Source organism: Enoplosus armatus, chromosome 19 (genome assembly GCF_043641665.1).
Source record: "Enoplosus armatus isolate fEnoArm2 chromosome 19, fEnoArm2.hap1, whole genome shotgun sequence".
Classification (NCBI taxonomy): domain Eukaryota; kingdom Metazoa; phylum Chordata; class Actinopteri; order Centrarchiformes; family Enoplosidae; genus Enoplosus; species Enoplosus armatus.
Window position 1 is genome coordinate 4,194,913 of NC_092198.1, and position 103,450 is coordinate 4,298,362.

At 42.8% G+C, this 103,450-nt stretch overlaps 5 protein-coding genes across 6 annotated transcripts; 2 read left to right on the forward strand and 3 right to left on the reverse strand.

The window, feature by feature from the left end:
• Positions 1-5,597: 5,597 nt before the first annotated feature.
• Positions 5,598-8,514, reverse strand: gja10b (gap junction protein alpha 10 b). Its single transcript, XM_070926328.1, has 2 exons — positions 7,114-8,514; positions 5,598-5,636 (listed from the first exon to the last, which is right to left on the reverse strand). Exons 1-2 carry the CDS (start codon positions 8,512-8,514, stop codon positions 5,598-5,600), a joined length of 1,440 nt encoding a protein of 479 aa, XP_070782429.1.
• Positions 8,515-11,014: 2,500 nt separating this feature from the next.
• Positions 11,015-19,436, reverse strand: casp8ap2 (caspase 8 associated protein 2). Its single transcript, XM_070926299.1, has 9 exons — positions 19,397-19,436; positions 18,958-19,032; positions 18,690-18,790; positions 17,814-17,888; positions 17,405-17,520; positions 14,644-17,156; positions 11,473-14,227; positions 11,178-11,277; positions 11,015-11,077 (listed from the first exon to the last, which is right to left on the reverse strand). Exons 1-9 carry the CDS (start codon positions 19,434-19,436, stop codon positions 11,015-11,017), a joined length of 5,838 nt encoding a protein of 1,945 aa, XP_070782400.1.
• Positions 19,437-21,716: 2,280 nt separating this feature from the next.
• mdn1 (midasin AAA ATPase 1) lies at positions 21,717-71,831 on the forward strand. Its single transcript, XM_070925381.1, has 102 exons — positions 21,717-21,812; positions 22,110-22,336; positions 22,957-23,181; positions 23,752-23,859; positions 24,099-24,291; positions 24,372-24,581; positions 24,800-24,931; positions 25,156-25,259; positions 25,941-26,055; positions 26,911-27,095; positions 28,655-28,736; positions 28,875-28,970; positions 29,210-29,322; positions 30,371-30,519; positions 30,714-30,774; positions 31,096-31,307; positions 31,395-31,498; positions 31,692-31,836; positions 32,539-32,635; positions 32,854-32,967; positions 33,290-33,437; positions 33,639-33,746; positions 34,483-34,634; positions 35,810-35,988; positions 36,425-36,633; positions 36,944-37,090; positions 37,202-37,343; positions 37,439-37,573; positions 37,975-38,113; positions 38,399-38,531; positions 38,774-38,904; positions 39,734-39,872; positions 40,088-40,202; positions 40,909-41,169; positions 41,257-41,454; positions 41,845-42,053; positions 42,156-42,278; positions 42,370-42,567; positions 43,027-43,134; positions 43,300-43,488; positions 43,762-43,851; positions 43,954-44,217; positions 44,311-44,575; positions 44,667-44,826; positions 45,409-45,525; positions 45,610-45,818; positions 45,904-46,052; positions 46,408-46,607; positions 47,233-47,456; positions 47,598-47,711; positions 48,024-48,153; positions 48,572-48,678; positions 48,879-49,012; positions 49,368-49,534; positions 49,778-49,898; positions 50,110-50,323; positions 50,762-51,002; positions 51,103-51,226; positions 51,555-51,719; positions 51,810-52,024; positions 52,103-52,490; positions 52,914-53,026; positions 53,201-53,873; positions 54,005-54,166; positions 54,894-55,179; positions 55,289-55,527; positions 55,885-55,980; positions 56,166-56,260; positions 56,441-56,565; positions 56,899-57,051; positions 57,804-57,913; positions 58,034-58,107; positions 58,226-58,409; positions 58,554-58,698; positions 59,377-59,523; positions 59,620-59,746; positions 60,807-60,912; positions 61,071-61,186; positions 61,726-62,133; positions 62,226-62,452; positions 62,620-62,757; positions 62,899-63,098; positions 63,393-63,554; positions 63,656-63,793; positions 63,977-64,112; positions 64,875-65,050; positions 65,228-65,359; positions 65,512-65,653; positions 66,033-66,346; positions 66,453-66,611; positions 66,984-67,085; positions 67,187-67,388; positions 67,520-67,693; positions 67,804-67,961; positions 68,299-68,388; positions 68,599-68,714; positions 68,965-69,139; positions 69,327-69,400; positions 69,616-69,730; positions 69,954-70,020; positions 70,444-70,586; positions 70,668-71,831. The coding sequence occupies exons 1-102, from the start codon at positions 21,717-21,719 to the stop codon at positions 70,851-70,853; spliced, it is 16,614 nt and encodes a 5,537-aa protein (XP_070781482.1). The 3' UTR covers positions 70,854-71,831.
• Positions 71,832-72,533: 702 nt separating this feature from the next.
• Positions 72,534-74,612, forward strand: lyrm2 (LYR motif containing 2). The gene is made up of 3 exons (XM_070925927.1): positions 72,534-72,606; positions 73,499-73,639; positions 73,773-74,612. The coding sequence occupies exons 1-3, from the start codon at positions 72,562-72,564 to the stop codon at positions 73,851-73,853; spliced, it is 267 nt and encodes an 88-aa protein (XP_070782028.1). The 5' UTR covers positions 72,534-72,561; the 3' UTR covers positions 73,854-74,612.
• Positions 74,197-99,578, reverse strand: ankrd6b (ankyrin repeat domain 6b). 2 transcript variants are annotated; one of them, XM_070925926.1, is made up of 16 exons: positions 99,505-99,578; positions 87,730-88,056; positions 86,345-86,443; positions 85,985-86,083; positions 84,903-85,001; positions 83,830-83,928; positions 82,077-82,175; positions 81,776-81,874; positions 81,118-81,195; positions 80,295-80,399; positions 79,657-79,770; positions 79,313-79,483; positions 78,989-79,141; positions 77,930-78,043; positions 77,053-77,350; positions 74,197-75,844 (listed from the first exon to the last, which is right to left on the reverse strand). In XM_070925926.1, the coding sequence occupies exons 2-16, from the start codon at positions 87,853-87,855 to the stop codon at positions 75,249-75,251; spliced, it is 2,349 nt and encodes a 782-aa protein (XP_070782027.1). In that variant the 5' UTR covers positions 87,856-88,056; positions 99,505-99,578; the 3' UTR covers positions 74,197-75,248. The 2 variants fall into 2 exon arrangements, with proteins under 2 accessions (XP_070782027.1, XP_070782024.1); XM_070925923.1 differs by having other exon boundaries at positions 77,053-77,353.
• Between the last annotated feature and the right edge of the window lie 3,872 nt (positions 99,579-103,450).

A 103,450-nucleotide genomic window follows, 5' to 3' on the forward strand; every position in this document is an offset into this window, starting at 1 on the left:
AGGGCCACATGGAGCAAAGGTTGAATTCAATTGGAATGTGAAGCTTTATTCATCGCTCTTTAGAGCCCCAGTCCAAAATGGCCCCCACTGAAGCCAATGTCACTTCTAGGCTAGCCGCTGTTCCACCAGCTTCTATCTTCTGTCTCTCATTGAGTAATTCTTCTACAGTCTTTCTGAAGTTTACTATCCTTACTCTAAGTATCTATTGCAGCGCTTGCTATTAAACATGCAAACCCTTCAGGATTTTAGCTCAACAACAATGGTTTTATTAGAATGCAAAAAACTACTGCTTTCGCTAAGTTTAAAGGACCCATATCATGCTCATTTCAGCTCAATATTTTTATTCTGGGATTCCACTAGAGTAGCTTTGCATGATTCACAGTTCGAACTGTCCTTATGTATCTTCTACTGGCCCTTTATGCAGCCCCTCAGTTCACCGTCTGTCTGAAACAAGCTGTTTTAGACAAAACTGAACAACTTCCAAAAACCTGACGAGTAGTCCTGAGCAGAGCGCTCCAATAACTTAGACAGACTGAGCGGGTGGATGAGCGTCCCTGTACTTGGTGGGCGTGCTGTGCCTGGAGCAAATCACCTGCTGGGGGCGTGGCTGAGTGCGGTGACTGTATAGTTGTGACATCACAACCTTACGGAAGTCCTGGCGGCTCGTTTAAAGGCACAGTGCCTTGATACTTTCACAGTATTTATATAGCACCTAGACCTATTTTATAATCAAAAAAATACACGGAAATCTCAATTTTTACAATATGGGACCTTTAACCAACCAAAGTACGTCATTGTAACTGTTGATTTCTCCCCTCTCCATGATACCTACCAACGCTCTCCTCTAATATTGGTAACTTTTAGCAGTAATCTCTGCCGTCAAAAAAACATTGTTCAGCCTTCCCTGTCTTGCTATTGCTACAGTCATGTCTAAGCTAAAACGCTTCAAACCTCTCCACTGGTCACTTCTGTGGAGTTGGTGACGTTCACCTGCAAAGGTTTTGGTGCTGCTGAGCATTTGACACATTCATACAGACTGTATGGAGAATTATACCAAAAGAAAAAATGTAGTCAGCAATTTAAATTAAACCTCTAAATACTTTCTATTTCCTTCCATTTTGGGAGTTAAAACTCGAGTTGGACACCCTCTCCTGGTTTGGAACTCCATCCCTTTTGATGACCCAAGATTTGAAGTGGGCACAAAATGTTTGCACCCCAGCTATTTAAATGCCGGTCCAGCTCTCTGTATCAGTCTACATAGTGGGATCGGAACTTTTGGGTTTTGCTCAAGTTTGTAATAATATATTACTAAAAATGCATGACCTTACTAAACAGTATATTGTGCAGTTCATGCACAGCCTTTAATGAACACCATCTACTTTGTTAAAAGCACAAAGGTTTGAAATCCTAGATATTCTAAATAGCAAGTGCTGTAGTAGATACTTATTTACCTTAGAGGTGAGAGTAAACCCCGTGTAGCCATTTATAGCAGATCAAATGTGGGTGCTACTAAGCTAGCCTAGCAATTAGTCACACCCCGTGACACCACCTATTCCTCCACCCAGCTTTGGGTGATTTTTAAAAAATGCGTGTTTTACATGGGACAGGCACAGTGTTTTACCCTTTAAGATTATTTTGAAGCTACAAAATTAAATTAAAAGATGTTTTTGGCCAAATAAATCTGGGATTTGTAGTCCTCTCCCTGACTTCAACTGATGTACATTTTAGATGTGGTTTCATTTTTGATCTCACACGTGAGACTGCTTCTGCTCTACAGCCAAACAGAGTTGAGTGTATTTTGTAAACCTGAATCTTTTAACAATTCAAAGACTAGTCCGTACATAGAGTACATAGACCCACACACGCATACACACAAACACATGCACGCATATACACATATTCATACAATATACACACACAGTACAAACGTTGTGGGACAGCCTGAGTGGTTCAGCCCTTTTTCCTATTTGTGCTCTTTTCATTCGTACACATATTTACTGAAGCAAAAGAGTATTTACCAATTGACCATGTGGAGATTCTACCAGGATCAAGCCAGAAAACGAAAGTGTAACCACCACCTACATTACAGAAGTTTCTTTTCTGCAAACATTATGCAACACATTTTTTATTTGTGTACTATTTCATTTGTTAATTTGACAAAGCCAGGTGTTGCATTGGAGAACACTGACTTTATGTTTTTCTGTTTGGAGAAAACTAATCCATGAAGTTTGTGTTGTATCAAAGCTATTGTAACAAAGCCCCATGGATGTCTCTTCAGATTGGTTTTGCATAGCAGATTTCTGTTTTACCTATTGAAGGATGATAAATTAATTTAAGAAACCCTCTGATTGATGAGGAGATGATGCAACAAACAGAGGCCCCTGAAGCACACTCTCCAGTCAGAAAAGCTTTTTGTGCTTTTGGTTGTATTTGTTATATTTGGTTTTGGGATATCTGTCTTTTGAGATTTCTGCATACACTCTTAACACAGTGGAAGAATTTTGTTTGTCATTACAGAAAAATTACATAAATTACATTAAAAAAAAGAAGTAAGATTTCTTTGCAGAAGTAGTGTCATTTTAATCTGGATAATCACATTACGAATTTTTTTTGTAGTTCCAATGAAAAATTAATTCATTTTAATTGAATTAAATCAAACTTCCATTCTCCTCCATTCTATTGGGGTGGTGGCAGAAATCTTAAAGAAGCTCAAAACTTTGGTGAATAAAACCAAAACTATATGCATGGCTAGATACCAGTAGTGGTAAGGGAGAAAATATGTTGTAATTTGGGTAGACCAACCCTTCAGTGTCTCAGGGTGCCAAACATTTGAACCTGCTCCCTACATCACTCTGAAGCAGACTTTTTTCTTTTTTTTTTGACTTACTTTGTTTGAGAGTCAACTAAAACGTCCCTTAAAAATGATTTGTTAACATTACTTAAAGCTGCATTAATTGATTTTTTTGGTCACTTGTGGGCAATAGAAAAACATATTGGCATATTATCACCATGTATAAAGTTTTTAATGGCTAACAATTTCGCAAACAGTTGCCTACTCACCAGCTCGTAGCTGACTTTGGTGCTGGGCTGAGAGCGCACAATGAGTTTTTCAAAGCTATTTTTTTGGTGCTGGAAACAAGATTGATGAGAGCAGAATTTGCTGGTTGTAAAACCAAATCAAGTAGCTAAAAGAAGCAAGGGAAATGCAGAGTTGGTGATAATTATCCGCTGGTTCGTCACTACGAGCTTTCACATCACACAAAGTCATCTTATCCATTGTTCACATAAAAATATTGATTAGTGCAGCTTTAAAATGATTGTGACATTAATAATTCTATGCATAGAAAACGCCTAAAATGAATTTGATACTTGAGGAATCCTCCAGGTTACTTTGTGCAGGCCAAACCCTTTTTTGGTTATGGCCATTACAGCAGGCATGTTGCTGTAACTCTGTAATTGAATGCTTATACCTTTTTTTTTTGCTGTGCATTTGTCTTGTTTAGTTCAATTTTTTTTGTTGCTGCTTCTCTGAAACAAACACTGGCTTTTCAACTCCAAAGGTTGTTCTAAAGAATATGAACAAAAACATGCCTTTCTCACAGATTGCTAAACTTTATTGAAAAGAAAAAAAAATCTGATATTCTGGTTGAATGCGCAGGCTCAAAAATCATTGAGTAAAATATAAAAAATGGAAAATGTTTACAAATAGGTGTCATGTCATGTTTGATCAATTTTTGCAATGTAAAAATCGCTCGGTTCAATTGGACTGGTTCTTGGTGTTGTGGAAAGAGACAAGGGATGAGTTTCCTCACCTTGCCTTTAATCCAACTTTTGGGATGGGTCAGCATTACATGGATACAAGTGCACCTCCGATATTTGCCTTAGAACTTGCAGAGGCCATAGTTCACATTCAAGTGAAGTGAGTGTATGCAGGGGCCTGGGCCCCCATCCCCGAGTCACCAGTGCGGACTTTCTCACACTTATCTACCTGTGAAATCCTTCATACCTCTCATAACTGGTCAATGACTGTATCAGCAAACTGCATCAGGTGTTTTTTCTACATGCTTTTTACACAGATTATACGGACTATTGTATTAGTAGATTTTGGTGCATCATTTTTAATGTAATAGCTCTTAAGCTTGTAGTTCAAGTTGTTGTTTTTTTCTTTAATTTTTCTAGATGACTGTTTTGTGTTAATATTGTCAATTTGAAATAGTTGTTATTTGCTTATTCTCTACTAAGAGTTCTTACCTTTATAATTTTTAAATGCTACATGACCCTAATTAATTAAAATGACTTAATAACCATTGTAAATACGGTATTGTGCAAACCCCGTTTTCATTCATTTCAATTGCTAGTGTTCTATAAATGACTTTTTTGTCTAGACACCATTTCTCTTTATGAAATAAAGAAACATGCATATCACGTTTTGTGTTTTTTGGATGTTTTTGCAAAAACATGACAAAATGTTGGTCACTTTTAAAGCTACAGTAATTGATCTTTTTGGCCACTTGGGGGCAGCAGAACAAGCTACAAACACAACACTGACATACAACCTTATAAAGTTTTAAGTCTTATAAATTCGATGTGGTGAACATGTTAACAAACAGTTGCTTAATCCATCCAACAGACACGTAGCAACATTATAGCATTCATTTCTAAGGCAAAGTAATGAACAAAACATAGTACATAGTAATCTGCCTATTAGTTTTTCCAGTAATGTTCATGTATAAGTAGACTTTTTGACCCAGAGGAAAGGCCACGGGGTTATCACTATCAGCCAGGTTCATGCTCCACACAAAATGTTATAATAATCTGGACAGAATAGCTGTTGAGATATCTTGCTGTGGAGTTTTGGCTAGCCAACTGGCTGACATCACCATGGTCACACTGTAAGCTTCATTAAAGCCATTCAAGACTAAACACAAAACAGTTTGGTCCTGCTGAAGAGGGAAAAGTGTTTAATAGAAAAAACAACAGGACAACAGAAACATTGACAATAAAAGCTTAAACTTGTCAGATATATTCAGAAACAATATCAGGCTACTCTCAGTCCAAACAAAATGTTGAATTTGAAGAGCCCTTTTTCCTCCAGCTCGTTCTGTATGATCAACCATAAACACTGGTTTAGAGAGTTCTCTCATCTTTTTTTGTGGTTGCCAATTCCACAATCTTTAATTACAATAGTCAGCCAAAATATCTTTGCAACAGGCGATTGGTCTCATTTTATGAGCAGTCACATATGCTTTGAGCCAAATATCATTTTGATTCATGAATGGTTTCCAAAAACGACACACAACCCTAAATAGCAAATAGCAAGTAGTTTGCAAACTATCAATATAAAAATCGGGTGCTGGCGATATAATTTGAGCAGTACATGAAGCAAATTATGAGGTGTTTTTTGTCTGTGGAATGTCATGTTAACATATTTGAACTGAAGTTGTTGTTCATGCACAATACATTCTGTATAAACACACTGTGAAAACATAAAGTTACAGTCGAGAGACAGGATGAGAGTCGCTTGGCGATCAGGATCCCTCGGACCCTTTAGAACTCCCATATGCCTCTAGCTTGGTCCCGAAACAGTCATTTTCAATTTACTTCTTCATGATTGAAGACAGCTCCAGAATCATGCTCTGAAAGAAAGAAGAGAAAAGATGTGTGGACAATGCATGGTTATTATTCAAATCACAGACACAACACACATTTCTGTTAACAGCAGCTGAAAAGCTTGTTTTTTTTCTGATCTCCAGTGTCTCACTTTGCTGCTGTGATGTTGAAGGGTGTGTCAGTGCCATGTGACATCACTGGTGGGTGTGGTTACAGGTGCAACAGGGCACACCTCTGACTGAACCCAACCACACCAGAGGTGCACCAGACTGGAAACTTTCAACCAGGCAAGGAAACAAATCATGTCACTTCCATGCACCAATCACCATTCAACAATATTAGAATCAAAATATGATGACAGTGGCTGCTCATGTTGCCAGACCATTGTCAATCAAATCTGATCAAATCACATCCATCAATCTTTATTAGAGACTAGATCAATGGAAAGGAGTGTGTCGTAAAAGACGTTGTGTAGTTAAACACTGTATGGTAGAAGTTTTTACAAGCAATTTCAATTGTTTAAAGGGTTAGTTCACCAAAATAAAACCTTACCAAATAAATCCCTTACCTGTTTGGATCCATCCTTGCAGATAGTTGGGTTTTGTTTGTCTAGGTTTTGAGATATCTACCCTAATACAATGGAGGTAAATGGATTTTTGTTGATGGTACTGGATTCAACTAAAGTTAAGTGAGAAAACATGTTTGGTTTCTTTTTTGTTGTTTATTTGGATGCATCTACACTTTAAAGAGCAACTTAACCTAAGCAGACCTTCAGTGGTTAAACTTTTCACCTTGCTGCAGCGAATTACAAGTGTACTCCAATGTGTGTCTGTACACTGTGGCATCACTGGTGGGCGTGGTTACAGGGGCAATAGGGCACACTTCTGACCATGTCCAACCCCACCCAGCTGAGTTTTTCAAAGGTGCAACAGATTAAAAGCTTTCAACCAGACAAGGCAGTGAATATGGAACTTAATGGAAAATAATTATTTAAAAGTACATCAAACAAAGAGACAGTGTAAGACAATACACATTGTTATGTTATATGTATTTCCTTTTCAAGTGTGAATTTACTGTGTCCTAATCAAATGAAACATGCTAAAAGGGTAATTATTTAGCTTCTGTCTTTAATAACTGAATGCTGTTTTTCAGTCATCATCCATTAAAAACAAATCACAACACAGAAAAGAGGTATGTTGTATTTCAGTGTCGTCCAGCAGATGGCAGCTTAGACCTGCCAATACTATGAGTACATATTGTCCATGCCGAAATGAAAAACAATCAATTGTCCAATCACAGCCTGGGGGCAGAGCTTAGTGTCACTGACATGAGCTGATGGCAGCCATGCATAAAAAGGAAATACATATGGAAACGTGGAATTGTATTCACTTTACTTCTTTGTTTGATTTGCTTTCATTTAAGCATTTTAAATCTTAATAAGTGAAACACTGCTTTTTAGCTGTACTGCTTTATTGATATCTTAGTTTCATTTTACTTTCTCACCATGGACATCCTCCTCCCACTGGCTGGAGGCGGCGGGGTCACCACTGGACTCTCTCCCTGGTTGAGGTGCTGGGCCTCGACGTCGGTTCCACTCTGAGAATCGGCACTGTCAGACCTGGCTAGCTTGTCCTCCGACAGTCCTCGGGACATAAAACTGCACTTTCTGGCTGTTGGGTAGTGGTCACTCTCCGGAGAATCGCTCATGTCACTGAGCTCCTTACAAACACTCACTCTGCTCTGCTTCCTCTGCGGGTTCCTCAAGGCTGCTGGAATCTCCATGTGGCTGGCCATCAGTGTGGGTCGAGGTCCTGCGTACTGCGGCTGGCCGGAGCCATGAGGTCCATTTGACTCATCACTGCTGCACGAGGGCTTCCTGTTGTCCAGAGTGTAGCCCCGCTCCACAGACCCCAGCTGCTGTGGACCCTGGATGCCAACTTGGCTCGGCAGGTAAGTCTGTGCGGGCTGCTGGTTGGAGTTGTTAGACCCCTTCTGATTCTGAGGAGCCAAATTCAATGGCAGAGTCTCCCCACGAGCATCAGACACAACAGAGCACGTCATCTGTGTGAGCTGCATCAACCTCTGTGGCGAGGAGTTAGTGAGCACACAAACCTGCTGCACCATGGAGTTTTTCTTTGACCTGTACACACTGTCATCGTCTCCATATTTGTATCCATACAAGCTTTGTTTGATCTTCTTCACCCCCAGATGGAAAATCTCCAGGAGGTTGAGGAATAAAGAAACTCCAGCAATAACCAGCATGAAAACCATGAAAATATTCTTCTCTGTTGGCCGTGACACAAAACAATCAACACTGTTGGGGCAAGGCAACCTCTCACATTTGTACAGAGGAGACAGTCCGATGCCATACAGAGCACACTGACCTATTATGAAACCCACCTCTACCACAGATCTGGTTAAGATATGGAAAACATATGTGCGCAGCAAGGAGCCTCTCAGGGGAGCTTTCCTTACTTTCTTCTGTTCATCTAGTTTCCTGAGCTCTCGCTCAATTCTCTTATGGTCCTCCTGGACAGGGTCTGTCCCCTCCAGCTCAGCTTTCAGACAGGCTTTCTTCCTGTGCCTCTCCTTCTCAAGGGTCCTCAGGCGGTACAATGCATGCCCCATGTAGACCAGAGACGGAGAGGACACAAAGATGATCTGCAGGACCCAGTAGCGGATGAGGGAGATGGGGAAAGCCTGGTCGTAGCAGACGTTCTTGCAACCGGGTTGCTCTGTGTTGCAAACAAACTCACTCTGCTCGTCGTCCCAGACATCCTCAGCTGCAACGCCGAGCACAAGCATCCGGAAAATGAAGAGGATGGTGAGCCAGATCTTCCCCACAATGGTGGAATGAATGTGGACCTCTTCAAGAATACTCCCTAATAAATTCCAATCCCCCATCTTCCATCACATTATTATTTTCTGTCAATGAATAAAGAAACACATGAGTAGTTTGTAGGTTTTTCATTAAATGGAAAGTCAAAAATGCAATAGTAGTTGTTTTACTTACATGTTTCCTAGGGTCCTTGTCTCGTATGCTTCAGCATAAAGCCATTATAAAAGAGCAGATTCATTTGTGGACACATCATCAGACATCATTTGTCGTCCCTTGAAGACAGATGAGACCCCACTGTGCAATGCAGCTGACACTATTTCAATGCTGTTGCAAACTAGGACTCCAGTTTGAAGCCATTGATCCACCACATGGCCCTATAATGCCCCGAGGTCAGTTTCGCCACTTTTAACAGGACAGTACACTGGAAATAGCACCAACTGAGATGTCAATACACAGCCACCCACAATGTGTTTCTTTTTTCTTTTGCTTATAAAGTACAATAGTGTGCAATAGTGTCCTTTCAACCTTGTGGCAATAGTTTATGTTTGTCCCTTTCCTGTCTCAACATGACAATGGCCAATACAATGAATAAAGCCAGCTCCATAAAGAAATGGCTTTCCCAGTTTGGTGTGGGAGGTGACTGGCCGACACACTACTTTCACTAATAACAAAAGGTATTTTGTTTCAATCAAGACATTATCTACTAGTAGCACCTCTGGTTTGTCTAGTATTGAAAACTGCAGCCCTAACAAGACCCTCTTCCTCATGACTTCCTCATCTCCAGCTACCTCTGCAGAATCGGTCGTCACATGCAGAATCCCAGCTAGTCTCTAAAATAAGCTAATTCTTACAAATTTTAAAACTATCTCTCGAGACAATGTCTAAACTGGTTTTAGCTTCAAATCAACTACCACTTTCCTTGACCTCTCCTCTTCCAGCTAAACTTTTTTTTAAAGATCTCTGGGACCTACAATTCTGAATATTGTTAATGTATCACTTACAACTGGCACTGTCCCTACTAGCTTCAAGACTGTTGTGGTTAAAACACTACTTATGAAACTGCACCTTGATCCAGGATCTCTCAATAGCTAAAGACCAGTCTCCAACCTTCCATTCTTTTCAAAAGTATTAGAAAGAGTTGCGTCTCAGCAACTTTCGGCTCACATAAATAACAGCAACCTTTTTGAACCTTTTGAAAAAGGCAGTGGAAAGCTGTCATTCCACTGAAACTGCACTGACTAAAGCCATTTCATATCACTGGCTGGTCTGCTACTGCGTTACAAATGGCAACCCTAAGCACCAGCCTCGATTTCCATACTTTGTGGACACTTTATGAATATTTGTGTCATGGCGATGCAGTATATGGTTCTACCTCACAGATTATCTTCCACTGGTACCAACTGGCATAGATATTTTATTCCCCCAATTTGCCCCAATTACTTTACACAAATTCCATTATTTTAAAATGCTTATAAAACAGACACCAGCATGAATAAATAAAACTTTATTTTCAGTAAAGAATTACGCACAATATTCACAATATTGCATTCCATGCTGTTTATAAGCAATAGGATGGGTCACACAAAAAGGCCATTTCGGCTCACAGATAAAAGGTTTCATTTGTATTAACAGAGATAAATGTACTGTCCTGTACATGAATTGGGACATGTAAACATTTTAACAACCTTCAAACATATCAAACACCCCCCCCCCCCCATACACAAATACATCCATTAAAATGAGATCCAAAATATCAAACAAAATTCTAATAAAATGGCCCAACCTATTAGTAGCTCATAGCCCATAGCTAAAGGTCTACTGATGAGTGATGCTTCAAGTTGTTTCCAGTGTCCACTTAATTTTAGGAACTAAAAAGGTCACTTAATTGAAGAAAATTTGAGCATACTTGCACTGGAATCTTGGAATTATCCTAGTCCAAAGGCAGTTTTCCCCAACTGCTTTGAGAAAAACACAAGTTTAGGACTAACTTGTTGCAGACTTGTTGAGACTAACATTTTTCCAATGTATCATATCTGCAAATGCAGAGAAAGGAAAACACGAGTACCAGACATCAGCATCCAGCACCGATACTGTAGTACTGATAAGTAGTGGCTGCAGTGTGAATTCTTAAAAACAAAAAATGCATCAAAAACAATAACACCGTTAACTGTATTTTTACTAAGTGGATGTCAGTATTGTTGAATTCTTATTTTTCAAATTTTGAATTATTTTCGAACAGTACGAAGAGGTAAACTAAATCGAGAACAAAATACCTTCATTGATAGTGACGGCATTTTTGACCATCCTTTGGAAAACAAAGCTTGGCTAAAAATGCAGTCCATATTTCTACTCAGCTGATGATTGACGTATGCAGGGCTCCACATCTTGATGGGTAAAGTAGCCTATGTGGGGATCGATCCTTTCAGCCACCCTGCCTTTACATCTTTTTGCACTATGTCACATGAACAGCAGCCGACAGACCTGTGTTGGTGCCACAGTATGTGTGTGGAAATGTTCTATTACAAGAACTACTTGCATAAAACAAAGCACACACAGTCAGAGGTATCAAGGGTCCATCTTCTCCTGCTTCTTAAAAATCTTCATGAGCTGGTAAAATCTATGAGCAATCTGAGAAAAGGAAAACAGTTAACAGTTATTGTATGCTCCTTCTTCATAGCCTGTTCAGTCATATCACAGAACTACAACAAAAGGAGAAAGATTAACTTACCTGCCCTGATGGCTTATTAAGTTTCTCTGACAAGGCAGAAAAAGTCTCACGCGAAGCCCCCTTTGTCTTCAGGTCAATCAGAATAGCTCGGTCTTCATCTCTAGAAGAAGCAGAATACAGGTAAAGAGCAGAAATCCTTTTCAGGTAGGATTTGTATGGTTTACAAACATTTCAATTTGACCATTTTTGCTGAAATATTGCAAGGATTAAACAAAATGGCAAGCATGTATTAAATCTCGTATTCACAAATTCTTGGGGGAGGGGGAGTGATACAATACAAAAACCAACTACTGACCTGGTCCATGACATCACCACCTCACCCCTCTTCCTGATGACATTCTTGGCATAGAGACTGTTGGGGGACAGAGATGCTGGGGAGGATTTGGATTCACTATCGTCTTTCCTGTAGTTAGACAACATCTCCTCCGTGCTCTCCTCTTCCTCCATTCTGGGCTGCTTGGCTTTTGATTTCTCTTGGTGCTTCTTCCGTTTTCTACTTTTTCCACAATCCCTCTGGTCTTTCTCTGATATGCTGCTTACATCCTCTGCAAAGGTGAGACTCTCTGACACTTCCATTTCATCTCTCTCCAAGTGGCTCTTCTGATTTATTTCAGAGCTTCCAGCAGGGTGATGTGGACTGTTATCTAACTCAGACAAAAGAGCTTTTGAGGGACTTTGTTGAGTTGTCATGTCGTCTTCTCTGATGCATGTTTGACTTGCACTCTCATCAGCAGTGACTGTGATACCTTCTCTGCCGGTTGCCTTGCTGATCTGCCCAAAGAAATGATCAGAACTTTGACCACCATTGTGCAAACTGTTATCTGAAGGAGTAGTTTTAGGCCGATGTTTTAGAGACTCCTCAGAAAAATAAACCTTTGAAGTACTTTGAGTGGATGAATCTTCTTTTTTGTGGGATGGATATTTTGTTAGTGCACAGCTCTCATCTTGAGAGTCTGCACCGGTGGCAGCCTGACAGCTCGCAGAGCTTTCAGAAAAGTTAGACAGGTTAATCTCTGATGGTACAGCATTTGAAGGAGTACCCTTCTGCGATTTGTCTGACAAAACACCTTCTGCTCGACTTTCTTGTGTCGCAACTCCATCTTCTTCTGTCAGTGTCTGACTTAAGCTGTCATCAGCAGTGAGCGTGGTATCTGCGCCAGTGGCTGCCTGACGAATCTTCAAGATGAAATGATCGTTAGACTTCTCCATCACTAGCGCCTGCATGGGCAGGTCAGTCTTGAACACGAAAGGTGTGGCGAGTACTTCCGAGGCCACGCTGCTGCTGGAGCCACAGCTGGAGTTGTCGGTGTCGAGGGCTAGGTGAATGTCCTGTTCTGTAGCGTCTTCCCCATCCAGCAGAGCGTCCTCACTTATGTGAGCACTGATGACACTGTCTGGAGTGGACATGATGTGCATGCTCGATGGCTGAAGGAAGCTGAGATGGCTGTCGGACTTGAGAGGCGATGGAATGGTGAGGGAGACTGCCAGATCCTCAGCTAGAATGGAATATGACCTCTGTGAAGCCAAGCTGGATTGCAGCATTGCTCTATTCTCTGATGGCACTTCTAATAAGCAACTTTCATCAAATAAAGCTGGATTCAGTGCGATTTGATCTTTGGATTGTGGAGACGACATCTTGCGAGGTGAAATGCTAGACCATGTCGCAATAAGTTTGGAGGGAGTATCAAATTTTGTCTGGGACAGCAGTTTCGATGGAGAGTCAAATTTAGTCGGAGTGGTGATGCTGAGGAGTCTCTCACCATCCTTCCTTGGTGTACTGAGGGACCAGGCTGTGTTGTCTCCAGTGATTCCACTGGTTTCTAGTAAGTCGGATCCTTGCAGGAGACACTTGAAGATTTCTCCCATTTGAGAGTCTCTCACCAGGTTGAATGTTAAACTGGAGGCTTGCTGTTCTGTGAGAAGCTCAAAGTCAGTTTTGTCAAGCAATGAGCCATTTTGAGAGACAACCAAAGAAGGTATATTATTTTTCTCTGGAGTTGAAGCAATATTTTTAGGAGCAATGAAGTTAACCACAGTTTGTGTATTTGGGCAATTTGTTGGATGCAGGTCAACATGTCTGTCTTTTTCCACATGTGTGATCCTGATATCTTTGCCTCTGCTTCCAAGGCCTGTTTTGTAAGGTGCCACAGCACAAGGCTTGATTCGATTCAGGCTGGTCGGCGCCAACTGTGCTTCCTTTTGTTGACACTGTGATGTCTTTGCAGCAGGCTGTCTAGATACTTTCTCATTTCCACTGGGCTTCTTGTCCTCAGCCTGAGCTCTTTCTGGTTTGCAAAGGCTCTTCAGTATTGTGTAAATATCCTTGAACAAGTAGTTGACTTGGACATCTACAAAGTCCCACAACTTTTGCTTCAGATCGACGGCTTGCTGTTCAAAGATGCGTTTCACAATACCATTATTTGATACTTTGCTAAACACAGATGCAATCAATTTCTTCAGCTTGGATTTCATTTCCCCTTCCTGACTGCATATTTGACCAAAATGAGCACCATCCACAAATTCTAAAAAAGACTCCAAGAAATTGTCCATCACACCATAAAAGCTCTTCTTGGGAAAGGTTTTATGAAGCTTCATGTACTTTTTTCTGATCTCAGTACGAACCAGCTTGAATGTCTCCATTACTTCCTCTATGGTGGAAAAAGAAGCTTTGGTTGCAGCAGGACAAACTGTTTTAAAACGACTCTTTGGACTTCGTGTTGATACACCTGCTGTTTCATTCATTTCTTTCGATGCAACAAAACTTTCTTCAGTTGCCCTCGTTAACACAGACTTTGGACTTGGTATATTTCTTACTGGTCGTGCCAACTTCGCCCTCTTGGTTGCAGGAACAGGAGAACCTGCAGCCGCCTCATCACTTTCGCTTATAATTTCCCCTTCCTCCAGTTCAGTGTCAGAGAGACTTGACGGCAGGGCAGATACCTTGTCCACCAAGTTTTGCTTGTCATGGTTTGCAGGAGAACCTGGATATTTGTTTTCTTTGTTTACATCCAACTTCTTTGAGCTGGCATCAACAGCTGTGCTGGAGAAATCTGCACAGGAGAGAAAGAAATAATTAGGATTAAAATACCTCATTATGGAATTGCTCATCCCATTCCATTTAACACTGAATGATCTGCAATTCCGCAGCTAAAATTCAAGGTGCCCTTTCTAAGCTGATGACGAAAAAAAATCTCAAGTCAGCTGCAAACCAACTTGGAGCCTCTAGCCTGCAGTAGAGATAAAGAGCAGGCTATCCTGACTAAATAAGATTATTTAGTTCTGAGGTTGAATCTACCAAGATAATTATTATTATCAAAGGATAATCATCTTGAAAATAAATATGAGCACCACAAAAACACAATTTGTCTCCCTAAGAAATAATGAGAAACTTAAGTTGTGATCACAAGATAACAAACCTAAAAAATAACTAGCAACCTCAGCCCCTTTATTATCAAGCCAACTTTACCTTTTTGAAGGCTCTTGACATGACCTGGCTTGCCATGAACATGGAGATGACTCCTCTTGGTTATTCGTATTGGGCTCCTCAGAGGGCTTATGGCATCAGGGATTCTTTTCAGACTGCTCAGTGTGCGCATCATGGAGTCCTCATCATGGAGTAATGGCATAGAACTGGAAGGCTCAATGTTATTCTCATGACTCTTTCCCGGACTCTTCTTTGGTGTGAAAGTGAGGTCACTGTACTTCATAGGCAGTGCCATCTCCTCTGTCGTACTGCTGACTTTGGACACTGCGATACAGCTCGACTCAGTTGGGATGCTACTGCTGTCGTTGGCATCTTCATTTGTCTGTGTTAAAACATAAATAGCCTCAGGAAGACTCAGCCCTTCTTGTGGAAGTGATTCCAGGCTTATTGTACTGGATACAGCATCCGCATCTTTAGGACCATCTTGCGTACAAAAAGCATCTTTCTCGTAAATGGAACTGGAAGCAGGGGGACACAGTCTTTGCTGAGAGTTCTGAGGTAGAGTAATTTGCTGACTTTCGGGATTGGTCTTGTCAGGAACATCTTCAGATACAGGATTTTTCCTTGAGGGTGAAGAAGCTGCACCTTCTTCAACTGAATCCACAGGGAGGCTTTTCTGTACTGCAGTTTTAGGAGTTCTACATTTCAGTTCTACACTTGAATCAAGCACAGTGGGTTCGATAACAGCAACAGGTTGATCAGTATTATTTCCAGGGTTTACTTCTTGTAAAGAATTGTTTGTGTGTTCTTCATAAATGCTTCCAGGCATGTCACTGACGTCACCTGCATCCTTCAGAGGTCCACATTCATCAACCTGGTTGTTGGCCAGCTTGGTTTTATCCTCATGATTTTTTGAAATGTCCCCATCTGTTGCTTTTACAGAACTATTCTCTGGTGATTTTGCTGTGAGATGCACAGTCATCTGATTCTCTGCAGTATCTAAGGGTTGGCCATGAGCCGAGGTAGTTTGGACTAAATTGTCTTCAAGTTGCTTGTCAGCTGCAGGAGGTTCACTCCAGTTTTTGTCCTTTTCCTGGACATCTTTTGCATCATCGCACTTTTTATGTGTCTTTTCAGAACCTGGAGTTTTGGGGATATCTGGAGATTGCTCTGCAACATCTTTAAACCCTGTCTCTAATTCACTCCTGTCTACTTCATCAATCACATACATGTCTTCAATGTTAGGCTGTGAACTCTCATCATCAGTTTTGTTTTCAACTACCTTGTCCACTGTTGTGAGGTCATCCTGGCTGGCACTGAAGGGCAACACTGGCTTCTTAATTGGTGAAAGGGTTAGATTCAATGTTTCCATGAAACACAGTTTCCTGTTTGGACTATTTTCCTCCACCAAGCATTTCTCAGTGATATTCGGTTCTGCGGATGATCTTTTTAAGGCATCTGGTGTCTTTTCTTGTCTTTCCTTACTACAGACATCCGCTTTACCTTGGTCTGATTCTTTTGATCTATGTTTCTCACGATCTCTGTTTGTATCTGACAGAGTGTTCCTCTTGTGCTTTCTACTGATTTCATCTTCACATTGTCTATCCTCCTTTCTATGACAATCCTTTGAAAGTCTATCCCCTTCCCTCTCTTTGGAGGAATCACTGTGGCGCTCAGCATGTTTATTTGAAGAGGACTTTTTCCGGTCCTTTGAGTCCGAACTTCTGATATGTCCGTCACTAGCCTTGCCTTTTCTATGATCTCGGTTGTGGCCCTCTTTAGAGCTGTGAGCTGTGCTATGTTCAGTGTTTGATGCGGACATTTTGGTTTTATCTCGTCTCTGTTCTTGACTTCCTTTCTTGTCATTAGAGAAAGTGGCACTATGTGAAATATCTGGTGGAGGGCTTTTAGCTCTCTCTGATCTGTGGTGCCCTTCAACATTTAGGTAGTTCCTGCTTTTACATGACCTGGATCCATGTCTTCGTCCTGTGTCTTTGTCTGCCTTGTGAGACCTGTTTTTCTCAGGGGCATAACAGTCCTTGCTTGGATCTGAACCAGTTCTATGTCTCCTATCTGTTGATTCAGATAGTTTTTGACTTTGACATTTTTCCTCTCTGTGCATGGACTTGTGTTTGTCTGACTCACTATGTCGGGTTGATGAACTGCTGCTGGATTTGCTAACAGAGTGGTCAGTCTGTTTGTCAGGTACATCACATTCTCCTCTTGAGGAACTTTTTAACTGACTGTGAGATGATGCTTTTGAAGCTCTTTGCTCGACGCAAGATCCACTGGGCTGATAGGTGGAACTATCTCTTTCTTTCCTGGAAGGTTGAGGAGGATCTCTTGGAGGATGACGCTCTCTGGGAGGTGAGGGTGGTATAGGTGGAAGAGGGGGAGGAGGACTGGATGGTGGAGGAGGAGGAGGCACAGGACGGGAGGGAGGTGGAGGAGGAGGTGGCCTACTCTTGCAGCTATCTATAGAGGTCCGACTGGAGGAATTTTGATCCCGTAAATTATTAATGTGAAATTGATGATGATGGCAACCTTTCTCTGACCTGGGGAAAACAAAGTTTTACAACTGATTAATCATTTAACATAGATCCAATGTATCCTGGTTAGGTAATCTCAAAAATTAACAAGCTACTTATTTACAATCTTTTACAATTCCTACTTGAAAGATCAGATAGATTAACTCATAGTGGAGCATTCCATACATTGCATTAACCTACAGCCCCATAGGTTACTGTACAACAGATTATAAAGTTACAATGAGTCATCAGTTAATGTAAAAAAGAACAATTACCGTTGGTTCAATCTCTGAATCTCAGCATCTTTCCGTGTCACTTCTTGTTTAGCTGTTCGTAAAAGTGCAGAGATGTTCTTTTTGAGACGGTAGTTCTCAGAGTTCAACCTTGTATTCTGTTTAAAAGAGAGAGAGAGAGAGAGAGAGAGAGAGAGAGAGGATGTTAGTTTTAGCAGCGTTGTTACGCTGCTGCTGAAACATGACTGTCGCTGCTGAATTTGCTGACTCTCTCAGTTGCTTTCAACTAGCTAAGAGCGATGCAAGGCAGAGGCGACCAACTAGCTAACTGTAATCTAACTATCAACTAGCCAACTGTCTGTAACTTCACTCCACATAGAACCTTTAATGACATTTAAACAATAATGCACACCTTTTTCAACAGCTGAAAAACAAGGAAAACAAAACAAACCTGCATCTCCATTTGCTCCAGTCTCCTGTGCAACTCTTTAATTTGGTTTTGAGCGGCTTGGAATCTGGACTTCAACTGCAAACAAACAAACAAAAAGAAAATGGTTGTGAGATAGTTGGCCAGCTGACAGCAGCCCTCTGCATTTTGTATGGTGTATAGTGATTTCTGCAAAGCCACCATCAGAGCATTGTGAAATAACGAACAAAGGTTCACTCAGTACTCAACAATTCGGACCAGACTGTTGGTCAGAGAGAAATCTATTGTAGCTGCTTTTCACTCTAGACCTGGGTCTGCAGGTCACTACTAAACCAAACAATTCTGACAGACCTTGAAAAACAAAAACAAAAAACAAACAAACACTGAGTGTTAAGCTGAATGGCTTAATTTGCCACTAACATCAATAATTCCTGCAGTGTTTTATGGCAGAGATGGGCCACATTACCTGAAAATGTTATTATCCTAAACATGTAAAAAAGTGTATTAAATTAAAACACAAAAACAGAGAAAAGAGCAGAGGCACCATTTCTCACAGGATATACTACATTGCTACATATTTGATTAATATGGATATTGTAGACCATTGTCTACTAACTGAATTGATTAATGAGATGACATGTGTCAGTCTTGGTGACTCCCCACCTCTGCTAAACTAGTTCCTGAGGGAAACCTGTAATCCTGAAGCAACCCCATACTTATAATAACCCACATTTACCTATTTATGCCACAAGGCTGCAGAGCCAAGCAACTAAACAGGCATGTTGGTTTCTGCACACCAACAGTAAACACAGGTTTATCTTAACCCTCCCCTTATGTATGAAAGGCCTATTATAACAGGTCAACAGAGAGAAAGGAAGCATGGAGCACATGGAAACTCACCTCAGAGTATGTTGACTCTCTGCTCTGCTGTTCCTCTGTGACAATTTCTTCATAAAGATCCATCGACTCTTTGAGCTGAGAATGATTTGGAGAAGACTTCTCTGTAAAAAAGCAAAATAGGACAAGAAATTACATAAACCGCTATTATAGAGCCTCAATGTTGGGAAATGAATCTGTGCTGGACACACTCAAATACAATAATATTATTAGTAGTAATAATATTGTGCTGTAGCAGAACAAAGTGAAACTATTTCAAAAAGGCTTTTACCTGCATTGCAGCTGGAACTGATATCCAGGCCATCGTAGATATCCACAGAATCTTCATTGACATCAGGTACCAAGACTGTGGATATTATACATGAATTATAAATGTATGTCAACTTAGTCTTAACCAAAATTATGGCTGTGTGTATAAGAAATCACTCCCACATGCTATGGAAACTACATCTTTCGTTCTGTTTAAGAAACTATATAACACATTCATTATACCCTTAGAATTAAGACCCTAAAATAAAATTTTAAATAAAGGATTTAATATAGTGCACTGGGTAGCAGACAACAACATTGAATTATTTTATCTATAGAAATGAAGTATATTTTGGGAAAGCTAAAATAGCCTTATTGCAAACCAGAATTCCTCATAATACACAAATACCACTTAACAAATCTAAGTAAGTAACAGTGTAATGTAATAGCCTTATACTTACGACCAGGAGCACTGTTGGTGTCAATGTCCCAAAGCTCCATTATCTCTGTGGCTCAGCTTCTTAAGGAATTCCTGACACTTTACACAGGCTGAAGATTAACCTGTAGGCTGATGGATACACCGCAAGCAGGGGTAAGACCACAACTAATCAGGAACACACATTTAATGAATCCACAATTGCACAATTGATTGATAAACCAATGACTGATTGATTGATTGATAAACCAATCTTAAAGGGGCACTCTACCAATGTTACATATAGAAGCCAGTGTACTAGCCCTGGGTAGTACTACTCAGTCTGTTAAAACAGCTGTATAATGTCTTTTGTGGCTCTGGAAATATTTCGAAAATAACCCTGATGATGTCATCGAACTGGAGTTCTGGAGTTTGAAAGATATCGGCAGGCCAGGTAGAAAAAGACGCTATTAGTGGCATAACGTGAGGATAGGATTTCTTTTTTAAATCTGTCTCTTGTGTGTCACACGACTTAATGGAAGACATCACATCAACCACGTGATACAGAGAACAATGATGAGTACAACATTTGTCATTTGTGATAAATCATGCAACTACATCAACTTCATCAAATATGATTAACTGCTACATTTAGAAACACTAAGAGAAAAGATCCTGCACATTTTTTATTTATGGGCCATGGTGCAGCCTGGACAGTTTTCAGTCTGCGATGGAAGTTGTGTAAACTGAGATTTTTTTCCCCCCATACTGTTTATACACCGTTAGCCATCTCTTTATTATCTCTGGTTGTATGGGAGCAATGTTGCAAGTCGACGAGCAGGAATGCTTAATTTGTCAGGTATTTAATTTGCTGGATTTGTCAAAGAAATAGACATTTCTGTCTTGTTGTGTTATCGCAAAACAATTTCTCTATTTGATTTTATATTGTTATAACAGAAGACTTGTCAGATAATAAAGCATTATCAATCAAGATGAACATACTGTAGGTGTTACCATCTGTGGTGGACAAATCAGGCTTATCAGAGTGTTGTTAGCATGATTAACATGGTGGGTCTAGCTAGACATCTGTTGTTCACTGCTGCCCAGACAAAGAAGACAGAAAAGAACAAAGCCCTCCACCAACAGAGAAAGACAGAAAGAAATGAAGACATCCTAACTAAGAGGCAGCACAGCACACTGCTGAGTTTCATCTTAATGTTCACCGTTTTGGCTGAATATTGGTTCATTTTGAACTTTCTGCCCCTTGGCCTTAGTCTGCTTTTTGACAATCTGAGCTCAGGCTCAAGCTAACATTAACATAGCTCTGTCCTAAACTCTTCAAACCCACACGGCTTTAAATTCTCGTGAAATGTGGGACAGAATGGAAGACAAACCCAACGTACCTCGTTTTTTTACCAACTTTTCTATTATCTTCAAGGACAGCTGTTAGCAACACAACTCTATGTCCCGTCATGAAGGTATTCATACTTATTTCTTTTATTGAGCATTAATGGCTAGTTCTGTCTGAGCATGTCTTATTCTGTTGCCTACTGGTTATTTTATTGTTGTTAATAAACAAGCCTAGGTCAGCTAAACCACCGTTGGCTGTATATTCAACTTAACTGCCAGCAATTTGTATCTATGACTAAAGGTAGCCCCTAACGGAGAAAAGGGCTCAGTCGATAAGTTAGGGATGCTAATGTGAACCCTATGCACCGGCCAGACATTCATAAAAACAATATTACAGTAAGCTAACTTTGAAGTGGTTGACCTACTTGTTGGCGTATTGTACTGTGTCCTCCTGTTGTTTACAACCGTAATGTCGCGCCAAGACTTCATTGCACAGGAAGTAACGACATTTTCCCGCGGTCTGTCACTGCTGTAGGTGTGTTCTTGCAGCTCCTCAGTTTCAAATTATATTCTAGAAAACAGGAGTCGAGCCTTAAAGGAGACCGATGGTAAAGCGACTCATGGTCTTCTCCAGCGGTTCATATTCTCCTACAGCCGACTGACATAAACGAAAGTATTAAATAGCAGCAGATATGGCAGGCAGTTCGCTCGAGCGAAAGTTGTTCCCTCGCAGATTGCACTGTGCCGGCGTCGCTGTCCGCCTACGTCATCACAACGCGACGTCAGGAGGGGGGAATCCAACCCGACCCGGAAGGAGTTGTGCCTCACTCACATGTGGACAGGATTTTAACACCAGTGACGGGAACGTGCTTGTATGTTGTGATACAACCTCAGACAGTCGAGCTCGTGATGAACCTCGCGGTTTGGTTTGATAACAGTAAACCAGGATACCTGCTCACAGACAGCGCGAGCTTGTTTTCGCCGTAGGTCGCTCGTCCGGAGGCGACAGATGTACGATGGAGAATTTAGAATTGAGCCTGTCATCACTGGGTACCATATCCAGACATGTTGACAAAAGTCACAACGAACTAAGCAAATATCTGTCAAAACAGGTAATATATGTTCATTTCTGGCTTGTGTGGAATAAAATAATGTGTTAAGAGTTGTTTATTTTCACACTGACTCAAAACGTGCCCTGTGTGCAGCATGCAGTAACCTTCCCTTCACATGTCAGTAGTTACTGTACAAATGACAGAATTTCAGTGTATGTTGTGTCATTAAAACTATTGTGCTGCCTTGTTGATGCCTAGAATCTAAATATTTTGAAGAAATATTGATCTACATGGGGCGTTTATGTAAACCAATCAATATTTCAATTGGGACCATCCTGTCATATGATCCCTCCTCAGATATGGACCCAGCGGGACAGGCAGTGTATCCTGGAGTGTTTGGCTCAGCTGCTGTTGGAGAAGGATTACACTTTGCTGGTTGCTCGACACCTGCGTCCGCTGGTTTTGGACCTGTTGGAGCGGAATGCAGAGAGGGTCAAAGCTGGTGGCAGGATCAACCATGACCTCCATGAGCGCCTGTGTGTGGCCCTCAGCAAACTCCTCTGCATCAGTCCTGACGCACAGGCGTAAGTGGCCTTTATTCTTTTCACAGTGAGCATGGCAAATGTCCCCTCTCTTCACCCTAGCCTGTAAAGATGCTGGTGCTGACTTGGGGTGCTTCCATCAGGACACATGGCTGGATTTACTCAGTTGGGGGCCTGTGGCCCCTGTTGACACCTTCCACCAGTGCCACCACTTCTCCCATGTATCTTGTCATCTTAAATTTTAAAAATCGAACAGATCTATTTGCACTGTTTGCGCAAAATCATTTTAAATAATGAAGGTATTACAGCTAGTTTATTAATAAGAATGTATTTCTCAGAGTTTTGAACTATTCCTTTAACTGATAATGCAGGACTGTTTGTTCAGTTGATATCATAATTTTGTGGTAACAAACCAAACCAAACATCTGGGCCCTTGAAGTTCTGGGTCTTGCTGAAGTTGCCTGTTTAGCAGTTTTTTTCAGGACTTTGTTGTGCACCTTAAAGTACCTAAGTGATTTTAATATTACCCTTTCACTAAGTTAGGGGACTTGCGAGGGACAGTTTAAAAAGAATGATCTAGATCGGTGGAAAAAAGGCTGAACAATCCTGGCATTTCTGCTGGCTACCCTCACCCCGACTCATTCTGTACTTCTCTCCATAAGGTTTGCTGCGAGGTACTTCAACGATACCCCCCCAGTGTTTCAGAGGCTCTTCTTTACCAGTGAAGAGTCATCAGCTGTTCAGTATGGCCCCAGGAGGATGAAGCTGCGTGATCTCATGGGTGCCACCCTACGTTTCCTCCAGAGTGATTGTGCCAAGTTTCGAATGCTCTGGGACTGGAGTCCCTGCGTATCACAGCTGCTCACCAGTGATGTCTTGGTCCGAGGGTACGTACCTGCTTTCTGTTTAGACTCATAGAGGCTTCATGGGCCATATATGGCAACAAATCCTTAACACACATGTTGTTGTGGGTGTAGGTCAGTTCAGGAAAAAAAACAACTGGGTTTATTTCTAAAGTGGCAATGGACAACGTTTCCCCCTCTCGATGTCCTCAGAGCCTAGCAACCGCTAACAACAATTGAATTATGTTTTTATATTTATTTTTTATTTGCTCACAAGTCCGTTGAAACACTGGGGTTGTCATACACACCAAAGGAATACATCTAAGCAACAAACTAATTTAATGGAATACACAAATGTAATTACAGTCAGATCTCCTCGTGCCCTAATGATTGGGCAGTAATATTGTCAGCCTATTAATTGTGCATTCACACAGTGGTGATTTTTTTCTTTTTACTACAGTTTATAGTTAAGACCTTATATTCCTTTCCTTTCATGTCATGGTGTTTACATTTAGCTGTTACAACAATGGTAATACTATAGCTTTTTATACAACTTTTTTGCATGCTTTTTCCCCACAAATTTAACATACTGTATTTTCCCATTGTCCCTAACAGGTACACTGCCCATTGTTTAGCGCTGGTCTCTCATATGACTGATAATCAGAAAGCCATCTTTCTGAGAAAGGTGCTCACAAGTGATGAGATCCTGCACATGAAAATTAAGTATGTACCTTTTTGTTTTTCCCTTCTTTATCTATTGTCATATCTTTCGCATCTGCATGCTCTGCCATTGCGTTCCAACAAATGAAACAGTCATAAACTAGATGAAGCTCCCAGTGTATGATTTGTTACCTTGAAGTTACCAAAAGGCATGTTTGCACACACCCAACTGTAGTTCATAAAATGCTGAAATGATGCTTTCTAAGCTGCGTGTCATGTGTTTTTCCTTGTTCCTTGTTTAGAGCTTTGGAAGAAACTCAACAGCTTGAGGTAGAACAAGCCTTGGTGTTAGCCAATCAGGGCTCTGTGATGTGGCGCCAGGAGAAAGCTAATAAGTTTACCAGGGGACAGGTGGTATCAGAGGACCTGTCCCACAATGTTGTGGCAGTCTGTGGTGTTATCCTACCCAGGATAGTTCCTAGACATGCTGAACAGGTTTGTAACTTTCAGTTTGTCACATAAAAAAGTCTCTGCTGTTGATCTTTTTAAGTCCTAATATTGATCTCTATCTGCAGATGAACCAAAAAGATCTGGTACTGGTGGACTCAACCTGCCATAATCTGAGAAGACTAGCTTTAGCTGTGGCTTCCCAGAAGCCTGTGCTGATTGAGGGTCCTATTGGATGCGGTAAAACTGCCCTGGTAGAGTTTATGGCTGCTGTTACAGGTCATACAAAAGCTACAGAGATCCTCAAGGTCCAGCTTGGGGATCAAACTGACAGCAAGGTGAGAGGGAATCAAACAATCTAAACTTAACTTTACATTAATTCAGTTACTCATGAAGAGGAGTATTACTCATCCTGTGAACAGTCTCAATGTCAGTGTGTCAGGGTGTCTCGCCCTCTGCTGCTTTGATTTTGACCTTTTTTATTGATTTTATTGGAAGTTTAATACTAAATCACTCGAGGCTGAAGATTTGTGAATGTATTTTATGTGTTTCACAGATGCTGCTAGGGATGTACCGTTGTACTGATATACCAGGGAAGTTTGTGTGGCAGCCAGGAACACTGACACAAGCCGTATCTAAAGGCCAGTGGATCCTCTTGGAAGACATTGACCACGCACCTCTGGATGTGGTGAGTTAAAACTTGTTGAGAACTGTATAGAATATGACCGTAATGTTTTCAGTTCCAACTCTGACTCAATGTACCTCATCCTGTGCTTGCACCAATACATGTTCTGAATAGTTTCTTAATAAACAGATGGTTTTTAGCACTAAACCTTCTTAATATTAGACCTGTTTGTTGTGAGTATATCATGCCCACAAACCCAAACTGGACTGAGCTGTTCTGTTTTTTAGATATCTGTGCTCCTGCCTTTGATGGAGAATAAAAAGCTGATGATTCCAGGACGGGAGGATTGCATCGATGTTGCTCCTGGATTTCAGTTCTTTGCCACAAGAAGGTAAGAATGTCATTACATGCTAAACATACTTCTGCAACCGCAGCTTGGCTGTCTTAGTTTTACATTCTGTAGTGATATGATTATTACCAGTTTTGGTGGTAACCTGATTAACTTTCACTATTTGGATGTGTCTCCTCACACTCGGAACATGCCAAGATCTTGTATACAAAGAGGTCAAAACTCCAGTTAGTATATAGAACAACTTTATTGTTAGACCGACGCGTTTTGGATCAGGGTCTTCATAAAACCAAATTACAAGGAACATTTAAATAGTGTAGGTATGAAGCAGGAAAAACCTTTTAAAAAGATAAAAAATATATATGATATACAATTAATCATATGAATTCACACAGATATCAGCCACTGGGGAAACTACACAGATGGGCTGGACATATGGTCATGTGGCTTCAGGCCAATCACATTCCCAGACTGGCAGAGAGGCAAAGGGAGCGTCCAATAAAAGACAATAAAAGGCCCAATGAGTCATACATTTGGAGACAACAGCACACAAACAGTGATGGAAATAGTAGTGAGATCAATGACAAAAGAGAACTTGAGAAAGAAGTTCAAACCCAGCCCACTTTGACACTTCCACATACCTGGCCAATCAGTGCATAAAGTGGGCATGATTGTCAGATCATCTGTTATGGAAAGGTACAAAAGTCTGCTTGTGCATTGCAGGATGTACTACAGTGGTGGCAGTTGGCACAAACCACAGAACTCTCATGCAGCGCTGCTGGACAAGTACTGGACCAAGCTGCAAATGGGCAACATGACACGCGAGGAGCTGAAGAAGGTGAGTGTTGTTTGCTTTACAGCCCTTTACACCTATAGTCTACCCACACAGGTGTTTTCACGTATGCTGGCTAATTAGACCACTTCTCTCTCTTACCCTGTCATAGGGTACATCTCAAGTCTCTTAACTGCATCAACGTTTCCCTCACTCGCTTCTTTTCCTTGTGTCTAAGTCCCTCCCACCTGACTCCACACTTTGGAGACAGGTCTGGCTCAACCCATCGTCGTTCTGGGATAGGGGGAAAAAACACTCAGGCTTGTTTGTTTTTCTGTTCGTGAGATTCATGACTAACAGCAGAACAAAATAGGTTGTGGGTTAAATAAACTTAATTGAAACATGACAATGTTTAGGATCATTGCTCTTTGCAGTCCTCAGTGTAGGCACGTCTGAATTACAGTGATTCATTGCAAAGAAGAAACTAACAGGCACTTACACTTGAACTGTTTTTCCGCTCATTCAAATGTGCCAGATGTAGAAGTATTTATACGTTATGGCGTTTGCTTAAAGTGCTCTCGTGAATCCTCCCTCATGGCCCCTCAAAGATCCCTCTTGGCTCCTCAGAGCAGAATTAACAGCTTTGGGACGACCTGCAAGATGGCAGACCAGAACGACTTTTGGTTCAAGCGAGGAAATATCAAATAAGAGGCTTGAGATGTACCAAGTTTGGTGACAGTATGTAATTTGCTGCCTAGCTCCACCCAACTTCAGACTAGAGATCTAATCAGTAATTGAAAATAATTGGTCATTATGTTTTTACCGTGATCATATTCTAATTTTCTCAGGGTTTAATTTTATCGGTGAGAATATTACTACAAAAATCCCTCATGTATTATTACCCTCTGTCTCTGTGAGCAGGTGCTCATCAGCAGGTATCCTAGGCTGACTGTGGTGTCAGACCGTCTCCTGGATATCTACTGCCAGCTGACTGGAGAGAGACACTCTGACCTGGACACAAGCGGCCTCCAAAGCCCTAAAGACAGCCAGCTGCACAAATCTGAGGACAAAAGCACACCGCTGGAGGGGAGAGCCCTGTCACTGAGGTGAGGCCCAGCTCACTACTCTCTCTACTCTCCCTTTACTTTCCTTTGTCTAGTATTTTAATTACATTTGACACACAGTAAAGTGATATCTTATCCTGAAATAGCAATTTTAGGGTGAGACATTAGACCGAACACATCATGTTCTGCTATTCTTTGCAGAATTATATCTGATATGGCTGTTGAACTACGCTTTCTTTTAACACTGACTGTACGAATCCCAAACATCTTTGAATTTCAACATTTTCTGTGTGAATAGTATTATGACAGCCACTGAAACCACAGTCACCAGTTTATAACGCAGATTTTCTTATTGAGATCTCAAATCCAGAGCCACAGACGACATTCTACAACTGTTTTCGCAGGCGAAGAGTAGCACTAACCTTCACAAGCGATGTGGGGGGTGGTTCAGAGGTCTGGTCTCCATGTTGTTACAGTCATGAACAAAACACTCTGCAGTTGTGTAATTATTGAAAAAGTGAATTCAGAATTGCTAAATTAATTGGTTCCACAGATCTCATCATTTAAGTTCGTACCATCACTTACCAGGAAAAAGTGTGATGGTTGGATGGATCTCACTGCCATACACTCTGGGACTCCTATTCATCTACTCCTTCTAAATCTTATGTTCTCAGTCCTTTAAACTTTTTTTTTTATTCTCAATGAACCAGAACAGTGTTTAATGTCTTTCAAAGTGAAATACAGGACATGCAGGACCATGTGCCATTGACATAATCCTGATATGACAACCCTTTTACGCAGTGTCTGGCCTCTCTGCACCACAACTCCCAAATAGCAGCCCTTTATCCTGACAGTCATCATCAGTGGGGACAAACATAGAAAGCTTTAGCCCCCATGGCACCCCCCCCCCCAAAGGATACACATATATATTTACCAGCCAGTCTGCAGTGGAAGCCTCCACAACTTTAATTAGCTTTCCACTAGCTGCTGCTGTGTTCAATAGATTATTGATTGGACTGTTCTCTGGACAACAGACTGGACGCACTGGATTCTACAGGTCATACCAGGGCTTTCTTATTAAGTAACAGGTTTAGAAAATGCCTCCTCACTTACAGACATTACTCATCTATCCTGGTGCTTTTTTCCATAAGTTTCCATATGCTTTCAGTGTGGTCCATAGAGGGTGTGTTGGTGAAGATTCAGCCATAAAATCAATCTGTCGGTAGTTTCCATGCTCTGCACTTCAATAATACATATGCTTTTCATGGATCAATGTAATTAACTTTATAGCTTGGCCCTGCGATGCTCATATGTGTTGGTCTAGGTCATCAGGTTCCACCCTATTGAAGAAGATACATTTACTTTAGGTCCACACTCATACTTAAGTTTCTTTCTTTTTTAATACATATGCAAAACATTCTCAGACTTCTGTTTCAATATTCTACAATCATGTTCTATTTCATTCTTCTTAATCACAAGACACAATATATAATACCTGAATAACAAGCTAATTCAGGGATTGTAGTTGAGTGTCTCTTGTTCTGAAAGTCATAGTTGCATTCATTTTCATTTCTTGATGTGTCTTGATTATGATTACACAGGGACCTGCTGAAATGGTGTGAGCGGATCAGCGTTAACTTTGATAGCACCTCATCAGCCACAGCACAACATGTCTTCCAAGAGGTGAGTGGGTTTGATTTCTTAAAAGTAAGCACATAAAGAGATAAATGTCTTTCCCACACAGCTGCCACAAAATAGCATTTAGTTGTGTTTAGTTTAGTGCTGCTCAGTCATACTCGTGTTCGTGTTTCTCTTTGTCAGGCTCTTGACTGCTTCACAGCCATGCTGTCTCATCCCGAGAGCCGACTGCGAATGGCAGAGATCATTGGAAGCAAGCTCAACATCTCCAAAGAGAAGGTATGTGACAAGCCTTTTTTGGCAAAGATTTGGTTTGTGGCAGGGATGTACTTTATGTAAAGCACCCCCCGACAGCACTGATTGATTAAAATAAATGAGAAAATATTTTGTCACTAATGTGATCCCATACAAAAATAGAATTTCAGCCAATTTGAGATTGCTGCTTTTTATATGATAATCTACAGTTTATGCAAGAAAACATGTTGTGATTGAAATTTCTGGCTATGTTTTGTCTCCAGGCCCAACACTTCTGCCAGATGTATCAGCCTGGCATCTCACTGACCGAGCTGGAGGCCTCAGTGGGTAGAGTGACTCTGGATCGAAAGCAGACTGAAGCGGTGCAGCTGAGTGTGTAAGTGGGACATCCTGCCCACCTGCTCCCTTTGACCTCTGTTTACACCATATATGCATCAGCTAGTTGCTGTGCCAACATTCACCTACTGATAGAACCAAATAGGCCCCTGCTGGTAAATTGAATAAACATTGAATTGATTTTAAACTACATTATGGTAAACAAAGCCATGTGACATCTCAGCATCAGGACATGCCAAAATATTTACATTGATTCTTTCCCCAGGCCAATATGAATGGGTGTCAGACTTTGGACTGAAAACAAAGGAGGTGTAACTTTTTACAGTAGCTTGCAAAAACTGAGATTAGTGTGTCCAATATGCCATGTGGTGATAATAGCATTAAAAGTAATGAGGGTGTGACAATAAGGCACACTGATTTTTGATCAATGTAGCGGTAGGCTACTAGGCTAGGTAGCTAGTTCCAACATCCAATTTATATGACTTCTAGTTCAACATAATACACAGACGTTTGATTTAGATGCTAACCATCTGGACATAATGTGAACTAGAGGAGAACGTTCCACATCATCAATTGCTAATTTCAAGTCTTCGTCAGTACAGCATGATGTTCATTTTATAAATTATGGCCCCATTCAGAGTAAAATAGATGGAACTTCTGGTTCCAAAAAAACAACATGGCGACTGCCAAAATGCCAAACTCGAGGCTTCAAAACGGTAGTCCACTAACCAATGGGGGCCAGACACATCTGCCAAAGCAAATAGAACATGAGCTCGCAGATTCGTCTGGTTCCCAGGCTAATGTCTTCCTCCACCCAATACAATTTCAGATTAAAACAATAATTACAACAGATGGCCTCTCTCGGCCTTCATAGAATCTTTACAAAGTGATCTAAAATAAGTACAACTAGGAGACACATCAACAATTGATAGCACTGTAAATTATCTAAACATTTATCAACTGTCAGTCTTTTAAATGTGTTTACATGTCGCAAGTATGGTTGAGGGGACTAGACCGTGACAACAGTATCTACATACAAAGCATGCAACCGAATCTGTAATCCTTAAATTTGTTTTTCACATGAACAGGGACAACCAGACATTTGCTGCCACACGTCCCTCTGCTGTGCTGCTGGAACAGCTGACAGTGTGTGTTGCCAAAGGGGAGCCTGTTCTCCTGGTGGGAGAGACAGGAACTGGAAAGACCTCCACTGTTCAACACCTGGCCAGAGTCACAGGTCTGGCTCTTCCCTTCCTGTCCACATGTTGAAATGTCCTTGAACCCCAAATTGTTCCTGATATATATATATATATATATATATATATATATATATATATAGTGTTTTTGATTAAAAAAAGCAATCTATAAATAAATGTACGTGGTTTGTCACCACTCCTGATCCATACATTCCCTATTGAATGTGCAATCCAGGACACAGGTTGCGGGTTGTGAACATGAACCAGCAGAGTGACACTGCCGACCTGCTCGGAGGGTGAGTGACACACAAACTGTACCTTAATAACATAAACATAACATTTTCCATTCACTTGCAAATGTCATGTCTTGGTAACATCAAATACCATCTGTCAAAAACAAGCAAAAAACACTGAATGTAAACACAACTGTATGTTTACAAGAAAACTCCACAGGGTACCTTTCAAGCGCAGCCACTAGTCATATCTTCCATGTCCAACCACTGATTGCCTTAAAATTATTGTGTGTACGAGTGCAAAGTGGTTCTGTATCACTGCTGGTGGACGGCAGTAATTGTGTTTTGGAGAAGAACTCTTTACTCGTTATTTTCTGTCTAAAGGTACAAGCCAGTAGACCACAAGCAGATCTTGCTCCCTCTTCGGGAGGCCTTTGAGGACTTGTTCTCCCAGACGTACTCGAGGAAGCAGAACCTGACCTTCCTAGGTCACGTGCAGACCTGCTTCAGGGGGAAGCGCTGGCAGGATCTGCTCAAACTCATGGACCACGTCTGCAAGTCTGCTCTCACTAAGGAGCTGCAGGGGAAATCAAATGGTAGTGGCCAAGAAAGTGTAAACAGTGATAACAGTTAGTGTGACTGTAGCACAATGGAAGACTAATATTGCTTGTGTGGTTGTGCAGCTGCCTTGCTGCAGGAGCAGTGGGAGACGTTGGCTTCCAAGCTGAGCCAGACCCAGCAGCAGATCCGAGCCTGTGAGACGGCCATGATCTTCGCCTTTGTGGAGGTAAAAAAAAAAATCTTGTTATCACATAACTGTGACGTCTGACTGTGAGTCCCTTTGTTGCAAGTCATAACCCTCTCTATCTCACACTCTCTATACTGGCAACTGTCAAATAAAGGCACAATGCCAAAAAAACTATATACAGGAGTGAATATCGTTGGTGGAGCAGCTCTGACCCCTGTTTGTTCCTCTTTAGGGAACATTAGCTCAGGCAGTAAAGAAGGGCCACTGGATCCTGCTGGATGAGATCAACCTGGCAGCAGCAGAGACCCTGGAGTGTTTGAGTGGACTGCTGGAGGGCAGTGCCGGATCTCTGGTACTGCTGGACCGTGGAGACACTGGTGAGGACTGCTCTACATTTTTATTCTGGGATTCCACTAGAGTAGCTTTACGTGATTCACAGATAAAAAAAGTCCTTATTTATCTTCTGCTGGCCCTTTCTGCAATCCCCCCAGTTCCCCCCTCTGTCTGAAACAAGACGTTTTAGACAAACTGAACAACCTCCAAAAACCTGAAGAGTAGTCCTGAGCAGAGCGCTCCAATGACTTAGACAGACTGAGCATCCCTGTACTTGTTGGGCCTGCTGTACCTGGATCAGTTGACCTGCTGGGGGCGTGGCTGAGTGCAGTGACTGTATAGTTGTGACATCACAACCTTACGGAAGTCCTGACGGCTCGTTTAAAGGCACAGTGTCTGAATACGGCCTGTGTGCGTTTCTCCACGCACTGAACGTTTTGATGCTTATTACAGTATTACAGACACAGTATTACAGTATTTATACAGCACCTAGACCTGCTTTATAATCAAACAAGGCATGGAAATCTCCTTTTCTAAAATATGGGACCTTTAATTAAGAGGCATCAGCTAGCTGCTAAACATCCAACTTTACTAACTTTTTGGACCAAACGCGTGATTTGAGTTGCTCAAATGTGACATTCAAAAGATCACACTGATTGGCCTAGATTTGTGTCTATATTTAGACATTTGGCATGGGGGGTTATTCCTGTGATTGTTGCCAATATTGTTGTGTTTTTTGATCACAGAGCCCCTCATCCGCCACCCAGACTTCCGGCTCTTTGCCTGCATGAACCCAGCTACTGATGTGGGGAAGAGAAACCTGCCCCTGGGCCTCAGGAACAGGTTAGTGTCATCCTAGACTAAGCTATTATTTTATTTTAGTAAGTAGGAATAACAGACATACAGAGCACTTTAAAAATGTTAAGATGTTAAAGAGGGAAAGCCATACCGAAACACAGCAATAATATATTTCTCCCTTTATTAGATACGTCCCAGACAAATTGTCATTATAAAAATGTTACATGTTTCATGTGTAAACCTGTTTCCCTCTGCCCCCCAAGGTTTACTGAGCTGTATATGGATGAGCTGGAGAATGAGGGAGACCTGCGGATTCTGGTTTCAGACTACCTCAAGTGCTTGAATCCTCACAGGAATGTCATCAGTGGCATCATAAGGTTAGCCTGTCAAGTTACGGCTGTTCTACACAGCGCTCCAGAAGTCTTTGTAAGACAGTGACGGACAGTTATACTAATGCAGCCTGAGAGGCACTGCTCAAGGCTGAGTGGTCTGTATGTTTTGAGGGTTTAAAAAAGTACTTAATCTGTATTTTTATTAATGTGATTTATATATCTTAAAAAGTTGCTATAATGGAATTACAACAGTATCTGTCATAAGGTATCAGGTTTCTATTAAGTTAGTGCATTAGTAATACCTAATCCGTCTCTCCTTCCTCACTCTCTGCCTACTTTGTTGCTTTTTTTTGGTGTTCATGTGCAGTTTTTACCTGGCGATACGAAAGGAGGCCAACTCACATCTGGTGGACGGGACGGGTCACAGACCCCACTACAGCCTGCGCACTCTGTGCAGGGCACTGAAGTATGCTGCAGCTAACCCCTGCAACAGTGTGCAGCGCTCGCTCTATGAGGTAGGCAGCTAGAGAGGAATAATCTCTTTAAAGGGTCATTTCACTGACATCCAAAACATGTTCTCATTTACAGCTTGTGATATGGAGACATACCTGTGGTTTAGTGCTTAGGGGTTTGGTATGGGTTTTTAATTTAACTGACTTGCTGTGACCTTCTAACATTGTTTCCAAGTTGACAGTCTCCCTGGTTCATGGTTGCAGGGTTTCTGCTTGAGCTTCTTGACTCAGCTGGACAGAAGTTCCCACCCTCTGGTCCAGAAACTGGTGTGTCAGCACATCCTGATGGGGAACACAAAGTTTCTCAAACAGGTTAGACATTCTGACAGCCACTTCCTCCCTTTTTAAAGTTCTCTCATCTTTTTATAGTAAACTTTACGTGTGCCAATGGATTTGTGTTTTAGCTTTAAATATATCTAACTTTAAAAACCTCTCTGTTTCTGTTCTAATTTCCTGTTCATGCAAACTCAATCTTTACCTGTTGTTTTGATAAATTCGATATGATGTACATTTCCGCAGCACTAATTCCATCGGTACAAAAACAGTCATGTTATACTCTGATGCTGTTTTCATTCACTACATTATCCAATCCCTTCTACTTAGCATTTTTTTCCCATTGCTATTAAACTGTTGTTTGTCAAGTGTCAAGACACCTGACGCTTCCTGTACAGATGTTTCACATTAAAAGTCAGTCTCCAGCTGAAAGAGCATAATCCCTTCCTTTCCTGGCAGGTTTTCATTGTGAATATATATAAATAAAATTAACTTCACTTGACTAAAGGGTTTATTTAGGGTTGTCTAATATGTTCCATACCATTGTTTTTTTAGTTTTTTTCCCCTCTAGTTCCATATATGCTGTACATATAGTCACTGTGGTAAAAGTTTTGGATTTCCTTGGCAAAGAAACACAAATTAATTTAGTTAATTTAAACCCAGATGGATCAAATAATTTCATCAGCAGTGAACAGTTATGTTTTAAATGTTGCCCTCTAAGTACACAAGTATGTTTGTGAACAGATGAAAAAGCCTTTTGTTATGTTTCCTGCAGCCCATCCCGGCGCCCTCAGGCCGGCCCTGTGTGGAGGCGGAGGGCTACTGGGTGTCCCAGGGGGAGATGGAGCCGGCTCTGGACCCCAGCTACATCCTCACCGCCTCAGTCAAACTCAATCTCCGCGACCTCGCCAGAGTGGTATCTGCAGGGTAGGAAAACTATTGCCCAGCCTGACTCCCATGATGTCCATGATTTGCCTCCAAATCAATGGGTTCATCTATAAATGTCCAGACATTCACTTTGTCAGAGCTAATTCTGGTCGTTTAGGAAAGAATGCATCAGAGTGCATCAGGATAAAATGTGGTTGAACTGGATTCCCCTGCTGTCGGTGCCGGGCAGGAGGCGGCATTCACAGGTGGTACTTCAAAGGTGGTGGATGGGAATGAAGTCAGGGCCCTGTGCACGCCAGTCACGTTCTTCCACAGCAGACTGGGAAAAACATTTCTTTATGGAGCTGGCTTTGAAATTTGAAATTAAGATTTCCTTGAAATGGAAGTAATGGGCCCAAATCATGAAAAACAGTCCCAGACCAAATGTACACCAAAGTCATTGGTCATATTGTGTACTTAAGTTTACATTGGAGTAAAGTGTAGAGGTTTTGTATTGCCATTTATTTCTAATAGCTGCATTCATTTTAGCTTAATGCAGCTTTTAGTTACATTTTTTTTTGGCCGACAGTTGGTGGTTAAATGGTTAAATATCTATATTCACATCCTGTATTTTGGCATAAAAAAACATTAGTCAAAACGACTGAACACCAAAAACCTGAAGTGCTGGGCAGGTAGTGTGCGGTGGGTTTTTAGAAAAATTTCTAAAATAAAATTTAGCTTAATGTCCACAGAGTCCTGTCACACTCGCCACTCTGCTGCTGCGAGTTCCTCTTTTTAACAGAATTACTTGAGCTTTTACTTTTACTTTTTTTTAAGTCGCAGTTAAGACACCATGAATGAAACACTTCCTGCAAAGGATTTTTGCTCTTCGAGCCGCTGGAAAGCTTGTACTGTGCAGGAAGTGTTAAGTTTCATTGATGGTAGCTTAACAGCAAAGTGGAAATCTGAGGGGAACAGCGGAGAAGGTGATAATTTTCTGTGGGACATTACACAAAGTCCTTTGGTCAGTTCAAATAATAATATGATAAAAAAAGATATTGGTAGTGCAGCTTTAAGGCGTGAATTATTGAATCATTAAATGTAATTCTCTTGTCACAAAAAATAACAGGAGAAATATTGACCCTTTGCCCTCTGGGTTAATTGGGTACGCTGAGGTTATGTTAAGCTCATGACAAATCAATAGTCTGCCCTCCCATCACTCTCTCTCCTAACAGGACTCACCCGGTGCTGATCCAGGGGGAGACGTCTGTGGGGAAGACCAGCCTGATCTGCTGGCTGGCTGCGGCTACGGGGAACCAGTGTGTGAGAATCAACAACCACGAGCACACTGACATCCAGGAGTACATAGGCTGCTACTCGTCAGACGACCGGGGCAAGCTGGTGTTCAAAGAGGGTGCGAGCACGCATACTAACCTGTTTTGAAAAAGAACGAGGTTCACATTTATAACGCCATTATGCAGTATCTAAAACTTCTATGTCTAGCTGAAATGTGGTTTGAATAAAATCAAAGCAGTATCAAGATAAGAACCAGAGTAGGGTAGAGGTCATCTGCCTCGACCGGTGGGGTTGATGACTAATAATAGTAGTTGCAACTGTAAAAATAACAGAAATACGACTAATAATGATTGTAGCGAGGAAAAGTATAAAAACCACTGCTGTGGTCATCACATCCTCTTGCAATAGGACCAACTGGGTGGCAAAAGTGCTAGTATTACCTCAAATACCTCATCAGCCTTCTCTTTTAAGATTTAGAGTCAGAGTGGGAATGAGAATAGAGTCAGTCATGGAAGGTGAGACTAATACGTTGTTTTCTTGTGTATCTGCTCCAGGTGTTCTGATAGACGCCATGAGGAAAGGCTACTGGATCATCCTGGATGAGCTGAACCTCGCTCCCACCGACGTCCTAGAGGCTCTCAACAGACTGCTTGACGACAACAGGGAGCTCTTTGTGGCCGAGACACAGGAAGTCATCAAGGCTCACCCCAGATTCATGCTGTTTGCTACCCAGAATCCCCCTGGTCTCTACGGTGGTAGAAAGGTAGACCATTCATTCAGTGAGAGAGGGATTTGTCTGATGGCATGGTTACTGTCTGGTTACCTTCAGATTTATTTTATCAGAAACACTTGACACTTGAACAAACATCAGCGTGATAAGAACTACCAAAAATGACAGAAACCTGAATCTTTGGGGAAAATGTATTTGACGTTTACTTGTTTACTTACTGATTAGTTTCTTAAAGGTTATGGGAATGTTGCATTTGATCTAATGTCTAGATGAAACAAATAAATCTTACTTCCATCTGCCTGTCAAACTACATATTGAGTAATCTTTACTAACTGATCTACAGGTGCTCTCCAGGGCTTTCAGGAACCGCTTTGTGGAGCTGCACTTTGATGAGCTGCCCAGTGAAGAGCTGGAGACCATCCTCCACCAGAGGTGCAGCCTGCCCCCATCCTACTGCACCAAGCTGGTCAAGGTCATGCAAGACCTTCAGGTAACTGTGCACTCTCATATGTTGTTGTAGTTCTGTCTGTCTACCCTGCATATTACGTACCTCTTTTGGGTGATCCTAACTGCACGTGTGAAATGTGTTTTCTTCCTCCAGTCCTTACGCAGGGGATCGTCTGTGTTTGCGGGGAAACATGGCTTCATCACTCTCAGAGATATGTTCCGCTGGGCAGACCGCTACAGGCTGGGGGAGCAGACGGAGGCCTCTAAGGACTGGCTGCAGCATTTGGCTGATGATGGTGAGGCCGGTCAGGTGTCGGTTGGTGATTTAACAGAAACGTTTGTGTTCCACTGAAACCTTAGATTAAGCTGTTGTCGTCGTCATCATCATCAGGGTACATGCTGCTGACAGGACGTGTGAGGAAGCCGGAGGAAGAGGCCACCATCCTGTCCATCCTGGAGAAGCACTTCAAAAGGACAGTGAACCCTGAAAACCTGTTCTCTCAGAAACAGGTCACCAGCCAGTTCAGTAAGTGAAACATAACAACACTCATTGATTCAGGGCCACCTCACTGTGTGCCACTGTAATGCATTAACAGCTAGAATATACTGGAACACAATGCTGGATGGTTTTTAAATGAACTTTTCGAATCCAAAGATCTACTGAGTTATTTACTCTCTGTCATAATCTGGATGCATCATGATGTGTGATTCCAGCTCATATTTAGCACATTTGAGTGGAAGGCTGCCTATTAAACTTTGTATTTCTGTAGGTTGCTTTTGAGCTCTTTTTAAATGTTAATTTGAAAGGTTAAGGAAGTGGACACTGTAGACTTGCAGTAATCTATTCAATTGAAACTCAAAGGAGAGAGCGGATCCAGCTTGTCTGATGAACACAGTATCATGTTGCCTTGATGCTCTGATTGGCAGGTCCCTTCATCGACAGCATCGCTGGAGTTCCACAGGAGTTTCGCCATGTGGTGTGGACACACGGCATGAGGAGGCTAGCTGTGCTGGTAGGACGGGCGCTTCGGTTCGGCGAGTCTGTCCTTCTTGTAGGAGACACTGGGTAAGATTCAAATGCCATGCCCGATTTATTCTGTTGTTGACATCAGTTCATTTTTTGTTCTTATTGTACACGCGATGCAATCAGTCACTCTCTGAGCCAGCACAGACGTCAAAGTTCCTTGAATGTAACTTATGAAATGACAGTGTGTAAGAGTGTCTTGTCGGTACAGATTACTGGTCAGATTTAAGTGTCTGGAGGAGTTCAAAGAACTATATGAGTGTCTGTGGTTTTACGTGGTTAACTTATTTGAATCATGCTAAGCTCTTTTTCCTGTTCCCTCACCAGATGTGGAAAGACTACAATCTGCCAGCTGTTTGCCGCTTTGGCAGGACAGAAGTTTTTCTCAGTCAACTGTCACCTAAACATGGAGACGTCTGACTTCCTGGGAGGCCTGCGACCTGTCAGACACACACATCAGGTACTAACGAGTCTGCAGAAATGTCAAATCTATAGACAAAGGGAAAAGTCAGAGGGGCAGAGTTTAACCCCAAAGCTTTTTTTGAGCTGGCAGAAGTGAGCAAGATACATAACAAGGACCAGGGACTCTCATTAAATTTGAATGGAGCCATTGAGAAAAAGCAAATCTATACTGACAAATAATTAAAGAAGATTCTGAGTTTGTGACCTCTGATCCTGTCCCTGCTGTGTGTGTGTATATAGACTGATGGTGAAGACAGCAGGCTGTTTCAATGGCATGACGGTCCCTTGGTGCTGGCCATGAAGGAGGGAGGAGTGTTTCTCATGGATGAAATCTCCCTGGCAGACGACTCTGTGCTGGAGAGACTCAACAGGTAAACACACGTTTGAGAGTCATTTTTGATTTATTTCATTTAGACGTGCAAAGTACCGGAAGGCAATCCCGAGTTCAGTACTTACTGGTGGGGTATCAGACATTAGCCAGTCCTGGGATCTGCTCTCATGAACAGTAGTTTTAAATTAGAGATGTGATATACTTAGGTAGCTTTAAGAGGAGACAGATATAAACAGATATTATATCTTGTAGATCTCTTCATGCTGCTAGTGAGGACCAGCCTACTTTTACATATAGTTCACAGTGATGAGTGGGATATTCATCTTTTGTAATGGAGCACAGGGCACAGTGCCCCCAGCAGGACATCTGATCCAGGCACAGCGCACCTGCCAAGTACAGGGACGCTCATCCACCCGCTCAGTCTGTCTGAGTTATTGGAGCGCTCTGCTCAGGACTACTCTTCAGGTTTCTGGAGGTTGTTCAGTTTGTCTAAAACGTCTTGTTTCAGACAGACGGTGAACTGAGGGGCTGCATAAAGGGCCAGTAGAAGATAAATAAGGACTGTTTTGAACTGTGAATCACGCAAGGCTACTCTAGTGGAATCCCAGAATAAAGATATAGAGCTGAAATGAGCATAATATGGGCTCTTTAATATATATGTTTCTTTAGTGCACCTCCTGATGACAGTTAGTAAGATGTATATGCAGCATACTCCCACATATGTACTTTATTTCGTATGGCACATATTGCATTTTGAGCCACATAATCCAACGTGGACATGACACGTCACCCCATTTACAACCACATGCAGGTGAATGACGACTAATGACTAAGAATAGCCCTTGACAGTGTGTTGTGTTTGCTGTCAGTGTTCTAGAGACGGAGAAGACCCTCGTGCTGGCAGAGAAAGGCAGCGGTGACAATGACGATGTGGAGTTGATCAGAGCGGCTGCAGGTTTCCGTCTGGTTGCCACCATGAACCCTGGAGGAGACTTTGGCAAGAAGGAGGTAGAGAAAAATAGTGTTTCCACTCTGGTGTCAGTGGAATTTAGGATCCTACACTGAAATCCTACCTACTGACTTTTTAAAAAAAGACAGTGTTGTATTTGCCTGTAATTGATTCAACTGAATTTAAACTAGGATGTTTGTCCCAATGATTTAACATGCTTGTAAAAATGTGCTTTAAGAGGGCCTGACTTTTGTGCGTTTCTGTATTTGGACAGCTCTCTCCCGCCCTCAGGAACCGTTTCACAGAGATCTGGTGTCCTCAAAGCAACAGCCGCAGCGACCTGGTCCAGATCATCCAACATAATCTTCGCTCAGGCCTCTCACTCGACGGTAAACTACGGAGATGAGAAGACTAATGCTGAAACCGCTTTTAGTTGCAGTCGTTCGTTTACATGACCTGATTACAACCAGTTCACAATAGTTTTGTACCTTCTGTACACAACCTGCTCAGCACCAAACACAGTTAGAGACTAGCTGGTGAAGAAAGTGGAACATTTAGCAGCTAAAGAGCCAGATGTTCTTCTCAGGAGTTGGTGGAGATGAAAACAAAAGCTAAGGGAGTGAATATTGATTCATTAGTTGGACACAAAGATGACTCTGAATGAATGAGAAGTTGCTCTGCTGAGTGTGTTGTTTGCTAACACTTCCACCACAACCACTGAATAAAATGGTGTGGTATGTTTACAGCTTGTTCTGCTGCCCTCAAGTGGACAAAGTTTTGCAGTTTTCTGAAACTGAAACACCATTTTCAAGTTCTATCAGTGGCAGTTGTCATCTCATTTGTTGCACACTAAGGAGGTCACAGCAAATAAGGTCAAAGTTGAACGTGATTGAACTTCGAGCACAACAGCAGGGCATAAAATCTAAATAATTCAAAACACACCCAAGGTAGCACTGCCACTGTTGTTGCTTTTGTAGTACGCACTTTAATGTAAAGCACAAAGAGTTTACCTGTAAAACGTATGTGAAAACATATACAAAACACTGAACGAATGTCGGAAGTGTTCCTGATGTAGTTTCTTTGGTCTCATATCAGGCGGGGATATTGCAGAGCTGATGCTGGACTTCATCGAGTGGCTGACCCGGCAGGACTTTGGCCGGCGCTGCATCTTGAGTGTCAGAGACATCCTGTCATGGGTTAACTTCCTTAACACTGTGTGCGAGCGGGACGAGGATGGCTTCATGACCATGGGAGCCCTAGAAGACGAAGAAGACGCAGAGTGGGACCTCAGACTGGACACCGTCACCGCCTTCATCCACGCCGCGTGTCTAGTCTACATAGACGGCATTGGCTCTGGTGAGCTTATTTTTTAGCTCCACTGAGAAGACTTTTTTTTTTTGAAGATAATTAAGAAGTGTGATCTGAGACACTCTTTTCTTGCAGGAACCACAGTATCCTGTTCAGACAATGCCATTCTGGCACGACGTCTGTGCCTGGGTTTCCTGCAACAGCGGCTGAGCAAGATGACCGAGCTGGATCAGGAGATGCTGGACGCCCTGAGAGTCTACGACAGCAGCCTGCCACGGGAACCACAGTGGGGCGAAGACTTCTTCGGCATTGACCCCTTCTATATTGCCTTAGGTACGGACTTTTTCATGGTACTAATTCTCCAAATTACACCAAATATGGTATAGCAACCCTTGATGTGATCCAGATCCACCATGCCAAATTTCTAACACCTTTTTTTAGATTATCTGCTCAAACACACTTTACAGATACACTTTCATTTCTATGATCTCATGCTGTCATCTGGTTCCCTTTCAAAACCTGCTTTGAAAAACCTCAGGTTTTCAGCTATATAGCAAACCCTGGTGATTACAAAGAGTGAAATTGTATTAAACTGCCAAATCGATTCTACTTGGGAAAATAAAGCCCTGGTTATTACATCCTTCTGTAGTAATGTTTACATACATTTCAGTTTCCGTTCTCACGCCTGAATCAAATGGCTCATTACTCTCCATGTCCACCCAGGGCCTCAGACCGACAGCCGTAACCTGTCGGATTACGCCATGGCAGCGGGCACTACCGCGGTGAACGCCCAGAGGCTTCTGCGGGCGCTGAAGCTGCAGAGGCCTGTGCTGCTGGAGGGCTCACCTGGCGTGGGAAAGACCAGTCTGGTGGCAGCTCTGGCAAAAGCTTCTGGGAACCACCTGGTCAGAATCAACCTGTCAGAGCAGACGGTAAGCCTTTCTATGTGAAGGTTGAGAAGGTCTCCAATGTGCTCCTGAGTGAGATTCAAATACCACAAGGCTCTGATGCTGACGACGTGTACTCTCTGGCAGGATGTTGCTGACTTATTTGGGACCGATCTCCCTGTAGAGGGAGGGAAGGGAGGAGAGTTTTCATGGCGCGATGGCCCTCTTTTGGCTGCTTTGAAGGCAGGCCACTGGGTTGTCCTGGATGAGGTAAGGACAACTGTTCGGATATGTTTTTATGGCTTGGGGCCTACTTTGTCTGCAATGTTAAACTGACTCGTCATTCTCGTCATGGTTACAGCTGAACCTCGCCTCTCAGTCGGTGTTGGAGGGTCTGAACGCCTGCTTTGATCACCGAGCAGAGGTCTACATTCCTGAACTGGGCATGAGTTTCCAGGTTCAGCAGGAGAAGACTAAGATCTTTGGCTGCCAGAACCCCTTCACTCAAGGCGGCGGGCGTAAGGGGCTACCTAAATCCTTCCTCAACAGATTCACTCAGGTGAGGACCAGTTGAGATGATAATACAAACTTTTATATACTTTTCCGATTTTCAAAATGTTCTTCTTCTTCTCATTTGCTGTAAACAAATGTATGTGGTTTTGAGTTAGTAAATGGACTTCACTTCACAACCTTCCCAAAGTGCTTTACGGATTAGGTCTCATTCACCCATTCACACACCGATGGTGAGCTGCCACGCAAGGTGCTGTTACAGGCTTCGTAAATATTTCTGAAGATCATTTCACAAGCTCAAAATCTTATTGGCCCATATTTGAGCCCATAGATTGTGTTGTTTTATGGTTTCTCACATATACCATTGCTACTGTCTCCCTGCCCAACTCTCTGAAAAGAGAACTCAAAAGGTGTCGTCTTATTACTGAGCAAAGCAATGTGTGAGAGCACTTTTGATTCTTTTTCATCCCTATTCATGAAATCTGAAATATTACCCCTGTGTTCTCAGGTGTTTGTGGACCAGCTCACGAGCAAAGACATGGAGTTCATTGGAGACTCCATCTTCCCCAGCATTGATAAGAAGATTGTTGCTAAAATGGTGGAGTTCAGTAACAGGGTAGGTTTCTCTTCCCTTACTCTTGTATGGCTGTTGTATTGTCTTCTGTGCCAACTGAAGATACAACGTGTTGGCAAGTCTAGCCTCATGAGGTGTTTCACATGTTTTTTAAGCTGTTAATGAGTCAAAAGACACCCTAAAAAGTTTGTTTTCTGCCTCCAACAGCTTGTCCAGGAGGTGTGTGTGGAGCGGTGGTGGGGTCAGAAAGGAAGCCCCTGGGAGTTCAACCTGCGCGACATGTTCCGCTGGTGTCAGCTGATGCAGGCTGACCAGTCCCCTGGGTTTTTCAACCCAGGCCAACATGTAGCCTTGGTGTACGCCGACAGGATGAGAACAGAGGCTGACAAAGCTCAGGTACACTGCTTCACCAACTTGCACTTGAGGGTCCACAAGAAACTTTTAAATTAAATCTTTTTTATCTATTTAAGTTTAATTGGGATTTCAAGGAATTATATATGCTTGTCTCTCTCATACTCAACAGACTATGTAAGTTTTCATTTGTTTTATGTTGTATTTTTTATGGTCTTACTGTTGCACACGTGTATGTGTATATGTTGGTGAAATGGTTGCTGTCCACTGTTTTTGTGAACTTGGAATAAATCACTGTGAACTTCCTTTCCCACACAGGTGCTGTCCGTGTTCAGGAAGGTGTTTGGGGAGGACTTTGAGCCTTACAGCGGCTCCAGACAGTTCCACATCACTCCACTCAACCTGCAGGTTTGTCAAAACAACAAAACCTCATCCTGTTTTTCAGCAGTGAATGTTTTAAATTGTACAGACAAAGTGAAGTATTTCTTCTCCCATGGATTGCCCCCGTAGGTGGGCTTCTCTGTCCTGCAGCGCAGCGGTGGAGCCCCTGTGGCCCTGGACCCCCCACTGACCATCACGCACCATGCACTGCGGCCCCTGGAGTCCCTGATGAAGTGTGTGGAGATGGGCTGGATGACCATACTGGTCGGCCCCACAGCCAGTGGCAAGACCAGCCTGGTGAGGCTGCTGGCTCTGCTGACGGGACACCGCCTCAGGGTCATGGCCATGAACAGTGCCATGGACACCACAGAGCTGCTGGGAGGCTTTGAACAGGTAACCAGGAACTCAGAGTCCTAGTTTGCCAAGCCTCTTTCATTGTCTGAAGACACAAGACTGCATCACTCTGCACTCTTTTTTTCATACCAGGTGGATATTATGAGGCCATGGCAGCAAGTACTGGAGAGCGTGGACTACATAGTTGCCATGGTAATAAGGCGTGGTTTGATGTCACTGGATGTTGGCATCCAGGACACAGAGTTCCTGCTGCAGACATGGGGTCTGTTCTGCCACTGGCTAAAGGAGGAAGGACTGCAGAGAACTGGGGGAACCGTCAGCTCAGAGGCACTGAACAAGCTGGAGGTCATCATCCTCCTGCTGCAGAAACTCAACACCAAACTCAAAGTGTTCACTGGTAATAGTCAAGTACTATTTATTTGTCTTGTAAATATAATGTGTTAAGAATGTGTTCCCAGCGCAGTAACATGCTTTTGTTTGTCGTTCAGATATGTCCAAACTGCAGATGGACTTCACGCTGCTGAAGGAGCGTCTGGCTCAGCTGGAGGACGGCTGGACCAACGGAGGCTTCGAGTGGTTGGACGGTATGCTGGTCCAGGCCCTGCAGGCTGGTGACTGGCTGCTTATGGACAATGTCAACTTCTGCAGGTGAGGAAAAGTGAAGTGTTTTATGTGTATTTGTGTGCTTGTTGATCTATTTGTGAAAACTTTGGGAAAAATAAAAAGCCATTTAATTAACCACTCAGGAGAGTCGTGTCTGGATAGCTTAACCTGTTGTGTGTCTTCTATTAGAATTCTAATTAATTTTAGTATGCACTTCTGCAAAGTTAAGAAACCATGATCATGTTCAGCTACCTGGACAAATGGGAAAAACTCAGGTGGCTTCACACTGAGACTTACGCAACCACCAGGGTTGAGATAACAGCTGTCCATGCATGTAAAGGCAGATTTCAAACTAGTGTCAAAAATATGTGTACTTCAGCTAGACAACATAGAGATGCCTGTAATTTATTTAGATCTTATAAGATTGATTGCTCCATAAGTGACAAACTGTTTAAAGATGCTCTATTTCCATTGACTGCAATGCTAACGTGAGGATAGAATTCAAAATATTATATATAGATTAATTAGTTTTACAGAAAAACAATGTGTCAAGCCTGAAAAAACACACAGAATTTAGCACTGCATTAATTTAGCATTAATTACACTGATCATGTATAATGTGCTTAGTGCCTCTGTCCTGGATCGCCTCAACGCCCTGCTGGAGCCCGGTGGAGCTCTCACCATCAACGAACGCGGCGTCATAGACGGGAAGACCCCCCAAATCACCCCACATCCTAACTTCAGGTAGTATGCAAAATGTGTCCTTGTTCTCTTGTTGTTGAATTCATTAAAGAAGTCCATGCTCAGCTAATGGGTGTGGCTGCACAGGTTGTTCCTGACCATGGACCCTGTGCATGGGGAGCTCTCCAGAGCAATGAGGAACAGAGGGGTGGAGGTTTACATCCCAGGGGAACATGAGGGGGTCTGCTGGGACACGCTGGACCTGAAGACCCTGCTTCACACCGCAGGGGTGATTGGGGACTGTGTGTGTGATCTGCTGATTGAAATTCATAAAAGCATCAAATCTGCCATCTGGGGTAAGCACTGAATAATGACAACAATTAAATATACTGTCAGTCAGTCAGTCTGCACAGTTAATAAAAAAAAAACTCTATCTTTCAGATTCCCCTGCCTCATCTGTGGCCTCCCTCCTCCATTCTGCCACCCTGCTGTCTTGCCAGCTGCAGAGAGGTGTAGATTTACCCAGCGCCCTGCAGCATGCCTGTGGCGAGGCCTACTCACTCTGCCAGCGCTCCACTGCCAGCCAAAAGGTATCAACACACTGTAATATTCCTCCTGTCTGACCATCGTTTGTCAATGGAGGGGCCTCTTTCACACCTGTCCTCCTTACTTGTGGTGTAAGGAGGGCAGATATATATATTCCCACTAGGACAGTGTACTTGGGGGTGATATTTTACTCTAGACTTTCATTTGTAAACCAAGCATGCTTTACCCAGACTGTTGCAATTTCCTTCTCTTCAGGTCTCAGCCATAAATTAGTTGCATATTCCAAACACAGACATGCTGCAGATATTCCACAGCATAAATCCTAATGTTTTTGACCTTTCCTCTAGCATAAAGAAATCTAGAGGATGAGTAAACATTAGTGCATTATTATCCCTCCAGCAAGCCCAGCAGGTGATTGAGCAGCACTTGGCCATCCTGGACACAGAGGACTGGGGCAGTGGGCTGCTGTGTGCTGGAGTTTGGCCCGACGGCTTCCCCTCTGCCCTCCTCTCCACGGAGGATTCCTGCTTCTCTGCTGTCCTCCGAGATGGACAGGTCCTCTCATTTTGCCTGAACACCCTTAGCCTGCAGGGCAAACGGTGAGAATGGTAACAGCACAATCACATGAGCAGAAAAGAGCAACACACTCAGAACAACGCCAATGTTCATTTCATGGAAGGATCCATCCAATACAGAAAAAGATATTAAAGGAAATTAAGTTGTACCTGAACTTGAAATACTGAAAGCAGCTCAAGTGGCAGTTGAAACAGAATTACTCAGAGAAGGTTTTAGTTAAAGTTAAAATTGAGCTCTTAAAAGGGGTTGAAGTTCCTGCCTAAGTGTAAACACTGAATGAAATTAAAGTGTCAGTTTTAAGTGCTGAGTGAAGTTCAAGTATCAGTTCACATGAAAAAGCTGAAGATTCAAAGTTCAAGCACTAAAAGGAGTTAAACACTGTGAAGTGTAAGATGTCACTTGTAATGTCAGCTGAAGTGTAAGCACACGAAGAAAGGGGTTGATGTGTCAGTTTGAATGTAATTAGTAAAAGCAGATAGTCTCTTAATAAAGAGATAAAAAGATAAAAGTAGTGGAAGTGTCAGATGACGTGTAAGTGCTGAAAGCAGTTTAACTGTTTGTTGAAGTGAAAGAACTGAAAACAGTTGAAATACCACTTGAAAAAGTTAATAATTTAGGAAATAATTACACCAATTGTGTTGTGTGCAGGAGTCGTCCTCTGAGTCTGAGTGACCTGCAGAGGACGCTGCAGAGCAGTGGTGTTCATGAAGGCCTGGTGTTCTCTGGAGGAGTGGTGGATTTGGCAGAAGGAGATGCTCTGAGGCTGATCCCCACAGCAGTGAGACAGCTCACAGAGAGAGCATCGCATGGAGACTGGATCCTCCGCAGCAGCTGGCTTTCACACCTCGTGAAGAGCTACAAATATGCCCCTGGTGTGTGTGTGTGTGTGTGTATATATAGTATGTAAATGTATATGTATATGTACGAGTTGTCTTTTGTCAGGACTGTCCAGGCACCCAGTACCAGGATCCAGTCCTTTGATCCTAACACAGTGTGGTTCTTGACTCTTCCAGATTCAGCTCTGGTCCAGTTGGAGGCAGGAAACAGGGCTCTGAAGGCTGTGTTTGGTAGCAAACTTGCTTCCAAGGGCAAGTCGCTGGCAGAGTTGCTCCAGCCTCACAGCATAGGTAAACTCTTTGGTTGTCTCGTTCTATCTTATTCTTAAAGATACTGGACCTGTAATCTCTGACCAGAATAATAAAAGTGCTACCTGCAAATCTAAATATGTGTTTGGTGTATAACAGATAAAGTCTTATATTAAAATCTCAAAGAATTCAAAGGTTAATACAGTCATGAAGGTTAATCACTGTTAATTACAATGCAGGTTTTAAGGTATGCTGAATGCATGTGAAAGTGAAGGTATTTAGTGAATAAGTTTTGTTGCAACCTACTGCTGCCATTTTCAAGGAGTACTAATCACTGTCTTGTTATATTGTCAGATGAATACAGGATTCTGGTGGACATGCGATGGAACAAGCAATATCTGGATATTTTAGCGAACAAATGCAACTTTGAGGATGAGGAAAGATACATGGAGTTTCTAGAGGCACTGAACGCAGTCGCCAACAGGTACAGTAGGACCAGTGCACTTGGCATTATCCTGCTTGCCATGTGCAGACTGCAGAAGAACAAAACAGTGTATGGACATTTGCAAGTGGAAGCCTAACAAATCAACCCTAACCCATGTGAATTTCTCTGTGTACTGAGCGTTTTGATGCTTTCATTGTATTTATATAGCACCTGGACCTTTATAATCCTAAAAAAAGACATGGAAATATCATTTTGTACAGTATGGGACCTTTATAATTATAAATGTGATATGTACTGTCGTTCAAAAATGTCTTAAAATATATGAAATTATCTTGAGATCTTATCTTATAATTTGTTGTTTACCATGCAAAGTAATCTTATATTAAATGTATGAACCACAAAGGATTTATTTTAGTTGTTAGTGAGAGTGCTAGTGATTTGTTTGCGTGTTTGTCAGGATTGTTCTGATGACGGACAGAGAGGAGAGGTCTGTCGTCTGCACCTGTGCTATCAACATGTCTGCTCAGAACTCTGCCCTGAGAATAGCCACAGCCTTCAGCAAAGGTATGCACAGCACACTTTGGGTAATTATGAACTGAAAGAAACATAGCAGTAGCACAGTTTTCGATACCGGACGCCCACCTGTAAAACTGAGTTACAGTTAAAAACAAAATCAATATGTCTACCCACTGAGCTATACAGCATGCAGGATGGTGTGTAACTCTGACTGAGTTAGTGCCGCGTGTGTTTTCCTCCCCTCACAGGGACTGTGGATATTGGTCACCTGCCCCACCCAGTGCTGATGCACTTGCGGACCTTCTTCGACCTGTGGGACTCATTCACCCTGCAGGCTGTGCAGAGCGGACAGCCCTACATCTCAGACCACATCATGTTTGAGGTCAGAACTCACTCACTTTGTCACTTTACCTCCACCATTTTCTTTTCCTGGGTTGTTTACAACTACAACTGCTAATATTACTGCTACTATTACTATTGCTACTGTTACTACAGTTGCTGCTGTTGCTGCTGCTATAGTTACAATTACCCCTACTAGCAATAACACCTATACCTCTACTACTGCTTCTTCAATTGCTATCTATGCTGTACCTCCTCCTCTTCCTCCTCCTCCTAAAATGACTCTAAAATCATTAAGGAAAGTCCTCCGAGGTTAAACAGAGTTCTTATAAAATTCAAACTTGGCCTCGCTATGGTCTCCTCACTCATGGCACTCTGCCTGTCGTATGTGTGTGTAGATCCTGCAGCTGCTGCAGTGGCTGGACCGTTTCTGGGATGTCTGCAGCACGCTGCTGGCTGACTCTCAGGGCATCTCTGTGCTGTCTCTGCACTGGCAGTGGGTGCAGAAACACCTCATCCTTCGACTGCCCCAGCTGCTCCTGGGAGACGCAGACGCCACATTCGAGTAAACACTTTTTTCCCTCCACACTACATTATATGACATTTTCTTTGAAGTTAGTCAATTTATAATTATGCGTTTATTTATATTTGCTCTAACACTGCAGAGATGACTATGAGATTGCAATAGGACGTTCTATCTTACATACAATATTTTTATCTTACAAGTTACAATCATGTTATAGGAATTTTATTTTTCAGTGTCTACAGTTAATATATATCCACTTACCAACACTTATGACTGTCACAGAGGTCACCAGGAACTGCAGGCTGTCGCCGTCGCCATCCAGACTGTTCTGTCCACCCCGATGTCTGTAGCCACAGCTCTGAAAGGCATCCAGAAAACCCTTGGGAAAGCTCTGCCATTCAAGGTCTGGAGACACATCAGCTCTATTTTACTGTCTTGTTTACTTATCATCAGTTGTTCTTTTGTGTTTACTGTCTTTCTTTTTGTCTTTTCTATCTTGTCTAATATGGTTGTCCAAACCAAAAATAAGAAAGTATTTAAAAGCCAGTTTGGTGTAATGTCTTATCTGAGATGATCTGAATCACCTCACAAGTCTCATCCATCTTCTTCTCCAGTTGGACTCGGTGGCTGAGTGCGCGTCTCGGCTCAGACTCCTGAGTAAAGCCCTGGATATTAGTGATCTAAGGCTGGACGGCACCACAGGTCCTTGGAGGCAGGAGCTGGTCCGACTTCAGGGTGCTGGGCTTGGGCTGGACATCAAAGAGAGTCTGCTAGAAGCCTGGGGCCTGGTTCTGCTGGCAAACAACCAGCTGGATCCACATAAATCTGGTGAGATTGTGTCACAGAAAGACCTTTTAACTGTGTACCTGACTTGCTAGGATGGCTATGGTGGTGATTTTAAAAATCCATAATTTAAAATTCAGGGTAACAAATTAGATTTTTAAAAGTGCCATATGCAGTGGAGACACTCTGTTACCTCTGCATTTCTTGCTGAAAATGTGTGTGAATGCTGAAATAAATCCTAAAGCGTTCCTGAAAATGCAGAAATCTGAAATGAATTTGCCTGAAAGATCTGAAAGCTGAAATGTATTGCACTGCACTGCTCAAAAAACTGGAAGCTGAAATGTAAAACTGGTAGAATTGGGAGTTGAAAAAGTTGAAATGTTGATTAGAAGCGTAGATGCGTCTAAAAACTTCTAGAAAAACTCCAGTGTGATATTAAAGGGTCAATATGTTAATGTCATACTATTTTCTCACATATATCAGGAGTGTTGGCACGGTTGGTGTTGAGCGTGGAGCAGCAGCAGCATCAGATGACCTCCAGAGGACTCCTGGAGGTCTGCTCCTTGTCTGAGGGTGAGGAGCCAGGAGATGGAGTCCACCTGGCCAGAGAGGAGCTCCAGCAGCTCAGCCGCAGGGCTCAGCTCTGGCCTCTGATGGAGGAACTGGCTGTACTCAACCAGCTGCGACTCAGCACTGACCTGCTGTACCTGGCTCTTTCTCCTGGGTAAAACTCTTTTTTTCCTCTTCAACAAAACAAAATGATTTATGGGGACTGATCTTGAAACAGATGGACTGTTTAGTGAACTCCTCCCATTGATTTGCAGCGACCAGGAGGCTGAGGACAGTTTACGCCGAGAACTCTCCAGACATTTGCGCTACTGCCTCCAGTCCACACCGATGAACGTCAGTCAGCTCCAGCCGCTGTGGTTCCTGCTCAGCAGTGACAGGGTCAGTAGAATAAGGTTTCAGTATCAATATGGAAGTCCTCCTACACTTAAAAATGGGTTTTGCTTATTATTTCTTCATTTGGATGTTTGGCCTTCACTGTGCAGAATGATGTATGTGCGAAGTTTGTGGTCCAGTGTGATGTGGATTGTGTGAAATTCAGATTTAGGTGGATTATAACATTGACCATGTAATCGCAGCATCCCTGGTTTGAATCATCTTCTCTCTTTGTTTTCTGTCAGCGCTCCAAAAATAAAATGTCTGAAATGAAAACAATTATTCAAAGCGACAGTTATAATAAAATGCTGCTCCTGATTTTTCTCCCCTCCAGCCGGCTGAGGAGCTGCAGTTTGTGTGGTGTGACCTGCTGTCGGAAGCTCTGGCTGCCCTGTGGACCAGCAGTGTGACCTCAGACCCTGACCGCTGGCTAAAATGGGACCCACTGAGACCTGAGACCCAGCCAGCTTCAAAGCTGCACCACGGAGCAGACAACATGGTACTGGCCTTTAACATCTGCTGTTGATGTCACTGTGTTTAAATCAGTCTGATTCCCTGCTGTTTTAATACATGTCCATGTTGTTTTCAGGGACCAGCCTTGCTGAGTAAAGCAGTGTGGTCGCGTTGTATTCTGGGAGTGCTCAGCAGCAGTGAGACTGGAGGTCGATGGGAACCATCAGCTGAAGCCCTCCTCTCTCTCTCACATGTTACCCTTGGGGAGTGGAAGGAGAGGATCCAGCAGCTGCAGGATGTGTCTGCTGTGTTGTGGGACAACATGGCCATCCCTGCGCTGGCTGAATTCAGGTAGATTAAAACATTAAAAATGTCATTCACAAGCATTTATCATTTTTGGGCTCACTAATCACCGCCATACCTCCACAGGGGCACAGACTTCAGGCTCCAGGGTGCGGTCCTGCGTCGGCAGCTTCAGAGCATGGCTGACCTGCTGCCCCCCAGCCTGCAGGAGGGCTACATGGAGAGCTGTGAGAGCCTGGTGGAGGACCCCGACCCTCTGATAGCTGCCCAGGAGATTCAGACTGTCTTCAGAGACTTCCTGCCTCCCAATGTGCTCCCTGATGGCCTGGTGGAGGCCTGCATCACCTGCCTGCAGCAGTACGTCCAAAGCAAAGTCCAAGGCTCCAACCCGCTGGCCTGCTCTGGAGTGTTCTGGGTCAACATGGGCCTGCTGCAGATCAAAGCGTGGACCCCACAGACCATCTTCGACCCAGCTGTGAAGAGGGCCTACAAACTCAACTACGCTCAGCAGGAGGTCAGCAACTGTTTTTGTTTTTTTTAAATCCTGACACCATAGCTATTCTTTTTCAGCCAAGGCACACACTCCATTTCATATATTCTGAAAAAAAACAGTCTGTTGACTTTTTTAAAAGCGCAGCGATGCTCATCCACCTGCTCAGTCTGTCTAAGTTATTGGAGCGCTCTGCTCAGGACTACTGTTAAAACGGCTTGTTTCAGACAGAGGGGGAACTGAGGGGCTGCAGAAAGGGCCAGTAGAAGATAAATAAGGACTTTTTTGAACTGTGAATCATGCAAAGTTACTCTAGGGGAATCCCAGAATAAAAATATAGAGCTGAAATGAGCATAATATGGGTCCTTTAACAAGCTGTCTGTCAAAACAACACTTTTTTTTTAGCAGAACTGTATATAGTGTATTGTCTCTCTCTGTCTGTTGCAGCTGGCTCTGCTGCAGGAGGAGTGGAGAGGACGCAGCCTGTCGTCTCAGCTGATGACCGGAGCAGAGCTGGAGGAGAGCAGCACCACTGATGGTTTCCAGCATCCTCGAATCAGGTCAGAACCGGCCACAAGTTCTTATTGCATGCTTTTTCAACTGAGAACTTCTGGCAGAATACAATTTAAAAATGACCATGATTCAAGTCTGTCACAGTATTACCAGGGAAGGTCAGTAAGTTTATTTTGCTCAATCACATTCAAATTTTCATGCTAATGTAAACAATGTTGTAGGTACCTGTGGATCCGTATGCAGCAGGTGAAGGAGCAGATTGCTGAGCTCTCCAGGAAGCAGGCCTGTCGACCTCATGAACCCCAGTATGGTCGCCTCTTCCAGGAGCTGCAGCACTACCTCTGCAGCATCGGCCAGGCATCAGCTGTGGAAGACCTGTTGTCCCACCTGCTGAAGACCCTGCAGAGCTCCTCCCCCAAGTCTAGGTCAGCAGTCCAGGGCCTGCTGAAGGAGGAGGCTGTGTGGCAGAACTCCCAGCACCGCTTCTGCCAGAGGCTGCTAGAGGATTACCCCCTGTTCCCTGATGTGGTCGGGCCGGTGCGGGTCGGCATCCTCCAGCTCCGGCACGGCATGAGGCTCGTGGCTTCCCAGGTGGCCGCATCGCTCACACCTGTACCTGGCCTGCCCAAGTTTGTGTCCTGCCTGCTGGCATTCCCCTCCCTGTCCCCCAGCCTGCCGTCCTACCTGGCCCGGGCAGACTTCCTCTGCTCCAGGGCTTGCATGGATGTTCTGCGCTGTCTGGTGAAGCTTCTGCCCCAGCAGCAGGACTCCGCGCATGTGATCCCCCAGTCCTCCACGCTGCTCTTGAACGCTCTGCTGTATGTGCAGTGCCACACCCTGTCCACGGGAGAGTTCAGCAACGAGACGCACAGTCTCTTCAGGCACATCTGTCAGGTCAGAGCTTCAGTTTACACCTAGATCAATCGGTTTCTGGGTTAAAATGTGACTCTATTCAACAAGAAATAAAAATGTTGTCAAACTTTTCCAGATTAAATGCGTGACTGTATGTACATGATGCTCCTCAGGCGCTGGTGAACGAGTGGGATGAGCAGGAGAAACGGAAGAGAGAGCAGGAGCAGCTGGAGGCCAGTCTGTACCGCAACCGCAGTCGACTGCATGGCTCAGGACTGACCGAGGATGAGCAGGAGGAGAGGGACTTCAGACGCCAGTTCCCTCAGTTCAACAAGGTATTCACAAATTTCATAGTAATCTCTATCAATATTTTAAGATTCTACCGGTGTAAATTTCAACCTCATTAAAGTTCAAGGGTGAAGTGCTCAAAAAAACCATCTGCTTCTGACTGCACATTTCTGATGCTGTGTTCACATCGTGCTGCTGTGCACCATCCAGACAACAATATGACTTCCTGAAGACTCCATTTGTTGAGCTGCTGTCGTCATGCTTCACTGTGATTGGCTCAGCGGTTTAGAGCTATGAGACCAGTGACGTGACTGGCTGAGAGTGAGATTAATTTATCACCATGCCCTCTGATCTGTGTCACCCAACCCCTATGCACTTTACGCTGCTGCACATATATGAACGAATTTAGCAGTTGGAAACGCCCACACAGTCCTTGCACAAATGTGTTCAACGACTTTCATGGAAATTATTAGATGATAAAACAGGTTGTGTGCAAAGTTTACATTTTTGGAATGACAGTGACACAAGAGAAAAGGTCAAAGGTTATCAATATCATAAGGATTCACCCACAAGGGAGCATGAGTATCCACAGCAAACTTCCTGGCAGTCTGGCTGGTAGTTGTCCAGATAAGATTTGGTTTAGAACAAAATGTCTTGGACCAGAGAGTTAAGTTGAGTGACATGGCCAAACCGATGCCCTGCCACTGATGGGACAAAAAACATTCAAGAGTCTTTATAAATACTAGCTCACTGTATATATCCATACTTCATCAGGACTTTGCAGACATCATGGCCCTTCCAAGTCTGGAGGGTCCAGCAGACTCCGGACTTAAGAGGGAGGAAGAGGAAGCCCAGGAGGAGTCCAGTGAGAGCAGCTTCCTGTGTCCAGCTGCCATGAATACAGTGGTCCAGGTTCATCAGCGCCTCTGTCAGGGATATGCCCAATCACTGTGGTACCAGAGCACAATACCAGCCAATCACAGCAAAGAACACATCAAAGCCCTGGTCTCCTCCTATCAGATTGCTTCCCCGATGATGTCACGCTTCTATCATCTGATTGGTCAGTGTCCTTGTTTCTCACTCATATATGCAACAGGAATGTACTTTTGTAAATGGATTGTTGTTTTTAAATGGAAAGTGGATTATGACTTCTGTGCCCCCCTCCCCAGATGCTGAGTTGGACCAGCAGCTCACAGGCAGTGAACTGCTGCTCTCTGCCCTCCTCCAGAACACGGTGCAGGGCTCGGGGGGTCCTGACAGTCTGGCTGTCATCTCAGAAGGACCTTATGACTTCTACCAGCAGCCCAACATGGCCGAGGCCCGCCTCTGTCTTCCTGTCTTGGAGCAGCTGAGTGTGACAGTAAAGCAGAGACTGGAGGACTGGCCAGAGCACCCAGCTCTTGTACAGGTCAGTGACCTTTTTCCTTCATCTCCTGCAGTGAGTCAACATGTTTTAAAGCAAGGAATGTAACAGGAGGCAGGATCAAACCTGTGACCTTTTCCTCCAGTCTCTGATATTTACAATGATATTTACTTATATTTATCTATATCTGCCAAACTGACTTTCAGAATTTTGGGTCTTGGATATGAACAAATGCTGTGGTATCTTACAAATCTGTGATTACTTAAACCCGTAAAAGGTTCTGTAGCCTGTAGACAAAGTAGGTCATCTCCTCTAAATACACCCGTTGCTTCAGATGAGTTGTGAAACTCTAGTCGTGGTTGCTATAATGTGTAATCTTCCCTCTGTGTGTTTTTTTTCTAGCTGACTGTGGTGATGGAGAGGATCATGGCTTTCAGTCTGGCCAGTCCACTGGCCAAGTTCCTCAATGGTCTGGAGATCCTGCTCAGTAAAGCACAGGTGAGCTCCGTTAGCAAAATACCTCACGTGCCATGCATGATTACATCAGTGTATTTTGGTGTTCCATGTAGCCTTGATACATTTCATTAACTAGAAAAGAAATCAATGACATTTTTAGTTCTAGTTTCACAGAGGTGAGCTCTGCGTTATTTTTTGTCACCTCTGTTCTCTGCTCCGCTCATCAGGACTGGGAGAATAACGCCAGCCGCTCAGTGTCTCTGCGGAAAGAACTGGAACCAGTCACCCAGCTCATCATCCAGTGGCGCAAACTGGAGCTCAAGTAAGAAATCCAGCCAGCATCTTGTGATTCTTTTTAGATACTTTTAGATATGAGATAAAAGAGATTAAAACTTTCTCAACTAGGATATAAGACCATGACCAGAGTATACAAGCTGTTTCCTTTTCTTGTGTGTGGAATGTAAACGTGTCCTGTCCTGTGATTCTTGTGTGACTCATGTAGCTGCTGGTCGAGCAGTCTGGACAACGCAATGAAGCGGCACACTGAGAAATCAACCAGACACTGGTTCTCTATCTACCAGCTAGTAGAGAGATATCTGGAGGAACAGAGGATGGATGCTACTGCAGGTACATACACGACGGCTCTGAGTGTGTGCTGATTCAGTTGATTTGGATGTTTTACGATGACACTTGATAAAGCAATATCAAATCAAAATTGTATGAAAACAATGAAAGTGAAAGTGAAAAGAAGCTTGGCACTATTTACCTGCCTGTCGATCTCGATATGTCTCTGCAAATGGAAACAAGTAGCAGTGAAGAGTGAAATCAGTGCACCAGTATTAGCTCACTACAACACAATTAATCAGTGTGAATTTCCAGACACAAATTATAGCAAAGAAAAAAATTCAAAACATTCAAAACGCTATGACTGCTAAGACTTTTTGTTACTGTCCTCTCCAGATGAGGAGGTGGAGCGCCTCCCCCTGTCCTCTTTGTCCACCACCCTCCAGGCCTTCATGGAGGGCTCCACCCTGGGAGAGTTCCACAGCCGCCTGGCCATGCTGCTCAGCTTCCACTGCCACCTCCTGCTGGTCCCCAACCAGCCTGGACAAGGTCAGCCATCACTACTCTATCTTAAACAAGACACACAAGTCAATGTTAATACAATACTCTTCTGCCCTCTGTGCGCTGAAAGAGTTATTCACCGCCATCATTTCTCCTCTACATACTGGCCACGAAGCAATCATTTTTCTTAAGGGACCCCTATTTTACCATTGTATATAAACTGACGACACCCACCGCCTCCCACACACAAAAAAAGGGGGAAAAGTAGTCTACTTCTTTTGAGATATCTGTATGTATATTTTATTATATTGATTACATAAAAGACAATAACAGCACAGAACAATTAACTGTACAATTAACCTAAACAGTGAACTTAATACCTGCAGGAAGTTTGTATAAAAGTATAAAACTAGGAATTTTGTATATAATTCTGAACAGACTATTTCCTGTGGATGTTGCAATCTGTCAGACGATTTTTCCTTATATTTTTAGGAATAGGAATTTTCTTTTCTTTTTTCTTTTATCATACTTGTGTTTTAATAGTCTGAGCAGCCTGGCTTTATAATAAATAAATATTGATTAATTCAATTAGGTAAAATTTATTAAATTCATGTATATTAGATTTTCTATACATAAAAATTCTTACATCCCTAAAATCAAGAGGGCTTCACGACCCCTCGTGGAGCTTTGGCGACCCCTGATGGGGGTCAGGACCCCATGGTTGGGAACCAAGGTGAGATCTAGTGTTTGTTGCACCATTGCTGTGGGATTACACTGTAAACGCTCTCCTTATCTTACAGAGTCACTGTCCAGTCTTTTGTGGAACCTGCACAAATACTACAGTCAGTTCTCTGACTGCATCCAGACCAGAATCAGTCAGCTCAGACATCCCATCGAGAAGGAGCTCAAGGTTCATACTAGTGTCCTTTTTCACTGCATGCTAGTACTCTGAAACCTTGTCCGTACATGCCAGATTAATAACTGCATGCACATTCTTCATTTCCACTGTGATGTGAATTGCTGTCCTCAGGACTTTGTCAAGATTTCCAAGTGGAACGATGTCAGTTTCTGGTCCATCAAACAGTCAGTGGAGAAGACACATCGGTAAGATATCGCCACAATTTGATTAGTGCTATGCTGTAAATATTTGTTTTTTTGACAGGACACATGGCTGCCTTGCCATCACCGTTGTTCTGCCTAAAGTATATTTTTCTTCTCTCAGGACTCTCTTCAAGTTTGTCAAGAAGTTTCAGGAGGCTCTGAATGGTCCGAGTGTTCCCGCCCTGGTGCAACAGGGAAGCAGCGCTAGCTTGGACAGTGTGGATGCCAACCCAGAGGAAACACCCATCCATCGGGTTCACCAGGCACTGAAGAGCACCCTGCCGGGGAAGGGCAGAGATCTGCAGGTACACGTCTCATGGAGTATTTTTACTGTTGTTCATTATCTCAAATGAATAATCGATTTTCTGTCTTTCTGATTTCTGTTATTGTCATATGCTTTATGAGGATAAATAATGAATTAATAACCTCAAATAAATTGGCTGTTTCAGAATGAGGACCCAGATGAAGGATTTGAAGCTTCATCTCTACAGGGACGTCTGCCTGTTCTGGCCAGGAAGATGAAGAAGATGTGTGTGCAGCTGCTGAAGAAAAACCCAGTGCCTCAGCTGTCTGAAGACCTGGACTACTTCACTGGTAAGAAACCCACTTGCACACAATATATATCAAAGTCTAACGGACAGAGTGAGATGATATTTACCGTTTAAAAGGATAAACCCGTTTGATTTGAATGACCACATGGCCATTTTTTTACCATTACTGGTCTGTTGGGTCAATAGCAACTTTTATATTTAGGCTTTTCTGCTCACAGAACTCAAAATAGTTAAATAAGCTGCTTTATAAAATCAGATGTTTAGACAGTGTAATGGACATATTTCCATTTTCTCAGTTGATTCAGCGAGTGTTTCAGTAAGTAGCTGGAGGTACATAATTAGTTTTCCATTAAAGGTCACAAAACTGCAAATAAAGGATGAGGATAAAAATGAAAAGGGGTGGACCAGTGTGATCTTGCGTTGTGTGTAAAGGCACCACAGGCCAGTACTCCCAGTTGAGTTGTTTTATTCTGGTAACACTGCGGTCACTGAACTGTTGTGGAACATATATCTTCCTTAACCGTAACCTTAAAGATTACAGCAGCTTTTAGGTTAAATGTTTTGTTCAGGACCACTTTGATAGATTGTAATATTTGTGTTTTTACCTAGTCAAGGACATTATGCATTCAAACCAGCAACATTACATCATGAAGCTGCTTCCCAATTTGTCACATTGCTGCAACCTCAGTGTCAATGTAGTGTCCCTTTTTCTTCTTTCCAGGCGAGATCATCAGCAACCTGCGGGACCTGCAGAGCCTGACCATCGACACGTCAGCAGAGAAAGAGAAGCAGAAGGCGGAGGTCAAGCACATCCTGCAGCAGAAACAGAGAGCTCTGTCAGACCTGTTCAAGATGCTCACGGAAATAGGTGAGTCTTCCTCTGTCTGATTTACAGGTGTCACGTAGTAATTTAAAGAAAAAACAGTCTCACAAACTCTCTCTGTATATTTCACATCCCATTAAGGTCTGTCGTACCGGAAAGGCCTGACGTGGAACAGGACGGCTGACCCTGACGAAACCCTCTGTATGCAGCCGCTGGAGATGAGCATCGCTCTCTCTGCTGTCAGGAACCCGGAACTGGCCGAGAGCACGTAAATAGAACCTGTTCATAGATGCACTAACAAGCCAATGTTGCTGTGTACCTGGCATCACTGAGTCAGGTTGCTGACTAGACTCCTACTTGTGCTGCTATTACACTGTTTTAGAATTCATCATTATCCCAGAATTGCAAAATGAAAAGTTGAATTATATATTAAAGGTCCCATATCATGCTCATTTCAGCTCAATATTTTTATTCTGGGATTCCACTAGAGTAGCTTTGCATGAATCACAGTTCAACAGTGTATGTATCTTCAACTGGCCCTTTATGCAGCCCCTCAGTTCACCGTCTGTCTGAAACAAGCCGTTTTAAACTAACTGAACAACCTCCAAAAACCTGATGAATAGTCCTGAGCAGAGCGCTCCAATAACTCAGACAGACGGAGCGGGTGGATGAGTGTCCCTGTACTTGGTGGACGTGCTGTGCCTGGATCAGATCACCTGCTGGGGGCGTGGCTGAGTGCGGTGACTGTGTAGTTGTGACATCACAACCTCACAGAAATCCTGACGGCTCATTTAAAGGCACAGTTTTTGAATACGGGCTATGTGCATTTCTCCGTGCACTGAACGTTTTGATATTTTCACAGTATTTATACGGCACCTGGACCTGTTTTATAATCAGACAAGACAGGGAAATCTCACTTTCTACAATATGGGACCTTAAAATGCACATTCTTGCTAAATTAGTTTTTGTTTTTTTTAAATGGTTTTGTCGCTACAACCTTATTTGGTCTGGTATGACAAGGAAACTAGCAAACTTTAGCTAGATAACATATCGGTATCCCTCCTCTGTTACTCCTCCTGAGGTTTCTTCCATTTTTTTTCACTGTTAAAGTGAGTTTTTCCTTTTCCGAAACGAAGGATAGAGGGGCGTAGTAAGCTGTACAGACTGTAAAGCTGCTTTAGTCAAATGTGTGATTTGTTATATTAGGCTTTCTAAATAAAATTTCACTTTTTAGTCCCACTTGTTTTCAAGGGAGTGGTGGACACCTCAAGAATATGTGTATTGTGTTCACTCTGAAAGTTTTTTCCTCTGCATTCTTGATATTGTAGGTTGTTTACAGAGTTGTTGACAGCATGGGATGGATGTCAGAAGTACTTTTACCATTCATGGGCCAGGAGAACAGCCCTGCAGACAGCGCTTCAGCACGCTGCCAAGGTGAGACACATACTGATTGTCTGGTGCTCTCACAGCTCTCTGTCTAAAGGCTGAAGGTTAGGGATTACAGATGTAGATGTCAGTGTGTCAGTGTGTGGTCTGTGTGTTTTGGCCCTGTAGTCTGAAGTGTGTGTTTGTGTGTTATTGTTTGGTTTTAGGAGCTGGGTCTCGGGAACATAGAGCGCTGTAGAGGTTTCTCCTCTCACCTTTTCAAGCTGCTCCTCAGACAGCGGCGACGACTGGCCAAGCTCACCGAGCAGTGGGTCCATCTCAGGTCAGTCTGCTGCCACAAGACACAGTGTGGAACAAAGAAACAAGGGTGCAGGGTTGGTTTCAAAAGCGGTTGTTTGCTTGTATTTCTTAACTACAAAGAACTGTCTATTACGGATCTGTGATGTTCAATTCCGGCATCTTCTTAGAAGAATATAAACTACAAATAATACCAGAACAGGACAGAAGATGTCAATGTTTAAGGAGCTTTTAGTGCGTAAAACAAAACAAATGGTGGGGGACATGTGTTCCTGGTCCCCAGAAGAAAACACACCTTTGGTATGGAATAATGATATTAATGCTTCTGATGTAATGGTGGCATCTCGTTAAAATGGCAAACCAATATTATTATGATACTACGTTACTATTATTACAATACTATTGATCCTATTGGGGAAATTTCTTTTCCTTAATTTGCCTCCACCCAGTGAGGTCAGAGGTCAGGGTCAGCTACAAAACAGCAACCATAGATTAAAAAAAAAAGATTTTACATATGTGTGTGTGTGTGTGTATTATCTCTTCATGTCTCGTCACCACTCCCAGGAGCCTAACAGACAGCGTCCAGGGCATCAAGGCCCACCTCCAGAGCCACAGTGAGGACCCAGGCTGCACCCTCCCACCCCAGGCCTCTCTCCAGGCTTGGGTCAGCAGGGGGCAGGCGCTGGCTGCCCAGTGCACCACCCTCCTGCAGCAGCTGGCCTGGCTGCTGCAGTGCTGCCCAGAGGACCTCCAGCAGAAGGAGGAGACGAGCAGCTGCAGGCAGCACACCCTGAGGTGCCCGTCCCCGCTGGCAGCGCAGCGCCGACCCCACGGCTGTCTGATGCGGAGGGGAGACACCGCCTGGTGCCAGTTAAACCAGCACATGAATGCAATGTTGAAGCAGGCTCAAAGCCTGAAGGTGGAGCTGGACAATGTGGCACAGCAGACCTCTGAAAGAGTACTCCACACGTGGTAAAACATAATCACTCAAGAGTTTATTTGAAAACTAATGTAGCAGTAACTAAAGACCTAAACCGTCCCAACAACACTGTTACTTTCCACAGGAATTACTTTGTCACATGCTGTTCAGCCTTCGACCAGCTGGGAGCTATAGTGGCTCAGATGCCCAGCGTGGAGCAGCTCTTCACCTCGGCCGTGTGTGTCGGCAGTGCGGACAGCCAGCCAGCCATCCCCCAGAGCCTGCAGTATGTCAGAGGACAGATGGAGGCTAACATCACAGAGTTCACCACCTGGAAGACCCAGCTGTTCTCCCAGGGACTCCAGCACTCAGGTGAATGCACTGACCAGTGAGCATAATACTATCCTTCCTTCAGATACCTCTAAGACATCCTGCTGACAGACATGAAGACAAACTAAGGGGGGTAAAAAAAAAAAAAAAGTAACTTTCGCTGCTGGTTATTTGCTCTCCTTATTTGCCTCCGTTTTTCCCCCTAACAGATCACCAGCCTGCCTTCTGTACTGAATTCTCTGCTGAGCTGGAGACAAACATCAACACATTGCTGTGTGCTGTCCAGACACTCGTGAAGAGACAGGAGAGAGAAGAACAAAGAGAGCAGCATGGAGATGTCAAGAGAGGTGAGGATGATGCATTGCTCCCTGCAGGGCTGCTGTACAGAAAAGGGAGCAAATTCAAAATCCTGCTCAAATGTTGGTTCATTCCAATGTAGAACATTACAAGCGACAAGCAAAACAAATGATGTTATGTGATGTTGTCAGAGGGTGCTGAAGAGGAGGAAGAGGAGAATGAAGGGCCGGTTGAGGACCTGCTGAAGCCCGGTCACCTGACTCGACTCCTGGAGGAGGAGCTGACGGCTGAGGTGGAGGCTCTGTGTGTGGGAGACGTCAGCGCCGGGCTGGAGAGGCTGCTGATCCGCCTGAGGACTCACAGAGACTCCTGTCAGGCACCACAGCTCCAGGTACCAGCTGCACATATGACATCTAGAATACTTTACTGTCCAGCTACAATACAAATGGATTATATTGATTCAAGAGCCAGTGGTTTCATGCGTAGTGATTGGGATTTGAAAACTAATTTGAGAAAATAAAAATGAGTAAAGCTCTCAAAGCTAAGTAGATTGTATCTTTTTGCTACTGGTAACAGTGGTGCCACCATAGTGAGCTCCAGTTTGTGGGGAGCTATTCATGAGTTGTATTGTACCATCATGCAATGCCATCAACATCTGTCCATGTTGCTGTGTGTGTGTGTTCAGGAGGTGAACAGGGCGTGCAGGATGCTGGTGCGTCTGGAGCCTCTGCTGGGGATTTACTCTGACGTGGTGCGTTACTACCTGGCTGTGACCCTGGGAGCGCACAGGAGCACAGGCAAACTGCTCTCTGTACTGGCCAGCATCTTTACTGAGCTCGCTCAGAAGGTACGGACACAACATGCATTTCTTTAAAAAGTAACACAGGCATCAATTAAGTTCAACTGAAAGCAGTGGCTAAATGATTGTCGTGGTCTCCTCCTCCTCAGGGTTTCTGCCTGCCTCAGGAGCTGATGGCCAGTGGAGATGGAGAAGGTGCCACAGAGTTTCTGGACCATGAGGGCGGAGGTATAGGAGAAGGCGAGGGCACCAAAGACGTCAGTGACAAGATCGAGAATGAAGATCAGGTGATGAAATATATAACATTTTAATAATACATTTTTTACAGAATAATCTCAACTCAAAAAATGTAGCAAAAACCAATTGCTCTTAACCAATATAAATATATATATATAAAAATATAAGGAGCCTATCAAATGTATGAGTGGATCATTTCTCACAAAGCTATCCCTGCGTTCTTCTTCTTCCAGGTGGAGGACACTTTCCAGGAGGGTCAGGAAAAGGAAGAAGAGCAGGAAAAAGGGAATATCAAGGCGGAAGACAACGCTATCGAGATGTCAGAGGACTTTGATGGCCAGATGCATGATGGGGATGAGAATGAATCGGGTATCTTGAACTGTCTGTAGCTTATTGAGCGTATGCTCACTCACTCATTTTTGGGTTTGTTCCACATCCGGTTGTGTTTCTTGACTTCCGGTGTATCGCTATAGTAAATAAAAGTAAAACAACGGTTCCCACAGCCTGCTACAAATCGCACAAAGTTGGGAACAAATGTCTACATTTATGCACCGCAGATATCAGACTAAAAAGATCAATCTTCGACTAGCTTACTTTGTGTTACAGTAGCTGTTTCTGTGGTGATCTTTAAACTTATCAGTATGATGTTTAATATGTAGATATTATCTGCATTCTTCACAAACAATCACTACACCAGGTGATTTTCGCTTTGTTAGTCTGGAATCTGATTTATCAACATCAAAACATAACTTTTCACCCAACTACATGACATGTTTTACATTTTTACAATATAAATTAGAATAATCTCATGTTCTTCCAGCTCTGTCAGTCCTTCATGCTGTACGTTACATTATAAAACTGGTAAGATGTTTGCTTAAATGTCGTAAGCAGCACAAGCAACACACATTCGACTTCTGGTCGGAGCACTTCCTCGTTGCTTCCTTGAAACACATACAGTCAACAGGCTAGGGAGGGTTGCTTTTTTCAGATCACCAGAAATGAAACTCCTATTTAATCATTTAGTATATGGACATTAGAGACAGTAAACACCTAAAATAATGTGTGAATTTCACTAGAAATGTCTCCCAGAATCGCTGCTGAATGGATTCTTCTTCTTTTAATCATTTGCAGGTAAAGATGACGAGTCGTCTAATGAGGATGAGAAGGAGGAGCTGGATAAAAAGATGGGTGACCTGGGTGAAGGACAGACGGACACTCTTGATGAGAGAATGTGGGGGGATGATGAGGATGACGAGGAGGAGGAAGAAAATGACAAGGAGGAAGAGTCTGGCCAGGGCATGGACCAGGTACAGAACACAGAGTGAAGAAAACCTTAGAAGAAGAATATGTAAAGCGGCGGTTTACATGTGTTGAAAACCTGCCCATCAAATATTTGTAGTTGCTTTAAGTAATGATTCACTTAAAAATGGCACTTTGATGTCACTTCTGTCACCGTGCCCTGATTTTCTTTCAACATCTTTCAGGGTGAATCAGAGCTGGTTGCTAAAGACGACAACCTGGATGCTGCAGACCCCAACAAAGACAAGAAAAACCAGGACAAAGATGAACAGATGGACAAGGAGGAGAAAGAGAAGATCCACGAACAAGGAGATGAGGTGATCTTTTTTTATTAAGAAGTGAAGAAATGCATAGATCCCCTTCCCTGCACACGGTCCATGAACTGCAGCAGTCGTCCCCCTTTTCATCCAGGATTAGTATCCGATATTTCCATTGCTGTTTCTGATCTCTGCTCTTGCTGTTTTCCCAGAGGGAGTTCGATGAGAATGAAGTGGACCCCTACCACGGGCAGCAGGACAAGAAACCTGAGCCCGAGGCCATGGATCTGCCCGAGGATCTCAACCTGGACCAGGACCAGGACCAGGATGACGATGGAGAGGGCGAGGGTGACGGTGAGACCTGCCGCTGAATAAACGCATGCAAAGCGTCTCCAGATTATGTAAAGTGCATATGACCACAAGTTAATGAACATAGAATGAAAAGTCTTGTCTGTAAAATGTGATGTCTTCAAAGTACTAAGTCAAAGAAAAGCAGCAGGGCTCCAATGATTAAGTGATTATCTAAAAGTTGCAATCCACTGGTCTATCAATCAATTAATCAAATGATTGTTTCACATAATGTGTAATGCTGCTGTGCAGACCGAGGTCTCATTTGTTTGTGGTCGTTACATCACAGATATATTGACAGCACATGTAGTCCTTTAACACTAACTGTGAAACAATGAAGACTTTGGCATTTAAAGCAGCTTCGTTAACTCTTTCCCCTCTTCAGAGGAGAATCCATTCGACATCGATGATAAAGCCATGGCCCCGGATGAGAAGGAGGACGGACAGAAAGATGGAGACGAGAAGGAGGAGGAGGGAGCAGAGGAGATGGAGGAGGGCCAGATGGATCAACCAGGAGAGGAGAACAGTCAGGAGCCCAAGACTGAAGAGGAGGAGGAGGAGGAGAAGGGAGGAGGAGAGAAAGAAGCTGGAGACGAGGAGTCTGCTGAGAAAGATGAAGAGGAGAAGGAGGAGAGAGGAGGGGACGCAGGAAGAGACGAAGATCTGACTACTCCAAATGACAAAGGAGACAAACCAAAGGTGTGTATGTCAAAGAATTACTGTGTGATGAGCACAAACGTTTTGTTGTGTGTGTGTGTGTGTGTGTGTGTGTGTGTGTCACTGTTGGAACTTGTATTGCTTACAGGAGGAGGAGGAGGAAGGAGCAGGTGAGGATGAGGAGCAGCCCGAGTCAGCTGAGAGGAAGGAGCACAACACTGACGGCCAGACTGGAGAGCAGAACATTCAGAGTGATACAGCTGTGGAGCTGGCAGGAGAGGCTTCAGAGAGAGACCAGGCTAAAGAGGTACTCTTCACTTTCACTCAGCAAGTTTATTACACTAGACAATGGAGTACGGGAGCCCTCAGGACCTGGTTTAAGGCCTGCAAAGGTTTCACCTTGAGAAGCATGGAAGAATACTGACATGGGTATTTTAAGTTTTAAGCCCTCTGATCTCGTTATGTGGTTTCGACATTGGGTACAGGGAGGTGCAGCAGCGTCCTGCACTATAACTTCACACCTGTGGAAGACACACCGTATAAATAAATAGTATGAAGTATCTGACTATACACTGTATATTGTGCCATGTTCTCTTTTAAAATGACTCATCGTCCACCCTCAAATGGTCCCCCTAAAGAAGATTAAATCTAAAATGTTTCCGTTTCTCTGGTTTGTAAGGAGCACGGGAGCGGAGCCGCTGATGCCAGCCAATCAGAGGGCCACCAGTCAAAGCTGACAGCAAGAAAGGCTTCACAGGCACAGACTCAGAACAAGACTCAGGTATGAAAATCTGCGTTCTGATGAATCTTCACTTCAACCTCCCTTTTTGTTTTTTCAATCCGTCTCATCAAAAACATTTGTTATGTACTTTACTGATCCAGAGCTTCAAGAGAAAACCTGGTCAGGCAGACAATGAGCGATCGACAGGCGACTACAATGAACGCGTTAATAAGCGTCTGCGCACAGTGGAGAGCAGTAAGGACTGCACCGAGGACAGCAGGCAGAGTGATGGAGTCCAGCAGGAGTCAGATCTATACGAACACATCAAACAGGGAGAGGCGGCCTATGACACTCAGACATACGGTCAGTGATCACCTCCATACACACCAAACACTCCATGGGAATGGAAACAGTTCCTGTCATCTTCTACAACAACATTTTTAAGTGGATAAATGTCATATTTGCTGTTCTTGCCGATCTCTCGCTGTTTGCAGATGTTGCCAGTGCAGACCAGCAGAAAGCAGCTGGACCTCAGCAGGACCAGGATGAAGATCAGAACGAGGAAGATGTCGCCATGGAAACGGAGAAGCAGGAAGAGGACCTCCAGGATGCTGAGGTCCAGGAGCTGAAGCCTGAGCAGCTGGACTCCACCAAGGCCTCCCAGAAAGGTGACACCTTTCTTCTTACTTTGATTTTTTACATAGGTGTTTGAATTACACTCAGAATCCCTAACTGTGGAACTTGCACATCCCCTGACCCTCCTCTTCTTCTTGTGCAGGTGTAGACAGCAGCGAGATGGAGGTACAGAGGCAGGAGGAGGGAGAGAAAGAGGATAGGTGGAAGGACCGACAAAATCCCAAAGAAGAAGAGCGAGCAGAGAGGAGGACAGAATCCACAATTCACACAGTTCCTGAGCTGCTGTTGGACACCATGCAGGTAGAGAACTGCTGTACCTCAGACAAACATTACTTCTCTGTCTTACACTAACTTTTAGTCACCGCCAGTTCAGCACCAGCAGTGAGAAGTGATATCTGTGTTGCCAGATCTTGCGAGAGTGTGTTGTGGAGACAGAGACAGGTCTGAAACAAAGTTAGGCGGGGCAGTGGCAAAAAACCATGTGACAGATACAGGAAATGACTCTGAGTTGGGCCGTCTCCTTTCTAAACTGTCTCTGCTGATACTTACTACGCAAGAGAATCCTTAAATTGCGTTGAGTTATCAGCGTCAGACCTTAAAGCTGTGTGTGTGTGTGTGTGTGTGTGTGTGTTTGCAGAAAGCAGAGAGAGACCCTGAAGAGATCAGGAGGGAGATGGAGCTGCAGCTGGAGGCCTGGCACAAACTGGCTCCAGGAACTCAGGAGGAGGTGAGGTCGCCCCAGGAGTTTTGTTCCAAATGCTTCTTCTGTAAAAACCCACTGTACACTACCTGCTCAGTTAGAGACCAGCTGCGGGGCATTTAGCAGCTATATAGATCCAGGTCCTAACTGTGTAGTTCTGATTGTATGAAGCCCAGGTTGTTGTTGTTGTGGTTGTGGTTGTAACTTGTGACTAATGTGTTCCTGTCTGTCCTCTAGGAGAACGCAGCAGCTTCCATGTGGCACCAGTACCAGACTCTGACCTCGGCTCTCTCCCAGCAGCTGTGTGAGCAGCTCCGCCTCATCCTGGAGCCCACACAGGCCTCCAAACTCAAGTGAGGGACCAACACACTCAGTTCCTTTCTATGTTATCATCAAAGTTTGACATTATGTAGTGTGGTCAAAGACACATCTGTTCCCGAATATTAACCTTGTTGTTACCAGGTTGCACGTTACTGCTCTCACCTGTTTTCTCCTGATTCTGCCCCCTGTGATGAAACCGGGAGGCTCTTTGTTTGTTGTTTAAAAAGAGATAAATGCACACAGTGTTGTTAAATGTATGTGGGACGTTCTACTGCTCCACAGAGGTGATTACCGCACAGGGAAGCGCCTGAACATGAGGAAGGTCATCCCCTACATCGCCAGTCAGTTCCGTAAAGACAAGATCTGGCTGAGGAGAACCAAGCCCAGCAAGAGAGACTACCAGATCTGCCTGGCTGTGGACGACTCCTCCAGCATGGTGGACAACCACTCCAAACAGGTAAGAGAGCCCCGTTATGTAACCGCACAAGCTGCCTGTGTAGCTCTTCCAAAGCCAAGTAAAGAAAGAAACAACAAAATCATGCTCATTCGTGTGTGTGTGTGTGTGTGTGTGTGTGTGTGTGTGTGTGTGTGTGTGTGTGTGTGTGTGTGTGTGTGCGTGTGTGTGTGTGTGTGTGTGTGTGTAGCTGGCGTTTGAATCCCTGTCAGTGATCGTCAACGCTCTCACTCTGCTGGAGGTCGGACAGGTGTCTCTGTGCAGGTGAGGTTACGCACACACAATGTGACACTGTAGAGACAGAAAAGAAGAACATACCACACCTTCCACTTTCCACCTTCAACCCTATGTAGTATGCACAAGTGTGCACAATGCGACGTGAATCTACTTGCAGTTATATTGGATATACTGAAATATACAGTTTGTGATGTCACACTACGCATCAGTGTATTCAATGGGAAGACCTTTTTTGTGACCAGTTTTGGCGAGCAGGTGCAGCTGCTCCACCCCTTCCAGCAGCAGTTCAACGACGAGTCGGGGGCTCGGATTCTCAGGCTCTGTCAGTTCCAACAGAAGAAGACCAGAATAGCACAGGTGGGAATATAATGTTTGACTAATGGCCTCTACTGCCATACGTAATTCAGTTAATTTCTTTTATAGCAAAGCATGTTTTATTCCTGAGTTCTATAGGTAATATTCCACTTTGATCTGAATGTTATGTTCTAATGCTCTACTTCCCTTGTAGCTTGTGGTTGAACACTTGATGACTGATCATCAGACTGACTCTGTCTCTCTCTTCATGCCCCGTCCTCTGTAGTTTTTGGAGACCTCGACAAAAATGTTTATTGCTGCACGACAGCAGATTCCTGGATCTGCAAACTCAGGTAATGACTCACACTGCATGTTTCAGTATCAGACAGAGAGCAGTCAGCTCAGTGATGGTGTGCTGTGCACTTTACTGACAATTCTGGGTAGTGAGCGTGGACTACTGGGACAAACAGCTAATTGTTGTTTCTGGATCAGCAGCTCCAGATCAGCACTCATACTTATACAAACTCTCTGCCCCATTAAAGACACTAGTGGAGTTTAGATGATTTTATCACACTAATAATATGATTCTTAATAGTGTTGGGTTTTTCAGCTTTAAAGCTGCACCTCCAGTGTTTTAACGTCTCACCTTGCTGCAGTGATGTAGCGGTGTACTCCAGGGTGCATCCGTACACCATGATATCACTGTTGGGTGTGTAAAAACAAACCGATTTTAATTGCGAGACTAGCCTCATGTTCATTTTGTCCTCCCTCCACAGACACAGCCCAGCTGCTGCTCATCGTGTCCGACGGCAGGGGGTTGTTCCTGGAGGGGAAGGAGCGGGTGATGGCGGCTGTGCGCGCAGCACGCAGCGCAAATGTGTTCGTCATCTTCGTGGTGCTCGACAACCCCAACTCACGGGTAAGGGAAGAAGAATTTGAGAATTTGATTTTCTAAATCTTCAGATACAAAGTGTAATTAAACACTGGTGCTGTGCTGCAGGACTCCATCCTGGACATCAAGGTGCCCATATTCAAGGGGCCGGGTGAACTGCCAGAGATCCGCTCCTACATGGAAGAGTTCCCCTTCCCTTTCTACGTCATCCTGCGAGATGTCAACGCCTTGCCGGAGACCCTGAGTGACGCACTCAGACAGTGGTTTGAACTCGTCACAGCAGCCGACCAGTAGACCAATAAGAAAGCCATCTTTCATAGGAAGGAAGGAGTGGGCAGCAACCGACTGCACAGCACCACTCTGCTGCTAGCCTCTCAGCCTCAACTCAAAAAAAAAGGAACTAAAAAAAAAAAACACGGATTTGCCGCTGTACATGTGCCTTTATTTTCTTATTTTTACTGTAGATTTTAGTAGGGTTTGATAGCGACCTTTGCCGTTTTGTCCTTGTTATCAGGGGAATTATCCGTTTCTTTTTGTAATGTAACGAGGATTGCTTTAACTTGCACGTCTGAGATGAAATGATAGAAACAAAAATGTGATTCCCTTGTGTGTGAAACACCTCAGTGAAGAGTCAGTAAATACCTCTGTCCCTCCTTTGTGCTATATCTCCAAAATCATGTTTGTGTGAATGTTTTTAGTCAGTGTTACAAAAAGTCATCAAATACATTCATCATCAGTGTGAACACAACAACGGATGTACAGAGCTGACAGAGCAGAGAACCATCCCTGACTTCATGAGCTAACAGTTGCATGCTGGTGTGTTCATGACTGACATAGGAAGGATCTCAAAAATGTGCCTTGGAGAGGAGGACAGTATTGCGTCTCGCTTCACACCTGAATGAGCTGTCGGGGTGAGGGATCAGCGGCGCAGTCACCGCTCTCATGCACTTTGAAGCACGACTGCAGATTCCAGTTCTGATAAATGCTCCCAGAATTGAACCAATTTTAGTGGTTTAAAGAGACACATCTGCTGTGTTCATCTTCCATCCATACTGTGTGACTTCTGCTAAACGAGAGCTCAGAGCTCATCACTGTGTCCGTTTAGGAGCTGTTGATGAAGTGTGCATTGAAATGTTTATTATCACCTCTGTGTTTTTGTAACGTGGACTTCAATGTAAGCAGACATCGGCCATGTTTGAGGTTGTTTCGTCATTGCATCCTTCTGTTAAACCATGATATGAATGATCCTGACAATAAAGAGTTTACACGGTTGCTCTGTGCGTGCTCGTGCTCAGCTTTTCATAGCAGACATTTTGATTTGACATTGCAAGAAAATCCCCAACAGTATACAGAGTTTGATCGACACTAGTTGGCCCAAATCATCCCTCAATATTGAGCAACATCTAGCCTTATCCACTCAGAAAAAACACCCCCTTTTTATTATTTATTATCTATATGTTGTTATTGTATTTTGTGTATTATATCTGGAGGAATTAACGTACTGTTGTCACCATTGAATGAATAAAGTAATAGGAAAATCACAATTAATGAGGGCTTAGTTGCTCAGCACCACAACCCTGGACCTGGTTAAAGTTAATGGAATGTTGTTATTAATGTTATTAATTATACCTTATTGTAAACGCAGTCCTGAACGCCACCCGGCGTTTTCATTTATCTTTGTTGTTAACAAAGACATCAGAGAGATGTAAGAATATATTATATATCATACTTATCCCATGTGAAAGACAAAAGCTAGACAAATATAGTCATAATATATTGTATTATTTTTTTGTTGCCAAATTTATGTTCCCACCACTTTCCAAATCAAAACTACACCCTCGCTGATAATCCAGTTACGCATGCGTGTGCCGTGAACACCGTCTGTGACAAGCTGCTTGTCCTCCGCTCCACCAGAGGGAGACAAACGGTAACGCAGCCAGTGTTAATGGCATCACAACATCCGGCCCGTGTGTCAAGTCGTGTCCCGGCCGAGCTGACAGAGATGGCAGTGTCAAGGTTACCGCATGCTGCTCTTTCTTTAAAACAGGTAAATATAGACAACAGAGGATGGAACAATGTGTATCGCTTAAAGTTGGACTGGTGGACAACACACACGCGATCTTACTAGTGCTGTTAGCTAACGCTACATCTGTCACGATCTAGCACTGCTAGCTAGACTTTTGTCGGCTCGGTTTGCCCATCTTTAAGCCGTTTTTACGGTTCAATTGAGTCTATTACCCTTTTGCAACTAAGTCCGGGTAACGTTACAGTGAAGCAAGTTAATTGTATTTAAATATTTTATCAGTTATGCGGTCACCGGTGTATGTTTAGCCGCTGTGTTTCACAGCTAGCACCACTGGGGTTAGCAAGCTCGCTCTCTGTTTTTGTGTTTCATAACTTCAGAGAAACAAATGCTGCAGCTAAAGTCAAAACAGCAATTAAACGGAGACTTTTGCATTATGAATGTAGAATTTTGTCAAGATAATGTTCAAGTTACTAGAGTGGTACTTAGATTTGTTCATGGCATAAATCTCTGGAGACAGAGGTCGGTGGGGTCGTGTTTATTTATGTAAAGCTTACTTCAGTAAAATGTTTTGAAACGCGTCCCTGTACACTGTGTGTAGGCTTAATCTCAGGCTAAGCCAGTGTGAACATCTACCAGCTCCAAAGTTTGGTTCAGGTAATGTCTGTGCCTTCCTTATCTAACAGCCCCCAGGAGAGCTAGTTTGGTATGACAGGCTGAAAACTACCGACTGTAGGATCAGGTACATCACAAGTCTCAGGTGGAGATGGGGTTGATCATCGTAGTTTGGAACTTGACTTCTGTTTTGAGCTGTCGGTGTTATATTTGGTCTAAATGTTCCATCATTCATTAAGAAAAAAAGAATAAATGTGCCTTTCACTGTCTCGTTGAGTCTGAACTGCTGCTTCTTTGTCAGTTTTTACAGAGACAGAGGATTTTGGGGATTTACAGGAACATGCTGAGGACCATACGACAGGTGCCGGATGAGGGAGACAGGAAGTACCTCAGAGACTGGGCAAGGGACGAGTTCAAGAGGAATAAGAACGCCACAGACCAGGTAAGGTTTGTTAAATCTTTTCTCAAACTAAATGTATGGACTGGAGATGGAATAGCTGTGACATTGTATTTGTTTTCCCAGCATCCTCTGCTCTGTCCATTACTGCTGCTTTTTCTTCTCATTATTCATTCAGGATGCCATCCGTATGATGGTCACACAAGCTAACAACCACCTGGAGGAGCTGCAGAAGTCTCTGGCGCTGGCCAGGAGTTAAACACTGTGAGCTGCTGTGGACTGATCTGGATTGGCTCTCACTGAAGACTATGAGAGAGACTATGGAGACTCAGTGAGCGCCAACAGGAGAAACCTCTTATCAGGGTAGTGTAAGTGAACAATGCAGCATGTGTTGAAACTTGTTTTTGGCTGGACACCTTTTCGAGAATGGACTGATGGACATGATCTGAAGGCATCCTCCTGCAACCCTCCTGTGCTGCTGCTCACCATATAGTGGTGAGGACTCATTAGCCTGTGAGGCTAGCTGAGCCCAACTGCCAGACCTTTGTGTATATTATATGTCTTGTATGTATTAAACAGGCACTAATGAAACCTCAGACACATTCAGAATGATCATTTTCTTAAAACACAATATCCACAGAGTTCTCCATGTAAACTAGCCAACCTGTATAAGCAGACAGTCACTACATTAAACATACAGTAACACTGCAACACAACTCATTCATCTTTTATGTCACAACCGTCCTTTACAGGTAGACAAGACTGGCAGGGCGCTGACATTCTGGGAGACGTGACTATAGGTAGTCAATGGAGTAATCATTTAATCATCAACTAAACTCATCTCTTTTTGCAGTGAAAATAATGTCAAAGGGACTTTTAATTAATATTAACTGAAAGGTAGAAAAACAAAAAGATGTATACTTTAGTCTCCAAGCCTCTGAGGGGGTGTGCACCTCATATATATATTTAGGTGGCACACTGCTTACACATCTTTCAATTAAAGTGATCATGAAATAGATTCTATTATTTGTTCATTGTTTTTAGCCAGAATAAGGAAATATAACAACAGCTTAAAAAATGTTTTATTGTTTGTTATTTAATGTTTATTTCTTGTTATGAATGTATAAACTAATCATATTTAAACACTAAAAGTCTACAATTGTTCTATGGGCATACTACAGCCTCCATACATACAGCAGCAAAATCAACCATTAGTAGTAGTGGTAGGGTTATATACAGTGTCAGTTTAGCTAAAGTCTCATAAATAAATCAGTAGGTTGTTCCTCTAAGAGCTGATTCCAGCATGCAGATACCAACAAAAAGCTCCTCATACTGAAATTCCTTCCATCCCGACAGCTTTCACTGTCATCCAACGATACCATTGTGGACATTATTTATGCTGGATGTTAATGGAAGACGTTTACACGATTGTTTCTGCTCATGGTTACACAATAGCTATATTATTTCAATATTATTGAAACAGCTATTTTCCATTACGGTATGATTCTGTGGATCCAGGCCCCACGGTTATCTTCTCAGTATGGCTGTGGTTGTCCTGGAAGAGAACTGTTTGTGTCATAAATCCAGATCCAGTCATGGCTATAGAAAGGGTCAAATCTAATCTCACATGGTGGTGAGAGGTGATATGTGTGTGTTAGAAGTCGTCATGTCTGTTAGTCCTCAGCATGCGCAGCTCGTCCTCCAGGTAGGTGATCCTCTCAATCAGAGCGGCTCTGTCGGCCTGAGCCCTCTGATTGGCCTGCCAGCGAGCCTCCTGCGCCTTCCTCTCGTACCAGCGCTCCATCTGCGTCGACACCGCCTCGAAGAAGTACTGGGTCACCTCCAGAGCGTGCATGTTGTCCCTCTCCTGAGCAAAGGAGGGTTCACTGGGCTCGTCTCCAAAGACCTCCAAAGTCCTGCCCCTTGTGGCGCCTCTGGACTTAGTCCTGCCCCGGGAATGCTTCTTGTGGCGCTTCCCTCTGTCCTGCCCTCGCTCCATGTCTCTGAGCCCGGCTTCAGTCCTGCTGCTGCAGCGGCGCTCTGTGGTCGGAGACAGGCTGCTGGCTCTGTAATTCTTGCCCCCCCTCGCCCCGTACTCCACCATGTCCACATCCCGCGGGTTCTGGTTCTTCCTCTGGGTGTCGGCACAAATCCCTGAACGTTCCTTAGGACGAACCACCTGGACAGATGACAGTGGGCTCTTAGCTGCTGCAGGAGAGGTGACTTCTGCATTCTGAGTCTTCTCACCATCTGTTACATGTTCAAAAGGGATGAACACGTTCAATTACACAGTAACAGCACATATTCTTTAAGTCCTTTTTCTTAAGGGACCCCTATTTTACCATTGTATATACACAGACGACCCACAGCACCCACACACAATTACAAGAAAGGGGGGAAAGTAGCCTACTTCTTCTGAAATGAAATGAAATGAAATACCTGCAGGACATTTGTGTAAAACTAGTAATTGTGTATGAAATTCTGAACAGACTATTTCCTGTGAATATTGCAATGTATCAGATGATTCTTCCTTATATTTTTAGGAACACAATTCTACGTCCGTATTATGATTTTCTTTCAATCTCACCATCAGACATATGTTTTAAGAGTCCAAGCAGCCTGGCTTTATAATAAATAAATAAAGATATAAACTTCTAAAATAACCCTTAAATTAGTGAAAGTAGTTAAATGCATTTATATAATATTTTATATATATAAAACTCTTCACGTCACGACGCCCCCATGGAGATTTGGCGTCACATGATGGGGGTTGGGACCCCCAGGTTGGAAACCACTGCCTTAAGCCTTAAGTCTGATTTCTTTGTGTACTCATGGATATATTGTTTTGTCTGATCCCTGTGCCAGTTTGGATGTCCAGGGGGGGGGCTCTGGCAGCCCCACCTTTTGAGCTGAAGCACTGCTGGGCAGATCCAAGAGCTCACCATGGCAGGGGTGGGTTGAACACTTATCTAAAAGTCCTTATTTCAGATGCTTCGTACAATTCACATCACCCACCATCATCACCAACACCGGAGCCCCCCAAGTTCTGAGCCCCTTCGTTAGCATTAGTACTGTATCTCAGAAATGACCAACACAACCTAATAAAATACACAGCAATGGTAAGTTTTAATAGGTGAACAATTCACAGTTGAGGATAAGGTAATTGTTAAAATTGTGAATCTAGCTTTTCATTTACAATTATCAGCCAGTTACATTACAGCATATTTTGTGAATCCTGCACTTTGTTTTAACAACTGGTAATTTCTGAGAGGTATTGGGGCTATTTACTGTCTACCTTAGCAATCATTTCCAGCCTGTAATTTACAGGGTCACTCATTTGTTCATTCGATGTGGAAACAGGGGGGATAACTCTGTCTCTCTGTGAACCCGTGTGTGTGCATGATGAAAATGTTTAGATTTACAGACTTGGTAAGGTGAGCTGTTTGTTGAGGCGTTACCTGGAGAGCTCTCCATATGAACCACGAAGTAGTGGCTGGCTGAGCCGTCCTCTGCCACACCGGGCTTCTCTCGGCCCGATTCCAGGAAGGCAGGGCTGTTGTGGAGATCCAGGCAGTGGGAGCTGCCTCCCTGGCCATAGGGCAGCACAGTGAAGCTGGCTCCATCCACTTCATTTAGGCCCTCTGTCACAGAAGAGGAGCGCTGAAGCTTGGTGCCGCTGGGGTCTACTGTGAAGCGAACCTCCATGTTCTGCAGCTTGGACAGACACCAGCTCTTCAGCTCGCTGACCAGCGACGCCTGCTTAAAGGGCAGATACAGCCACACAGAAGAGTCTATATATTACTTTAAGTCACATTTATTGAGGATTTCTTCAGTCTTGTCACAGTGGACTTGCACATGGAATGCAGGGTTCGGGCATCATACCACCCCAGCATCATTTCCCATTCATTCACTCCATTGACGTTTCAGAAAATCCTTATATAAAAGAGTTTTAAGCCTGGAACTAAGCCAAACAGATGCTTTATCAAATAATTTGTATGTTTTAGTTAGTTAGTAGTTTAATAAATAGTTCATTCATAACCTAATCATGTGATTTGTGTGTATGAAGTATTACACACTGTACATGATAAAGAACTCCGTAGCAACCTTCAGACTGAGACTGAATTCATTAATTGGCCATCTTGTTCCCTTTTTCAAGGGTGGTGCCCCCAAGGAGAATTTAATGCTAGTTAAATTCTGTAATTTAGAATACTTACTTTACTTTTTTACAGCCTACTTTTTATTCACTTGTCTTATTTGGTGTAATAGAAGCAGGTATGGATGTGATCAGCTGCAGAGCCCGTCTGTCTCCAGGTGAGCTGTGGTTGTTGGTGTTACCTGTCTCTTCTCTGCCTGCAGTCTCTCCTGCAGGGCCCGCTGCTCAATCCTCTGCAGACACTTGCTCCTCTCTGCCGACACTCTCTCCAAAGTCATCTTATCAAGAGCTCGGATCTGATGTTGAAACCAACAAGTCACATACATCATGACTGCAACCAGAAACATGACAGCCGAGATAAAGGCAGCCAAGCTTTGTTAAGTCACTTCTATGTTTTCTCTAGTTGTACTGCATTTTTATTCAACAGTCTCAGACAACAGTCTGTGTTTGTCCCTGTCCTGTTTCAACATGACGATGTCCCTGTGCCCTTATTGATCGCTCCTCGCTTGACCTGGAAATTGTTCCGGTCCGCAATCATGAAGGCCAATACTTATTTTTGCTGCAGTTTTATACCAAAGTGGTCAGACAAATAACAGAACAAATCCAAGTATAATACTCATAGGTTTTAGATTTTATTTGGTGAATAATGCTGTAAACACATTGAGTCATTTCCATTCTGTCACATGTGAGGCTGAAAATCTCAGTGCATCTGGTAGGAACTAGTTTCATTTCCACTTTCCCTAAAACATTTGGGCTAATAAATAATTTAAACATTCAACCTGGATTATCAAAGCATTAATTTACAAACAGAATATCAATATATGCAGACGTAAATAATTATTAAGTTGAATACGAAGAATTTAAAAAGCCATTATAAATGGTTCGTATGCACTCAGTGTCTGAGCAGTGAAGTTCATTTACACACTGTGGTTCGACTGGTCTGTACACAGTATACATACAGAATAATGCAAGTTTTAAATAAATGTGCAGATGTTTGTTAAACAGTTCCGGGTTTCCTCTCTGCGTCTTTCCCTGCACCTCTCCTGGCTTCTTCAGTGGAAGAAACGTGAATGTGATCAAAGGAATTGGGAAGTTCCCATGGTTCGATTTGACCCCTGACCTCTCTGGATAACTTCTCTTCAAAACTCAGCTAAGAAATCCATGTGACTTTTGTATGTAAGCGGTTTAAACCAAATAAAGGAAGCTAACTTTTTTTTCCTGTGTTAGCATGTGTATGTTACCTGGTGTTTGTTTTTGTGGTCCAGCTGGCCAATCTTGCTGTTCATCAGGTCTTGGACAGTGTGGATCTCAGTCTTCATCTCCTCCTTGGTGGCCTCTAGCTGGTTCTCCAGTTTACTGATGAGAGGTTCGCAGCGGCAGCCGTTCAGAGGAGCCTGCAACACACCGCAAACATCAACAAAGCTGCACACACAGCAAACATTACACAAGTACAAGTGTTAAGTCTTGTACACAATCTTTCTTTTTTGCTTGTCAAAAATTGTCAAACACATAACTGAGCAGCTACATGAATACTAACCTTTACTAATAATGTTTTGAGCACTTACCTGCATGATCTTGCCATCCTTGCCGCGGTACAGTGTGTAGAGCTGATAGGCCTTGTAGCTGTGTGGAGGGATGGACGCCTGAAGGGAGGCTCCTTGCAGTTTGCCTTTCCTCTTGTGAAAGGCTTCACCGTGCCTGGTCGCTCTGCGGCGGAGGGGCTCGGACAAAGACGGCTGAAACGTCAACAGCACCTGAAGTTAGTAATTATTATCTTACATTAGCTGAGGAAGGGGAGAGCACTGCTCATTGTCTTCCCCTGTCCAGAAGTTCAACTAGAAACTGTTCTCTATTTGTAAATGAGCATCAGTACGGTACGGAGTGAGTCTTTCAAATTGAGGTGACCTACTTTTTCTTTCTGCTTCCTGTTCCTTCCCGTCCTGGTGTTTGACTCGGTCACCTCAGCGTGTTTGCAGGCAGCTCGATCGCTGCTCTGGGTGTCATCTGCAGCAGATGCACTGTCCTGCAGGGAACAGGAGTACAGGAGGAGAGAAAGGTTTGGTAGAGCAGTTTGTTTAACTTCTCTTCAACCACAGACTCACCTTTAGGTAAGTCATCACAAACTCATAATATGCAGCCAAACTTCGTTCGAACCCATTCTAGTGGTCTTTCCAAAGACACCAAATATGTCAGGCTGAATTTTGGGGAAATGTTTTTCAGTTGGTGCACACAACACACAGAATATTTCCATTTGATGGGATGCTGTAGCCATGAAAACAATAGTCCAAGAGTCTTGGCTATGGAAATTTCACTCAGTGTAAATGGATGATTTTCCAACCTTTAAGCTCCTCAAGAGGAATAGGAGAAATCAAAGGAGAAAATAATTAAGTCTTTGCAAATAATAACAATTAAAAAAAAAAGTTCAGCTCACCTTTCTCTCATGCCAAAGTTTTTATTTTTCTCTCCCCCTTTCTTTTCCTTTAATTCTGCTATTTAAAACTATTCACACTATAATATGCAATTGCTTTGACACAATGGTCTTTTTACCTTACAGGGCAGCATCTCATCTCTGGGCACCGACTGAGCTCTGCCCTCCGCCTTCATCTTGTCCCTCCTCTTCCTCGCGCTCCTGCCACGAACAAAACTCTGAACCTGAAAACACACACAGGAGACAAAATGACTGTAATCAGGTGGAAGCCTCATGCATGCTTCGTAAATAAAATAAGACAGCAGATGATTGTTTTTACAGGTTTTCACGAGGAGGAGGGAAAAGTTTGGTAGAGCAGTTTCCTGGAAATGTTTAAGCACTCAGGACATTGAAATATATAAAATGGCAAGATCTAAAGCCTGTTTTAAGGTTTCCCATAAATGTGTATTTTGTACTGCTGGCTAAAAGAAGAATCTAGTGGCCACAGGTGCTGTGGCTTATTTGTAAATGTTCATACATAAGCGTCATATATAATGATGTTCACATTAAACGTGGCCAAAGTTGCAAATAATGAGGTGAACACATGTAAAAGTAATCTCGCTCGGGCTGCTCTGAATACTAGTTTTCCAAAAACTAAAGTTTTTGTAAAAAAGTAAAAAATCTACTTTCGTGCAGAGGTGACGTCAGATAGGCACAGATTTCTTTATATGGTCATCTGCTCCAGGCACAGCACGCCCACAATGTGGAGGGACGCACCATTCACACCCACTGAGAAGTTACATCGCAGCAAAGCAATCGGCCCGTTCCAAACAAGCACATTTCCAACGTGCACTGCATTAGTATTATAAACTGCCATTTAATGAGCACAAAAAAATGTATCTCCAAGTATGAATTTTGTTTACGGCTGCCAGTACTGGTGAGACTGAGAGGTACTGGTTTTACCTGGGGAGCTTTGGTCAGTAGAAGAGCCACATCTGGGTTGTTGTGCTCTCTGGCCTGGTCCAAAGCTGTTTGACCTGCCTGCAGAAACACACACACACACACACACACACACACACACACACACACACACACACAGTAAAAACATGACTCATTTATATGCAATGTTCCTCTGGCACACCACACCACCATCGGCACCTGGCACTTGTATGACGGGCTGCAACTCGACAGAGATGGAGTCAGGAGTGTTTGCCAAGAAGAACTCTCCCTCGGAAGAAGCCCCAACTCCACCACCCCTCCAAACTATAGAGAGATTATCGCTCCTTCCCAGAAATGATCTAGCTACTATTAGTCAAGGCAGAGACTCAGGAGGACTCATTATATGGTACAAGTCAAACTTACACAACTCAATACAGATTCTCAAAATGAAAAAAAAAGAAGCAAAGTTTTGCAAGGCAAATGATTGGCTCATTGTGACGAGATAAGCAGCTTGGATTTGGGAGTACACTGTGGACAAGCAAGCACCTTTTTTGGTCCAATTCAGGCACTGCCTGTTTTTACAATGTGATCCTACACCTGTGGACACTGGTGGGACATTTACCTGACAGAAACTGACAAAGCAACATCTTCTGAGCGGTAGACAGAGGCTGTGGACACTCACATTGTTGCAGATGCGGCTGTCTGCCCCCGCCTCCAGCAGCAGACGTACCGTCTTTTTATGATTCAGAGCAGCTGCCACATGTAGTGGTGTGTCCCCAGCCTGCACACACACAGACACACACATACAGAACAAGAGATAGTGGTGTGTGTGTGTGTATATATAGCAGGAAAATATGGCACTCTTACAAGCCAGATATGATTTAAACAATGGCTCAATGGTCCCATGCCAAAGTAGCTAGCACTGGATTCTTCAGTATTTAGCTGGTGCTGAGGGATCATATCCCGTCCAGTCAGTAACTCACCAGGTTCTTCTCTGACACGGAGCAAAAGGCTCCCAGCAGGATGCGGATCATAGCCACATGGTTGTAGCGGGCTGCCACATGCAGACACGTGTGAAACTCCTGAAAATATGTGGAGAGATCAGCAATTTGCAACAGTATTGAAACATACAATAGACATTTAAAACATTTCATGTGATCTTAAATGGAAGACCTACTGTATATGGGTTTGTCGCCATTTGTCGTTTGGACATTTAATGAATAAATGATTCATTCACAAATATACAGATAGATTAACCAGCACAGGAAAAGCGTGTTAGTTTTAACCTTAATTGTTTTAGATTAATGCATCAAAAATTAACACAAAAAGTAAGCCAAGTCTATTTCTATTATGTCTATTTTACCTAACTTCTTCCAGTTAATGACAGTATGTCTGAGCATTGGTCCACCTGCAACAAACACGATAATAAAATATAGAAGGCTCCTCACTGAGAGCCAGCACATGAGGCACTCAGGCTGCATCTGAGGGCGGCTGCTGCTCAGACCCACCACCAACAACCTCCTGCACTTGTGTTGTGCTGAGTAACAACAGTTTCCCGTGAGGCTGCAGATTACGTTTGAAGTGCAAATGTACTATGTAGTGTTTCATAATTAAGTGACTACTGTGCCGTGTAAACAGTTCTGTGGCAGAGGTGCGCTGCAGAGAGCAGGCTGCCATCCTGGATTTCAAAGCAACTGGGTAACAGAAAGCAAATTAAATGTGAGCGAGTGAAGTCAAAATACAAGTTTGTATTCAAAGAGCATTTTACATGAAGGAGCAGCAAACTTGGTAAGAAGGTAATGACAAATATAGTAACATGTGAAGTATAAAAAACAAGGATCTAAAAGTCCCAAAAAAGAAAAATATCTATCTCTTTATTTGTTTATTCAGATCCCCTTTAGCTGCTACCAAGGTAGCAAATATTCTGTTCATATATTCTCAGATCCACATAAAAACACACAACATACAGGGACCATCCACACTAAATCACATATACGTCTGACCCAAACCCAGATCCCCCTCATACCCACGCAGTGCCCGTCCAACTTCCAGAAAATAACGACAACAAAAATAACTTATTTTATTATTTCTAATAATAAACAGATTTAGTGTCAGACTCTCAACCCACTAGTCCAGTTTGGGGCTGAGAATGGGAAACTCAATGACGAGTTGGGCACACAGCGTAGATGACGAAGGCCTTGAGGAATGTAAGTTAAGACACCAACGTATCACGTGATGTTGAATCAAACGTGATACAAATTACAATAGTGTCTGAATCAAGGGAGAATGCAACCAAGGGGCGGATACATGCTACAAGGCCAACAACAGGTGGAGCATATGCTGTAGTACAAGTAAAGGCACACACACAGCTCCCAGTTCAGTTGCTCCCAGTTGTTCTTTATTATTCTGACTTCTGTATTCCCTATGTTCTTTGGTCTTCTACTACTACTACTACTACTGCATACTTTCAGCAATAGAAACCATTCGAATATCAAAATGTTCAACTTCCCACATCCAAAAAAAACACCAAAACATTCTCTGAACTGAGGGGCTGCATAAAGGGCCAGTAGAAGATAAATGAATTTAGTTCTAGTGGAGCCCCAGAATAAAAATATAGAGCTGAAATGAGTGACCAAGTGACCAAGGGGTGGAAGATGATGATGCATCCATCTCATTAACTCTCAGGTGATTCTAGCAGCAGCAGCATTATCTACCAGAGCCCTGCAGGAGACTCACGTGGTTCTTGCTGTCGGGCCTGGAGCCTCCCAGGAGCAGAACCTTGGAGCTCTGAGCGTGACCGTTCTGACACGCAAGGTGGAGAGCTGTGTTTCCTGCCTGGAAACAGGAGGAGTAGAGAGTAAGTACCATTTATGTGTTTTTATGAACTTATTCCGGTTCACAGTGTTTGGATACTTTGGTAGCACCGTTCATCTGACAATCATGCTACTACAGCTAACTGATCTGAGGCAACAGGAAAAAAAGAGTGAGGGAGAGAGTGAAAAGAAAAGACAGAAAGAGAAAAAGATCACAAACAGAGACAGTGCATGGCACTCAGAATATTTTGTTCATGTGTGTCTACAGAGGTACTTATGAGCCAGATGTAGGGACGGATAAAAACAGTTTATCCTGAATGAAACCTTGAATAGAGCTGAAAACATAATAAACAACACACTGACAAAAAGCTACCCTGACAAGTCAGTTATAGTCTGTAACTACAATTTATATACAGTAAGTTTCATTCATTACAATTTAGTAATTACAAACAAGTAGCTTTCAACTGCATCTCAAGGTCTTCGTCAATGGACGGAATTTGCTCAGTGATGGATGTTGATGAAATGATGATGGGAATGGAATTTGCATCTTGTAAGCTCTGGAAAATGCTTATGGGTGCACCTTGAGTTAAGATTTTTTAGGCAAGGTCAAGAATGAACTTTCATGCTCATTAAAGTGAGAGTGTGAAACGTTTGCTGAACAGTGCTGCAGACTAATGGCACGTCCAATTTTCCTTTATGTGACATGATTCTTTTGGAGTCAGTTCCTTTAAAAGACATCATCATCAATGGGTAACAACTACCCTCAAATTCGGCTGGAACCCATCCTCACAGCATATATTATAAATGAGGGAGCAAAGAGTCTTGCTTTAAATGACTTGTTGTGGATAGGTTTTGCTGTGCAGCACACTGGCCATATTTCCTGGTGAATTTCTCTTAAAGATACAGAATGACAGCTGAAGGAATGATTACAGGAATACAGCAAACACGTTTCATCGATGCTGTGGTTGAAAGTTGAGAACTGCGCCGTAGACTCACCTTGTTTTTAGCATGAACGTTGGCTCCAGCCTTCACCAGTAGTTTAACAGACTGGCTGAAGCCGTGCCAGGACACCTCATGGAGAGCGGTGTTGCCATCCTGAAAGGAAAAAAAAAAAAAATCAAAAAGCCTTGTTAACTACAGCCAGACTGATGCACTTTATGTCAACACAAATCTTAAAGATACTTCCATTTATTAAGATTCTCTTCCTTCATAAGTCTAGATTTCACCACTCTGTGACGGCCCCTGCCTAACTACTGAGATACAGGTGTGGTTTGCCAGTTACTGTTTTTGTGTACGTGTCCTTGAAGGTAACAGAGGAACGCGGTTGCTCAGAGCACCGGGGCCTAGCAAGGGAATAAAAGACACAAAATATGGATTTTCTTGTCATGAACCCTCAATGAATACTCAATCCACCTTCAAATGTCACACCCTCTAAAGAAATAAAGCCTTGAGTCACTGTTTAGTAGCAGACAGTAGAGTGTCTGACTGTCACCATGGCCAAATTAAACGACAGGTGACAACAAATTGTCTGTTATTCCTACATTCATTCTCCACATTTTACAGACCTATGTAGGAGTGTATTTAATTCTATGGTGTATTCCCACTTATAACAGGATGTGGTATGAAGAGAAAGTAATCATTCATAATAAGCCAACTGCAAAGGGAGTTATTAAATCATGCATGGTATTACTGGCTGGATTATTTTTTTACACCCCCTGGCACACCCTTAAGTACCTACCAAAATACACTTTTAATGCACTAAGTAAAGAGTAGTGACATAAAATACAAGGAAAACCAGATAAAATGTGAGTTTTGGTTATAATGGTTATAATACCTGTAGGTCTAGCTACGTTGCTACGTGTGAACAAGTCGTTTTTCTATTCACTGTGATTCTAAACACACTACTCTACTTTTCAATGGGGAATGAGGCTAAGGAGATCACAGGCACGCTGGTTTCATGATTATCAGATACTTTAATTAAGTCATTATGATGGCTTTGAAATCCCCCGTTTCTCTGACTGACTGTAATGGCATTAGCCTCTGTGTGTGTGTGTGTGTGTCTGTCTTTTGATCTGCACCTTGTCTTGTCTATCCAGTGCACAGCCTTCCTGGATGAGAGCGCTAATGACATCACTGTGTCCCACTACGGCAGCCCGGTGTAACGCCGTCTGCTCCCCCTGCCAGCAGTCACACAAACACACGACATTGACAACGACATGTGACAAGAAACTAGCAACTAGTCATAGAAGAAACTATTCCATTATATATCTATCAGAGGTGACACTATCTTTAAGGAATCGACATTAGACTATCTTTGTGCTATCTTGTGGGTCTAAAAAAATTATTCCAATAAAACAGAATTTAAAGCAAAAACATTTGTAATCCTTTGCTGTGTGAGAGCTGAAAGTGGAAACTGACAGATGGATGAATCTACTCACGTCATCTTGGATGTCCAGGTCGCAGCCGGCTTTGAGCAGGATACGCACAACGTCAATGTGGCCTTTGTACGCAGCCAAGTGCAGGGGGCTTCGGCCATACTGTGGACACAAAACACCCACAACTCAGCACAGTGAATTAACTACCAGAGTGGAAACCCCCCTTCTGCTTCCCATGCACGGGATCACAGTCCAATGAGTCGGACACAGTGGATCCCCGGGCCTGATTTTCCTTGTCTGGGTCATTCGGGTCTCCAAACATCGTTGGATGTCGGACCAGACTTTTCTGACCAGACCGAGGCGTAATCATGAGACAGTGCAGTGGATTTTCTAATGACGCAGAGATACGGGATAGTGGACGCTGCTATCTGGTATCTTTACCGCTTTCCCTATATTGTTTAATTATGGCTTTAAACACCACATAGCATAGCTGAATTAATATTTATCTAATATTTCATTTAATTGTTGTGAACTGTTCAAAACCTTTTATTTATGTATATCATTTTATTTCAACTTACTGTATATAGTTCCATTCCGAACCTGTTGCAGGTGGGACATTGTTAAGAGGCGCACCTTTGGCACAACACATGTTCAGCTACTTCAAAGCTGTGTGGATGCTCCTGACGGACAGAGCTATGATGCATCTGGTTTGAAGTGAGTCTGATGCACCATAATGTCCACTGTTTCTGTGCAGAGAATATATTGTGGACCCAGCTCGGTGTCTGATGTGCTCACTGATCTACATCTGCTACATGAGCACCAGGGGAGAGTTGGTGTTTCCACCGCTAGCAAAGGAGCTTTGGACCACCGGGAGGAGGAGGTTTAATAATGCTTTAATTAAACTTAACAGCTAATAGAGCACTAGTTCATTAGCTGATTAGCTAGCGGCAGCTACAGTTAGCGATTACTTTAGCAACAAGTAAAGCTATCTGTCATCTGTCATCGCTGTAAAATCAGAGAGGCAGAGCAGAGGACATCAGAGGGGAAACAGAAAATATTTTCTCTTCAAAATATGATTTAGTTTCACCCAAATCAGTGAATAAGGTCATAAAGGCACGGCCCCCCAGAAACACTCTGCTCCGGCAGCATCTATTGTTTTTCCTACCTAAATCTTATCCCATTTGTGGTCTGCAAATATTTTGATAATTGTTGTCTCAATGTTTTGAATGATTTTTCAAGAAATTGGACCGATCGAAACTTTGACCTCATGACAAATGTGAGGATTTGATGCTTTTCCCTGTCCGATATAATTGCAAATTGAATATCTTTGGTCAAACAAAAAAAGAAAATTGCTATAGTATGGGGGCTAAATTATAAACAAAACAAATGAACAAAAGTATCCACCAGCAACATCTGTCTAGTTATCACACTCAGAACCACTCACTTACCTTGGTGACGGCTACTTTTGCACCCTTGTTGATAAGCTGGACCACATTGTCGGCTTGTCCCTTATGTGAAGCTATGAGGAGGCGCTCGGAAAGTGCGAGGACCTCAGCCGCATCCTGCTGGCTCATGAATCAGGGCGAGTGATGCTGCTGTCACGGTCAGACACTGTGCTCCAGATGGTGGGGAAGGCAGCTGTGGCGATGGCCTCCAATGCCCTCTAACTCATGGCGAGCTCCAATGCAGACAGAGGTGTTAAATAGGAGCTGGAAAAGCTGCCAGTGCTGCTGTTTTTCTGTAACTGCCAGGATCCCTCTCCTTCATCCTCTCAGCTGCTGGGAAAGAACAGGAAACACATGGGGTGAAAACAAGCCAGCATGTTCTTCACTCATAGTAGGCTGGCAAACAGGAAAACGGGGAGGAGTGGGCAGGGTGGACTGACATCCCCACTGTCCAGGTCCTCAAGGGATCATGTGAGTTATACAGATATAATCCGCAGTCAGAGACAAAAAGAGGCGACAGTTTGTTCAGAGACTGAGTGCCTGCTGTACTGTAAAGCAAGCCCTTCACACACAATGAGACACTAAAAAAAAAAAAAAATCACCAGAGCATGATGAGTTCTTCTGTGACACACTTCTGCGGTTGTGGTCTAACCACAGGGCAGGTAGAGTGACTAAAAGGAAAAAGGCTGCCTCATCTCATTTTTCATCAAATATATCAACAGACAGACATGAAGCTGTCATACAAGATCTCTGACTCTACAAGCTCACTGAAATTCATTCCTGCTTAATTAGGTTATCAGTAAATCCTCAGAAAATGGCCCTGGGCTCGAGTCTAAGGCCTGGGCCACACATCCTGCATGCGCAGGAGTCTCGCTTATTTTTTCCCTGTCACATGCGCAGTTCTCTGCAAAAATAGACAGTGAGAATTATCTGTTGACATCATACCAGCAACGTTACACCTTTTACTACTGTTTCAGTGTCCGTATCTGTAAAATGTCTTAAAATATTTAAAATCAGCTGCACCTCGACCAGCTACAACATCAAAATGCTGCCTCTGTATTAATGCATCAGTAATAATAAACCAATAATATAACACATGATGGTATAACACTTACTTTCACTTGAACATGCAAACTCCACACAGAAAGGCCCCAACCGGCTGGTGGGTTCGAACCCACAACCCTCTTGCTGTGAGGCAAGAGTGCTAACCACTGCACCTTAGTGTAAAATAAATTCTAATCATGTCCAGGAAAATTCAATAACAAGCGGCTGCAGACAACTTTTCTGCCGTGAGGCCTTTAGTCACAGCCCCCCCAGGCTCCTTCTCTCTCCCCCTCCCCCAAGGTTTCAGTCAAGGTTCTCACAGTCTTGTGTTCATCCAATAGTTGCCCTCAATTAACTGGATTAATTTTGGTGTAGATGCCAGGGTTAGATTAAAGAGATCCCTGTATGTACCTCTGATCTGTCAGTCATGCAGCCATGCTGAGGTTCACAGAACTTTCTCTAAACCAGTGGTTCTCAGATGTTTCTGGTTTGCCCCCCTTTGGAAGCCAAATTCCCAAATTGAATAAACCTGGCTGACCTGAATGACCCTTGGATGACAGAGGATAACCTATGATATGCACATCGCTGCACAGAAAAAATTTAGTTCTGGCTGAGGCATTAGGATTTTGGCTCTCTGTTACTGAAGGGTATAATTTAACACACAAAACTCACAAAAATCAACTGAGTATAATGGAATTGAATGTCTGTCTTTGTTTGCCGTCAGCTCCCCTTCACCTGAACAAATGAGGAAGCTTGCAAGTCAAGTGATGCTAACACTATAAAAGCAGTATGAGCCGTGAAAAGGATTAGCACTTTGTGGTCATTTGTTTCCATAGAGGCATTACAAAGTCATACGTTCAAACTGGTAACCTGAGATGAACACAGGATGTGAGAGACAGTGAAAACAGCATTTCCAACTCAACACTGACTGTACAGCTCCACTGTGCAGAAGAAGAGGCATGTCCCATCTGATCCCTGTGATGACAATCCCTCTAATGACTGTGTGTTTCCTTTCCGGAAACACAGCAGAGAATGAGATAACATGGTACAAATGACATCAACGAGACTGATTCACAGCGCCGCAGGCATAGATGGCTAAATCCAGAGAGAGAAATGGATTATTTCCAAGTCATCAGCTCTTCATCTCAACTCAGCCATAAAACATGGCTGTGCAATACAGTTCCTCGGCCAAATGATTTCCACTGGACCCATTTAAATTTTACAACATCTGAGTATCACGCCTCTGACACCAAAGGCTAGCCCATTTCTGCAAATAATACGTTGCATGCTGTCTGCTAACGGGCACTTGGGCACTATTTTGTGGCATACTATTCTAATAATACTTTTCATTATTGCTTTTAACATGTTACATCACTAGAATAATTTTCCATGTTATTAGATATTATTATTGTGTGAAATATATTTGAAGTGAGCCAGATTAAATATTTAACCTTTATAAAATGGGGAATAAGAAAATGTGCCAGTGCTTTTGACCATGTGCCACTGTCATTATTGTAATCCCAAAACTGAAGCAGATTGCCATTTTGGAGAAGGGTGTTGTGTCCTCCTTGTTGGATCAGACTGGAAACTAGAATGATGGTAAATAGTTTTAATTTTAGGAATCTTTTGTTATTCTAGTTTTGTGCAAAATAATGTGATTGATTACCGTACAGTGGGGCACTTTATTAATTAAAACTAAATGTAATCATTTTACATTTACAAAACCATTTTCATGGGTTCTTTTCAAACTGATGAGCTGTGCCACAGTATGCTGGTTTTCGCACACCTGCTATCACCAACGGCTCCCTGTGCAGTCCGACAGGACTTGAACATCGCCGAAGTCCAAGCTGTTAATATTTTCACATTATTATACATCAACACATAACTGTGTTAGTATTTACACATCATGACAGTCTCAGAGACAATGGAAAAGATAAGAACCAACTACAGAATTACTGTTCTGTGTCGGAAGTAGTCCTGTTACAAAAATAACTGCTGTGGGATGTTAGGATCTTATAATGGTTTACACTGATAGAGTCGTGAGTCTTTGTGGTTTCAAGGCTGCGTGAGGGTGCTGCTGGGTGCTGCTTGGTACCTTCCAATATATTGTTGAAAAAAAAAGAAGCAATCCTCCAACCTGGATATAGGCCGCTTCTCACAAACAGTTATAATCTCACTCTCCGCTCCATGTATTTGTATTATTGCTCACAAATATGTAGTCTGAAACATATGCTGCAATGAAAAGCATCCCAAACGTGCGCAGTCCTTAATCGCACCACACACACGTACCGAAAATGACAAGAAATGAAAAAGTGAAAAATGAAGAAAAAAAAACAGGTATGCGTCTGACAAATATTCTTGAAACATAATTAAAAAAAATATATAAAATAAAGAATAAAATTAAAATTAGACCACACAAAGTGGAATGCCAAAGAATGCATGAAAACCCTTACACTCAGAGATCAATTCACTTGAGCTGAAAAGGGTGCTAATTCACTATGGTAACATTTGAATGACTCCCTCCTGCCAGCTGAAAACTGAATAAGATTAAGAGAAGGGGGGAAGTTCTCTCCCCGACTGCATTCCAGTTGTTTCTCCAGAAGATCCTGTTCAGTCAGAGACCCACGCACACAAAGCAGGCCTGGCAGTCGCACTGCGGCTCCAGACACGCAGCTAGGCAACAGGGCTTTTGTGCAAACTTTTGGAACTCAGGACTCGGTTCAAAACAAGAAATACCAAGCCCTTGCTTTTCACATGGCTCAGGGAGGAGGCCCTGGAGAATACTTATTAACCTGCTCACTCCTGAAAAACAGCCGCCTTCTCATGCAGATACACCGCTTCATATCTGTGTTGGAAAAAGGGGGGCAAATTATATGGAAGATGGAAAGCATTTTTTTCTAATAGATGTTAAAAACTAAATTACAGTGACCCAAATTACAAAGAGGACAATATAGGAGCAGTAAAGCTGTATTTATGTTATATTTGTTTTATACTATATGCAGTGTTTAAGCCGGGATTGGCTGGGAGGAGGTCAAATGAGCCCCATTAGTACTTTTATACTACTGAAAAAACACCTGTTGAGTGCTAAAACATAATGATATGAGAATTGATATTGGACAAGGTAACCAGGGGTTAAATTGGGATTTGTTATGTGGGGGGGGGGGGTCTCTGTGCAGTGTTTCCCACATTTTGTGAGACTGTGGTGGGTCGACCTCGGACCACTAGGGGGATCTGGGGGGTATGCTCCCTGGAAGAACATTTTGTACATTTTAAAATTAAATGCATCAATGTGATGCACCTTGAGAGCAGGATTAAGAGGCTAGATCTATGAAGAACTCTTCACCTCTATTCTGTATTATATTCTGTTCTATTATATATATAAATAAAATACAGTATTGTTTATTGCAGTATGCGTCACATCTATAATGCCAACTACACTGGGTTATCAAATTCAATATAATGGGTAGTGACATGCAGATGTGCCTTGACTCGGAGGTCCATGAAAGCAATCCACAGATGTAGTGGGGAAAAAAACAAAACCAACCTAGTGGAAACTTGGAGCTGTTAGACAGGATATGTATGGTTCATCAGGGTTCATCACTGCTGCAGAATGCAACTGTTTCATTCTGCCGTGTCCTGATATTGAGCCTGCTCAAGGCCTAATTCAACCAAATATGTATAAAAGCATGTGAACACATGATGGTTGCAATGACACACTGGTCTCCCTCTCTCTAACAACCAGAACACATTTCTGTATTGACAATCACCTTAGATAAAGACTAAAATGAGGGCGATTATATCATGCTGATATTAACGTCACATAATGCATATAGTGTGCATGTAAGCCTCATCATATGTTTTGCTGCATGGGATTCAGTGAACCAGGAAAACAGGGAGCAAAACCTTCTCATTTTAGGGTCAAAGCAGCTTCTCTGGCAGCTGACATGCTGAATCTTGCTGTTTAGCCTGATGGAGATGTGATGGGCTTCCTTCAGAGAAACAGCTGTGATGGGAGGTGTCCACTTGACAACCTCAGTGACATACCTGCTCAGAGCTTCTGCTTAAGATGACTTAAGGTCCTCCTCACTCAACTGCTGAAACTTGAGTATTCCCTTGAAATCATTGCAAATGTCCCTGATTGACTGAAATCTGAAGTCAGCCGTTCAATGATACTGTCCACTGCAACATAATACACAGACTTCCTAAATGTTACATCAGGAGTCTCCTGTGCATCTGATCGGTCTTCAGTGCGCTGGCGCCTGCTATGGGTAAACTCAGATGGGATGCCCATTGCATAGGCTATATTTTTGAATCTGGAGACCTGGCGTCCATCTTCAGCGGGAAGGCCTGGCCCAAGGCAGATAAAGCTCTTTGTCATGAAAGACATTCAAAGACATCCTTCAGAACTGATTCTTCACTTTGGGGAATTCCAATGTGGGGGTGAATGACTCTTTTTATCCCAGATCTGAAAACAGACCTCTCACTTCTCCAATAGTAAAGATGTCATTGGGACAAAGTAGACAAAGTACCAGGACTTTACACCCCTGAGAAATACATGTCTTATCAAGACAACAAAGTAACTGAGACCCATCTTGTCCCTTTTCCTTTCCTTTCATCTAACATACACACACGAAAACAGGTACACCCCTCCTTTCTTCCTCCCTCACTTCTGATCTGGTCTGAGATAAGATGTCCACCAGGCCTATCATAAAACTTAAAACCTGAGGAAGTTACACCGACATATCCTTCGTTCCAGCCCAAGTCTGAATTAAGGTAAATAAGAGGTAACTTAGAGTCAGTAATTTAACTAACATTACTTAGCACATGTTCTTGGAATAGTCCAACTCCGATCTCTGTACGATGTTAGATGAATGAATTATCAATTCATACGTTTAATACGTTGTTTACCATGTGGCCACACTGCTATCTACTGACAAACGGACAGAAATCTCTGTAACAATTGCAATTACGATCAATGTAAGATTGTAGTCTTTTATACTGTACTGTGTGATCAAACTAAGTGTTGTTGAACCTTGGAACCTTAGAAAATTTTGGTCTTATTTTGATCGCTTTTGCCATTTCTATTGGTTATGATAACATTTAACATTGTACTCACCGATTTAGTGTATTCAGGTGATCTAAACAACTTTATTTGGAGGTAAAACTTAAAGTGAACACACCTGAAGTGGCAATAATAATAATTCGTCATTGCACATGAAAACTGCACAACTATGGTAAGAAGGTCAAAGTTGAACAAGGAAGTGGGTCTGTAAACTGTAGGCCTTTCTCAATCTGTGTTCTTGTGGACTTGTGAAACATTACGTCTGACATGGTCAACAAAATGTCCCCAAAGTGTCTGCAATAATTGGCCGATTAATCAATAATGACAATAATCTTTAGTTGCAGCACTACAACTGTCAATGTGTTACTAACTTTAGTTTTGAGATTCAAAACAATGCCTACTTGAGCATGTGATGACTAGCTGATCAACGTCCATGCTCCCCCTGGCTACCCTGGGTTTAGGGTGAAACTCACATTTCAGTTTTACCTCCACATAGAGCGGTTTGGATAATCTGTATAACTGTTGGCTTGTTTACAACCTGTCTTGACTGCTGCTTCAACATTATTACACACTATGTATGAGGACACAAACAGACTCTGTGGTCAGATTAAGTTTCAGGAGTTTTCCACAGCAAGTGTGACTAAATCCAATTACCACACACTATGACAGCCCTGAATTACACCTTTCAAAACAGTGTTTAGCTGAAGAGTAATACTCATGTCAACCGCACACACGATGCGTTTGCTTCTATATGTTCACAATGCAGTGTTGAAGTCAGTGCCGTCAACCATGTCACAATGACCGATGAGTGAGAAGGCAACTGTGCATCCTTTAAGACCCTGGACAGCAGTTGATATTCAAAGTATGCCAGCAATGTAACTGCTAGTGCCCCTGTCAACATATCCAGCAGCAGCCCATTCAAAACCCCAACCAGCAAAGGTTTCATTTAAGTTCAAGTTTCTGACAAACAAGGAAGGGATGTGACCCATTCACTGGCCCCAAAAATACCTTAAAAAGTGCACTTCATTCTTCAACCTACATGTCAGGAAAGGAATGTTGTCATGCAGCATTTTTTTTCTGATTTGATTCGGTAACCAGCAATAAATTAAAAGGTCCTATTCAGTAATACAAAAACCTACTTGGTGATTTAATCACTAAATGCTCTCATACACCCAGCAACAACAGGCCACAGCCTACAACTCCAGCTTGCTAAAAATCTAACATTCGCTGCAGTTTGTGACTCCATCTGAGGACGGAAACATTAAAAACTAAATCTGTGTTCTGTGCAATGAAGCAGGGCATGCATGCACTAAAATTAACCTCAGCGCTCTGAGCTACAACACTGCCTGCTGTATATTCCCCATTATGCGGGTCATCTTTTCTCTCTGTTTGTATGAGCTCTCACAGCCTCATAAAGAGCGCCTGCATTACTATACAGTCCCATGGTGCTCTGCTTTATTTCTTTTACCAATATAAGTTACTTAATTCTGCTTCTATGAGTATGTGCATAGCCTGCTAAAGCGCTTTGGTTTACCCAGTCACTTTTGCTGCTTTTTTGGTGTTTTACATCTTCTTAAATGCAATACTTGTAGAGCTCATGAATATACACACACGATATATATATATCATGAGTGGGGTCTGAGTCCACTTTGAAAATCTCAAATATTTTCACCTAACCCTGGAAATAATCACAAAGTTTGAGGATTCTGAAACATTTAAAAACACAAGAAGTTATGACGTGTAAAATGAAGAAGAAATATTTTGATACAGCACTATTTTTAGGTCAGCAATTTTTAAGCAAATTTGTGGCATTGACCAACTTATCAGTTGTGTCCAAAGCACAATCAGGCAGACCAAAAGTGACCACACCGTCAGAAGATCAATACATCAAGCTTAGTTCCCTGATAGATTTAAAAAAATAAAAATAAAAAAAAAGCGACTTCATCACAGATACAGAATCTGCTAAACAACGAACGGCAAACTCCAGTTTACTTTACTTTACCATTTTACTGTGGATGACTGGGAAAAGTCCTATTTACTGATGAGCAGTAGTATTAGTAGTACTGCAGTAACAGAAGGGTGTATGTACGGAGACGAACAGGAGAGAGAATGATACCGCAGTGTATCAAACCAGCAGTGGAACATGGTGGCGGGAATATTCAAGTCTGGGGGTGTTTTGCCTACTCTGGAGTTGGACCCCTGCACCGAATCGACTACACCCTGACCACTGAGAAGTACCACTCCATTCAGAGACATGCTACACCCTCTGATTTGCATCTTTGTGTCTTTGTGGAGAGGGATTCATACTACAGCAGGATAATGACCCCCAAACACACCTCAAAGATTACTACTACAAGAACTACTTGAAGGCCAAAGAAGACCAAGGAGTCATGGACTTTCCTCCACAGTCACCCGACCTCAACCCCATTGAACTATTTATGGGGGCACTTGAAGACTCAGAAAGCCAAGCATTCTGTGACGTCACAAGAAGCCCTGAGGAACATTGTCAAATCCTGCTGGGATAACATGGGTCATCAGGTTTTGCACAGACTTGTGGAGTCCATGCCAGCTGGAGTGCATGCTGTCATTAAAGCAAAAGGGGATCAAACCAAGAACTTTTCTGAAATCCCTGTACATTTTTCAAAGATTCAACATTTCACTCAAATTTTTACGCTAATATTATCATTTGTCATGAAAAATGTACATTCGAAACAAATGCAAAATAGAAGTATCTTGACTAGTGGTCTCAGACTTTTGTACCCCACTGTATATACTATATATATATATATATATATATATATATATATATATATATATATATATATATGTGTTAACCATCATGTGCACCACACACATATTTTCCAACATCTATTTACAAGAAAAAGAACAGGGGCTAGCACCCTAAAAGGTAGGACAGGCTTCTACAAACCTTTGCAACCCTCTGGAGCTGAAACAGGGTCTTCGTCACCCCAAAAGCCTGCTCAATGATGTTCTGTGCCCATGAGTGCTTCTGGTTGAATCTGCATGGGGCTCTGCACAGGCTCACTGTAAGGTGTTATCAAACACATAGGGGCAGCCAGGCAAGGGTATCCTCCATCTCCTAAAATACACTTCCTCTCTGGTGGGTAGAGCTGCCTAACATAAACAGGGCTGTTTTGAGGACACAAGCGCCATGTACTGAGCCTGGGTATCCAACAAAGATGTCCAAAAACATCTGTGCTGAGGAGTATGTGAATCTCCCAAAATCACCAGGCCTTGAGGGTTCCTGAGGGTCTTCTTTTTGAACAGCTTCAATGCCTGGGCTGTGGTGCTGCAGCGTTTAGACACTTTGGCACTTTCTTACCAGGAAAAGGCTTGTTTGTGCCAAGCAATTCCCCATTTGAGTCAGCCACTAAAACCACTTGTGCGGCTTGCTCTTCAGGCTGAGTGGTGGGAAGCTGGGATGGACAGAGCTAAAAAAAAACAATGCCTTGTTGCATTTAATGTGTTAACGTTTCACATCTTATTTTAACTTACACGGGTAATTGGACTGGCTAGCTAGTAATGGTAGCCTTGACACCAAATTCAACACACACAGTGATGTATTGATAAGTTTGTTAGCTAACACAGCAGCTAACTAACGTTAGGTCTCTCTGAGTAATTCATAAACCTTTGTTTGACTAGTTTATTACTGAACACGGCCGGAGGCGGAGGAGGTGTAGCTGCTCATGCCGCCTCATCTCTAATTGGAGCAAGTAGAGTGTCAGCTGTGGGGCAGAGCATCGAACAACCCCCCTTTTCACATTACTCCTGAAAAAAGTGACCATACACCAATACCCCCCCCCCCCCCCCCTTACTTAATGACAGCAGATGTAGCGTCTGAGAAAGAGACATGGCTGTGGAGTTCATTGTTTGAAGCTACCAATGAAGGGGTAAGTGGGTTAGTGAGACTAAAGAAAGCTCCTTTTCTTATGCCACAGTGCTATTCACTTGCACCTCCAGGAAGCAGTGCTATGACAAACAGTGTGCTAATCCCAGGGTCTGTCCTATTACACTGCCACCTGAGGCAGGGTTTGAACCTCTAATGTGTAAATCTGATTCCAAAGTAATATTATCTCTTTCAAAACACATTAATATCATAGATTTACTATATTATAGTGGTCAAAAAGCACAAATGACATTTTTAACAACACTGATTTTTACTCAGACAAATCTAATAATCACCTCTCATACAGTGTCCAGTTTCTGGAGCCTGTGCTAAGCAGGTCCCCTGGGACATGAGCAGACGGACAGGCGAACAACAGAGTGGAATGACTGATGATTCATCCATGTTTCCTGATTCCAGTGTAACTTAATCGCACATAAATTCAATAGCTTTTTGACAGGGGGACCATGACGCTGTTTTTGTTTGTTTTAAACTGTTTTGTTCAGTTCAGTACAAAACTAGGCATAAACACGCACTGTCTATAAAAGTAGTAGCTCAGAGTAACTATGTTTGTGCTATAACGTTCGGAGGAGAAGGATGCCACCCCAAAATGAAGGGAGTCCTCGTTTTACTGGGTATCCCTCCAGGCTCCCTGGGCCCTGACATCACCCTGAAATCCCATTCAAATAATTGCTCTTCATCAAGGCTACTACAAGCTCACAACAATCACTTCCTCTGCCTTCTGGGTGTAAGTTGCTGTATTGTGATGAGGTATTATTATTATAACACATTACTGACCAGCCTTTCGTAATAAGCTCATGTCTTGAACTGTTAAATGCCCTCAATTTCAAACAATATTCAGGTTAAGCCTTTAGACTAAGTTCCGGGTTGCGGTGGAGATTTCACTTAAGCCTACTTATTTCACATTTCCTTGGTACTTTTTTTCAGGGGCTATAGCCTCATTTGCATCAGATACAGCACAGGCTATTTTGCATTGATTAATTTTTAAAAAGCTTAATTTATTCTTGTTTTCAACATCTTGTACGTGCACATGGTTGCACTAAACCCCTCTGAGTCCACACTAAAACCCTTTAAATAGTGTTACAACTTGTGAGAACATTTTGCTGTAGCCTAAACCAGTAACTCACTGAGGAGTTGTGAGACTATGATGGGAACACTGAGGGAATATCTCGGCGAGGTCATTCAATAGAGAGCAGCACAGACGGACGATAACGCGTTCTTAACCAGACCTAAACCAAAAAATGACTAAATAAGCAGAATACCAATGTCTGTCAAACACACTGAGGATTACAGTGATTTCTAACCATTCATTCACAGAGACGTACCCGAAGTACCTAAAAGTAAACTAAAAAAGTAAATTCACTTTAAATTCACAACTTAGTTACCATATAACGTTAGGCTAACAAGTTTACATAATATTGTAAGTGTATCGCCGCGACTTGGAGTTTGGGAATTAAGTAGAGGCGCTTCACAAACAGTGGTTTCGTCACAAAAATAACAAATACGTTAATGAGAAGGCTGCGATAAACGTAGCAGAACAGACTAACATAAAAAAGTCACAAAAATAAAGTCTTGGAGCCAACTAGCGTACATTATTTGAATATTGCAGTGATTTCTTTCGACGTAATTCGTATGCGGAGTCTCAACGCAGAGCTCGTCACGTCCAGTGTACGCAGTACAAAAAAAAAAACCCACCATGGAAACTCTGATATTTTAGAGACAAAAAAACATAATAAAGCAGACTAACCTCGAAGAGAATTGGGCACACAAAGCGTCGACTCGGACGGAAGCGGTGTTAGCTACACCGATAGTCCCGCGTAGGACATGTTGTTTAGAGAGGAAACTACAGACTGAAAACACACGATGGCTTCTGTCGTCTGTCGGTGCTGCCGCCGCCTCCCCCTGTCTCATTTGCATGTCAACAGACCCGCGGACAGACTCCGTCAATATGGTGAAATTAGAGGAAGAAGATACTGTCCAGCTACAGTCCGACTTTCTCCTCAAATGAAATGAATTCCGGTCAAATATGACTCCTTCCTTTTGACCCTTGGCTGCAGAGCCGAGTCTTCAGTGGTCTACAAGTAATGCAGTTTACCATTTGACAGGTGAGAGTGATGTTGGCAGGTAGACTGCAATGTAACCCTTAAGTGTTGTGTCTTTGCATAACAATATACATAGTGAATTAATTTATTAAAAAATAAAAAGGAATTTACAAAATTCACAGTGTGAAGTATAAAACATATGTTCAAAAAAACAAACAAACAAAATAAAACACAGCAGGAAGAAAAAAAAATTGCTATATAACCCTTAAGTTCTTTAAAATTGGATACTAGCCAGAGAAAAGATGCATGCCAGTGAAAACTGATATGCAGCAGAGTTTGAGGTATCCTGTCTTTTATTCCCTGTGGGTCAAGGTACAAAATGAATCCCACATTTCCCGTATTGGAACTTCACAGAGGCCATGCATCCATACTACACAATCAGTCTATACAGTATGTACCATACTTGTTAGCAAAATATATTGTTTTTGTAGTTAGCATGCAAAAAAGCAACTTTACCTCTTGTTACTAAAAGGAAATTATATAATACTCTGCCACAAGTGTCAAAATTCAACCATTATTTTTCCCCATGTGTTTTCTGTCTCACACACATTTCCAATGTATTTGAATACTGATGTTTTCGAGTATACTTTTGAGTATGACACATGTCATATCTTTAAAACTGTTTATAACACATTTCAATTAGAAATATACAAGGAATTTGTCTTGGGATTTGGTGCATAACAATATACATAGTAAGAGAAAATAAAAAAAATAAAATAAAAATATGTGCAAAAGATAAATAAATAAATAAAACACTGCAGGAAGATGTTTCAAGAAGAAGAAAAAACAAAGCACCTCAAATGCAATTTGAGGAGGACGAGGCGTTCATGTCAAGGAGCAAAGTGTCTGTGTGATTCACTCCCACAGATTTTAGAGCAAAGACCACTGAAACCTGATCAGTGTAATCTTTCAGCCTGGAGCTCCAACATGAGGCCGACAGTGATATGCCAGCTGATGTCAGCAGCTTTAGTTCAGTCACACTAACCATGCTGAGGTAAATGTGCTTTTCTTGCCCACTCCGCTGGCTCTGACCTTTGATGCGCAGCAGAGAGCTAACAAACAAAAGCACTAAAAACGTTTTCATTTCTCTCGTATCAAATTCCAGAGTATGAATCTGATCCCACGTTACTGCATAACCTTCTGCTTTGACTCTTGAGTTTTGCCAGAGGAAATGTTTTTTGCCATTGAGGGTAAATAACGTCAACCTCTTTGGAATGTGATTCATGGTGCTGTCTACTGTCGGTCAACAACACTCTCTCACAAGTTTAGATGAAGCTTGAAACATGAGGAGGATAAACAGCCACCTGTCACCATTGTATATTAGCAGGTTTCTCCCACACTAGTCTGGCTGATAAGTCTGCCATTGGCCAACTATTCAGTCGGCATTCTCCTCCCCTCCTGCTATCTGCATGTTATCATTTGGAAGAACACCGTGGCTGCATCCACGGCTTAGTGCCGCCCAAGGCGATTGTGATTGGTTTAAAGAAATACAAACAAGCCAAAGCGTTTTTTCCCCTATAACAGAATGATGATGGGTGGAGCCAGACCTTTCTCTAAAATGAAGTGTGTCTGGCTATGCAAGAGTACTCCCACGCTACAAACAAGGCTGACTTTACTGTACAAATGTACAATATTCAGAACAGCCTACCACTGTTGCAGTACATACTGCACACTGCTTTTCATAGTAGTATGCAGTATTAAACTGTCAAATCGATTTATTTTGCAGTATGCCAGGCCAGGCTTAGCCGGTATCCATTTTGGAAAACTGAAATAATAATCATGCAGGTATTATGACCCCATTAATGCCCCTGCCTTACGAAAGTCAGAACAAACTTTTAAATGAGGCCTTGTAGATCTATTATGAGTGAAGATTCAGTAACTGGGTTGCTCATTTCTTATTTAAATTTGTTCAGAAACAGATTTTGGCGGACTGCTAAAGTGAAATAAGTGAAAGTTTACATAACGTTAATGGCAAACCACGTCAGCGCTTTGCATTGTGGGTAACCCACAGTAAGCGAGTTAGACAGGTCTGCTGCAGACTGGAGATTTTTTCTGAATCAGTACGACATCTGGGGTTTTTTGACACACTGCATATTTTGCTTTTGTTTGCATACTGAATACTACATGCTATATTTTGGCCAAATCAGTACGTACTGCTAGTGTAGTAGGTGGTTTCCCATACAGCCATGGTCTTATGGGTCTCTTCTCTAAATGACAGGAGCTGTCAAGTATGTGTGTCAAGTTTGACAAACAGACATTGTGTTGCTTTAAAGAGTTGTGGTGGACGATAACCTACTGGTTCAGCCCCAATTGGGGATCAAACTGTCAACCCCTACCACACTCTACCTCCCAAACGACAGCGCTAACCACTGCACCATCATTCCACCGCAGCATGTGTACAGTGTACGACTAATAATAGTTTTAAAAGATTTAAAAACACAGCTTAATTATAATTTGAAGGGCAAAATGACTGAAAATGGCAGAAAAAGTTATTCCAGAATGACTTGGTAGGTGTCTGCAGGGCCCCACTGGCCCCTTAGTTTGCCTCTGCCTGGGGCCAGCTATGCCTGCATAAGAGGTCCCATAAATCTGACAGAGCTGTATTTTCTCTTTGAGCAGCAGCATGTTAAGATGTTGAGTTAAGGAGAAATCAAGGGAGCAGATTTTCTGCCTGTTCTGTCACTGCCCACCTGTATATTTCAAATGTTGTTTACTTAAAAGTGTGCAAACTATTGAATACTACACCTAAATAAGCACATTTCTCAATATCAATATTTCTGTTGGAATCATGAGAAACAAATGCATAACAGAGTTCACAAAGTTTGAAATGACCTGACTTTACCTGAGACTGTACCACAATGCTATCAGCCTGAAGAAGTTCGGTAACCACATAGTGCCATCATGTGGGGAGATGAGTTAATAACACCATTCAAATATTTTTGATATGAGGATCTTTGCAGTTTGCAGCAGCTGAGCTCCCTGTTGTTGTAACATTTTATCATCCTCAGTTACTATCCTTATCACACAAGTCACTTCTTACAAATACATAGGAATTACCATCATTTGGAGAAGGCATATCTGCAGACTGAGGTAATGTGGAACAAATGGACTGTTGCTATTATTTCTCCAATCTTTAATGTATGCAATAATGGTAGAACTGTCTGTTTATGCTGTATATGCAAATAAGATTTTTGGTCAGTCGCTTAATTTCAACTCCAAATGTACATGAACTGAATCTTGAAATGATTTAGAGTGCGGCCTAATTGCATCTGACTGAAAACATGTACTTATTACTGAAGGATGTTTACCTCTGACACCTCTGCCGTAGAGGGTTGGTCTACTGTCGATGAACACATTCTACTTGACAAACTGTTGAAATGAGCATCCTAGCTTAAAAGTGGCTCACTGTCATGTAACCTAGCAGAAGATTCAAAACACAAAATAACCACACCAGCCACAATTAGGGCTCCTCTAGCATTTTTAATCTTTCCCATTCTTTAAAATCGTTTGTCTTTCTCCTTTATTTATTCAGGAAATGTTTGTTTTTATTGCATCACTCCGCTGCATCTTCTTCTCACCAGTGTTTTCGAC

Excerpts from the sequence above, each read along its gene's own strand:
- lyrm2 (XM_070925927.1), top strand. The coding sequence starts at position 72,562 with ATGGCAGTGTCAAGGTTACCGCATGCTGCTCTTTCTTTAAAACAG. Across the intron at positions 72,607-73,498 it reads CTGCTCTTTCTTTAAAACAG|TTTTTACAGAGACAGAGGAT; the intron begins GTAAATATAGAC and ends CTTCTTTGTCAG. Across the intron at positions 73,640-73,772 it reads ATAAGAACGCCACAGACCAG|GATGCCATCCGTATGATGGT; the intron begins GTAAGGTTTGTT and ends TTATTCATTCAG.
- ankrd6b (XM_070925923.1), bottom strand. The coding sequence starts at position 87,855 with ATGAGCCAGCAGGATGCGGCTGAGGTCCTCGCACTTTCCGAGCGCCTC. Across the intron at positions 85,002-85,984 it reads CACTGGATAGACAAGACAAG|GATGGCAACACCGCTCTCCA; the intron begins GTGCAGATCAAA and ends TTTTCCTTTCAG. Across the intron at positions 79,771-80,294 it reads ATGAGATGCTGCCCTGTAAG|GACAGTGCATCTGCTGCAGA; the intron begins GTAAAAAGACCA and ends TGTTCCCTGCAG.
- casp8ap2 (XM_070926299.1), bottom strand. The coding sequence starts at position 19,436 with ATGGAGCTTTGGGACATTGACACCAACAGTGCTCCTGGTC. Across the intron at positions 17,521-17,813 it reads TGGAGCAAATGGAGATGCAG|AATACAAGGTTGAACTCTGA; the intron begins GTTTGTTTTGTT and ends TCTTTTAAACAG. Across the intron at positions 17,157-17,404 it reads ATTCAGAGATTGAACCAACG|GTCAGAGAAAGGTTGCCATC; the intron begins GTAATTGTTCTT and ends TGTTTTCCCCAG.
- gja10b (XM_070926328.1), bottom strand. The coding sequence starts at position 8,514 with ATGGGGGATTGGAATTTATTAGGGAGTATTCTTGAAGAGGTCCACATT. Across the intron at positions 5,637-7,113 it reads GTGGGAGGAGGATGTCCATG|AGCATGATTCTGGAGCTGTC; the intron begins GTGAGAAAGTAA and ends TCTTTCTTTCAG.
- mdn1 (XM_070925381.1), top strand. The coding sequence starts at position 21,717 with ATGGAGAATTTAGAATTGAGCCTGTCATCACTGGGTACCATATCCAGA. Across the intron at positions 32,968-33,289 it reads GTCATCAGTGGCATCATAAG|TTTTTACCTGGCGATACGAA; the intron begins GTTAGCCTGTCA and ends GTTCATGTGCAG. Across the intron at positions 37,574-37,974 it reads ACAGGTCACCAGCCAGTTCA|GTCCCTTCATCGACAGCATC; the intron begins GTAAGTGAAACA and ends TCTGATTGGCAG.